Source organism: Diospyros lotus, chromosome 3 (genome assembly GCF_014633365.1).
Source record: "Diospyros lotus cultivar Yz01 chromosome 3, ASM1463336v1, whole genome shotgun sequence".
Lineage (NCBI taxonomy): Eukaryota > Viridiplantae > Streptophyta > Magnoliopsida > Ericales > Ebenaceae > Diospyros > Diospyros lotus.
The window spans coordinates 4,531,319-4,652,629 of NC_068340.1; the positions used below are offsets into that span (position 1 = coordinate 4,531,319).

The 121,311-nt window shown below is 34.5% G+C and overlaps 7 protein-coding genes across 12 annotated transcripts in view; 4 read left to right on the plus strand and 3 right to left on the minus strand.

The window, feature by feature from the left end:
- Positions 1-2,352, minus strand: part of LOC127797446 (gamma-tubulin complex component 2) — a 17,533-nt gene extending 15,181 nt beyond the window's left edge. Inside the window, exons 1-5 of one of the 2 annotated variants that reach the window (XM_052330355.1) lie at positions 2,146-2,352; positions 1,910-1,998; positions 1,669-1,721; positions 932-977; positions 1-73 (exon numbers count right to left, since the gene is read on the minus strand). The exon at positions 1-73 is cut by the window's left edge and continues 62 nt beyond it. In XM_052330355.1, the coding sequence (XP_052186315.1) occupies positions 1-73; positions 932-977; positions 1,669-1,721; positions 1,910-1,984 (247 nt within the window). In that variant the 5' untranslated portion in view covers positions 1,985-1,998; positions 2,146-2,352. The remainder of the gene's footprint in view (positions 74-931; positions 978-1,668; positions 1,722-1,909; positions 1,999-2,145) is intronic. The other variant, XM_052330356.1, reaches the window with a different exon arrangement.
- Positions 2,353-22,799: 20,447 nt separating this feature from the next.
- Positions 22,800-38,398, plus strand: LOC127796738 (paired amphipathic helix protein Sin3-like 4). The gene is made up of 25 exons (XM_052329088.1): positions 22,800-22,934; positions 23,064-23,146; positions 23,350-23,497; positions 24,200-24,355; positions 24,451-24,637; positions 24,718-24,816; positions 24,949-25,116; positions 25,207-25,534; positions 26,620-26,756; positions 28,179-28,254; positions 28,337-28,372; positions 28,581-28,849; positions 28,933-29,087; positions 29,792-29,919; positions 30,014-30,268; positions 33,856-34,503; positions 34,640-34,731; positions 35,865-36,482; positions 36,598-36,698; positions 36,778-36,916; positions 37,009-37,161; positions 37,413-37,573; positions 37,651-37,759; positions 37,891-38,076; positions 38,233-38,398. Exons 3-24 carry the CDS (start codon positions 23,424-23,426, stop codon positions 38,044-38,046), a joined length of 4,245 nt encoding a protein of 1,414 aa, XP_052185048.1. The 5' UTR covers positions 22,800-22,934; positions 23,064-23,146; positions 23,350-23,423; the 3' UTR covers positions 38,047-38,076; positions 38,233-38,398.
- Positions 38,399-39,221: 823 nt separating this feature from the next.
- LOC127796739 (DExH-box ATP-dependent RNA helicase DExH15 chloroplastic) lies at positions 39,222-55,480 on the minus strand. Of its 2 annotated transcripts, none has more exons than XM_052329090.1 (19): positions 54,891-55,480; positions 54,395-54,570; positions 54,160-54,273; positions 53,723-53,831; positions 53,484-53,570; positions 52,072-52,190; positions 50,494-50,671; positions 49,734-50,333; positions 49,377-49,655; positions 46,904-47,110; positions 45,122-45,487; positions 44,610-44,846; positions 43,638-43,858; positions 42,244-42,343; positions 41,993-42,139; positions 41,704-41,877; positions 39,709-39,821; positions 39,540-39,617; positions 39,222-39,452 (listed from the first exon to the last, which is right to left on the minus strand). In XM_052329090.1, the coding sequence occupies exons 1-16, from the start codon at positions 55,395-55,397 to the stop codon at positions 41,779-41,781; spliced, it is 3,546 nt and encodes a 1,181-aa protein (XP_052185050.1). In that variant the 5' UTR covers positions 55,398-55,480; the 3' UTR covers positions 39,222-39,452; positions 39,540-39,617; positions 39,709-39,821; positions 41,704-41,778. The 2 variants fall into 2 exon arrangements, with proteins under 2 accessions (XP_052185050.1, XP_052185049.1); XM_052329089.1 differs by having other exon boundaries at positions 39,709-39,832; positions 54,891-55,479.
- Positions 55,481-69,413: 13,933 nt separating this feature from the next.
- LOC127796209 (probable galacturonosyltransferase-like 9) lies at positions 69,414-71,083 on the plus strand. Its single transcript, XM_052328231.1, has one exon. The coding sequence runs from the start codon at positions 69,799-69,801 to the stop codon at positions 70,984-70,986; it is 1,188 nt and encodes a 395-aa protein (XP_052184191.1). The 5' UTR covers positions 69,414-69,798; the 3' UTR covers positions 70,987-71,083.
- A 3,123-nt stretch (positions 71,084-74,206) lies between these two features.
- Positions 74,207-80,828, plus strand: LOC127798155 (protein WVD2-like 7). Of its 4 annotated transcripts, none has more exons than XM_052331507.1 (10): positions 74,207-74,344; positions 74,895-74,977; positions 75,183-75,875; positions 76,003-76,416; positions 76,554-76,618; positions 77,266-77,340; positions 78,337-78,427; positions 78,556-78,627; positions 78,760-78,870; positions 80,163-80,828. In XM_052331507.1, exons 2-10 carry the CDS (start codon positions 74,936-74,938, stop codon positions 80,193-80,195), a joined length of 1,596 nt encoding a protein of 531 aa, XP_052187467.1. In that variant the 5' UTR covers positions 74,207-74,344; positions 74,895-74,935; the 3' UTR covers positions 80,196-80,828. The 4 variants fall into 4 exon arrangements, with proteins under 4 accessions (XP_052187467.1, XP_052187466.1, XP_052187465.1 ...); XM_052331506.1 differs by lacking the exon at positions 74,207-74,344 and adding an exon at positions 74,384-74,596; XM_052331505.1 differs by lacking the exon at positions 74,207-74,344 and adding an exon at positions 74,589-74,732.
- A 1,193-nt stretch (positions 80,829-82,021) lies between these two features.
- On the plus strand, positions 82,022-99,080 carry LOC127796740 (uncharacterized). The gene is made up of 7 exons (XM_052329091.1): positions 82,022-82,469; positions 89,945-90,085; positions 90,173-90,538; positions 92,140-92,382; positions 92,864-92,956; positions 98,334-98,534; positions 98,641-99,080. The coding sequence occupies exons 1-7, from the start codon at positions 82,143-82,145 to the stop codon at positions 98,851-98,853; spliced, it is 1,584 nt and encodes a 527-aa protein (XP_052185051.1). The 5' UTR covers positions 82,022-82,142; the 3' UTR covers positions 98,854-99,080.
- Positions 99,081-100,215: 1,135 nt separating this feature from the next.
- On the minus strand, positions 100,216-102,008 carry LOC127796741 (non-functional NADPH-dependent codeinone reductase 2-like). Its single transcript, XM_052329093.1, has 4 exons — positions 101,503-102,008; positions 101,179-101,422; positions 100,917-101,096; positions 100,216-100,639 (listed from the first exon to the last, which is right to left on the minus strand). The coding sequence occupies exons 1-4, from the start codon at positions 101,814-101,816 to the stop codon at positions 100,418-100,420; spliced, it is 960 nt and encodes a 319-aa protein (XP_052185053.1). The 5' UTR covers positions 101,817-102,008; the 3' UTR covers positions 100,216-100,417.
- Positions 102,009-121,311: the final 19,303 nt, after the last annotated feature.

Genomic DNA, 121,311 nt, shown 5'->3' on the forward strand with positions numbered 1-121,311 from the left:
CTCTTTTGATCGAAGTGTATCGTCCTTCAACTCCAATCAAAGCAGACAAAAGATCATCAATGACAATCAGTTCCTGCATATAAAAGGAACACCACTTAAAATAAGTTATAATACATAATATGACTTGGAAAAATATGCTATTGAACAATAGTTTATGACATGAGGTCCAAACAATTTTAAGTTTTCTGTAACTTATAATTTTCAAAAGTTGCAATTGTAGGGGAATGAATGCAAGTATCCCGGTCGGTGCCTTCAGGTAAGTACGACAGTCACTGCTATAGCAAAGAATTTCTAGAGATAGAGAGAGAGGGAGAGAGAGAGTCTAAGCAAGGAGGGGACAAACATGTCCACAGCAATGACAATCATGTCCACAGCAACTCTAGACAACTATTATCCATGGGAAAAGCCAAACCAATGGAGGCTAGCCCCTTCATATGTACAGAGCTGTGTGGTCCAAGGACATGGTTGGCTTTGCATGGTCTAACACACAGTGAAAATAAACACAAACTTCTGAGAGCAGTGATATCATCTAAGAAGGGAGTCGTTCGGAGGACAAACCCCAATCAGGGGACTGTCAGTAGACACCTCTAGGGCCTAACATCTCTTTTTATCTCCACGGCCTTTGAGAATTTTTTTACAATGGATATTATGGTTAGTGTACATTGTTTTGTACTTTAATAAATATTATGATATAAGGATTATTGACTTCGTGTTCCTCATGTCTCAGCTTGGAGTTCACAACCAGTCAACTACTAAAAGAGGAGTGCAGCAGGAGCAACCTTACGTTGCTACCAAGACTAAGTTGTGTGGATAAAATCATAAAATGATCTCCTATTAATAACTAGACACAATTTTAATTGACAAATCATCACAATACAATAGTAACAGCAAGATACACATATACCAGTCAATTATTCATGAAATAGCATACCTGAACAGAAGCATTGTAGCAACCTATGGCCTTCTCCATTCCAGGACTGTTTATCAAGTAATTGGAGCAACCACACAACCAAATCAACAATCGACAAAGGAATGGCAGAGAATAAAATCAGTATTCCAAATACCAATTGTTATAACTAGCATTAAATGCTAAATAATCTAAATGATTAGGGGAAGTTTTAAACAGAGTACTGTAGGGGTGTTCAAAAAAACCGGTGCACCACGGAAACCGGCCAAACCAAACCGAACCGATCTGTTTTTTTTTTGGCGGTCGAAAACGATTTGGATTCTGTCCAAACCGCGCGGTTTGCGGTTTGGACAATTGGCGGTTCGGTTTTAAACCGAACCGCCCAAGAAAATAATAAAAAAAATTATAAAAAAAATATTATTATAAAAATCTAATAATTGGCAGCCCTATCCTATTTATTTTTTACACTATTTTGTCTTTATTTTTTGCTCCTATTTATTTACATTTAATTGTCTTTATTTACCAATATTTGTGTCTTTATTTATCATTTTTAAATATCTTTTTTAGTGATTTTAAATAACATTTCAAACTGTGATTTGGCCGAACCCAAACCAGACCGTGAAAAACCGCATTAGCGGTTTGGCATGGTGAAAATGATTCAGACCGGCCAAACCGCACCGCGAACACCCCTAGAGTACTGTATCCATACAAAAGACAACTAAAGAACTACTAGCAAAAGCACAAGACTGAAGTATGTGTACCTAAACAAATCCATTGAAAAGCCAGCAGTTTGAGAGGATGAGGCCTTTGATTCCTAATGAAATAAAACATCATAGCACAACACATGTTCAGAAACAAACACCTTATTGACCAGAAATAGTAAGGATTTTGTCCTTAAAGCAAGTCAACAATCTTAGCTCTTCAGCAAACGTATACATATAAAAAGAAACAAATGTACATAGAGATAGAAGGATGAGAGAATAAAGGGAGAGGGACTAGAACCTGGTGAAATTGACCGGTGAGGAAGGGTCTATCAGCATTCCATCGAGGAGTTAAAGGCGGGCACAACGAATCCATGGAACAGTAAGTATCTGTGTATATATACATAGTACACACATACACGTGCAGATTGTACATTAAACAACTTTGGATGAACGTTAAAAACAAGATTCAGAATGATAAAATTCAAAGAAAATTTGAAATGATGCTTCAGATGAGGGAGAAGAGATTGAGCTTACATATAGATATATGTGTGCAATTAGGGTTTCTTCACAGCTGCATCTGAGAGAAATGAATCTGAGATCGGAAATCCTGCAACAGATCGGAAAGTCGGTTCCAGTAAGCTGATCGAAGTGACAGAGGCGAATCGGTTTGTAGAGTTTCAGAGAGAGAGAGCAGAATCCGCAAATTGAAGCGGGAGTGCGCGTTAGAAAATTGAAGCTATATCTGGCCAAGCTCTTAAATGACTGATTTTAAGACAGAGAAATGTTTACTTAAGTAAAAGAATAAAAAAATTAAATAAATATTCATTAAGTAACATTTGATAATTATAATTTATTTTCTAATTGTTTAGAGAAGTATAATATAAATTTTGGTATTATAATAAAACTATTTAATGAATTAATTATTATTTTAGATATCAATTTTGTTAATATAATTAATTTTTATATTTTAAACAATATGATATTTAAAGAAAACACATTTTTGAAATAAAAATTCTTATTTTCACGTATGAAGATGTAAATGAGGTTAGATTAACTTTATTTATATATTTATTTAAATACATTTTAAAATAGTTTTGTACTTATATTTTCATTTTCACATTTATTTTAATGTATTGAATAATATATTTGAATATTTTTTTATATATAAATTTAATTATCTTACCTCCCTATATTTATCTACAGCATACATGTACATTAATTATTATTATATTTTAAATTATTAAATTATGATTACTAGTCTGAAGGTGACGACGGAGGGCTTTTTCATTTATAGGCTCGGAGATGTGGGGCCCAGGGAAATTTTGAAAACTGTGTTTTAACATTTTGATGAAGAAAATTTAGAAATTATTTTAAATATTTTTTAATTTCAATTCAAATTTTGAAATAATTGATACACAGATTTTAAAAAATTAAGAAAGTGATTTTTTTTATTTGAAAATCTTTTATGTTTTAGCGTATTTTCTGATTCTTTATTTTTGTGAAGTAATTTTTCAAACTAATAAATATTTTACACAAATAGGAAACCTCTACTTGTTTAAAATTATATTCTCTCAATTAATTTAATTTAATTTTTTAATTAATTTAACTCTTATATTTTGACTTTTTTTATATGATAACTTGAACCTTTTATTATTTTGATTACACCCTAAATCTACATATTCGAGTCAATTTAATCTCATATATTTTTATATGTAAAATAAATAAATAATAAAATACACATCATTCTTTATTTATGTTAAAGTGTAAAAGTTAAATTGATATCGAAAATACAAGTCTAAAAATATAATCGAAACAATTAAAAATTTTGGTTGTCACGTGAAAAATGTCAAAGTATATGAATTAAATTGACTTAAAAATAAGATTTAATAGTATAATTAAAATAATAAAAAATTAATTGATAAAAAATAAAAATATAGAAACAATAATATAAATTTTGCCTTAAATTTTGTGTTTATAACACCTTATTAATTGTTCTCATTTTTATTTTTTATTCCCTATAATTAAATTAAAAAAAAAATTCCTCCTTCGTCCGAATGATTTTGCTTTGCTTCTGAAAATAACTTGGAATCGAAGACGGGAGCAGGCAAGCGGATAAGATGCCACCGGAAACAATACTTTCAGTGTGCTTTATTCTGCCTAAGAACGGTTAGATAAAGTCAGTGCCAAACAGGACATCAACTTCTGCTTTCTGGGATATGTAGCCCTGTTGATTCGGCTTACAGTCACAGACATAATCCAACACTGCAGCTTTACTGCTCTTGGGGGATCCTAACAAAGGGAGTCTAAAATAACCCACGTTTTGAAGTGGGACATCATCAAGATGACAACTCCACCGGAAAAGTTGGTCCAGAGATGCAAATTTGGTCATCTTTTTAATCTTTATTTGAGATATTCACCAATCATTATTATTTAGTCGTTGTAACCTAGAGAAAATTATAAAAAAAGGGATTTATGTGAGTTGTTATGATATTTTATATTTTTAATAATAATATTCTAAATTTATTTAGCCTTATTTACGAATTATTATTAGTTCTAATTAGATGATAGTGTTGAAATATAAAATGACAACTTAATGTATAAGGAGTTGGACGAAAGGGTAACAATCGAATCATATTCAACTTAGTAGAAGCGAATTTCTTTTTGGACACGAATCAAATGTAACTCTAAAACTTTAATAAAAATAGCATATGGTATGAAAATATACATAAATCATAGCAGAATAATCGAATCACTGATTTGTCTAACAATCTCTGTAAAAGAAAACTATAAAATGTCTATGTTGTCCACCCCTTATCCATCCAAATGTTGAAATGGTGATACCAAAGATGATATATGAGTTATCAAAAAACTAAATCTAAATATTGTGTATTTTTTTATATTCTATGTCTATATATAAATATCACACAGTTATAAAAATGTACAAAAATATATATCTTTAAAATTCAAATGCGGTCCAATCACTTATCTCAATCACTTTGCTTTATCCCATAGTAACCCAAAAGTCTAACAATAACTATTTTCCCAAGTGACTACTTTTTTCTTACATCAGTTTAATTTGATTAAATTTTTTAAAAAGTTTAATTCGATTAAATTTTTTAAAAAGTTTAATTTTTGATTTTATTTTTTTTGTTGGAAGAATAGACCCAACTAAATCATTCGAATTTTAAAACGATATTGTTTTGACATTTACAAAATGACGTATTTTTCTTTTGTTTTGTGGGTTTTCTTTCGATTACTTTAGTTTTTTTTTATTTTTCAATTTAATTGGTTTAATTTGATTTATACGATTTGAGTTCGATTTTTTCAATTATTAGTTAGTTTTTTTTTTCAGCTTAATTGGTTCGTTCAATTCAATTTTGCTCATCGATTAATGAATTTCAGTCAATTCAGTAACTAAATCAACCATTTACGCACCCTTACTCCTAACATTCTTTATTCATATATCCTTTATTAAGAAATATTTAAAAATATTTTTTAGCCCAAATTGTAAAAAACAAGTGCACTTCAGATTTAAAGTAATTTTATTCATACATGTATATATATGTACATAATTTCACACATATATATAATTTGCAATAAAATTTTAATAGGCAAAAGGGAAAATTTTATTTGATTTTGTTAAGAGTTTTTTCAAAAAAATTAATAGAAAGCAACTTAAAAGAAAACTTAACAATTTTCATCCTTGAAGAAAAACGAGAATGTTATGTTGTTCGTGTTAGATAACATAACATTTGTTCGACGTAACTAAAATAAGAGAGAACTTGAGTCCCACCCTTCCTCCTACTTGTCCATGTCAGGGCGAAGAAAGGTATGAGAACAAATCCATGAAGAAAAGACCTAAATATGGGTTCTTTAATGGCTAAGCCTGTTGTAGCAATTATCAAGAACGGTTTACAAATGTTATTTTTATGTTCTTTATTTTAGGTATTTGTCACATCATAAATTTTTAACAATAGACTAAATCAAAACAAGATTAATAAGAATTTAATAATTATCATAAGATCAATTAAAATATCGAGACTAATTTATTATAAAATATAAAATTTAAAGGCTAATGTATGATTTGACCAAATAAAGACCCAATTAAGACAGATCGATGCTGATGTATAGCAGATAAGGACCACGAGTCTCTCATAGTCACATAAAGGAATAAATGAATATATGGAAAGGGATTAAAATACATTTTGAGTTAAGTCTCCTAAACAATCATAAGGTAACTTTTCTAACGACGGTTACAGGTCACTTAGCTAAAAATTCATTCAACTAAGGCTACGAGATCTTCTGTGGTCCGGCCCAGTCTTATTAATTTTTATTAGTAATATTTTACAAATTCATTTACATATTTGTATAGCGTATAAATATTCAGAACTTATCTCTTATGTTACACGAAAATGAAAACGTAAAAACGAATATTTTTTTAAAAATATATATATAAACAGGGTTAAAAAAATAAAAAATATTTTTTTAAAAAAAAATACAGCTCCTATAAAATATTTCCATGCAAATATCTTATCTCAGGGATGTTGCGTTAGCCATACTGAACCTAAGGTCTTGAACAAGCCAATGAGCCATGTCAATAAATTTCGAAAATTGCTTCTACGCAACTAAACTGTAAATATTTTAGTTTTAGTTTTATTTTTATTGACTTATCAAGTGTTATTGCGCAAAAATAAAAACCTACAATAAATAATTAAAAATATATTTTTAAACTTTTAAAAGTTTTTTATTTCCTAACATTGGGGTTGTTCTACTATTATTATTTTTGTATTCACCTAGGTATTCGAGATTCGTCTGACTAATTCTTAGGGGTGGGTTACCTTCTCCCCTTCTCCCCTAATGCATCTCTCGTGTAAATTCAGATGTAAAAATAATCTATATACACTTAGAGCTAAACATTTGGTGCAGTTCATAAAGGACTTGCCTTTCAGCCTTACTGTTGCCTTCCAACTAAATGTTGTCTTCTAAGTCGCCACACTGATTTGAATCCCGATACTTTATATAAAACTTCAAGTGTTTTATCACCACATTATGCTCGTGCGGGTTGGGGTTGTTCTATTATTGATGGATTGAAAACTCCATAAGTAATATTTTTATAAGTCAAAGTTATTGACATTAATGGAGAAAGGTTTTCCTATGGTATAGTAATTGGTATTTGTTGGGCATTCTAGTAGGCCGATTTTGGTGTCAACTTCCTCGGCAGGTGGCAATATCTTCCAAAGCCCAGTTGAAGATTATTGATAATGGGCACCAAAGGTAGTTTTGCCTATGATCAATGCTTCCTTAGTCAATCTCTAATGACACTCCTATTTCACTCTTTATTATATTATAAATAATTTACTCCCTATTTTAATTTTATGTCTAAAATTGTGTATGTTGTTCCAATCACACTCTCTATTTCACTATCTATTTTATTTATTTATTTTAATAAACTTTAATTATATTTATTTTACCTTATCTATAATTTTCACACATACATAAAGTTAATAATCAAATACACAAAATAATCAGATACACATATAAACAAAATTAATAATTAGATACACGCATACATAAAATCAATAATTAAATATACAAATCAATAACCAAATACACAATATCAATCATTTAGTACATTGATAAATAAATAAAAATCTCAAAATCTCACAAACTCACTGCAAATTTCGATCTCTATTTTCTGAAAATTCCAATCCAAAATTCAAAGGATCATCGATCATGAAGAAACCCATGAAGCAATTCCCATCATAATTGATCGCTTTGTTGTTTTCTTTCCCCGATCATCAATCTTCTTGTTTATAGGGTTTGTGAATCACCAAAACCACTTTCGCTTGTCACCACTACTACAGATGCTAGTCATCGCCAGTCACCGTTGTTGTTGCTGATTCTTCTTCGGCTAATTCAGCCTTCCCCGTGTTTGGCTACCACTAGATCTAATGGTCATTGATGGCCATTAGGGAGGGGGAGATGGCGAGAAAGGATGGCATGGCTTTGGATTACCAACTATGGCGAGATACTTCAAGGTTGTCAAATTTTTGGCGAGTTCATTTGCCTTTAACGAGCTCCATTGGAGCTCAATTTATGGATTTAGCTCCATATAGATAGCCTTGGCGTGGAGAATGGCTGCCCATTAGAGATGGCCTTAGATGTTATTCAAGATTCCATGTCTACCCCGCCTATGGTAGATCGACCCGATCTCCTTTGGTAGCTTTCATGCGAAGAATTTGTTGAAAATATGACTTAGAAGCTGCTTTGAAGAAGTCAACATATCTGTTTTGATGATGTGGTTTGAAGAAATCAAAGTACATGATAAGATTAGGTTTTTGATTTAGTCTTCAGCATTTTTAGGAATTTTTCTGTTATGCACGTGCAGCAGATTTGGCTAATTTTTTATGTTTTTTTTTGCTATAAAACAGTAACAATGTTGATCAGATTTCATATAATAAAATTATTCCTTCTCCAATCTGTTCTCTGTTGCACATATGCTTTTTTTTATTCTTTCTCCATAAAAATACCAACAAAATGGTATCAGAGCGTATTTCTTGAGGGACCTGTGAGTTGAAAAAAAAAAAATCACAAACACTCAAATTCAAGCCAACAATCTGCAAAGATGGAAGCAGAATTAAGTCACGGAATGCCGACAGCACCGATATTTGATGGCGAAAACTATCAGGTATGGGTTATTAAAATGAAAGTTCATCTCCAGGCACAAGATCTTTGGGAAGCAGTTGAGGAAAATTACGAAGTTGCTGATTTGCCAGCCAATCCAACAATGAATCAAATAAAGATTCACAAGGAGAGGAAGACAAGAAAGGCTAAAGCCATGGCCCACTTGTATGCTGCAGTGTCTCCTAATATTTTCACAAAAATCATGAACCTGTCTTCAGCAAAAGCCATTTGGGATCATCTCAAGGAAGAATATCAAGGCAATGAACGAGCAAAGAATATGCAAGTGTTAAACTTGATCAGGGAGTTTGAAATGCAAAGAATGAAGGAGTCAGAAACTGTGAAGGAGTACACTGACATGTTGCTTAGCCTTGCTAACAAAGTGAGATTGTTAGGTAAAGATTTTCTTGATCAAAGAATAATTGAAAAAATACTTGTTACACTTCCAGAGAGGTATGAAGCCACCATCTCTTTTCTAGAAAACGCTAAAGATTTGTCAAGCATTTCCTTGGCAGAGTTAGTTAATGCTTTACAGGCTCAAGAACAAAGAAGGCTTATGAGGGAAGGAGGAGTCGTCGAAGGAGCTTTACAGGCACAAGTAAGGCCCATCGGTGGAAAAAAAGTTAAGGATCACAACAAAAAGCTCACAAATGCTGAAAACAACAATAGTGGAAATTATCCACCTTGCTCATACTGCAAAAAAACAAATCATCCACAAAACAGGTGTTGGTGGAGGCCCGATGTAAAGTGTAACAAATGTGGTCAATTAGGTCACATCACAATTGTGTGCAGATCACAACAACAAGAAGGAGAAGCTAGAGCTGTTACTAGCCAACCGGAGGAGGAGGAGTTATTTTAACTCCCTCAAAATCATATTCATGCTTATGCCCCCTCAAAACCATATTCATGCCTATGCCAAAATTAAATTTAGTTGCAGCATCAAAGTCAAGAAGGAGTGTTGAAAATATGACTTAGAAGCTGCTTTGAAGAAGTCAACATATCTGTTTTGATGATGTGGTTTGAAGAAATCAAAGTACATGATAAGATTAGGTTTTTGATTTAGTCTTCAGCATTTTTAGGAATTTTTCTGTTATGCACGTGCAGCAGATTTGGCTAATTTTTTATGTTTTTTTTTGCTATAAAACAGTAACAATGTTGATCAGATTTCATATAATAAAATTATTCCTTCTCCAATCTGTTCTCTGTTGCACATATGCTTTTTTTTATTCTTTCTCCATAAAAATACCAACAGAATTGTATCCTCTTAGTTAAATAGGCTTTTGATGTCTTGTTCCTCGTAAGGATAAGATGCCTTGGTGTAATCTTGTATGGCATAACTTGGGGATCCTAGTGTTCACCTTCATTGTTTGGTTGGCTATTTTGGAATAATTGTTGATCCTTGATTGCATCAATTTGTACCTACCTTTTCCAAATCAATGTTTCTTATGTCACATGAGAGTTGAAAGGCATAGTTACATGTTCTTCGAGTATCCTTATTCAAAATGGATCATTGTATTCTTTCAAAGATGGGCTAAATTTGGTTGGTCCTGGCACTGATGGTATCAAATGGTGTGTTGGACCTTTAGTAGATAGAGTGACAAGTATTCTTGGTAGGTGGGAAACTAGCTTGTTCTTCAAATGATGGTCTATTATATCTAGCGTGAGTGCAACAATTGTTGTTTTCATGGTCAGGAGTGTTTGTCGGACTAGTTGACTCTTTTGATCTAGAACATTGTTTGGATGTCTTTCTACTATTTAGTTTCCCTAATATTTGTTGGAGTTGGTCTTGATTCACTTATTTTGCCTTCTCTCAAGTTGTCTTAGATGGTTTATAGTTTTCTTGGAGCTTTTGCCCTTACGAGTCCATGTGTTTTTCAATTGTGTTGTTAGTTTTTTTCTTTTTTAATGCTTTTGTTTCTTGCTCGGGGTATACCCTAATAATGTTCGTATACAATTCACTTATTTTATGAAATAAATTTCTCAATTACAAAAAAAAATAAAATCCAACATTAAAATTTGTTTTCCAAATCTCAACCCAAGGTAGAGTAAAAAAATAAAAAAAGGAAGTTTACCTTCCAAAACTCAACCTCTCAATTCTAGTGAGATTGAGTTCCAGATAACATTTTTTTCACGTTAAAATATTCTCTTTTATAATAACAAAAATTACAATGTTTTAGTTCATCATATGTCTAATAAAAACCCATTTATACTTTTCTTTACTTTATACATATAAATATATTTTAACAAATATATTTATCTTCATGTTACTTAAAATTATCTTTATAAAATAGATTTGTTAAATTAGATATTCTAGCGCAATTAGAAGAATATAGGGTTTTTTTTTATTAGGTCAAGTGTAGTTAATCACATATGTAGGCAATCGCTCTTCATTGATGACTTTTTAAAGGGTATTGCCTTTTCAACGAGTTAAGTGTGCCAAATCACATGACTAGTGAAAGAGATTCCTCTACACTTCTATATTTCTTTTTATTCTAGTCAATTAAGTGTTTTGACACATTTAATTGAATAAAATAACAACATCCATCGTTAAAAAAAAAGTATACACAAGTATGATTGTAGAGAGAAAAAAAAAACACACTTTTTTTATTAGTGTCGAACACACTTAATAAAATGTTTATTACATAGCAATAATAATTTAAAATAATTACTTATTTCATAATAAATTAGTCTTGTTTTATTAAAAATGTGTTTGGTAGGGGGGGATGGAATGAAAAATGATAAAAGAGTTTTCTTTTGTGGAAAAGATAATATTTACGGCTCGCTTGGAAATTTTAATATTAGAGTTTTAAAAATACAAAAATGTAATTATGAACTAAAAAAAGTAAGAAAATTCCAAAATTTTTAAATCAAAAGTACCAATATAGTGTTTGAAAATTCAATCAAAAGCCCTATTTATTGAGAAAAATACAAAAAAAATAAAGAATTATGTAATTGAAAATTCAATAAAAATGTATTTAGTGAGAGAAGAAACATGAATATTCAATCAATAATTAAATTATTTGGGGATTACTTTGTTTCTACAATTTAAAGACAAATTATAGTCTAATTTGCTTTTGTCATTAAAAAATGAATTGAATTTTGCCTTTGGTTATATTTATTAGACTTTTGCACTTCTTTAAAGATTAATTGAAATTTTATTTGGATTTATTGATCATTTAAAGTTAGTGGTTATATTTTTTCATTTTTTTTCTCTATTTTACTTTTAAAATCATCAATTGGTGCCATTTTCCTCCAATTAAGTATAAGTTTAGTATTTTTTTAATTAATTTACAATAATAGAATCATATTCAATTAATTAAGATTAATTGAGTCATTGTGATCATTTTCTTTTTCCTATTATGTAAATATAAATTTTGATTGAGAAATGATGTCAATGAGTGTCATCGATTTAAAATAAAATTATAAGAAAATTAAGTATTTTAAATTATAAATTTTAAGGAAATTTAATGAATTATTATTTAGTCTTTGTAACCTAGAGAAATTTATAAAAAAAAAGGTTTTATACGGTTTGTTATGCTATTATTCTAATTTTATGCAGTCTTATTTACGAATTGTTATTAATTCTAATTAGATGGTATTGTTAAACATAAGATGACAAAGTAATATATAATGAGTTGGACGATACGGTAACAATTAAATCATATTCAACTTATTATAAATGAACTTCTCTTTGGACATGAATCAAATGTAACTGTAAAATTTTAATAAAAATAGCATATGGTATGAAAATATACCTAAATTGTAACAAAATAATTGTGTAATAGCCTGAGATACCGTAAATATCCTGATTTTAGGCCCTAGAGAAATTTCAGTGAGTATGTATAAATTTAGTAGCAAAATTTATTATTAGAGTTTTAAATGTTTATTAAATTTATGTTTTTAGTGATATGTAATTAATTTAGTTTAATTATGTTTATATGATATGTAATTAATTTATATGCTTATGCCAGAAAATATAGTATAACTGTATATGTAAATATAAGTATGTAAATGTAAATAGGCATGTAATAAGTATAAATGTATATGTATATATGGCTGAAAATAAATAGGTATATGTATAAATGTATGCGTATGTATATATGTATGATATAAAGGTATATATATGTATATATTCGTTTATATAAAAAAAAATCCAAAAAACCTGGATTGTATCAGAGCAGATGTGCGGCCAGAGCATGGCTGCGCCTGCAATCGGACATCTAGGGTTAAGGGGGGGTTTTAATGCTTGCAAGGACATCGGGTATGGATTCTAGGGCACGTGGGTGTCTCGATAGGACGTTCGCGGCGGAGTTTTGGCTATAAATAGCCGAGTTCGCACATGCCCATTCATCCAAAAATTTGATAGCTAAGATCCAGCATTTGAGGCCGCGTCGAGAAGATTTGAGAGTGGGGTCTCGGTCTTTGAGTCGTGGGCAACATTTCTAGTGATTTTGGTGGCCAACGGAGCAGCGGAGAAGGAGAATCGAGCTCGCCGAAAAATCGCACAAGCCGTCGGAGCCGAGACTTCAATCAACAAATCGAGGTATTTTTTATGTTTTTTTCTCGTTTTTAACGCTGTTTTTGGAATTAGAGGGTCGAAAATAAGGGGGAGGGGAGTTTTTTTTGAAGCTCGGAGCAGCCGAGGCGTCGCCGGCGGTGAAGTGGCCACCGAAGAAGACGCCCCTAGTCGGGCGCGTGTAGCCACGCGTCCACGAGTAGGAAGAAGGCGTGTGGCCTTCATGCGTCCATCAGAAAAAAAAGAAAAAAAAAGAAAAAATAAAAATAAAAGAAATAAAATTTTGCAAATTTTTTTATTAAATATGGAATTTTTTTTATGTCATATTTTGTGAAAAATATTTCTAGAAAATATTAAATTAGCCATTTATTTAAATAGTTTTCTTATTATGGAAATAAGGAAAAATAGGAAATTAATTAAAAAAATTCCAAGAAAATTCCAGAATATTAGAAATATTATTTAAGGAATATTAGTAAGGAGAAATAAGATTTTATTAAAGTCTAGATAATTTTTATGCAATTTTTGAAGAAATAAGGCTTAGAAATAAGGCATAAAAATAAAAAGAAATTATAGAAATTATGGAAAAATAGTAAAATGATATTCTAAAAATAAGTTTAATATTTTAAGAGTCCTTGAGGGCAAGAAAATTAAGTAATAGCCGCTCGGCACGATTTTTGAGGTCGACACGTTTTTCGAGGCAACTTAGCTGTAAGTGTACCGTTTCAAGCTAAGTACAATTATAAATATTTATTTTCGAGAATGCTTTCATTATATTGACATACTATGATATGTACCCAACACGTAGATTGCATCCATGATATGAAATGCATAAATACACGTCGATAATTGATCACATGCATTTGAGGTCGTAGGGAGTACGAACTGGCACCGTTGCCTTACCAATGGTGCACCCATACACCCCGGTTTCGAAAGAGGTGGCCGTAAAAATGGTAAGTAGCATGAGGGGTGCAGTTGACACCTACGATGAAAGACATTGCATACACATATGACATAGCATTAAGTACCTTACCTAGATGATTCATCATCTAACTTGGGTTCGCCCCTGGAACATTCAACGTTTCAGTCAGGACTTGCAGTGATGATATCGAGGTTGGAGATGTATAGTGACGCGAGACGTTAAAAAACGATGAAATGTGCCACGTTATGTTGTAATATGAATAGTTTAAGAATTAAGTACATTTGTTTTAATTTCAGAAGTTTATGTAATAACTTTGTAATAAACGCTATGTTCAGTTATTCATATATGTATGAGCAGGTTCGATTCAGCTTTCGCTTTGAATTTATTTTTTAGTGTAAATATCTCGTTTAGCACTAAATAGGTCTTGGGAAATTTCGAGAGTAATGTAAATAAAAAAAAAATAATAAAACCCAAATTTCCTAAGGCATAACACGCCCAGAAAGATATGGGTTGTTACAAATTGAACCACTTATTTGTTTAACAACTTGTGTAGAAGAAAACTATAAAAGCTTTCTTTTGTTCACCCCTTGTCCGTCCTAGACTCAAAATGGTGATACCCGAGATGGTGCATGAGTGACCAGAAAATTGAATTTGAGTACTGTGTATTTTTTTTTTTCTATTCTACGTCTATATATAGATATTACACATATATACAAATGTACAAATATCTTTCTTTAAAATTTAAACGTGGAGGAATTTGAATTTGATTCAAATTCCAACCAGCTATCTCAATCACTTTGCTTATTAAGGAACTTATCCTATAGTAATCACAAAATTTAACAACTATTCCCCTGAAGTGATTACTTTTTTTCTTGCATCAGTTCAATTCAGTTAATTGTTTTCAAATGTTTGGTTTTCGGTTCGATTTTTTTTTTTTTTTGTTGAACAAATTGAACTAATCGAATTTTAAAACGATGTTATTTTGATATTTATAAAAGAACATCGTTTATTTTTTTTGGTTTTGTATGTTTTTATCGATTAGTTTTGTTTTCTTTGATTTTTTTTTCCAATTTAACCGATTTGATTTGACTTCGATTTTTTCGATTATCAATTAATTCAATTTTTCAGATTAATCGGTTTGTTCAATTCAGTTTTGCTTCTTAGTTTAGTTTAATCAATTAGTGAATTTTAGTTAATTCGATAATTAAATCGGCTGTTTATATACCCCTACTCCTAACCTTCTTTGTTCATATGTACTTTATTAAGAAGTATTTAAAAAATATTTTTTAGCATCGAATTGCAAAAAACAAATGCAGTTTGAATTAAAAGTAATTTTATTTATATATATATACACACATAATTTCACACACACATATATATATATAGAATTTGTAATAAAATTTTAAAAGGCCAAAAGAAAATTTTATTTGACTTTGGTCAGATTTTTTAAAAAAAATTAATGGAAAGCAATTTGAAAGAAAACTCAACAATTGGCCTCTTTGTTGCAACTTAAAAGTTATAACTTTTTGCTTCTAGCTTCAAAAAAGTTGGATGTAGTGTTTGTTTTAACTTATAGCTTCTACTAGCTTTTTCAAAACTGGGGTACCCTAACTTTTACAACTTATACTTAAATGATTACATTGTTATGACAATTTTGCCCTTATTTTTAATAAAGAATTACCCTCTTGTCTACGCAATCATGGGTTTTTCTTCTCCACCGCTATCTCCATTTTCAGATCTCTTTCTCTTTCTCGCCATCTTCCTCTTTCTCTATACTTTAATTAATTTTTTTATAATACTTAAAACTTATACATATATATTAATTAATTTTTAAATTATCATTCTATAACTACTAAGGGTATTATGGATAATTATACAAAAATAAGTTATTTTACAACTACTTAACTATAACTTCTAAGAAGTTGTAGTAAACAGGTTCACAACTTATTATAAGTTTTAAAAACTATAATCTAAAAAGTTAGAAGTTATAATTTCTTTAATTAAGGTGCAACAAACGGGGCCAATTTCCATCCTTGAAGAAAAGACCCAACTACGGTTCCTTCACTGCTAAGTCTATAGTAACAATTATCAGGCACAACCGCTTACAAATGTGACTTTTTTGTTTTTTATTTTAGATATTTATCACATCATAATTTTTTAATTGAAATTTTAACAATAAACTAAATCGAAACAAGATTAATAAGAATTTAATAATTATCATAAGATCAATTAAAATATCGAGACTAATTTATTATAAAATTTAAAGGCTAAAGTATGATTTGACCAAATAAAAACCCAATTAAGACAGATCGATGCTGATGTATAGCAGATAAGGACCACGAGTCTCTCACAGTCACAGAAAGGAATAAATGAATATATGGAGAGGGATTTAAATACATTTTGAGTATCATAAGGTAACTTTTCTAACGATGGTTACAGCTCACTCAGCTAAAAATTCATTCAACTAAGGCTACGAGATCTTCCGTGGTCCGGCCCAGTCCTATTAATTTTTATTAGTAATATTTTACAAATTCATTTATATATTTGTATAGTGTATAAATATTCAAAACCTATCTCAACCAGGTTGCGGTGGCCTTACTGAACCTAAGGTCTTGAACAAGCCATGTCAATAAATTTCGGAAATTGCTCCTACGCAACTAAACTTGAAATATTTTAGTTTTATTTTTATTGACTTATAAAGTGTTATTGCACACAAATAAAAACCTGCAATAAATAATTAAAAATATATTTTTAAACTTTTAAAAGTTTTTTATCTCCTAACATTGGGGTTGTTCTATTGATGGATTGAAAGCTCTGTCGCTAATATATATTTTTGTAGGTCGAAATTATTGACAACAGATAAAAGGTTTTTCTATGGTATGGTAATTGGTATTCGTTGGGTATTTTAGTAGATTGGTTTTCATGTCAGCTTCCTCGACAAGTGACGATATCTTCTAAAGCCCAGTCGAAGAGTATTGATAATGGGCACCAGTGATAATTGCCTATCACCAATGCCTCCTTAGGTCTTTTTTAGTGGCACTCCTTATCTCACTCTCAATTTTATTATCAACAATTCACTCTTGATTTTCTTCTTTATTTCACTCTTTATTTTATTTATTTATTTTAATAAACTTCAATTCTATTTATTTTACATTATCTATAATTTTCACACATATACAAAATTAATAATTAAATACGCAAAATAATTAGATACACATAAACAAAATTAATAATTAAATATACAAATCAATAACCAAACATACAATATCAATAATCCTATACATTTATAAATAAATAAAAATATCAAAATCTAACAAACCCACTGAAAATTTCAATCTCCACTTTTTGGAAATTCCGATCCAAAATTCAAAGGATCATCGGTCATGAAGAAACCCACGAAGCAATTCCCATCATCATCGATTGCTTCCCTGTTTTCTTTCCTTGATCACTAATCTTCTTGTTTTTAGGTTTGCGAATCACCAAAATCGCTTATGCTCGTTGCCACTACTAATCATTGTTGCTGATGTTAGTTCTTCTTCGTTCGATTTAGTGTTCTTCGCATTTGGTTGCCACCAAATCTAGTGGTCGTTGATAGACATTATGGGGGGGGGATGGCAAAGAGCAAGGTTTTGGATTGCCAACTATGTCGAGATATGTTAAGGTCACCAAATTTTTGGCAAGTTGATTTAGCTTTAGTGAGCTCCGTTGGAGCTCAATTTATGGATTTGGCTCCTTATAGATAGCTTTGGCGATGAGAGTGGTTGCCTGTTGGAGATGGTCTTAGATGCTATTTAGGATTCCAGACCTACCCCACCTATATATGGTAGATCGGTTCGATCTCCTTCGATAGCTTCTGCACGAATAATAGTATCTTCTTAGTTAAAGAGGCTTTTAATGTCTTGTCTCCTCATAAGGACAATGTGCCTTGGTGTAATATTGTATGGCATAGCTCACGAATCTCAACATTCGCCTTCATTATTTGGTTGGCTATTTTGGAACAATTGTCGATCATTGATCGCCTCAATTTGTACCTACATTTTTGACTGCACTCTCACCCTGCATTTAAAACACAAAACAAAACACAATAAAAATTTTATATATATTTTTTTTATTTATTTAGGCGAGAGGTTTATACTCGTCAGTGTACGAGTGCAGTTGTAGTCCAAATTTAAATTTATACTTTCTGGATAAGTCCAGGTCGTCCACTGAGAGATTTATTTATGGCAAAAGAAAAAGAATGTCACACACGCACACGCATTTAGAGGATGGATAACATGATTTTTTATGATTTTTTTTAGATAACAAATACTAGAAAATAAAACAAGACAGAAGTTGAAATAAATACTGAACGTGAGAATATGAAATTGGATAGTACTTGAGTTAAGACAATTTCAGTGCCAACCCGTTGATTCCCAAATTTAAGCATAAAAGATTAGCAACATTAATTTAATTTCAGATATGAGGGTTTGTTATTAAATGCAATTAAAGATAATGATAGCTCTAGTTTAAGCAATCCCCATACATGATATGCGGGATTCTAAGTTAAGAAACTACCATAAATTCAATTACAATTAATACACAAAACAACTAAATTAATCATCCGGGTTTGGGTATGATAGCGTTTCCAGTTCTAGTAACTCTCATGCATGACATGAAAGCTCTAAGTTAGGCTTACGCTCCAATCCAAACCTAGTGATTTTTCAATAATCAAAACACACTCATATTGAAGTTTAAACTAATGTTACTCATTTAAAGCGTAACTTTATTTGGGAATCATTGGCGTTGGACACTGTCCTTGCCTTAACCCAAGATTAGATTTAGCTACTCATCTCCATTAAATTAATTGACAGGAATTTAAATGACATAATTTAAATAACAGAATTTAAATGACAGAATTTAAATGACAGGAATTAAAATAGAAGAAACTAACCGGCCATTTAGGCGGTAGATAATTAAAATACAAGAATTAAAATTGCAAGAATTTAAAGGCTAAAACTAACCGTCCATTTAGGCGGTGAATAATAAAGTAATAATAAATGACATAAGAATTTAAAAGAAGAAAGAAATGAAGGTAGTAAGATCACAAGAGAAAATACTAAAGAAAATGAGAGAGAACAAAAGCAATTCTCAAAGAGAGAATTCTAAGGAAATAACTAAACTTTGATTCAAGAATAATAATCACACTTACAAATGCAATCAAGTGAGTTATTTATATGCCACAAGATGCAATACAAACCACACAATTTCAATTATTCAACTAGACATAATTATATCTAATGGGCACTCACACACTTAAAGTTAAATGGATTTTAGCTATAATACACACCTAATATTAAATGGATTTTAGCTAAAATACATACCTAATAAAGCACTCATAAAGTTAAATGGATTTTAGCTATAATATCCACCTAATAGTTAAATGGATTTTAGCTAAAAAACATACCTAATAAAGCTCTCACATAAAAAATAAAAATAGATTTCTATAAATTGGTTTTTTAATCTTTATTAGGATTAAAAATAATCCTTGGGCCTTCTCCAAATAATATCTTCCATGGGTTGCTCAAATTGGGCCTTAATTCTTCATGGGCTTGAATTCTTCATGGATTTGAATTTTTCATGGGCTTGATTTCTTCATGGATTTGATGTCTTCATGGACTTTAAATCTTCATGGGCTTGATTTCTTCATGGGTTTGATTTCTTCATGGATTTGATGTCTTCATGGACTTTAAATCTTCATGGGCTTGAATTCTTCATGCCTAAAAAAAAATAATTTAATGTTATTAATAAATTATATATTATATATATGTATTACACATGGCACACATATATATATATTAGATTATATTATATATATATATTACATGCATGCATATAATGATGTATATGTATTATATATAATTTTATATATTATTATTATTATTATTAAATTTTACTTTAAAATTTCATTTCATTCATTTTTCAATTTAAACTTGCATATAACCATAAAATATATATTAATATCTAATTTAAACCATTTTTAAGATCAAAAGAAGGGTATAATTATAACAAAATTTTTACAAAATTAACCACTAATCAATTTTCCAAATCGGTGTTTCTTATGTTGCATGACAGTTGAAAGGCATAGTCGCATGTTCTTCAAGTATCCTAATTCGAAGTGGATCATCTTATTCTTTCGAAAATGGCTAAATTTGGTTGGTCTTAGCACCGATCAAAGGGTCTATTGAGCCTCTGGTGGATAGAATGACAAGCATCATTGGTAGGTGGGAAATCGACTTGTTCTTCAAATGATGGTCTACTATATTTGGCGTGAGCGCAACAATTGTTGGTTTTGTGGTCAAAAATGTTTGCCAGACTGGTTGACTCATTTGATTCAAAACGTTGTTTGGATGTCTTTCTACTCTTCAATTTCCTCGGTCTTTGCTGGGGTTGGTCTTGATTCACTTATAGCGAATTCTCTTGAGTTGTCTGAGATAGCCTATAGCTTTATTAGGGCTTCTACCCTTAGTATCTATGTGTTTTTTGATTGTGTTGTTAGTTTTTTCTTATGCTTTTGTTTCGTGGCGGGGGTATGCCCTACCAATACTTGTGTACAACTTATTTTTTCTATGTTATAAATTTCTTAATTACAAAAAAAAAAAAAAATTGTTTTCCAACAATAAAAGTTTACACTTTGTAAACTTAAATTCATCAAATTCTCAACCCAAGGTAGAGTTAAAAAAAAAAAAAAAAGGGGGGGAGTTTACCTTCCAAAACTTAACCTTACAATTTTAGTGAGATTGAGTTTGAGATAACATTTATTTATATTAAAATGTTCTCTTTTATAATAACAAAAATTACAGTGTTTTAGTTCATCATATATCCCAATAAAACCCATTTATACTTTTCTTTACTTTATACATATAAATATATTTGTTAAATTAGATATTCTGTAATCACAAAATACACGGATTTGTTAAAATATAGTTTATATATATGTAATAATAAAATTGATATATAATTAGTTTATATATAAACTTTATTTTATAAATATTGGTATATAATTATAATTTTTATATTATTTTTAATCATTTAACATTCTAACTCAATTAAACTTTAATATTTTACCAAATAATTATAATCGAAACTTACCTCAACTTAATAAATTACCAAACACTTTTCTATGATCAAACTCATTTCATTTCACTTACTTCATGTCAACTCAATCTCAAACGAACATGAATTAAAATTAAATTTCCTTATATTACCCCTTATCGATGACTCCTTAAAAGGGTATTGCTATTTTGATGGGGCAATTGTGTCAAAACACATTGCCCACGAGAATATCCCAATCAATTAAATGTGTAGCGCAATTAGAATAATATAGGGAATTTTTTTTATTGGGTCAAGATGTGTAAGTACTCACTATTTATTGATGACTTTTTAAAGGGCATTGATTTTTCAAAGAAGATGACTAGTGAGAGGGATTCATCTACCTCTTATATTTCTTTTTATTTCAGCCAATTAAGTATTTTGACACATTTAAGTGAATAAAATAACATCATCCGTCATAAAAAAAAAAAGAAAAGAGAAAAAAAAAAGAAGACACGAGCATGCATGTTGCATCTGACACGACGAGTTGATTATTGAGATAAAGAAAAGTAGACACAAGCACGTATGTTGCATATCGCATGATGAGTTGATTGTCGAGAGAAAAAAAATACACTTTTTTTTATTGGTGTTGAACACGCTTAATAAAATATTTATTACATAGCAATAATAATTTAAAATAATTACTTATTTCATAATAAATCAGTTTTGTTTTATTAAAAATGTTTTTGGTAGAGGGTCGGGATGGAATGAAAAATGATAAAAAGAGTTTTCTTTTGTGGAAAAAAAAATATTTACGGCTCACTTGGAAATTTTGTAATTAGAATTTTAATATTAGAGTTTTAAAAATACAAAAATGTGACCATGAACTTAAAAAAGTAAGAAAATTTCAAAAATTTTAAATTAAAAGTTCCAATATAGTGTTTGAAAATTCAATCAAAAGCCATATTTATTGAGAAAAATGCAAAAAAATTAAAGAATTACGTAATTGAAAATTGAATAAAAATGTATTTATTGAGAGAAAAAACATGAATATCAATCAATAATTCAATTATTTGGGGATTACTTTGTTTCTACAATTTAAAGATAAATTAGAGTCTAATTTGCTTTTGTGATTAAAAAATAAATTGAAATTTTCTTTTGGTTATATTTATTAGACTTTTTCACTTTTTCAAAGATAAATTGAAATTTTATTTGGATTTATAGATCATTTAAGATTAGTGGTTACATTTTTTTTATTTTTTTTTCTCTTTTTTTACTTTTAAAATCATCAATTGGTGCCATTTTCCTCCAATTAAGTATAAGTTTAGTATATATTTTTTAATTAATTTACAAAAATAGAATCATATTCAATTAATTAAGATTAATTAGGTCATTTTATTTTTTCTGTCATGCAAATATAATTTTTTGATTGAAAAATGATGTCAACCAACGTTATCGATTTAAAATAAAATTATAAGAAAATTAAGTAACTTAAATTATAAATTTTAAGGAAATTAAATGAATTTTAGTTTTTTTTTTAATTTTATTAAGATGCTTCGTATTTTTATTTAAATGAAATTCCTATTTATTTAAAAAGAAAATAGAAATTAAATTTTTTTATAAATAATTAAAGATAAAATATTAGAAATTATTTTCCAAGAAATAGAAAGTAAAATTATACATAAATTGAAATATCTCACGTCGTGGAGGCATACATACATACCATTTAAAGATAGATTTTGTGTTCATGTGTTGTAATATTACACAATATATATATTAGAAGGGAGCGTACAATGAATCTCAACTTACAAACTCAACGTAAAAATACCATATCCGACGTGGCCATTTATAGTTTTTCGCAGACGATTTTACCCTCGGCTTTGCTGTTTTACCGTGCCAGCTTCGAAAGCATGCCCTAATTACCTACACGTAGGACACAGTTAACCGTCGATAACCGGTGAACTATCAAATTACCAATCCCTGAGAAGAGGCCCTCCGAAAAAAAACCATTCATGAGCCCTTCTTCTCAACTCTCCTGTTCTCTTCTCCGTCGGGTCTCTCTCTTTTCTTAAGCGATCCACAATATAAAAACATCTCTCTCGCAACTTAGTCCTCTGCTGTTTCCTTCTCTAGGAACCAGTGTGTTTCTTCTCTATCTCTATATCTATCCCTCTCTCTATTTCTTCTACCTCTGCATATACGTGAATAAAGTAGGCTCATATCTGTACGCTGAGGCTCACAAACACCTCTTTTGTCTGTCTTCTGTAGGATAATTTGCTCGCTGCCGACTGGAAGATCTTCGGCGTTCTCGTGGTTCGCTTATCTGATCGAAGACATCGTTATCATTTCTTGTACGTGTAATTGTGTTCTCTGCTTCGCTTGATCTTTAAGTAATGGAATTTTCAATTTTATTTTTTCTGCTGCTAAGGTGATCTGCTGAGCGGTTTCGAATCTTTTGGTTCAATTCAAAATTGCTTTTTGTCTGTTCTATTCGTGTGGCTTTCCAGATCTGATATATGTTCCTTGCTTATGTTTGGTCGATTTTTTTTGCTAGGATTGCGATTGTCATCGGAGTTTTTGACTCTGGAGAAAGAATGATTTCTTTTGAAGATTAAGAGAATTACGAAGATGAAGAGGTCTAGAGATGATGTCTACATGAGTTCTCAACTCAAACGGCCGACGGTCCCCTCTCGCACCGAACCGTTAGTTCCCTTCCGCTCTAGGTTTTTTTTTTTTCGTTTTGTTTTTATTTCTCATTTTGCTTATACTGTGAGATTATTAGCCGTGGTTATGCCTTTTGTTCAGCCGGGACTTTGTTTAGTAATAATAAATAAATCGACTGAGCATTCAAATTGAACTCATCGCGTAAACTTGTGCTGGTTTGATTTTCTTTTGGTTTCTGTATTAGGCTTTGGGTTTTAAGTTTTCTTTATCTTCTTTTTCTCCTTTTTTTTTTTTTTTTCTTTTGGATTCTAAAAGTCAGTTTACCAGAGTCCTCTTTTATCAAATATGTCTGATGTTAGATTATGTCTAGGGTTGAAGCCAAGAGTAAGAATTATTGTTTGTAACTGTACTTCCCCCATCTTGGTGAGAGAACATGTTTTGACTGCATATGCGTGCGTGCGTGTGTATTATTTTGTGATCATGGAAAAGAAAAACTGTCAGTGTGCATTGATCTAGCTCAGGGGTTGATAAATGTATGGGCTAATTTGTATTGATTTAGTTTAAATTTTTGTTCTTTGAGTGTATAGGTGTTCTTCTATTTATGTATGGACGATGATAGGGTTGCCAAAAGTTTCGGCCAAATGCAAGGGCCAATTGGTCAAATAACCAGTTGGCTCTTACATTTGGCATTGATATCATTATTCTTTATTTATTAACTTTCTTTGTTTGGGGTAATGAAGCTCTGGGCAACCTCAGTTAATGGGTGGAGGGAGCACTCAAAAATTAACAACAAACGATGCATTGGCTTATCTCAAGGCAGTTAAAGACATATTTCAAGGCAGAAGAGAGAAGTATGATGAGTTCCTTGAAGTTATGAAAGATTTCAAGGCTCAAAGGCATGTTTGGTTGTTCTTTGTTCCCTTTTACTTGCAAAACGTGAATGGTCTTTTCCTGCATTGATGCCAATGTTAGATTGTTTTATTGTCTGTAGAATTGACACTGCTGGTGTCATAACAAGAGTAAAGGAATTATTTAAAGGGCATCGGGACCTAATTTTGGGTTTCAATACCTTTTTGCCAAAGGGCTATGAAATCACCCTTCCACCTGAGGATGAACCTCCTCTAGTTAAAAAGCCTGTTGAATTTGAAGAAGCAATCAATTTTGTGAACAAAATTAAGGTGAGATATAATGCTGTGGTTGAATGTTGTATTCTAGTTTTGTCTTAAAGTTGTTGCATCTGATGGTGCATTGTTTATAGACAAGGTTTCAAGGTGATGATCGCGTGTATAAAGCTTTTCTTGAAATTTTGAATATGTACAGAAAGGAGAACAAATCCATTACCGAGGTCTACCAGGAGGTGTGTGTGCTGCATGTTCTTGCTATTAACTTATATCTCTCTCAGTTTTCTCCATCTTTTAATTGCTATGTCATTGGAATTGTTTTCTTTGACTTTGAGCATTTTTTTAAAAGCAATTCTACGCATTTGCAGATTGCCTCTCTTTTTCACGAGCATCCTGACTTGCTTGTGGAGTTCACTAATTTTCTGCCCGATCCTTCAGCAGCAGCCTCTCTTCCACATGCGTCGTCTGGTAGGAATTCTATCTTCCATCGTGATGATAGGAGCTTGCCTACAGCGAGGCCTATGCATGCTGAAAAGGTAATTTCACCATTTTTAGCATTTGGATTTTTTCTAATGATGTCTTATCACAATCAAGACTAATATGCCACTCATTTTAAATCTGTCCAGAAACCTGTTGTGTCACATGCTGATCGCGACCTCAGTGTTGATTGGCCAGAACTTGACCATGATAAGGCACTGATGAAAGCTGACAAAGAGCAGCGAAAGCGAGGTGAAAAAGAGAAGGATAGAAGGGAAGACGGAGATCGAAAAGAACGGGAGCAGGATGATACAGACTTTGAGAATGGTGAAATGCACCGGTTTCCCCATAGAAGGAGATCTGCCCATAGGTCTGAAGACTCAATTGTTGACCAATTACGCCAGGAAGGGGAAGGCACAGATAACTTTGGAACAGGCCCTGGTTCATCTTCTTATGATGATAAAGCTGCTTTGAAGAGTGAGTAATTATGCTGATTGTGAATTGCCAGAACCTGTTATTGTTGAATTATCACCGTGGCTTTACTTCATAAACTGAAACCCACTTGCATTTATTTTCCACTCCAAATTCTATCTGATGTCAGAGGTTATTTCCAATTTCTGGTTGGTTATTTTTTACTATCAGCACTTTGGATACTTTCATCTATGTGCATTGCTTTGTATGTGGTCTGTTTATTCAGAACATTTTTGTATTTGTATTCTGAAACTATTGTCTCCAAGAGGTTGATTTTAATCTTCTATTGATTTTTACGAATTGCATATAAGCTACACTACCTCTGGTGGCACTACATTAAGGCGCCTGTTTTTTGGCTTCTTTGTGGATTTTATATTATTATCTTTTTACTCTTCAAGCTTCTGGAAACATATGCCAATTGAGAACTCATTTTATACCATCTCTGGTAGTCTCAATGTTTTTATGTACTGATATAATTTTGAGAGTTTCTCATTGATATGAGAAAAATGACATTCTATCAGCTTGTTTCAGACTGATGAAGCTATAATTTGGTTTAGAAGAATGAAATTTGACAAAGAGTGTAGTTTCTGGAGAATTATTTGGTCTTCCATAATTCAAGAAGAAAATGTGATGCAGAACCCGAATCATAGAAACAAGAGCAATCCCAATTACTGGAAACCAATTTCAATATTCAATATTATTCATCGTAGTCTCCTCTACAATACATTACTAAAGGATTATTTATAGACAATTAATAGATAAAAACCTGTTCTAACTATGATTCCTTGATCCAATCTAATTAAGATTATAAAGATAATCCAAATCTAATTAGGATTCTAGGAAATAAAAGAAATTAAAATAAACAAAATAATAAAACTATAGTACTTTCTATTTTTACATCTAAAATATTGTTTCCCAAAATATTTGTTTCTATGATCTTCATCAAAATGATTTGCATGTAAAGTGCCCATTGATTAAATTATGGCTTTAGGCAACTGAAATTTGTGAAGAAGTCTCTGTACTTCCCTCTGTTGCTTAGCTCTCTGCATATTTTACCATTTGAATTGTCCTTATTTCGTTGGTTAATGCAGGCATGTACAGCCAAGAGTTTGCCTTCTGTGAGAACGTGAAGCAGAGATTACAAGTTCCGGAGCTCTACCAGGATTTTTTGAAGTTCCTTAATATCTATAGCAAAGAAATAATTACAAGATCTGATTTGCAAAATATGGTATGCATATTTTTCCATTCTTTCAAGTCCTCCTATATTTGTGCTTCATTTTGTTGTTTTTCTTTTGTCTCCAAGTATAACTAATTGCGGAACTTGTTAGGGTTTTCTTTCCCATACATTTTTATTTGTGATACCTAACCATAGATTAGAGTTTGTTCGAGACAGAAAATCCGACAAACTTCAAAATTAATGATTTTGATTTCCAAGTTAACTATGTGTGTTTTAATATTTAAGTGTTATGCATTTTAGTAAAGTTTAGATATTAGGCTGCTATTTGTTCACTGTGGAATGCCTATCAAAATAAGCTCTGGAATTCCCAAGCTGATGCTAGTTAGTGGTTATAGGTCCAATAAATTTATCTGTAAGTTGAAAGAGTCTTGCCTCATTTTCTCATTTGAGGAAAGATTTGACCCAAAGACTTATGGCAACCCCCAACCTCTTGAGCACCTGACTGAGGTTGTATGTCCTGAGACTAAAAGAAAACGGTAAGTAGGTGAATGCCCAGCAAGTCAATCATATGTTATTAACACAAAATCTAATATTCTTTCAATCTTAGGCATTCCTTATTAATAAATATCTAGATTAAGCTGGATGTTGCTACTTGATTTTTGACATCCGATTACAAGTAAGATGAATGTATTGTTGCCCAACAGAAATTTTCTCCATTTTTTTCTCTTTGCAGCTACTGATGACTGCCTAACATATAAATAGAGTTGGATTCTGATGTAACTTTTTCCTGATACACTGTCAATCTGAATGGTACATACTACAGGCAAATTAAGCAGTTGGCTAATGTAAAGAGAGGAAAGCTGATTTCATTAATCTTTCCACATTTTGTTTACATTTTTTGACCCCATATTAACTTCATGGCCCATCCTTATGTTCATTCTACAAGTCTGTGACTCCCTGATCCTAATTTTAACTTTTATGTTAATTGACATTACAATTATGTGTTATCAGTATAAATTATAAGCGCAAACAATGTCAATATTAGAGTTATGGAAATTGTCTTTCAATTTATTTAATGCTTTCTCATCTGTAAACACATATTATCAGTCACGAGTGATTTAGTCCCATCACTATTTTATCCCATATAGTGTCTATTTACATACAATTGTTATGATCACTAAAGCTTTGTTGGATGAATCTTTAAGTGCTTTTCCCCACCTGCTCCTCTCTTTTTAGGTCAATTCCTTATACGTAGTAATGGTAAAAGTCTTTGGCAGATTACTAAGACTTTCTAGATGCTTTTTAAAATGTTTTCTCCACCTGTTCTCATTTCTGTTTGGAATGACATCCTTATAAGACCCATATATTTCTTGAAACAATTGGTTAATAATGATTTTCTTCAGCTGTGATTTTTCTGTAGAGTTTTTTTTATATTGGATATGATCATAATTTTGTGGTAGCTTTGGTTGTCAGATTGGTAACTTATTTGGTAGACATCCAGACTTAATGGAGGGGTTCAATGAATTTTTGTCACGCTGTGAAAAGATTGGTAATGATTTTGGATTCAGTTCATTAAGTTCATCTGCACGGTTATATCATTTTGCTGGGTTTAATTAAATTCTTCCCTGCAGATGGTTTTCTTGCTGTTGCTGGTTTTATGAGTAAGAGTAAGTTAAAATCTTTTGATTTCAGATTGAATATTTATCCAGATGCTTTTATTAGCTCATAGAAGGAGTTCAGGCATCTGTATCATTAAAATGCCACATCTCAAATCTTTAGTGGTTTGAGTCATGAAACTTAAAATTCCATTTGGAGGCATTGAAATATTTTGAATCTGAGGTAGTAATGTCTAACCTGGATTTTAATTCATTGCAGGACCCTCTTGGAATGAAGCAAATTTATCTAGATCACCAAATGTAGAGGATAGGGATCGTGAGAAGGATGACACAGATAAGGATAGAGATTATGAAAACAGAGAAAGAGATAGAGTTGACAAATTTGTAGCATTTGGCAGTAAAGAGGTAGCAGGCCATAAGACATCTGTATGTTCAAGCAAGGATAAGTTTATGGGAAAACCAATTCAAGAACTTGGCCTCTCTAACTGTGAACAATGCACTCCCAGTTATCGGCTGTTGCCAAAGAATGTAAGCTGTTGTTTCAGGTATCCAACTAGGTATTCTACTTATAAAGTTCTGTATTCATGCAGACTTCTGTTTGTTTGGTGCAGTATCCAATTCCTGTAGCAAGCCACAGAACAGAGATTGGTGCCAAAGTACTAAATGACCATTGGGTATCAGTCACTTCTGGAAGTGAGGATTACTCTTTTAAGCACATGCGGAAAAACCAGTATGAGGAAAGTTTGTTTCGTTGTGAAGATGACAGGTTTGCAACTTCCTGCAGACTTCAGATATTATATATTGACACATTTACCTTTATTGATGTGAAATGGAATTATTGTTTTCCCTTTTGTCCTTGGTCTTTTTTGTCCTTGCTCTCGTTTTCTGTCCCTTGCCTATTATACTTGCATTTTTTGTAAAAATACTGCAATTTTAAAATCATTTAAAAAATACTCTAGTTTTCAAACTATTTATAAAATGCTCCAAAAATTTCCAACTCAGCACCCATGTGAATCCACATCAGCATGTTAAATTTAACAGAGGGGAACTCACTACTGAGTGGCAAGATCCCATTACTGATTTTTGAAGCACAGAGCAAAGGGATCTCGCTTCTCACAGTAGCGAGTCCATCTCACTTCTCACAGTAGCGAGTCCCACTTTGGACTCGCTACTCACAGTAGCGAGTTCCACTTTGTTAATTTTGTCATGTTGATGTGGAAAATTTTGTAGTATTTTATAAATAGTTTGAAATGTGTAATATTTTTTTAAAAAGTTTTAAAATTATTATTTTTACCCCAAAAAAATCGTTATACTCTCTACTGGAAGCCATATCTTTTACACTCTGATTCTATGCAGCCTTTCTCATCTTGTTTCCTTTTTCCTTTTGCTTTACAATTAACCTTTTGAATTATTTTATCTCTTATTATATGGAGCCAACAACTGTTGATGCTTTTGTTTTTACGATGTCAGGTTTGAACTGGACATGTTGTTAGAGTCTGTAAATGCGACAACTAAACGCGTAGAGGAGCTGCTGAGCAAGATCAATGATAATGCTCTCAAAATGGATGGTCCTATTCATATTGAGGATCATTTGACAGGTGATAAAGTGGATGGAAAATAACCTCTGAATTTACGGGATATCTTTTCATGCTATCACGTTGAATGATTTTCTCTTTTTCTATTTTTTTGTAGCTCTGAATATGAGGTGCATTGAACGCTTATATGGTGACCATGGACTCGATGTGATGGATGTATTAAAGAAGAATGCACCTCTTGCGTTGCCAGTAATATTAATTCGATTGAAGCAGAAACTAGATGAATGGGCTAGGTGTCGTGCTGATTTTAATAAAGTTTGGGCTGAAATCTATGCTAAGAACTATCACAAGTCACTTGATCATCGAAGCTTTTACTTCAAGCAGCAGGACACAAAGAGCTTAAGCACAAAAGGTAATTCAGAACTGAATATTATTGTAGATGACATATCGTAAAGTTGGATTTCTCATGATAAGGCATGGAATAATCTCTATTAATTAGTTTTTTCTTCTTTTCAAGGATTAAGTTTGTTTCATGGTGTATAATCAATAATTCTGTTTACTAAAGAATTCATGAACATTTATTGTTAATAAGGAATTAACTTTTTCACATAGTATAATCAATGATTTTTTTTTTTTGTTAGGATTAATAATCTGGTTGCTAAAAATTTATTAGATTGTTTAGAGAATCCGTGGCATCAGTTGTTAGAAGAGAGAGATGGGGAAAAAATTCCATGTATAGGAATTACTAGTGGTCTTAACCTTGACCATGTAATAGGGGACTTGGAGTTTCTTCAAGTGAAGGAATTTGGTATATCAAATATGGTCATTGTCTTCACAAATGTGTATTTATTTGTGTTTTAATGATGAAATTTATATATAAGCAATAATGTTGTTAATGTACATCTTAAAACAATTTGATGTCTATATCAAGAATTAGAAGAAAAGAAAAGATATTTACCAATTCTATTGATTAAAAAGGTAAGAGCTGGCCTAAAATGCACAAGTAATGGTAAATGAAAGTTGCATTTTTTGTTTTTGACTTGGGGGGAGGAGTATAATGGAGATGGGCGGCATGGAGCATCTAGGTGCTGATAGTTGGATCAGCCTATCAGCACTTCTGCTTTTACTTTTCTTTCAGCTTAAGAAGCATAACACACATGGGACATGGATATGCATGTGTTGACATAGAAATTTGAAAAATAAAATATTTTTGGTATACAAAACATGGGCATATGTGAATAAGTAAATAAATATTATATATATTCATTAAAATTGTAACTATTTCCTCATTTCTTATGACGATTTTAATACATCTGTATTTTATCATGTTCAAATAGTAGGATTATTTTCACATTCTACATGTTAGCAATCCTAATTTAATTTGTAAAACTCTAGTTTTAAGCTTCAAATTATTTAAATGTAAAAGTTTGAAGGAAGTAGGAATAAAAAAGGTGAACCCCGTGCACGAGGCTCCTACATTGTAGACCCTAGGTTTCAGCCATTTTCCTGACTTGAACTCAGATCAGAATGGAGCAATCCAATCTTACCATTGCACTAAAGTTACCTTGAACGAAGCAGACATAATAGATTGAAGTTTTATCTATTAAAAAAAAACAGATATAACTTGCCCTAGAAGAAGGGCCAAAAGATATAAATCCACATTAGTTTATAATTAGTTATAGCTGATTTTTTGCTTAATTTTCTAGATCTCTTAGTGCAGTTCTAATTTCATTTAGTGATTTACACTCATGTTTTTGATATTGGTTTCATTATGTAGTTTATAATTTATGTACGCAAATTATAATTGAATTTGGCTCCATTGGTCCTATTTTTTATTCAATTCCTGATAATTAGTTGGTTGATGGGTTGAATTAAAATAAGTGCGATCCAGCCTGGTTTCTTTCTGATTCCAGAAAAAACATAAATGGTAATAATCTGCATATTAAATAACGTACCATATTTGGTGGATAAAGAAGGGTTTAGATGTGAAATTTGGTGGATAAATAAGGTCAAAGCTTTAGATATGAAATTGAAGATAAAGAAGGGTTTCACATTTCGTCCTTGATCCTCCGCCTCCGGGCACGCACACACAGAAGTTGCAGAGTAGGGCATATGAGATTAAGGCTGCTCCTTCGAAGATAAAGAAGGGTTTCCCATTTCGTCCTTGATCCCCCGCCCTCGGGCATGCACGCACAGAAGTTGCAGAGTAGGGCATAAGATTGATTAAGGATGCTCCTTTGAAGATAAAAGGTTTCTCATTTCGTCCTTGATCCCCTGCCCCCTGGCACGCACACACAGAAGTTGCAGAGTAGGGCATATGACTGATTAAGGTATCTCCTTTGAAGATAAAGAAGGGCTTCCCATTTTGTCCTTGATCCCCTGCCCCCGGGCACGCACACACAGAAATTGCAGAGTAGGGCAAATGATTTATTAAGGTTGCTCCCTTGTGACTGGAAGAAGGTCATAGGTTTGAGTTATGGAAAAAACCTCTTTGCAAAGCGAAGGTAAGGCTGCATATAAGATCAACTTTCCCCTACTCTTGGGAAGTAGGGAGCCTCATGCACTAGGGACATCTTCCTTCTTACCCTGGGTTCATGATGTGTGTTTTATGTTATGAATGCTTCTAGGCAGTTATCTAAATGTTAAGAGAGTTATCATGCTATATGGATTCATAAGCAGTAGTATCCCTCTCAGTTTTCAAGTATTCAGTCCCTATTCCAGGAATAACCATTAAGGGTTTGTAAAACAGGCAATTGCTAGTTTTCCTCACATAAGTTTTATATACCTTATAGCTTTTTCTTGAGGTTTTTTCCATTTTTGAGGAAAATTGGATTTAATAGATTGTAGGTAGCTTGTTTAACAGATCTAGATCGTGATATTGTTTATTAGACTACAGTAGGAAGAGCTTTCTGTTGTACTATTTTTGCAATCCATTGCTCCTCAAAGAAGAGGTGGATTACTATATTCTTGGTATTATTTTAAATAACTTGAATCCAAAAGGACTACGATTACCACGAAAGATGTTTTTGGCCCAATCTTATTTGATGACTGTGTATTGCTTCTTAGCTGTTTTGAGATTTAATTTAATTTCTCGGAGTTATCTTCAATATTTTTATTTGAATTTGTAGTTTAAAATTCATTTAACTTTTACTTCTAGGCCCACTATCAGGGTTAACCATGTTTACAAAATGTAAAATCTTTATTGATTTAAAGTTGAGATGATGCCTTTGTCTATATTCGTGCTGAATTTCAGTAACTTTTGAAATTTAGTTCTATGTTCCTGATTATTGTATTAATTCAAGTGCTCAAAGTCTAGTACTTGAAATTGGGACCTCATTGAGGTGTGACCACCTTCACTGTTGAATTCCTTGGTATGTGTGAAAGAGTTCTGCTTTTCTCTCAAATGTTCATCTCTATATCTTTGTTGATATGCATGATAAGAGTTATTAGTGCTATGTTATTCTGTAAAGATTTAAACATTCAAGGATGTTCCTCAATTCTTTGAAAGAAGCTGGTTGGGGGGAAAAAATCTCTTGCAAACTCAATTCAATGGCATCTGATTTAATTTTCTTTCAAGAGTACTTGGTTCATGTTTGTGTGCACATTCACCCATCATTTGGTTGATAGTAGAATTGTTGTATGTTACAGAAGAATAGAATGAGGATGGTGTGTTTAATACAACTTTGTAGTCAGAACAAAGTTATCAAAATAACCACCAATATAGAATGGAAAGTTAGAGCATCCAGTCAGATCTGTAGTATGCCTTATTTTGGTCCTGCTTTAAGTTGCCAATAGAAATAGAAAATGGGCTATTTTCAAGTATGGAAAGGTAAAATCCATGTAGTTGTGCCCACTTTTAGTGAGAGCAAGGGTTGAGGTGTTGTTACCTTTGTTGTTTAATTTCAAATATCATTTCCACACCATTTACTTTATGACACGAGTATTCTATAATTTGTTCAGTATGACAAATCACATTTTGTGCTTTAAATCTTTGTGCAGCCTTATTGGCGGAGATCAAAGAAATCAGTGAAAATAAGCGGAAGGAAGATGATGTGCTGCTTGCCATTGCTGCTGTAAACAAGAGAGCCATCACTCCACATATGGAGTTTGAATACTCTGATCCAGATATCCATGAAGACCTCTACCAGCTGATCAAATATTCGTGTGGTGAAGTTTGTACAACTGAACAACTGGATAAGGTTATGAAGATCTGGACAACTTTCCTGGAACCGATGCTTGGGGTTCCCTTTCGGCCTCAGGGCACAGAAGATAGAGAAGATGTGTTAAAGGCTAAGAACCATACTTCACGAAGTGGTGCTGCTAGTGTTGGAGAAAGTGATGGTTGTCCAGCTGGTGGTACGACTGTACATACTACCAAAGAATCAAATCCCTCTAGAAATAGAGATGAAAGTACTACACCTGAACAGTCAAGTTCTTGCCAAGCTTGGTTGGCCAGTGGGGATAATGTGGATCATACTAGTAAAAGTGATCCTTTGTATAATATGCCTCAACATGGAAATGCTCAGAGTACTACTATGGCTGATGATGGGGCCAGCAAGCAAGTAACTTTAAAGGAGCAGCTGGCCAGCTCAAACACATCCTTGGCTTCTGGAGCAGATGAATGTCATGGAAGAGCAAACACAACAGGTCCACTATAATGTTCTCCATTCTTATATGACTTCTGTTTGCTGTTCTTCTGTTCAGTATCCTGAACACTACTGGAAAAGTATTCCCTTTTCTCACATTGATAGCTGGATTTCTTGGATGCACCTTTTATTGCCAGGGCTTTGTGCTACTGCTACCAGATGTAGCAATGCTGTTGTTGAGGCTGCGCTTGAAATGAAGTCTACCGATCCAATTTTACCTTCTTCACGGGTATGGATATAGTTTCTGGTAGTGATTTCTAGACATTGAATTACTTGGGTTATCAAGTATAACTCATATTGTCAGTCAAATTCTCTTGCTTTCAGCAACTGATATATGATACACAGTCTTTCTTTTTTCTACCTCTTCTGTGTTGACATAATGACATGATAACTGACTTGCAAAAGAGCATTTTTACTTCCAGAGTAGAGGTCACAATTTCCCACTGGTGAACTGTTTGCTTCATTGAATTGATCAACGAGAAGGACAATAACAACAATAACAATCACAAGCCTTAATTCCTCTAGCTAATGAATGAGAATATTAACAAAATCACAGTGGGGGTACTAACTGTTGTTCATCTTAGTGGCTGTATATATATAATAACACTGTTGGTTTCAGTGGTCAATCCTGTCAACTTAAAAGGGGGACACTTTAGGGTTTGTATATAACAAGGGGATAATAATTATGGGGTTCGTATATTTCGTAGATCTATATGGATTGATTCATAGAGTATAATCTACAATAGTTGCTTTTGAATATATATTTTGGCTCCTTTTTAGATAACATGTATTCCATCAAACTCTCTAGCAGTCTAATATGTTTATCCTAATAACCAGATTGCTAAGCATGAAGATGGATTGATTTGGTTGGTATCAGTATGTGGTTAAATAAAATTAGGAACTACTGTAGGATCAGCTTCTGAGGGTTTATGTAGAGTAAGTTTAGCTAATCCTTCTGATGAATATTTCAAATTTAAAATTAAGGCTGTTGACAGGAAAACAATTTACTGACAATGTCTCATGCTACATCAATTTCATGATACTGCTGAAATTTTTTATTTAAGAGGATGTCTAAAGCCTTTATGGTTTGTGATCTCCTCGAGCAAAAACAACAACTAAAAATTAAAACCTGTTACATTGCTATCAACTTGTCTTTTCCATCAAACTGCGTCTTTAGAGCTTTATGAACAGAGGTCCCTAGACTCCCAACTGTAGGACCCTTGTTTAGGACCATGATGCTATTAGTTTGATTGCTTAATAGTGATACTAATACAGCAATTTTGATAGTTATTCCTTTGATTTTATATATCAATTTTTTTTAGTATAGTATTAGTATAAGATCTCTGTTCTTCAATGCTACAGGGTGGTGATTGTGCAAGACCAGTTTCATCTTCGAATACAACTACTGAAGAAGGCTTCAAAGTTCGCAGTTATTGTGAAGAACCCATTGGGCACTCTAAAATTGAAAGAGAGGAGGGTGAATTATCTCCAAATGGAGATGTTGAGGACAATTTTGTTGCATGTGGAGACGGTGGCATGGAGGGTGCACGTAAAATGAAGGTTAGTCCTGCAAGGAGGCAATATCAAACCAGACATGGAGAAGACAAACGTAATGGAGAGATGGGCAGTGAAAATGATGCTGATGTCGGTGATGAAGGTGAGGGAAGCGGTCACAGGTCATCAGAAGACAGTGAGAATGCTTCTGAAAATGGTGATGCTTCAGCAAGTGAGTCTGCTGATGCTGAAGATGGAGAACGTGATGAAAATGATAATAAGGCTGAAAGTGAAGGCGAGGCTGAAGGGATGGATGACGCCCATGATGTTGAAGGGGATGGAACATTGTTGCCATTCTCTGAGAGTTTTCTACAAACTGTAAAGCCTCTCAGAAAGTATGTTCCTCAGGCATTACCTGAAAAGGAGAAGGATTCTTGTGTTTTTTATGGAAGTGATAACTTCTATGTGCTTTTTAGGCTTCATCAAGTAAGCTTAGTTTGACTTGAACTATATTTTACTATGTGGTTGATCTTTTTAGGTGTTCTACAGATTGTTCCTCAAACTACTTTTTTCTTTCTTTCCTTTTCTCTGAACTTCACAGACACTATATGAGAGAATGCAGTCAGCAAAGGTTAATTCTTCATCTGCTGAGAGGAAGTGGAGGGGTTCAAATGAGACAAGTACAACTGATCTGTATGCTAGGTTTGTTTGCCAGTTCTATTCTCAAACAGCAATTGAATGAGTTAGGGATACTAAGTTGCAATCCTTCTCATGTGTTTAGATTCATGACTGCACTTTACAATTTACTTGATGGTTCCTCTGATAATACAAAATTTGAGGATGATTGCCGAGCTATTGTTGGAACTCAGTCATACATTCTCTTCACATTAGACAAGTTGATATTTAAACTTGCGAAACTGGTAATATTTACACACACCCTTTTCTTCATTGTTTATGTGTATTCCTTTTCTCTTTCTGGCCTAAGTATTCATTTCTCTGGTATATGTCCTAGCTTCAAATGATTGCCGCTGATGAGACAGACAACAAATTCCTCCAGCTGCATGCATATGAAAAATCAAGAAAACCTGGAAGTTTTGTTGATGCTGTATATTATGAAAATGCTCGTGTTCTTCTTCATGATGAACCGATATATCGGATTGAATGTGTATGTCTTTGAAACTTTGGCTTTTGCTTCTGCCTGGAAATTTTAGCTCATGCCCCAAGTTTTCAGATAGCAACCTTACAGTAGAAACAGGTTAACCAACACATGGGGCTAAGGCTCTTCTCATCTGACCCCCCCCCCCCCCCCCCCCCCCAGGCTCTCAAACCGCAGGAGCCTTCTAAATCCCATCCTTTTGTTTTCTTTTTAGTTTTTAATCTGCCCTGATATACAAGCGGGTTTGATTTTCCTTGCAGTCCTCTGCACCGGCACGTTTGTCCTTGCAGCTTATGGACCATGCTCATGATAAGCCTGAAGTAGCTGCAGTTTCAATGGACCCTAATTTTTCGGCTTATCTGCATAATCACTTCTTGTCAATTGCTCCCAAGGAAAAGGAGAAAGGGACTTTCTTGAAAAGGTACATGTGGAGAAAGGTGTTAAATCTCTTATCATACTTGCTTTCTTATGTTATTGAATGCCTACTTGTTTTGCTAGAAACAAGCGCAAGTATGGAGGAGACGAGTTGTCCGCTACACTCCGAGCCATGAAGGGGCTGGAAATCGTAAATGGTCTTGAGTGCAAGATATCTTGCATGTCTTCCAAGGTATGCTCCTGAAGTTCAACATCTGTCAAGTAGCTATAATAATGGAATGTACTTTCATTTTGATTTCATTCTCTATACATGAATAATAATCTATTCTTATGCTGAATATGGCTGGCTTGGCATGTATTCAGGTCTCTTATGTCTTGGACACTGAAGATTTCTTGTTCCGCGCTAAGAGCCAAAGGAGAACTCTGCATCACAAAACTCCAAGCAATGACCCAGGGAAGGTCTCAAAGATTCGCCAAACCAGAGTGGAACGGTTCCGTAAGTTGCTTTCTGGTTCATAAGAGTGTGGTGTTCTGCAACAAGTAGATATGGTATGTCCTTGGTACTTTGAAACTGAAATTGCTTGTTTTTTGATATTTTTACCCCCAATTACTCTTTTTTTAGCATTGGTTCTTAATCTTTTGGCTAAAATTTTGGAAGTGGAAAATGATTCTTTTCTCCTAATGGTCCTGTTTTTTATTCTGTAGCAAATAGGATGTGATTTTGGTGGATGTGCTGGAAGTGGAAGAGATGTTGGAACCGCAAAGTGGGAGAGCTGTGGAGGAATCATGTGTTATATATAGTCAATCCATTTCTCTCCCCAATTCAATTAAAGCAAAGCAAAAAAAAAAAAAAAAGAAAAAAGAAAAGAAAGGAAGGTAATTTAGCCTGGAATAGCTTTAGCTTTACTGTTATATTTCTGTTGCATTTGGGCCCCATGCTGTAAATATTAAAGTTAACTTCCTGGTCCTTTCTTTTTTGTTTTATTTTTCCTTTGAATTTTTGCCCCTCCGGCTCATAAACGTTTTTAGCTGACTGAGTTTGGCATAATTGACATATGAGAACCGGGTAGGAAGAATATTTTAAATTTAAATGACAATAATTGATTTGCTGCCTCCAGCCTCTATTTTTTTTATGCTCCTATCAATTTTAGTAATGCCTTAATAAGAGTTCATACCAACCTTTTGGAGACTTAAAACACCGTTTAAGATTTTCACCCTATCACGGAGCTAATGCCCACACGTCAACGAGAAAGAGACCGTCTCCAAGATTAGGAAAATTACTTCTCATATTGCCATCTTGTTCCTTTTTCTGAACTCCAGATGACTGTTTTGGCTGGGAAAATTGTTTTTGAGTTTTCTATCTTTAATTTTGTTAATAAAATTTCTATTTTTTATTTTTTATAAAATTCCAAAAATACATTGAAAATTTAAATGTACAGGAAAAAAAATTTGGCCTTATGAATTTAAACATAGTTTAAAACTTAGATAATTTTCTTTTGTACAACTTGAATTAGATATGGAGATGTTTGGAGAAAATTGTGAAAAATCGCATACATTAAAATTTTAAATTAATATAAAAATTTTAGAAAAATCCCAAATTCAGATCAATTTTAGAAAATTGTGTTTTTTAAATCTCTGGAGTTATTTTCCCAGCTCAACAGCCCCAAGCGTCTTGATATTTACACTTGCTTCCAAGTACCAATATCCAACAATAATTAGATTTGTGTAATTTCTAGTCTCAAGCATCCCCTGAAACAGATCTCAATGTACCCCGCACCGGGAACCAGTTGACTGTTGCAATCATTGCCAGGAGAATAATGATTACGGTACATCGATTTAATAATATCCTCATCAGGTGACACCTTTACTGTAGGACGACTTTTTGTGGCCGTAACTTGTTGCAATGAACCAATGTTGCAATTGTGCTGCAGAGCAAGGTAAAAGCATTTGGTTAGGAAGTGGTAAAAAAGTCCACTGTTAAATTTTAACTGTTTACAACATCAGTCACATACCGTTTTAAGATCTGTGCTTTGCGACTGGCACGCTTCCTCAACCGCGAGTCAGCAAGCAATTACTTTCTTCGTATCATGCTGGGTAATGTTCAAACTTGGTCGTCGTAAAATTCTCTCAAATTGAGTACTAATAAGATGCAATGACAAGTGCAGGGATTCAAGGAATTACCAATATATAGGGGTTCTGTGCGCCAGTCAATGTGCCAGGCGTCTTTTCCGTGATTAAAGCATAAATTGCCAGGCAGAACAAGAAGTATTCGTGACTATGGCACAAGGTATGAACTGTAAGGTAACTGATGAGGAAAGAGTTATATTTAGTAAATTTAAGAAATTTGATATTGAACTGCTGCTGCTGCCATGCAGCGTTAACCCCAGAAACATAACATCAAACACAGAACCAAGTACAAATGCTTTGCGTAATAAGTAAATATAATCCAATCATTTTCTTGGCAACTCCCCACTGAAAATGCACTTGTACGATGTAAGGCGGGAAATCTTTGTACCAAATTGGTTTGTTTATAGTTCTCACTATTTTGTTTATGATTGTTAAAGGCCATTCTTTTAATTTGCCGAAAAGTGTAAATAGCAGAAAACTTTATTCAAACGGAGGGATGGGGGGCACTAAAAGAACTCGCAGAATTATTTAAAAACTTCCAGTATCCAGTTTACATATTCTCTTGCTGAAGTCTTAAGTTTCAATTAAGCAACTAAGGTTGCGTTCTCTTTACTGTTTTTAAGTCATTTTTAATTTTTAATTTTCTAAAATAATAAAAACGTGTTCTCTTTGTTATTTTTAAAAATACATTTTTGAAAACAAAAAAAAATTTGTAAAAAAACCTCAAAACAACAAAAAGTTATTTTGAATATTTTCATCCAAAACAAACTCAAAACTCAAAATATATTTATTTATTTATTTATTCATATTTTATTATTATAATAGAAAAAATATTATAAAATTCATTAAATTTAAAATGTATATATATTTTTAATAATATATTAATATTAAATATTTATAATTTACTTAATAATCAAATTTATTGAATAAAATATCATTAAAAAAATATTTTCAAAATTTCAAAGAGAACGCGTTTTTTAATTTTCTATTTTGAAAAATGATTTTTTAAAATGACAAAGAGAACGCGTTTTCAATTTTCTAAAAAGAGAGTACCAAAACAGAAAACTGAAAATGAATTCAAAAATTAAAATTAAAAATTGAAAAATAAAGAAAACGCACCCTAATATTTTTAACAGGGAACGTTTTTATAAAGTTTCCTAAAGCTTTATTTTCTTAAGTTTCTAGCTCTAGTTTAATCATTTCCCCCGTCCTAGAGCCTTGGCCTTTCATTTATCTAGTTTTACATTTCTTCACATTTTGCTCGTCACACTAACAGCTTCAGCTTAACAAAATTGTGCCTTTCGTTGGCATCTTTTACATGGCAAAACATCAATTCATTCCTTCTCATTAGGGTCCTGAGCTATACTACCTTTATCCCCAATTTCAGAAGTATGGTTTATACAAGCACACCTGATTAAAATACTAATTTAATGACTGATTTTTGTAAGCTGTCTTACTGCACATTTTGGTTCTGTTTGTTCCGATGTAAAACATTTTACATTCAGAAATATTTTTCAATGTGAATCGTCTTATACAAATACTTTTTTATTTTATTTTCTGGTATTTGGTTTGCATGGTAAAATATTTTCCAAAAATTAACTATATACATTAACATACATACATGTATATATATTATGTGCATGTATGCATGTGTATATATGTAAGGTATGCATGTATATGTATACAAGTGTTGCCGTATATGTATATATATTGTTCATATATGTGTGTATATATATGTATTTATATTTATACATGCATATACATACATATATATATATATAAAGGTGTTTTGATGGAAGACAAAATACTTCATTAGTTTTGGTGTAAATAGGAAAATGATTTATGGATTTTTGAATTGGTGTCATTTTCCATCATTTGGTGTAAAATATTTTCATTACAAAAATATTTTTCAATTTTTTTGTCAACCAAATATCAGAAAATGAGAAAAAAAAATTAAAAATATTTTACACCCAACCAAACCAAGTCATTTCAAGTAAATAAAGTGAGGGTGCATGACATGGCTGTGGATTTTAAATAAAAAGACATTACCTGGCCACAGGGAACAACCAGCCAAAGAGATTTAGTTGCACAAATCTAGAATTGTGTCAGTTGTCTCATTGAATTTCATCCAGCCAGTTCACTTATTGGGGCGCGGTTCATGACATTAAATGCACTCATGGCATTGCTTTGCAGCAATGGATCAATATCGGGCAATTTAGGAACCTGCAGTTGTGGAAAACTAAAATTACGTAATGGAGTCTTACCAAAATAAATAATTAAAGAGAGAGAGGCAAGTTATCATTATCGCTTGTAATGAATAAAATCATAATGATTACACCTGAGCTAATAAATCAATTGTTCGTCGTAAGAGGCGAGCTAGATCTCCTTCATCCATTGCACAATCCATCATAATTTCTCGCCATGTTAATCCAGAAGCCCAGGCCTCTACCATGCCTGAAAATTGGCTATCCAAAAAGCAAGGAATCTGTAACAAACCAAACAAAAAAACAGAAAAAAAGAATAGAAGTTATTTTCTGAAGTTTGGAAGCGTTGCCATAAAAACTGGACCCAATCATTTCAAATACTCACCTGTACACCGTGCTTTTCCTGAATTTGGAGGAGGGAACTTCTTTGCTCATCCAAAAAGTCGACGACTTTTGTTACAGTGGTGGTTGGTTCATATATATAGCTGGAGAAAGTAAATTAGAAAGCTCTCTAATTAATTTTCAGATTGATAGAACAACTTTCAAGAAAAAAAGTTGAATAAATATCAGAACTTTTTCATAGTGCTCATATCGTTATGTGAACTCTACTGCAGAATTTAACATAAAAAATGACATCACATATGCACCAAAGATATATTTATCATATTGTACAATGATTGGATGTCTTATCAAAGATAAGAGCTAGGCAGTAGTTTCCTGTACACAGTAGCATTAGAAAGGAAAGATGCTGGCCCGTCACTATGGAGATGATGATAAAATGATCTGTTTACATGTAATATTGAAGTAAAAGATAGATTTAGGGCTTGGTAGAATAACCATATAAAAGGCCTAGAATGCCTCACAATTGATCTGGCTCAGATGTAGAGCCCAATCCCTAGCTAGAATACAATTGTTCAACTGACACATTTATGTTCTAAGGCACTTCAAATGGTTTATTGTTAGACAACTCCTCAAATTTAAATTAGATAGAGATAGGGTTAGGAGATTCGATCCCATCTAGGTAGATGTTAGTGTAGATAGATAAAGAGAGTGCCCCTGTGCCACTTGATAACCAGAGCCATCTAAGTGTGAGAAATCAGTTATCTAGAGTTGTGAGGATTGTGAAGATTTGTAGTCTTTTTTCAATTCAAAAACTACCGTCACTGAGAGGGGATTTATTCCATTATTATGAGATCGTGGACATAGGTCTTTTGAGATCGAACCATATTAAATTTTTTTAGTCCCTCTTTCTCTTGATTTCTATGTGCGCTGTGTGTGATGGGATCCTATCACTCACCATCCCAATAATTGTGTACTGGCACTCAAAAAATTTAATGCCTGCCTTGCTAAACTAAGCAAGTTTAGCATCAACAGCATAAGTAAAAATCAGAACACACAACTAAGCTCTGTATTTATTCTTGCGGACCCACATAACATCAAACGTTCCTCTAATGAATTCTCTGGGAACTTCTATAGTAAATGGAATATACAGAATTGTGATCAATAAAATATTGCAAAGTTTTGGCACAATAATATTAGATTGGGGAGGACAATCAGAATTAGAGATTGATAGAAAAGCAATGATAGGGGTTCGTGTGAGTAGGAATTAGGAAACAAAAAATTGTTATTCTAGTTCTATCATTAGCTATGGGTTTGAATCTAAGAGAAATTCTAGAGAACGTTTCCTATCCTGAAAAAATTGTCTTCTCTGAATGATAAGGAGAAAATATCAGGTTACCCACAAACAAAATTCCCAATCTCTAGAAATATAGATTATACCTGTTATTTTTCCATGGACGAACTTTAATCCCTTCTGAGACTAAACTTCCACAGACTGAAGCAAGCTGTGCAGGTTTCAGATCCAGCAAGACTTTGTTACGAAGGACCATGGCAAGCCAAAGTTCATTTTCTCCTCGTATTGCTGCTGCAGTTTCGCCAAGAGGAAATATAGTGTGTGTATTCATGTCCAATGCCCTGGTTTCATGTATAACATTGCTAACCTGGCAAACATTTTAGAAATGAGTTCACATAATTCCAAGTGCCCAAGAGTTCATTTTTTCACATCTTCCTTGTACAGTAACCAAATTCTCCATTTGGAACTAGGTTTTTTAATGGAAAGGATAATGGGAAAATAAAAAATCTTCATGGATAATTGAATATAGGAACCTTGACAGGGAAATCTGTAGACGTGGTGGAGCTAAAATGTTAGATGAGTCAGCAAATGAACGATTCATGAATGAAGTGCAAATCATTATGGATAAGACTTCTACGAAATTATGTGACAATAAACTGATCAGCTTGACATTCAAACGACCCTTCAATAAAAAAATATTATCACATCAGGGGAGATACATTCAGGACTCTGTTTGACAATTCAACCCCATTAGTTCCACTAATCAATGGAAAAAAGTCTACAGTGGCAGACCAAACAAAACAACATGTTTCCTAAGCCCGGATTGTAAGGTTGACCTATTCTTTCTTTCTCACAGTGAAGAGGATGACGATTCATAAATTAATTAAATTGTATAGTACTCTTACATATAGAAAACACAGTATTCCAACCAGAAAAATACAATAAAAATTTGTATAGTATTTTCATATCAGATTTTATAATATCAGGTAAGATATCAACTCATTCAAATGTCAACAACTTGCATCAAAAGGTACATGAAGAGGCAATAAGTAAAATACATCACAGTCCCAGCAATGTTTATGAAATCTCATCTGTAGAAGATAATATTCTTGTATTACCTGCAGAAACTCCTTCCAGCCAGATGGCTCAATTTTCTCAATACGACTCATCAAGCGATCTGATCTAACCTTTAAGCGTTGAATTTTTTCCTCAGTGAACTTAGCCTTGTCTATAATCTTCTTATATTCTTTAAAGCCTTCTGTGCGGGCTATCTTTTTTCTCAAACGAGAGACTTTATTCCTCTGGTCCTTATAGCATTCTACTGCAGTATGGTATGCTTTTGAAAATTGCAGAACCTAACCATGAACAATGTATGTCCACAAGCATAAGTTGCAAGATAAGAAAGGAAGGCCACAGCTAGATAGTAATACCAGTACTAGCATGGAAAAAAGCATATTGACATGGGTGGTTGCAATAAGAAAAAAAGAAATTGAAATGGATTTTTAAAGATATAAACAAAACAATTGTGTAGACCACACCAATGTTGACCAGAGATAAAACAATCTAAATATTGTGCTTCTGTTGTATGAAAAGCAATAGTAACACATCGAATCAGTCCAGTTACACTGACCTCATCTTCTTCAGAAAGGCTACTTAAGACAGGCACATTCAAACTCCAAGACCAAGTCTCTAGGGATCCCTCCATACACCATAAGCCACCAAGTTCAGAGCCTGCTAGTTTTTGCCACTGCATTTCCCCCTTGTCAAGTAGCATTGCCATAATCTCCCGAGGTAAAGCATCACCATGAACCAAGGCAACATTAGGAAAGCCTGTTTTGTAAACTGTTTTAACCCACTTCTCTGTGAAAAGATACCAAGAGTTATCTGAACCAAGTGCCACATGATATGATGTTTCAACATTGTGTTGTCTTTTACTATCACTGCGAGGAACTTCCAGTTTCACTATATTTAATGAAAAAGAATCATTGGCATAAACCTGTAAGAGAATCGAATAAATAATTTAAATTCCATCCTGGGTCGAGAAAACAATGTTCAGGTAATGTGTAACAAGAGTATAGCTCAAAAGGCTCCAGTAAAATAACATCTGAGATTAGGCCCAAAGAAAGCTTAAGATGAATAGAGATTTACTCATTTAACAAACAGAAAGCTACTTGAGTAAGGACCTCCAAATTGAACATGCTATAATGCAAATGAAGAACTTGTAAGTTTGCAAAATTGGAAAACTATATATAGCTCAATATGGGTGACAGTAAATTTAGGCATTCAAGTTCATCGTCATAGCAGTATAAGTGAATAAAATCAAGATCAACTATCATACACTTTCATACTACCTGCAACCAAAACATTTATGGTAGATTAGCAAATTTACCAACATAAAAGAGATTGCACTGTTGTAATATATAAAGAAAACCAACGTCAGATACGAACAGTACTTCCATGAGATTCTCATGAAAGGAAATTGTGTTCCCAGAAAATGGGGAAATGGCCATTCCCACTTCAAATGGCCTTTACCAAATTACCATGGAAATCGATATCCCATGCCAACTCATTCCCTCATACCAAACAGGCGCCCTAATTCTAGATGTTTTAGAGAAATGGAATATACCACCTCCTGCTGCAACTTCAATTCTATTAATGAGCTCCTGAATTAAGGACAAGCTAAAGCAAATTTCACCCAATTTTCAGAAACAGGAGCATCAGAACATCACATCACAAGACCCATCTCTCTAAAATCTCACATCTTTCCTCACTAGTTGACCACTCCATAATACAAAATAAATCTCTCAACATATTCTATATGTTAGACTGCATAATAAAAGTGTGCTTCATTAATAGATTAAACTGAGCTAAAACAAAACCTATAATCCTTCTCCTTTTGAAATATTTTCTTCTGCGCCATAGAACAATGTTTGTATTCTAAACCTCTTACGATGCTGGGAAATTGTATCCACACTTGCAATGAGTTCTTGCAAAAACAATGCCTTTTTATGCCTTTCTAATTGAAATTCCATATCAAACACAAATTTTTCTTGGGGGTAATCTCAAGCACAATTATTAATAGCAAAAAGATAATGAAATGCTTACATATTTTCAACTTCTTTCAAAGCAACAACTTCTATTAGCAATCTCGATTCAAATGAACAAACAAGCCCTTTTACTAGTTAATCAAGAAAGCTCTACTTATCAATGATTTACACAACCGCAATACCTCTCAATATTACACAAAACCTACAAAGTTCAACAATTTCTAACAGAAATATCCACCAAAGTGAATAAATGAAGTCCTTCTATTAATCAATCAAGTAAAGTCCTTTTCAATGATTACCCAACAACAACACCATTTGAGCTTGGATAAAAACAAGCAAGTATGCAATTATTATACACCACTTACCATATTCTTAAGTTTTGAACCATCTAGAGAATCAACCTTTCCCAGATAAACAGCTGCAACTAAATGTTGAGTTCCTTCAGAATCACTATATTGCAATGACATAAAATGTAAGTGTCCATCTTTCAACTCTTCCAACAGAGGTCTCAAAGCAGAAATTCTCTCAAGTTCCATCCTTCTCCGCAGTTCAGTCCGTAAACACTTTTCTGCCTGAGGAAAATAATTTAATCACTTTCAGTCCATAAAAACTTTTCTGGGAAAATAATTTAATCATTTTGAATAACTATATGATATATATGTCTACTACAGCAAAAAATGAAAGCAACAAGTACAAACAATGGCAGGTTATTGTGAACACGAAGAAAAATAGTTCATAAGGGCATCCCTAGTGCACAAGGAAGAAAATATTTTTAAAATAGGAGGAAAAAATCTTTCAAAAATAAATCAGGTCTACAAGAGCTGACAAGATGGAGCCTATAAAAACTGGAAAAACACATCTTGCATATAGTGAAATTTGATCAGTCCACACAACAGTAAACACTTCAAAACAATATTTGCATCCATTCTCATATTAAATTATACACCACCAAGTAAAACCACAGACCAACTGAGTGACAGCGGAAGTCCCATTAAGTCAGTGAGACTTACCACAGACCAATTGGGCAAAGATGGACATGTGCACCTCTGTAGACATTCTATTATAGGCCAAACATGTGAGATGACGTGGAATTCTATGTGAAGATGTGTTTTGTTTGCTAACAGGACAAGGTGGAAAACTAGTTGCCAGAAGGGTTGTTGGAGCTACTACCAATTCCAAAGCACCCCTGAGAGAGTATCTGATTGGATTTCATCTCAACATTGCCCAAGTCCAAGGGATGCGGTTCCATCATAGTGATTGTGGATTTCTTTTCTAAGCACACCTTTATCCCGACCCCATCAAACTGGATGAGGCAACCAGGTTGTTCTTCAAAAATATAGTAAAGTACTGGTGACTGTCAAAGACAATCATCAGCGTTCGAGATTCCCCCTTTATTGGACAACTATTAACAGTTGTTCAAACTACTTGGCTTGAAGCTACTTTTCTCTACAAGTTTTCACCCTTAGAACAATGGCCAAAATAAATGGGTGAAGGACTTGTTGGAGTGCTACCTGAGGCACTTTGAGTCAATCAGAGTGATTGGGAAAGACTCTTGGATGTGCATAGGTTTCCTATATTTAGCAGAAAACCAAGTCCATAGGAAGGAGTCCCTTTGAAATAGTCACAGGCTAGCAACCCTTGAGCCCATTGATCCTTGAGACAACTTATAAGGGAAGGAGCCTAGAAGTCTACCACATGGTTGCATCTTGGCAGGAAAAAGCTGATGAGAGACATTCTTATCTTGTCAAGGCAGCTAAAAAGACGAAGTGGGAAGACTAAAAGAGGTGATCAGTCACCTACCAAGTAAGAGGCAAAGTAATGGTTAAAGTGATACCCCAATAGTTCAAAGCTTTCAAGAAGTTCCATAAGGGTTGGCACGGAATATGAGGGGCCATATCCAGTGTTGGCCAAGGTGGGTAAGGTTTCTTACAAAGTTAACTTACCACCTAAGCAAAAAATACATTCTATGTTCCACGTGAGCCTGCTAAAGCTGTATCAGGTGGATGAGGATTCAAAATGGACCGTGTCCAAGAGGACACCCTTAGTAGTAATAAGTCCTATGATGACAAGGTGGAACAAATCTTGGAATATTGTGTGGTGCCTAAGAGAGGACTGAGGATTGCTGCCCAACACTTAGTTTTTATCAAATGGAATAGATTGCCAAACAATGAGACAAGTTGGAAAGCCAAGGATGATCTGTGGCAATTCACGGACATTGTACAGCATTACAAGTAGGCAATGGGATGTTGCCACAATAGGTGGGTGAGTGTCACACCCCTAATCTTTTGAGGCTCACTGCCACACAGTGATAACTGGGACAAGGCAGGGCAGGCTGCATGGCAGGACAACATTCCAGAACATCCCAACATTCTCTAGTTTTCTCTAGCATATTTTATATTGTACTAGTACGCCCTAGTATACTCTAGAATGTTCTAGAGTCATCTAGGGTTCTCCAGTGTTCTTTTTTAATAATAAAGGTAGGAAAAGCCGAGATACAGCCATACAAAGAGTCATGTTTTGTGGGCCATTAGATCGTTTTGACCACCATCCACTAAGAGGTCGAAGGCCCATATAAAGGGTAATCTCTCTCTCTCTCTCTCTCACGCACGCATGCTGGCACATCCCCTAAGTGTGCCCAAGTGTGGGTTGGACGGCTGACTTAGCCATCACCAAGAGGGTAACAAGTTTTAAGAGCCAGCATGGTTGACTTGGAAGAGCCAAGGCTGTGGCAACATGGTGCAACTTAACCACCTAAACTTATAAGAAAAATAACATAGTAGTGGAAGAAGAAGAATCAGCAAGGACCATCAATTAGATCAAACAAACAAAGTGAGGTACCCTTAATTCTTCCTGTAGGTCAGCAATCTCGTTATATGCCCTATCTGATAACAGCTTCCGGCTCTTCCTATCAATAGCTTCATCACTAATTTCTGAAGTGAGGATTTCAATCTCTTCCTGTATCTTAGCAAGCTCCTCTTTTGCAGCAAGCATAACATTGCTCCCCACGTAATTTCCAAAGCTCTGTTCAATTAATTTCCTAGCTTCTTCCAAAGTCCGTCCAGTTTGGGCTGCTTTCATGCCTTCTGATTCATTTGATCTACGAGTAACTTTTCCACCCTATAGCACACTAAAAGTTAAAATTCAGTGAAGTCCCATGTAAATTAGAGAAAATTGGCAACAGATTTGAGCAAATACCGCGAGAAGATTTAACACCATCCCATATGAAGCAGTAAATTGTGACACAAGAGGTTCAAGTCCAGAAAAAAGAAGCTTGCAGCATTCTTCAGCCCCCTCAAAGGGAGTCTGCACAAGAACAACATGACCCCTTTCATCAATGCCTCTTCGACCAGCACGTCCAGCCATTTGAAGCAATTCATTTGAGCTCAGTAGGACACGTCCACTTTCACTCCTTTTGCTGAGAGATGAAATAACAGTTGTCCTAGCAGGCATATTGATACCGGCAGCAAGAGTTTCTGTAGCAAAAACAACCTTGACAAGCCCACGCTGAAATAACTCTTCTACAAATGACTTCCACAGAGGCAGACAACCAGCATGGTGTGCAGCAACCCCTCGTAGAAGGCCCTTGACTGAAGACTCTCTTAAAGCATCAGGATACTGAATGCGGAACCTCTTCAAGGCCAGTTCAACCTCACTCATCTCACACTCATCTAGGAGTTGGCAATCTTCGAGATACTGAACTGCTGCATCACATCCTTTCCTACTAAAGATGAACCAAATTGCAGGTAGCATATCCCTCGGGTGAAGGTGCCATAATGTATCTATAACTTGAGGCACCTGAAAAATTTGAAACTATTGCAGGTTACCTGATCTATTGAGATTCCTTGAGCAGCATACAAAACAGAGGTAAAGCATAACCATAAATGGAATCCTTATCCGTGGGGGAAACAGACAATAGGCACGACACTAGTAAATGACTGATAAACTAATGCCATACTTGTGATCGGCGGATAGTGTTTATGTCATTCTTTGATAGATTTTGTCCATTCACATTGGCATTAATGTCATAGCTCATCTCACTTCGACGCTTTCTTGAAGACCTTTTCCTAGACCTGTCATCCTTGTCTGGTTTAATTCCAGATGAATAAAGTTGTAAATAGTTGACTGACAACTTCCTGTTCAAAAAATAAAAGTGCAAGTTGTTAGAGGAATCATATTTCCACGTGTTTTATGGAAGAAAGAACCAAATAGGAGAAATAACAGCAAGAAAAACAAAGGGACCTGTAAGTCTTTGTTCACATTATAGAAATTTTAGTGCTAAGATCCTGCAAGTTAATCTTGGCTGTCAGAAACATCTATTCTCACCAAGAATGTTATCCAAGGTACTGATTGGTAAGATGTGGCTGATTCTGCCGATGCTGATGCATCCTATATTCCTATGTGACTGGTTCCTGTAAAATACTGATACATCCACTTGCTTTAACCATGAGTTACTTAATATATCCAATCTAGAGGAACCTAGAAAATTAAGAATTAGGTCTATATCCAATGCACCATCCCTTCCAAGAAGTAGTATTTTTATTTTGATTTTCCCATAGTCACATATGAATTAAAAGAAGAAATAGAGTTTTTTTTTTTTTTTTGTAATTTTATGGAACAGAAGTTATAGAGTCAGTTAATACAATCTATGCTAGACCTCCTGAAGGAAATTAAATATGACCTTATAATGAAGTTGTAAACTCATGCCTTGCAACAGACTTACAGACAGCAGCTTCATCAAGAGAGTTTTATAGAATAGGAGTTAACAATCAGATAAGAAAACAACCCCACAACAAGCCTTATTCCCAATAGGTGGGGTCTACTACAGTGATTCTAGCCCACCAATCCTTTCTATTTATGACCGTATCTAACATAAGCACATTATAGATCGAGTCCATGCTTAAGAGTTTCTCATCACATTTTACAATCAGATGAGATACAACTTGTTTTTCCAATTAGTAATAGCAACACCACTTACATCTTTAGAAAAGTAGGCACCAGAGACTTTATTTAAACTGGATAAATAAATAAATCAATAAGGCCCAGTTCTTTTTGATGCTTTCAGGCCGTTTTCAGTTTTCAGTTTCCCAAAATAGTGAAAATGTATTTACTTTCATATTTTCAAAAACGCATTTTCAAAAACAAGGAAAAATTTTGTAAAGAAAACTTAAAACAACCAAAAAGTCATTTTGGTTGTTTTCATCACAAACACGCTCAAAATTTTCAAAACACGGAAAATGTTGTAGACAAAAAGAGTGCATTTTCAGCAATCTCAAACAAACACTCAAAATACAAAACTGAAAATGAATTCAAAAATCAAAACTGAAACACGAAGAGAACAACCCTTAAGTGATCCACATGGTGAAAACTGTCACAAGGACAGGGGAAATGTTTGAAATATTATCTAGGGCAATTGAAGATGAAATCTTAGAAAGACAAGTTTAGAATGCTACGAGGGATTACAAATACATAATAATGCATAGGCATTCAGTATAAACGAGCCATGAATTGGCCAGATATAATTCGTAGAAATTACCTGTTCATGCTTGTTCCTTTCTCATTAAGAAGAGGTAACAAGGATGTTTTTGCGGAGAAGTGCCAAGTCAATGGAACTGGACGCTTTGATGATGTCACCAGTTCAGTTTTATTGTGAATCTGAATCACCATGGACATGGAATTAAGCCCAGTTCTTAATCCTAACATTTTAGCTCAAACATGTAACACAATTTAGAAACCTTTATTGACAGGGAAATAAAATGGTTGTAACTAGTAATATGGCATGAAAAACTTAGAAATTCGAATCCTTCTATCCTCTCAAAGAAGTAATGCCAAAATTGTTTGGCCATATTTATATATACATTAACAAGCTAAACAATTGAACACGAGAATAAATCAGTATTTTTTCAAGAATAAAGCATTAAACAATAGCATAAGCATGAAGATAATGTCAACCACCCTTTCTAAAAGAAATGTGAGTACCATTATAACTATATTTATCTAGCTTGAGGCATATAAGTTGTCTCACCCCAAACAATGCAGAGTCCTAGTTCATTTATTTCTCAGGAAGCTTTAAATGTGTGTGTGTGTGTGTAGAGAGAGAGAGAGAGAGAGAGAGTTTGATAAACATACTTGAGATCAAATATTAGTCATCTATCAAAGACTAAGGCATTCTAATGCAGGATTAAAAAAACAAAAATGTAGATCACCTCATAATACACATGAAAAAGAAAGAGGGTATATAAGTTAAGAATTAGATGAAACAAAATCTAAGTCAATGTACTATCTACACTTCTTGAGGGGAAAAACAAGAAGTCTCAGCTTTAAAACTGTTCAACTGACAGTTCCAGCTACTACAAATAAGTAACACTATCCAAAGAGATATGATGGATCAAATAGAGTGAGTTTAGATACAGGCACCAATTAGCATACCAAAAGGAAACAATGAGGAAAACACATGTCAGGACCCTAATCCTAACTAATGTTTTCTTTGAAGATAGAATTGGAATTGAGGGAGAAACAGGAATAATTGAGGGAGAAACAGACAGAATAATAGGGAGAATTAGACATAAATGAGGAAGAAGCAAACAGAAAGTAGGGAGAAACATAGAGAACAATAGGGGGAAACAAGAGACTTCAATAGCTTCTTGACAATTCATTCATAATGCCTCGATAGTGTGGGTTTAGCTTTATATATAAGCTATCCACAAATTCTACAAGGCAGTTACCACTCTTCCACTTCCAATAACACCCCACTACTCCATATCTGTTACTTAACTGTTCCTAGAACAAAAGTATAAATAACAACTAAACAAAGATATAACAACTGAAATTAAAAATAACTTCCTAATTCTAGGGATCGTGACAATACCATCTTGACAGTTAGCTTAAATTGTACTTATTAAGCAATTTAAAGAATGGGATGGAAAGGATCTATCATAATCATATTACTTGAGCAATCCAACCAGCTAATTCATCTGGATTTGCAACTGTTGCAGACAAACATATGAGTTGAACTTCTTTGGGGCAATAAATGACCTGAAAACAATTTGCAATGCAATCAGATCACATTGGAGATGGAAGAATGAATGACATTTTTCATTTTTATAGTGAATAACCATAAGGAATACTGGCAGAATAAATTATTGAAAAGGGAGGAAAATAGTAGTAAGAGAATGAAAAGCACGCACTATTTCTTCCCAAACTGTACCCCGAGATATATCACTTAGATAATGCACTTCATCCAAAACAATAACATCGACATGAAAAAGTCCACTTTCAGATGAAAACATCCCAACACTGCAGAAGAAAAATCAACGAACGATAAAGTTAATAATTAACTCATACAAGGGAAAGAGAGACATAGGGATACAGGTATTGCATAAGGAAACAGAGAGTTCAGATAACAAAGGATATTACTGAAGCAGAGTACATTGAGCATCGCTGGTTTTTGGGGTATATAAACTGATGAATTGCAGACAATTAAAGAAATTGAAATAGCAGAAAATTATATTGACTAACAATGGTCCATTTTCCTGTGGAAATTAATTTTCTATAGGCATACTAAAAGTCACATATATGAACTTGCTTGCAATGAAATATGCTTATATTTAAAACCTGCACTTGCCTCTGATATAGCATGTTGCGCAGAATCTCAGTAGTCATAATTAAAACCTGAGCATCTCTGTTGACAGCAGAATCTCCAGTAAGAAGACCAACGCTGCTATCACCAAATGTTTCGCTGCAATAGCAAATACATCAAAATGATATTCGTACTCCACAAGATTCAACCATGACAAAAACAAGAAGCCATTGAGAAGTTACACTGATTAATTTCAATGCTAATTTCTCCATTTGCATACCGAAACTCACGGAATTTCTGATTCGATAGTGCCTTAAGAGGAGTAGTATAGAATATTCTCCTCCCTCGGGCCACTGTTGCAACGGCTGCAGCTTCAGCAATCAAAGTCTTACCACTGCTGGTTGGTGCCGACACTACCACTGATGAACCTCTCAAGAACGCTTGAATTGCCAATCGCTGCAACAGCAATCAAATAAATTGAACAACCTGAACGAAAATTATACCTTACACACTTACGGATATACACCTCCAATTTAAATATATCAACATTATGGACATCTAAGTCATGAGTATGCATATAAAATTTTTATACAAATCTACACACACAATATCACTACATAGAATGGTAACTAAATTGCAAGTGCATTTAGAGTGACCTGAAATTTAACGAGCGGAAAGCATAAATGGAAATGAATTTGATACGTCGATGAATGTATAATACACACATAAATATCTAATTTATTTCCATGTGGTATGCACCGTGCACTTCGAGTGACCTGAAATTTATCGATGCGGAAATCGTAAATGGAAGCAAGTTCATTAGCATCGATGATTTGTTCGCCGAACGCTTTCACTTCGTTGCGGAGCCTCTCTACTCTCTGCCACTTGAACTCCTCGAACGGAGGCTTTGGCCCCGAGGCACCAATGAGCGAACTCTCAAATTCGTCCTCACTCTGTTCGGCACCGTCAACGACGTCGCCGGCCACGTACTCGTACTCATCGGCTGCTTCTTCTTCATCATCGTCGTCTTCGTCGTCCGCCTCCTCCTCCTCCTCTTCTTCGTCGGCGTCGGATAGTTGAGGCTCCGGCCGAAAGATTGACCTAGGAAACTTGTAGGAGCGCCGGGATTGCGGTAAATGGTTCGGAGTCGGCGTGCGAAGTAGTCGGAAGCAGCAAAACCCTAACCGAAGGAAGGATTTTGGAGGAAGAGGAGATCGAGAGGATGCGTCGGGACAAGGTCTGTAGCAGTGCGAAGGAGGTGAGAGAATGGAGAGAGTTAACATGGCGGGGGAGATTTTGTTGAGCGCCGGAGGATAATTATCGTTTCCCTCGCGGATATAGTTATAGCTTTATGCGTAGTTGCATTTTCCAATTGGCCAATGAGATGTTTCATTATTACAAGGCAACAATTGGAACCACCCGACCGTTACTTCCAACCGAAACCCTAGTTTAACCATGTATATATTTTGGGCACTGATTAAGCTTTAAATCATAGAATGTATGATTGGGATAATCTCATGCCATAAAAGCATTGACGCATGGACCAACAACAAAGTTCCATTCGGTATTTGACATGTTTATACTGTAAAAAATTCTTAAACTAAATGATTACTAATATATTGTTTGAAATTTTAGAAAGTATTGAGCAACTAAAAGAGAGACAAAAGTGATTTGACTATAACTTAGTGCATAATGGTATCCTTAACATTCTGTTTGTATTTGGTCGACCAAACTCCCCAATTTGCTAATTTTTGAATCTTTCAAAGAAAATTATTCTTTTTTTAATTCTCTAAAATTAGTGTCAAGTCAATTAGAACCCTTTCAACATGTATTGCAAATATTTTCCTTTTTAGCGTCTCATCTTCTAAGGAAGCAAAGCTCGAACATATAGAACATATAGTCAAATTACATAAATATTTTCTTTTCATTTCTTTTATGGTTGTGCGTGTCTTATGGCACGACAACACTCATACTATTGAAATGGTTTGTCAGTAGAGATGTTCTTGTAGGTGTCGCTTCTTCCAATAGTAGTATAATTCATATTCCCATCCTTTTATTCCAACTAATACCTTGTTTAGGTTGTATGGAAACATGAAATATTTTCGATATGAAATGAAAATAGAAAATTTATATATTTTTTAAAAAAGTATTGTCGACGTTCAATTTCAGCCGACCGTGATTTGTTTTAGGCCGCGGTGAGTAAGTCCAAAGTGCGAAGAAGAAGAAAACAAATGTTTCAAACGTGAGTCAACACAAGAATTTTAACGTGATTCGGCCAGAACAATGCCTACTCCATGACCGCACTCTGATTATTTTTTCAGAATGGCGGTGTCTAATTATTCTCTCTGTCCCTACCTCTCATGATATCTTTGACTCTTATTTATACTAAGAGGCATTTACAATTTAGATAACATATAGAAATATAATGGTTACATAATGAGGGACAAATAGCCCTTATCATCTACACAAAATCGAGAGTGGGATCTCCATTACGAGAAGCATGGGCAGTTACAGATAAAGTAAATGGACCTTTCCTCTAACTTCTTAGCAACTTTACCACTTATACGAGGTAGAGGTTTTAAGCCAACGATCTAGACGGTCCAGCGAACTGAAAGTTTTACTGGGAGTGCGTTATTGATCGTTGAGAGCTCGTTAGAGGGCTTTACTGGAAGCTCGCAAGGTACTTGCTTTACGGACCTCGAATTTCGATGGTGTATAGATTTCTGTTGACGAGGTCGTCTGGACCTTCTAGGCTTCGGGTGATTGGGTCGGCCCATTAGACTAAACCTGGCTCATAAAGAGTTATGCGGGAATAGCATATAACAAGTATGAAACGAAAACTCGAGATAAAGCATAAATTAAAAAAATATAAACTTTTTGTAAATATAATTTTAATATAAAAATTTATAAAAAAAAAAATAGTGCAAACATGATACAAATAAACATAAACAATAAACATAAGTTTCATAAAGTATTAAAACAAACAACTTTTACCTTTGTTCTATAATAACTAAATAGATGTTATAACTTTTCATCATTACCTAACCTTACAAATTGATTATGCAATAACTATTCCCAATATTTTTTATTTTTTTAAACATTTTACCCTCAAAAACCAATAATAGAATATTTAGACCACTTTCAAAATCCAAATATATATGTATATATATATATATATATCCCAACCCATCATGAAATGAAATGACTCTTTTCAACATATAATTATTGTTACAACTCAGCTTAATCCTATCATGCTATTTTGCTACTTCGAAAAAATACTGATAACTCACTATATATTTATGGGGCATTTGTTAATCAATATATGGGATGAAAAGTCAAGATATGGGATACATCTTGGACTTCTATAATTTCCAACATATTTGTTAAACTTATCTGATCATTATTGAAAAAATCATTAATGACTATATGCATATCTCTCATCTCCCTCAAGATAAGAATATTTTAGTCCTTACATATAAGAAAAAAAATAATGTTTGTATCATCTAATGCATTCCAAAAAATTTAACAAACAGTTTGATAAAAATTATGAAATGTTTCTTAACTTTATCTTAACCATTCCATATCTTGGTTCGAAAACCATTTCGACCTTATCTTAATATTCCCTTATATTGCTCATTTTAACAAACGCTATCTTGATGTTTATTTGAATATATATAGAGAATGAATATAAATTGTATATATGCATCTTTTAGAGTAGTTGTTAGGGGTTAGGAATAGTGATGGGGAATGTCTTTAGATCATCAAAAAATGACAGAAAGAATGGCGGGGAACCACGAGCTCTAATGCACAATGAGACAGCAGTAAGTTCGGTAGTCAGAAATGTATTTTCGATAATTTTTTATAATTTATGAAATGCCCTTAAATATTTTATAAATTACAAAAACAGATTAAAAAATATTTCGGGCCATCTTTGTCGTTTCTGTGAAAGTACCTTGTATGCTAGATATTTCAGTCTGGTTGGCAATGGCTTTATGGCTTTATCCCATAATGTAAGTTTATTAAAGGCGATGGTTTTAGTTTTAATTTTAGGGTAGTACTTCCTATGACTCAAGGTAAGGTCTTTTAGCATTTGGAGACATCTTTTGGGGCAGTCCTTAAATATACAATCTGATTGTAAGATAGCAGGGAGCAGATGGATTATCTCTGCGTTCACTGTGTGTAGCAAAGACTCCTGAACCTCTAGACATTTTTTTAATGCTTTATTTCTTTGTCTTGTTGAGCAATTCAGAGACTCTTGCTTGGTTTCTTCATTACTGGAAAGGTATTTTTTGACCAAACATGACGAAGACAAATTGATCGGAGAAGAGACGTTGCAGAGATGGCGACGAGTAAATCTGGAGAAGATAACTGGAGAATATAAGTTGTGGGCACGACGGAAGACTAAATCCGGGCGACAACCACTAGATCTGATGGCGAAAACGACAGTCATGAGCAGAACTAGTAATAGTGGTGACGAGAGTGTCTTCTTAAGCGAGGAGTAGATCGAGCACTGATTTGTGATTTTGGAATTTTTTGTATTTATTTTTTTATTGGATGAGTGATGTTGTGTATTTGATTATTGATTTTGTGTATGTGTGTATTTAATTATTGATTTTGTGTATGTGTGTATCATATTATTTTGTATATTTGATTATTAATTTTGTATATTATTAATATTTAATACTATAATATTTATTATTAAATTTCACAATAAATAATAAATTTTTATAGTAATCAAAATTATATGTAAGATAAAATAAATAAAATTAAAATTTATTAATAAATAAATAAAATAAAGAGAAGAATAAGGGGTGAATTGTTTATAATATAATATGGAGTACAATTGAAGTCAATCAGAAAGTTTTTGCCCAGATCAATAAATGCTAATATAAGGGTAAAATTGTCCTTTTATCAGTCAATTACCTAATTAAGAAAAATGAAAACTTTATTTACAGCCTAGTGTTTTGCTATCCACGTCTACATTTAAGAATTACTAAAATAACCTTGAGTAAAAATTCATTTTTGCCCTTTGTTTGTAGCCATGCCTCTTTTCCTCATTTTATCGGTTGCCCCTATCATCTTCTTCACTCATCATTGTTGCCGACTTACTTTGTAACATCTTGAAATTTGAAATAATTGGCAATTTTTAATTTCGGCATTTGAAGTGATTTGAGGATTTAAGTAAAATAATTAATTTATGGGTTTTAGGGTAATTTATCGAGTTATGTGAGGTTTTATGGAGATTAATGAAAAATATTAAATTTGGTATGTTTTTGAGATTAAAAATAATTATTTGATAATATTATTAAATATGTGAAAATTTTAGAGAAAATAATTATTTTATGGTGTTTTAAAAAAAAAAATTCGGAGCAGCCCAGCCCAGGCCCGAGCGTACCACGCGGGCCGCATGTCAACGGCCGGGTGGCCAGGCGCGCGCCCGGCCACGTGGCCCACATGTGCGCGGCCATGCGGCCTTGCTGCGTGCCCACGTACGTCCAGCCTAAATTTTTGGTCCAAAAAAAAGTGTAAAATTTCTCCCATGTGCCCTACCCCCCTTGCCTATAAATAGGCCATTGATGCTTGAGTGAAAGGAAGTTTGGGGGAGGGAGAGAAGGTAGATTTTTGGTGGTTAAGGATTCGGTTGAGTCACCAACGACCCCAGTACGCTGCAAAAGTTAAGGAAAATAATTAAGGCAAGTTTTCTTTCTAGTTTTTGTAAGTTCTTACTCTTATCTTGCAAGTTCAGTTTCTCCCTCTTCTTAAGTTCATGTTTTTAATTTGTATGTTTTTATTCCTATTAAGGCAAGTTCTCTTTCTAATTTTTGCAAGTTCTTATTCCTATCTTGTAAGTTCAGTTTCTCCCTCTTCTCAAGTTTATGTTTTTAATTTGTAAGTTCTTATTCCTATTAAGGCAAGTTCTTATTTCTCTCTGTTTCAATTAAGAGGCAAGATCTCAGTGTTTTTATTAATATGCAAATTCAGCTTCTCCCTTTTCTCAAGTTCACGCTTACAAGTTTAGCTCCTATTTTACAAGTTCAGCCCTCTTTGCTAAAGTTATGTTTAAATTTCAAGTGTTATTCTCTATTTCTTGCTATTGCACGATCCTATCTCTTAATTTTCTAAATTCCATGTTATTTTCCTATTTTACAAGTTATTCCCCTTTGCCAGTAAATTATTCCATGATTTACATTTATACATATTGAATCTCAAATAGGGTTTGTATCACTCTATCTTTCCTTGGAAATGATGCTTTATTGTGGACATGCAAGGGTTTAATGTTGTCTTGCATGAATGTTGCCCCATTGTGCATCTTGCTTCGTTAATTGCATGCTAGTTATATATGAGAAGTTATTATGAATATGCATGTTATGATAACGTATGAAACATGTACATGAAAATGGTTTTTAAAAAAAATATGTAAAGGCCTCATGATGCGTGCAGCGGACAAGTTCATAGGATATATTGACAGAGAAAATGTTGAGCTCAAAGTTGGACTTCGGTCCCAAGTTTATGTTATAGACTTCGGTCCCATATTTATAGTTCTAAACAGCACCGCATATGAGCATGGATACATGTATCATCATTTTATCATGTGAAAGTATCTTAAATGGCATTCATATCTCGTTTGCTTCTTGATACCCATGACTCTTATGCTCGCTTTCTTCCAGTTATACTTGTTGGGCCTTGTGGCTCATGTTTGCTTACATCATTCCAGGTAAGGGTAAGGCTAAAGTAAAGGGCGAACCAACTGAATCAAGATTCATGGGGTAGCAGTGTGTATAGAGCCGTCTCAATCAAAGGTCATTGGGGGGTGTTTTATGGTGTGTAATATTAAGTTATGTGTGTTTATGTTTTAGGTTGTACCCTTAAAGGGATATGGTGGGTTGTGAACCCTAATAAAGTGTGTAATATTAAGTTGCGTTATAGGTATGTGGACCCGAATGTATTTGTTTATGAGTAAGAATGTATGAGTGTGGCTTCCGTTGTCAATATCAAGGAGGATGTGTAATGCTTTAATGGGTTTTGACATTTATGTCATCTTGTTGTGGGTTTCTGGCTAAGGGCGTCTACATACTTCCTTAATAGTGACGCAACCGCCATCATCTCTATTCATCATCGTCGATCGCCCCATCCTCTATGTTGTCATTGTCGATAGGAGCGACGCACAACCATCTCACACACAACAAGCAGGTGCCGACGACTCACAATGGTGGCCATGACGAGGAACAGATGACAACAACATGTAATACCCTGAAAGCCTAATGTTAGGTCTAAAAATGGACTTTAGAGAAACTATAATATATCGAAGAAAATAAGGAATGAAGCAACACTAGCTGTATATCTTATGGGATGAATGTGGATAAAGAACTCCCATATTAAGTGTGTTTGTATTAGGGTAGCTTAAGGATTGGTGACTCCTGAAAAGTTTGCGTAGACCCATCAGGGTAAGTTGATTCAGTCCTTCCTATAACATTCCGCATCGAGCGATAGAAAGGACCAGATCAACTTACCCTGATGGGCCTAAGCAAACTTCTCAGGGCTCACCCATCCTCGAGCTACCCTAAACCCTAACTCAAACACATTTAAATAGGGAGTTTTTTTATCCACATTCAATCCAGAAGGTATCCAGGTGGTGTTGTTTTCTTTCTTACTGTTCTCGATATATTCTAGCTTCTCTAGAGTCCTTTCTTAGACCTGACATTAGGCTCTCGGAGTATTACATGCTGTTGTCGTTTGCTATTCTCATTGTTGGCTACCCCCATCCTCTTATTCGCTCATCATCACTGCCGGTGATAGGCGACCACGTTCCTTACTGTCGCCAACGCCCGCTTATTGTTGTTGTCTTCTCCTCGTCATGTCCACCGTCTTCTCCATGTAAGTTACTAGCGCCCACTTGCTATGTGTGGGCGATGGTAAGAGTATTTTGAAAAATAATAAGTGCAAAGAGTGATAAGGGTGGGTGTAAAGAGTAAAGTGTAAAATTTTAATGAAAAATTAGTGTGAATAGTAAAAGGTGTGCCTACAAATAGAATTTCGCTTTGAAAAAAATCATGTATTCAAGAGATCTAAAATCTTAAGGTTGCTTTCTTTTTGTTATTTTCAGTCATTTTTAGTTTTCAATTTTCTAAAATAATGAAAATATGTTCTCTTTACTGTTTTTAAAAATATATTTTTCAAAACACAACAAAAAATTTACACACAAAACTCAAAATGTTAGACTGCGTTCTTTTTACTTTTCAATTTTTAGTTTTGAATTTTGAATTTATTTTCAGTTTTCTGTTTTAATAGTCTGTTTTTAAAAAATTGAAAACTCATTTTCTTTGTCATTTTGAAAAACTATTCCTCAAAACAGAAAATTAGAAAACATGTTGTTTTTGAAATTTTGAAAATAATTTTTTAATGATATTTTATTCAATAAATTTTATTATTTTGTAAATTAAAATTATTTAATGTTAATATATTATTAAAAAATATATACATTTTAAAGTTAATGAATTTTATAATATTTTTTTCCATTACAATAATAAAATATGAATAAATAAATAAATAAATATGTTTTGAGTTTATAATTTGTTTTAAATAAAAACACTCAAAACAACTTTTTGTTGTTTTGAGTTTTCTTTAAATTTTTTTTTAATTTTCAAAAATACATTTTTAAAAACAACAAAAAAATGCGTTTTTATTATTTTAGTAAATCAAAAACTAAGAATGACTTGAAAACAACAAAGATAACGCAACCTTATATTTTTGTTTTGCTTGTTTTCAACCAAAATAAACCCTTACTTCCAAAATGCAAAAGACAGAAACCCATTTGCCTGACGCTTCATTCTCTTCCTTTCTATTTTATTTTTTCTTTTCTCTCCCTTCTCTTGGCCGTTGATCACACTCGCCACCGCCATCACTGTTGCAAGTCGTCGTCCCCTTGCATCGACAGATCCACTATCGACTCCTCCTTGCATTGCTAGATCCACCGTCGTCCCCTTGCATCACTAGATCCACCGTCGACTGCCTTACTGGGGGTGTGTGTGTGTATGCATAATATTTGTATTGAAATTTAGCAGTTGTGGCCGGAGGTGGTCGTCGACAATTGTGGCTGGTTGGTATTCTATTTTATTGTTTTAATTTTTAAACTATATTTATTTTTTATATTTGTATAGAAGCTTGTAATTGAATTTCACTTGCTATTGAATTATTTGGTGTAATCTTATCATTCACAATTAAATTATGTATTTATTTGTAATATTTTGAAATTTTGGAGACAATAATAATTATTAAATTTCTATATTTGGGGTCCATATTGAATATTTGAGGATTTGAGGTAACCAAATAATAGTAAAAATAATATTAATAACAATAGAAATCATAATAATTGTAAGAATAATGCTAATAAAAGAGACAATGATGATGATAATAATAATAAATGTGTAAATTATGTTAACTTAACTTAAATTAACGAATTAATACATAAATACATATATATATATATATTGTCAATGATAATAGAGATAATAATAAAATCATAATAATAATAGAGTAAATCAAATTAACTTAAATAAAAATAAAATAAAATTAATTATATATATGTATATATATGTGGTGCGTAAGAATGGCTTGGAAGCCATGTTTGAAGCAGTAAATTGAAATAAAAAATGGGTGAAGCAGGGGAGGGCTCGGGAGAAAGCTCAGTCGAGAGAGGAAGGGAAAGAGAGAGAGAGGGGGGGAGAGAGGCATGCTTAGCAACAGCCATGGAAGCTGGCCGAGTGAAGCTCGGCCATGGCAACCAAGCTCCGCAGCTGAGCAAGGGGGCGACGCAAGCAGCAGGCGCGATGACGCGTGGATGCAACAACGATGGCCGGCTAAGGGTGAGCGAGGGCGGCCGGTTGCAGCAGCAGCGACGGTCGTGTGCATGTGCAAGTGCGGCAGCCGTGGCCGACGCTGAAGCGAGGAAGAAGAAGAAGAAGAAAAAAAGCAAAGAAAGAAAAAGAAAAGAAAAGAGCGGTTGTGCGCAGATAAGAGCAATGAGCGGGGAAGAAGAAGAGAATGAAAGAAAAGAAAAAGAAACAAAAATAAAAGAAAAGGAAAAAAATGAAAAATAAAGGAATTTTAGAATTTTCCGGTATGGAAAGTGATCAGGTACGTGGGTAAAAATTAGTAGAAGCATTATATGATTAAATTATAAATTTTATGCGCTTAAATTTAATTAATTTAAGCCATGGTTATATTAAACACAGCAAAACGTTTTATTTCGCATCGGGAGCACAAAAGATGCAGGAATAAGCCAGTTTCAGGCAAGCTCCTAACCCTTTCCTCGCGTTATTTATTTCCCGTGAAAGTTTTCAAGGTTTCTTGTATTTTAAACCTTCTCTCACCGTGACTCGGTTCCACGCATTAATAATGCAAATCCGCGTGGCCATTATCTTATGTCTTATATGATAATAATGAGTATATTGGTGATTAAATAAGCTGAATAAATGATTCATTGATGTCGCTTCCTATGTCCGTCACAGGGTTTTGTATCGTCCCGCTCTCATTGGGAATGATGCCGAACCCGATGGGTTAGGTTATTAGAAGAGTCGATATGATTTATGGGGTTATGTTAAAAGAGTTTAATTAGAAAAGTAAGTGGTTCATTTTCATGTTTATAAGAGATGAGATTGCGAACGGTATTATGATGTTCATGGGATTATGTACATGAAGAGTTATGGAGAAATGTTGTGTAATGTTAAGTTTATAAGATATAAAGTTAATAGTGTCAGTAAGTGTGTCTAAGGGTATGGGGTACAAAATCACTGACTATCGATCGTGGGTCATGGCAGTTGATGGCTGGATGTATGGGCGCCAGTCATCGGTTGTTACGATAAGCACTAAACGGGCCAGAAGAGCTGGTACTGCCAGATTCCCGCATTGGCTTGTGCATATCATGATGTGTGTGCTGCATAGGGACTAAGTTGCATTCACGTGGGGACATGCTTTGTATGTGATGGGATGCGTGAGCATTTGCATAACCCGGTTGGCCTAAGAGCCAACTTGGGTATCCTAGGTGAGCATATGCATTTAGAGCACGCCGCATGTGTGTATTTCTATGTGGGCGTAGCAGGGCGTGATGCTTGGTTTATGGGGGCCTTGTCATCACGTTTATGTTACAAAAGCCATTGTATTTCTTATGTGTTGCATTGCATGGTTCTATTGTTACTGTTATTCTAGGTGAGAGTACCGTGCCAAGTGTCGGAAGTACCGACTCGGTGAGCTTTGGCTCGGTTTAGATATTAGCTCGGGGGTGGCCCGAAAAAGACCAAGATCGCGGAAGGACATGACAATGTGATGGAAAATAGGAAGAACATATGAGGGTATGATGAGTATCAAGAAGAGTATGTAACGAGTATTAGGAAAAACCGACTAATGTCAGGAAAATGCAAGTCTTTATGGATAATGATATGGTAGCCTCTGTTAGACTGGCACAAGTTTGTATGCGGGACTTGGGTGCCAATGTGTGACTTATGTGGACCCCTGATTCCTTATGTGCAGTTAACTTTATGTTATACATGTAGAAGTAAGGCACGTATGGATCATGACATGGTGTGATTGCATTGGCATGAATTGCATGGGGTGTCATGGGAAGAATCATATCTTAAACCTATAACATTTCTTTCATGAGCTTGCTGAGTCTCGCGACTCATCTTTGTTTTCCATCATTCCAGGTTAAGGATTCATCTGTGATAGCAGGTAAGTTCAACGGGATTTGAGTCCACACCGTCGAGTCGTGATAACAAGTGCAGAGCTTTCTCGAATCTAGGTCCTGGGTGTTTTGTGTAATGTATATAATTTTGAATTAGATATATGTTATGTAAGGCAAGTGGGCTCACGATATGAATATTTATGTAAGAACGACTGTTAGATGCTTTGTGATTAAAAATGTATGGTTTAAATAAGGGAGGTGTTTGAGTTGTAGTTGCATTATTGTTCGGTATCATTTTAATAATGATCCTCTCACGGATACTCTTAGTGCATAGAGGCTCTGGGAGGCGGGCCGTTATATTATTAGTCTAGGTCTTTAATTTTTATTTTTATACTTTTTATTTTTTTGTCAAGATAATTTATTTATTTATATTTTATTTTGGTAACTAAAAAAAATATTATAAGATTCATCAACTTTAAAATGTATATATTTTTTAATAATATATTAATATTAAATAGTTCTAATTTACTGAATAATCAAATTTATTGAATAAAATATCATTAAAAATTTATTATCAAAATTTCAAAGAGAACACAATTTTTAAATTTTTGTTTTGAAAAATAATTTTTTAGAATAATAAAGAGAACGTGTTTTTAATTTTTTTAAAACAAATTCTTAAAATAAAAAATAAAAAATAAATTTAAAACTCAAAACTAAAAATTAGGATGCGTTCTCTTTATTATTTTTAAGTTATTTTTAATTTTTATTTTTATAAAATAATAAAAATATGTTCTTTTTACTATTTTTAAAAATATATTTTTGAAATTAAAAAAATTATAAAAAAATTCAAAACAATAAATTTGAGTGTTTTTATTCAAAACAAACACTAAACTCAAAACACATTTATTTATTCATATTTTATTATTATAATAGAAAAAATATTACAAAATTCATTAATTTTAAAATATATATATTTTTTAATAATATATTAATATTAAATATTTATAATTGATTGAATAATCAAATTTATTAAATAAAATATTATTAAAAAAATATTTTCAAAATTTTAAAGAGAACCTGTTTTCTAATTTTTTATTTTAAAAAATAACTTTTTAAAATGTTGAAGAGAATGCGATTTCAATTTCTAAAAACAGATTGCAAAAATAAAAAATTCAAAATGAATTTAAAATTTAAAATTAAAAATTAAAAAGTAAACACAATGCATATAAAGACAACGTAGTTTAATATTTTTATTTTTATTTGTATTAAGAATTTAAAAGTTTAATTTATAAACACTTTAATTTATCTTGCAGGTCTGTCAACATCATGACAGCTGGCCACACTTGTCCAGCTGGCATTGCATTGCTTGGATGATGGAGCACTACTGGCTTGAGAGAGAAAGACGATAACGTGGCTGACTGCAAGGCGAAGAACTTGCCAGCTCACATGCGGAAAGGTCCGTTTTGCGAAGACATCCGACGACGCTACATTTATATATATAACGTACAATGGATAGGTACAGGATATTATTTATGCTTTAACTTTTTACTCCACCTTGGATAGATTTTTTTAAATTTTGTAGTTTACAAATATATTTAAAATTTAATATATACGATGATTATTTAATAATTAAGAAAATAATATTAATTATTTAAATATAAAATATTAAAATTTAGTATCTTAATTATTAAAAATTAGTATTTTAACTCTTTAACGTAATTAAGAATAAATAAAACCGTTATTTACACTACATATAATATTATGTCACATTAAAAAATTATGTCAGCGAGATATATCAGATTAAACTTAATATATAAATATGACATTTGATTTCTTATATAAAAAATATCAAATTTAATAAAAAAAATCTAAAATTTCATAAAAATTACATAAAAAGCCTAAAAATAATCTTAAAAAAATATTTAAATTTCATAAAAAATACCTAAAATATTCAAAAAATACATTAATTTCATAAATAGACAAAAAATTCATAATAAAAGACTTATGAATAATAAAGATGACCTAAATTTTATAAAAAGACCTAAAAATTTCATAAAAATTATTCAAAAGATACCTAAATTTTATAAAAAGACCTAAAAATATTCAAAAAGACATAAATTTCATAAAAAGATATAAATTTTTTCATGAAAAGACCTAAAAATAATAAAAAAAGACTTAAATTTCATTTTATATGTTTTATGTCTTTTTTTTTTGTATTTTTAGGTCTTTTTAATTAAATTTTTAGGTTTTTTTATTAAATTTATTTTTTTTTATCAAATTCGATCTTTTTTTTTTTATATCATGGATCAAATATCAAAATTTTTAATTATTAAAGAATCAAATATCATATTTATATATATAACCCTGATCTAATATATTTCGTTAATGTAATTTTATTTTTATATGGAGTATATTTCTATGTAACTTAAATAACAGTTTCATTTATTCTTAGTTTCAGTAAAAATTTAAAATAATAATTTTAATAAATAAAATATCAAATCTTAATATTTTACACTTCAAAAATCAAACGCAATATTTTTAAGTTATTGAATTATCATCGTATATATTAAGCTTACCTTATAACATTCTATATTGAGATTTCGCCGACATTGAGATTCTTTTCGTGCCACTGTTGCCAAATTTATTTTATTTAAAACGTGAAATGGATAAATAATTAAATTTATTAATTTTCAAGTCCTTCCCACGTGCATGCATCACGATGCACTATTGAATCTTACATATGGTCGAAAAGGTTAATTTTGGTTAACTAAAAAGATACATTTTTTTCACAAAATCAGGGTTTAAAAGATAAGTCATATCTAAGAATTAAGGCATAATAATACGAATATTAAAACTTATATTAATTACAATTGCATTATTATAAAAGTTTCTGTATACAAGAAATTTATTAATTATGTGTTAAAAGTCGATTCCAACAAATTATTCAATTATAATAAAAATGACATAAAATTCAATGTGATTAAATCGTTCAAAAATCCTAAAAAATTGATAATCTAATGTATGAATAAAATAGATCTTTAGAATAGAAAGACGACAAATCTTTTATATTTTAAATGACTTTGTTGTATTCTCTCATGTAATTACGTGCACGATACGGTAGAGGATCAATAATAACTACGTACACGATACGGTAAAAAATTTATAGTTTAGTCTAAATAATTAATTTGTATGTTAAATTATATTTATTAGGATTGAGTTTTCATAATAGAGCTATTTAAAAGTGTGCATTAGGATTGAATTTCCTATCCATAACTTTATCCTTATCTCTCCGCTTAGAATAGGATTGAATTTGTATTTTTGAAAGGGTTTACCTCCATTTTAACAGAATTTGAAAAGTTATCCACCAAAATGGAATTATAAATAGAATTTATATTTTATATAAACGAATATAAAGATTTATTCATTTAAATAAAAATAAGAATTAAAAAACTCAATATAAAATTAGAAAGAATTAAATCGATTTATATATTGAGCAAGCAAAATGGGTATATGCCAAAACCATACTCCCAAGTTTTACTTTACCGAAAGGTACCCAATTCCAGTATTTCCCCGTCACAAGCAAGCAGTTTTTAGATCATTAGATGTACAGAACTGCCCCTTCCCGTTGTTCCTCCTCCTCCTCCACAGTCCGCAAAGCCAAGCAGGAACAAGACAATAATAGCACTAGTCAAGTACAAATAGACAACTACAACTACTAATTACTATACTGTATACCCTCTTTCTCTCTCTCTCTCTCTCTCTCTTCCTCCAATCTCCAGATATATACAATTGAATTGATTGAACTCTCTGTGTTGACTTCCATTTTCCCTGTTTTTCCCTTTCCCCCAAGGACAAGTATCCTTGTGGTTCTGGGCTTTGGCTCTCTTTTCTTCCTCTGCGTTCGCTTTTCAGTATTCATTCAGCGCAGGATTGCATCTGCAATGCTATAGCGATAAAGGATTTTGTGTTGGAAGAAGAACCACCCAGAAACTTGAGCCAATCGGAGAATGGTTCGGTTTCGTTGTGGTTCCAGATCAATGACGAGCGTGGCCTTCCTGGCTTTCCTCGTTTTGTGGCCGCTGATGTGCCTGGCGATTCGTTCTCTCCCGAGCACCACCGGCGCCGGGTCAGATTCGGTATTCGACAAGGTTTTCCAGTTCGCTGAATCGCCGGAGTACCGTAACGGCCGGGGATGCGCGGTGTTATCCACTACTAAGGATTTGGTTTCGTCGGTGTGTGACCAGTCGCTGGTCCACGTGGCGATGACGCTTGACTCGGCGTACCTCCGGGGCACCGTCGCCGCGGTGCACTCCATCCTCCGCCACGCCACGTGCCCCGACCACGTGTTCCTCCACTTCATCGCCGCCGAGTTCGACCCGTACACTCCCCGGGTCCTGACCCGAATCGTCCGCTCCACTTTCCCGTCCCTCGGTTTCAAGGTCTACATCTTCCGAGAAGATACCGTCATCAACCTCATATCTTCGTCGATCCGCCAGGCCCTGGAGAACCCGTTGAACTACGCCCGGAATTACCTGGGCGACATACTCGACCCGTGTGTCAAACGGGTCATCTACCTGGACTCCGACGTGGTCCTCGTCGACGACATACAGAAGCTCTGGACCATAACCCTGACGGGAAAGCGAGTCATCGGAGCACCCGAATATTGCCAAGCCAACTTCACCAAGTACTTCACCGACACATTCTGGTCCGACCCGGTTCTGCCCCGGGTATTCCGGTCCAGAAAGCCCTGCTACTTCAACACCGGCGTGATGGTGATGGACTTAGAGAAATGGCGGGAGGGCAATTACCGGAGGAAAATCGAGAACTGGATGGAGCTGCAGAGGCGGCGGAGGATATACGAATTGGGTTCGCTGCCGCCGTTCTTGCTGGTGTTTTCCGGCGAGGTGGAGGCGGTGGACCACCGGTGGAACCAGCACGGACTGGGCGGGGACAACTTGAGCGGGAATTGCCGGTGGCTCCACCCGGGTCCGGTGAGCTTGCTGCACTGGAGCGGGAAGGGCAAGCCGTGGGCCAGACTGGACATGAATAAACCGTGCCCACTGGATTACCTCTGGGAGCCGTACGACCTTTACAAGCCCATTCGGTTTGGGTTGAAACATTCCCATCACCAACCGTTACTTTTGCCTACCACCTCGGTCACCAATTTGATTGGATACTCTAATTATTTCATATAGTTTATTCTTTCTTTCTTTTTTCTTGTCCCTTTAAAATTGTTTTTGATAGTTGTGTACAGATTGTATTCTTGCCTCTTCAATAATGTTCATTTTCCCATTATTGTACCAAATTTCAATTACTGCTTCTGGATAATGCTTTTATCAAAATAATGTCCATCCCTAACGTCTCTAGTCACAAGTACATTTATGGATTATTTCTTTCTTTATCTTCTTAACGTGTCACTATTAGTTAAGCAAGCTAATATATATATATATATATGCATATAATAGAAACAAGATTGTCATAATGAAGTGTTGGACTCGGCTTGCAACGTGCCACGGAAACTGTTTTCAATCACTTTCCAGCACCTAAAGCTTGATTATTGCATCATGCTTGCCTTCCACAAATTCCTTTTCGAGGTTTAGGTGCCGACAGCTTTGTGGTGAGTCTTCCACGTGAACATTTATCATTTCCACGAGATTCCACTCCTTTTCTTCCCCTTTTGTTGCCATGGAACTCGTAAAAAAAGTGTCGTTTTATTAACTTTTTGCATAAATTTTGATTAAGCAAATTAGGGTTATGTTAAAATAAGGAAACCAACTCAAGTCTATATTTTTAAAAATTTTACATCAAGAAAATTATAAAAATTATTCTTGATATTTAAAAAAAATGTAATAAGTATTTTGAAGTTTAATATTAATTAACCCAATTAAATATTTATGAATAATTAAAATACTTCTATATTTAAAAGAATAATGATAAGAGTCATGATTAATGACGGTCACGTGTTACATCTTTATTAGAATAAGTGTTAGATAGATAAAACAATGACACATGGTCTCAGAAATTTCTTCTTTAACCACATAACTGACGATACCATCACTAATAATAATTTCCCCTCTCTCTCTATACAACTGTTACATTCATGACAACTGAACCACATATTTAAAATCGTTGGCACCATGATTGTCACTGTCGACCACTTATACTCTTATTCAATATATTCAATATGAGATAAATTCTTCTTCTTTTTCTTCTTTCTTTCTCTCTACATCTCCTTGTGTCGGTGTGATAGTTAAACCCTTTCCTACTTTGAGAAGTGAGGTGAAGGAAAAAAGCGATTCGAATCAAATGCCTTGCATATAAGTTAAAACTCAAATGAAACTATAACCCAGAGGTCAATTGGCTCAAATTTTATGTCTAACACTGCAATGAATGCGAATTTGTGAATAGAAAAAGTTGGCGAACTTTAGACATCATTCATACGTTGTTTATAACTCACCCTATTTTGGCACCACAGCAAAGCTATTGTTTTTTATTAGGCCAGCCAAAATTCATGTGACATTATGGGACTAGAAAAAGAGGGATGAAACTGTTGGCACATGAACTCTTTAAATCACGGGTGGCAACCGATCGTCTATAATAATTAAATTACGATGAATCTTGGAAACATAGTTAATTTAGTAATACATAAATAAATATTTTATATAACAATAGTTAATTTACTAATACATAAATGAACATTTTATACAGGACAAAATACATAAAAATATCCCCAACTTTCGCCTTTTGACCTCACAATTATAAAATAGACCTATTTGTGTCCCTGAATTTTTAATTTTGAAACAATTACACGCCTCATTTGGCAATATGCTGTGCATAAGTTACACAAGTTACACGCAATTTGACTTAGACCCACACATTGACTAGGCCAATAAAAAGGCACCATGTGTGACTTGACAAAAAGATTATTGAACGATAAAATTGAGTCTCGATGCTGTAAAAAAATAGACAAGGCTAGCAGTAGAGGACATGACAAAGGTTGGAGTCAGCAAACCCCGGCTTTATGGAGAAGGAATGTGAAGACAATGATGAGGGTGGAGACCCCCAGGAGGTACTCGATGATGTCGATTCACAATTATGTTTGCTTGGTGCCACCACTGATTCATGAACACAAATTAGGCCGAGCCACTATCGATTTACGAACACGAATCGATGTTCCCATGCTTGGTGCCATCGTTTTCATGCAATGCAAATTGATTCAGCCTCAAATATACTCAGTGTAGCCGTCGATTCACAAACACAAATTGGATTGAGCCACTATCATGGTCGATTCAGCTTTAAATAGGGTTGGTCGGTCATAAAAAATGAAGGACCAGGGTCAATCAATGGCAATAAGGCAAGAGGTTAGTTGACGTAAGGAAAGACGAGGGATTGGTCGACAACTACTAGAAATGAAAGAGTTTTATACATTGTAAGCTCCTCAATTGCACTTGAGTTCATATGCTATGCAGACTAGACCAAAATATGTTATTGTTACAAAATTAGAAATCGAATAGCATAATTATTATTAAATTAAAAGTCGAGGGGCATAATAAATCTAACTAAAGTTGAGGGGGCTAAATGACCAAATTGTCAAAATTCAATAATACTTTTATGCCTTTTACCTTTTGTACAATAATAAAATTCACCCCTTATGCTAAATATGAACAAACCACGAACGAGCAATTACAAGTTGAACATTCAAGCCGCTCATGAGCGACTCGGCTCATTTACAACCCTATTAACAAGTTTTATTATATTTGAAAGTAGCACAAAAAATCTTACATATCTAAATAATTTACAATAACACTAACATTTTAAAATTTCATTTTACTATAGAGTTGAACAAATAATTAGTCGGTCATTTCAATTTATGATCTTATCTTTTATAAAATTATTATAAATAATATCACACTTAATCTATGATAATAAATTATGACTATAAAAAATATTATTAAGCATCAACACATTATTGGCATATTTTTTGTACAAAAATATTCATTTTTTTAATCTTATAAGTACTACTTTTTGGCAAAAGTTTTTATAACCACTTCCATAACGGTTCTTTTGGAAAATGATAAGAACTTATTTGTATATTTGGAAATGAGAAAGTCGTGATCCGACGTCCGCCAGCTGCTTGGATCGTTCACCACCTGATTTGGGCCGACGAAGAGTTGATGAACAAAAAGGGCCCACTTAAAGAAAATTCGGCCTTAAAATAAAGCCTCATTACACGAAAGTGGGCCATTCCTAGTACTGCCAGTACAACCATTTCTATTGAAACGCCGTCGTATTGACAGTTTCACATCTAAAACGCCACCGCTCTGGGCTTGGATCCGTTCAGACTAATTAGTTTATCCAAGTAAATTAGTGGGTCCTCTTGTGACCCGGTTGTCTCTATTATTGATGGGTCAGGTGCCACATCTCTCTCTCTCTCTCTCTCTCTCTCCGTTCTACTTTTTCATTCAGTGGGGCTGCTTTCCCAGCTACTTTCATGGCTGATCTGATCAACACCTTGATGGGTCTTTCAGAAATTCATAAATGAGAAATATACTGGTAAGACTTTTTCTCTTCTTCTTCCTCTTCTTTTTCTTTGCTTGTCATGTTAGTGCATTGTATCCTATTGAATCTTCACAACCCACCTATTTTATTTTCTCTTTTTCTCCACAGTGTTATCACTTTTATCTCTTCCACTTCCACTAAATAAACAATAATATCAAAATCTAGAAAAGTCCAACCTTTTTCTCTCTTTAGGAACAGTAGCAGCAGTGGAAATTATACAGATCTCTTTTGGGGTTGTTAAGAATTGTAAGCAGCTTTTAGGTTTCTTTCTGTTTTGATGATTGAGGGCTTTTATCTTCATGATTGAGGTTTATCCTTAATAGTACTTTCCAGAAGCAGCACAAATGGTTTTCATAACAGTGAAACAAAGAAAGAGAAAAAGGTCGTAGAGATAATCCTTGGACAAAATAGAAAACTCTGCACATGCTCATGTCTTCAATAGGGGCATTATCTATTTATCTTCTTTTTGTCTTCAACGTGTTCTGCTTGTTCTTGGCCTTTTCGGCTGTTTCGGTGTATTCATGAATTGCCTTGCTTGTTACAGAGTGGCAATTCAATCTTGAGATTGAGATTTAAGAAGAATTAATGGGTGAATCAATTGTAGAAGTACCAAATGCCGAAAATAAGGTACAGCCCTTTGTCCTCGATCAGTTAAAACTGGCCCAGTTGTTCAATTTCTCATATTTTTCACATACGTTTAAGATTTATGGTTTATGGTTTATTGCCAATTCATAACCTCATAAAACCTGTTTGTGTGTGTCGTTGTTGTTAATTATTGATCTGTTCTTGCTTGACAATTTCTGTGGATTTTGGATTTGTGCTTTGTAAATAGACGAGAGAGTCGCTTGACTCTGGTGTTGCACTGGAGGCATCGGTTTCCTTTGGTAGGTTTGAGAATGACTCACTTTCTTGGGAAAAATGGTCGACTTTTTCGCCAAATAAGTACTTGGAAGAAGTTGAGAAATGTTCAACTCCTGGATCGGTAGCTCAGAAGAAGGCTTATTTTGAAGCTCATTACAAGAACATTGCTGCTAGGAAGGCACAACTAGATCAGGAGAAGAAAATGGAAATTAATCATTTGAAGACACAAGAACAAAATAGTGAAGATCATGTTGGAGACGTTTCTGGGGCTGAAATTGAACCCTGTATAGACGACGCTCTGAACTCTCCTGAAACGGTTGGGCAAGTCACTCATTCAGTTGGTGTCATGAGTTGCAGCCTCTCTGATGAGTCCAATGAGAATGCTGCAATTTCTATAGAGTGCCAGAGCCCATCAGTTGATGGACCGAAAGAGGGATCGGATAGCATACCAGATAGCCTTGAATTGAACAAATCAGAAGAAGCTGTTTTGGTTCAAGAGGGCACTCATAGATATGGATTTGAGGTGAGGATGACACAGATGCCTGTATTAGTACCAAAACCTGAGGACAAGTTGGAATTGCGGATGGATTTGGGGGAGACAGGTAACAGTCTGGAAAACAAAAAGAAGAATCCAAATTTGGGTGGATTGAACAAATCTCAAAAGGTGAAGTTTCTCAATTTGCCAACAAATTGGTTTTAAAGTAGAACACTGACTGGGGGCGTTAAATCAATTAAATCTTCTAATATCTAGTAATTATGGTATCTCACATTGTTTCATATTTGGTTTTTAGGTTGGCCCTAGTAAAAATGAGGGAAATTTGGCCCGAGCAAAGAAGAAGCCAATATCACCTTTAGTAAAAAAATCTTCACAATTTTCCACTCCCAAAACGTCAAAAACAATGTCAACCTCTCCTGTAATGTCCACTTCTCGGTCCTCAGCTAGAAAGGGAAATGGTTCATCATTGCCAAGTAGCAAAACTCCTCCTGTACGAGAAAGCAAGAAAGTAGTTCATCCATCTGTGCACATGTCTCTAAATTTTGATGCTGCAAATTCTGAATCATCTTCTCTTACCACAACTAGAAAGTCTATCATTATGGAGAAAATGGGGGACAAAGATATTGTTAAGCGAGTTTTTAAGACATTTCAAAACAATTTCAACCAAGAAAGGTCTTCTGCTCATGAGATATCTTCTGCACAAAAGGAGGTTGGTTATTATTATCTGACTTATTTTATTTCACATTGACTATCCCTATGTTTTCTTGAAGATACTTGTTAAGTTGATGGCAGTTATTTTGAATCTTGTTCCATTTTATGGATTTTGATGGCGACCTCTTTGGACAGGTGTCTACAACTGTGCCTGAACAAAAGATGTCCAATCCTTCAACTCCCCAAAAGGAAAATGAGGGGTAATCTGAAACTTGCTTACTGATTGATTTGTTCTGAGAGCAAATGTGTTAGAAAACCCTGAATTTATTATCGTATTTTAATTGCTTAAAACTGAAATAGTTTATATTTAGTTTCTCAAATAAAATGGAGGATCTAGAACTTCCCTATATCATTTTATGCTAATTTCATTTTATTATTAAGATTCAATCCATGGAATCAATAATCAAAACTGATATGCTTATTTCAAGGTTTATGACTTCATATAATATATAGCTTTTATGCCATTTAATAATTTTTTTTTTCTTTTTCAGAATTTCCTTGGCACATGAATATTGCAAATTTTGTTTCTGAGCAAGCAGTGATTAACTGATTATTTCTTTTCACCTGTAGATATATTTGTATTACACGATAATTTGTATTGTTTCTGACACTTTAATAATTTCCATTATACGAATTTTACTGCCTTTGACGATGCTTAATAATTTGACTGCCTTTGCAAGTATGAATTTTTCTCTGAAATGCATTTGCCTTGGTTATAATCTTTGTATGCATATTCAGTTTGTCCTGAAATGTCAACAATATGAACGTCTTCATCTGTGCATGTGCTGCTGCTCTCTTAGTCTCTGTCACTTGAGATTTAAATATGAATTATCTAATTGAATTGTAGAATAAGAAGGGGAACAGAGAAGAAGGATGCTCAAAGAGGTCATCTGGGAAGAAATTGGAATTCTCCTTCATCTGGGTATGATGTTTAAGTTTGGTTTAATTAAAAGGTTTAGAGACCTTATTATTTGTTAGAAAACGTGTATATTCTGGGTTCAGAACTTCGGATATACAGGTCATATTCCCATGCTTTACTATGTTATTCTTGCTTTCCCATGGTGTATTCACTCGTTAAATTTGACTTTGTCATCTTATACTGCAGTAATATGGCAAAAACTATGTCAGTGAACTTTCATTTTCATCATCACAGTGGTCTAACCTGCATGCATTGCAACAGATATGCATTTGTAGTGAACTAGTATTAAAAGATAGGCAAACTGGAACATGCTGGAATGGTCATATGTTGCAATAAGTATGACCAAACTATGTCACTGGACTTTCATCGATCTCATTTAGAGTAGCCTAGATAAATGGTGATATATTACAACAGCTACAATCACAAACCTTAATTCACAAGGTGGGGTCATGAAGAGTTTTACAGAAAAAAAAAGAAAGAAGAGAACACACCTTTGAGCTTCCAAATTGTACAAGCACAATTTCACAAGACATTTTTAAGTTTTGACGTGTAGATAAGAATTTTCATTGAGCTTGTTATCAAGAACATGAATTGACATGCAGTGTTTATGTACTTTTTTTTCGTTTGTTTGTATATACATATAGTAAGAGAATATTGTATGCTTGCTCTTGTAATGTAGAAGGTATACAATGGGTATAGATAGACAACTATATATACAACTATTGGAAGGATACAAAGGATATATAAAACATCTTTAAAATATTCTAGTAATATTGTCAAGATATTCTAGCACATATATACATGTACATTGAATAACTAATTTGGTACCGAGCAAAAATTTTCATTAGCCTTTTTCTTTGCTTGGTATTGAATTAGTTATTCAATGTAGAAGTATATACTTTTTATATACTTGTACATTGAATAAACAAGCAAAAAAAAAAATAAATCTGAATTAAAACTTTTCCTGAAGGTCTAATCTTATTAGTTTCCTTACAATAGATCATTAAAAGGAGCTGGTATGGATCAAAGGAAATCAAAGCCTGCCCCATCTTTGAACTTGAGAAATGAGGAAGGCACTGTTACCCAAAAGGTAATTGTGTTGATCACTCATATTTCCTCTCCCCTATAATCTTTTGTGATATCTTGCTGACATAGTTGGGATTTCCGTTAAACACGTGTATACTGTTCATTTACTTTTTATCTTTCTTGTTCTTGCAGATTTTCAAGAAACGGGAGGAAAAGTCATATTCTAAAGAAGCGCAAAAACCGCAACTTAATTCTAAGTTGAAGGTATACTTAACTACGTGTAGAATTTGTTGTAAAGAGCATAATGCCTCATTCGATCACATTCATGTATGGTTATTGAATCATCTCTACTGTATTTAAGCATATGGAAATCTAATTACCCTATCTTTCACTCAGGATGGAAAGCAGTCTGAGATTAGGAAGTTAAGACAGAGCCCCAGCATCAAAGCTGCCTCAATGCCAAGTTCTTATCCGGGGCACGTGTTATCAAAGGGTCCTTTGGATAAGGTGTGCCTTAATACTATTTCCTTTCTGACCATAACTTCATGATCCTTTATATTGTGAAGATTGATGCAGACTACTTTTGACATATCGTCATATTGGAATTCTTATTGTTGAATGCAGAGAAATTGCATGTCCCGTGTGGACTGACGAGTAATCAGGAAGAAACATTAACTTCTCTTTTTATTTTAACAAAAAGAAATATGCTAATATATTCCAACAATATTCTCTCCCCTATGGGTTGAAATGGTGGGCAATCATGTCCTTTACTCGACACTTCTAATATTTTCTTTTTGAAAATTCTGTCTTGCAAACATCAGATCAAGAAACAGCCCAGGTTTTAAGATCTCAACTGCTAGTCCTCCTGATAAGTTATATATACTGATTCTCTGCATCTTTGCTGGTAGAACTGAAATTGATTGCTTGTCAACGGGACTCGCATTGTGTCCTGGGAGATAGGGTACATTATACTCGTTGGCCCTGAGGTTTGGTATAAATACAAGGAGCACCCTTCAGTTTTTATAAACTAAACTAACAACCATATTGTTGAAATGTTATATCAGATTACCCTTTAAGGTTACATTTATGTCACACAGGGTAGCGAGGGTACCATTGAAGTTTCATAAAATTACATGGATTTCTTAACAAATATTCTCCCAATGGGTGATCAGTATAATTTCCATAATTTAAGGGGTACAGGCTGTTATTTAGTAAAATCTCAGAGGTGCCAAGTTGAATTTACCCTAGCTAAAATTTGATATCCTCTGCTGACTATCAGTCATTTGTGTGTTGTTATTTATTTATTTTCGATCAGTCAAATTTTTCTGTTAATGAGAGTTCAATATTTTTATCCAATTTGTGTCTTGCATATCACAACTTATGCAAACCAACCGTGTTGACTGTAATCTTGAGCGGGGTCTTGTGAGAACTCTGCAGCTTCTTCGCATGTGTGAGATCAATTTTTGGACAAATTGGTTCATTTCCTTCAACAATATGTCGTTCGAAAATTATATTATGGCATTTTTCAGCTCGGAGTAGGTGTTTTTACAGTAGTGACATGACATCCTTGGGAAATTATAATCCTATCATGCCATCTTTTTTGTACAAATTAATTTTGTGAAACATAGCCATTCTGAATTTGAAGGTTTTTAAGTACTTTGGTTTATAGAAGGGTTTCAACTCTGTTGATCGGCTCTGGTGGTTCTTTTTGTACCAACTTTGTTGTTCATACTCTGTTGATCTTATCCCCTCTCTATTTCGACTAAGCATGAACCTGAACCGTGAGGTTGATGATGCAGGAGGGTGTCAAGAATCGTCGACCCCAACGATGACAAGAAATGCAGAGGCAAAGGATCGATGCTCAAACAACCACCAGGTTAATTAACTAAGTACATCCATCAACCTTCTTCAAAGGAATCCGAAGAGGCGCAGCTTTGGAGAAGCATTAATACACACAAACTGCCTCACTGGGGACCCGCCTGAGGATGATATTAATGCTTTAGCTGACAGAAACCATCGACGAAGTAGTTAGAACAGCCATTAGCCAACGCATGTGGGCAAAACTGTGTTTTCGTGGCTTCCTTCTATAATGTGCGGGAGACTAGAAAAGGCCTGTCGCTGTCTTGCATTGACAACCGCTACATTTTGTTGGCTCTTCGTCTTTATTGCGTCTTCCTTGCGTGCCTAGAGAACATGAATCCCTCTAACTCCATTCAATCTTAATCCTAATGTAGTGTCAGGCAAGGGACATTTCGTCGCAAAATTTGTTAGATCAAATATCATGTATTCTACACAATTAGAGATCGAGTCGTTATATAAATAACCCATTAGGGGATTAAAGTCTTACAATAATTGTTATTGTCGTTGTCGTCGTCGTCGTCTTTGTACTCTATCAAATAAGTTGATGGATTTGAAATTGATACTGTTTTAGTACTTAATTTACATGATACATACTATGAAGAGAAGCCATACAAATGTCATCTATGGTAAGATTGATTTTGAGAATCCCAGATTTCCATTTCAAGCTCGGTGGGACTGGTATTGAACCAACTCAGTATTGGATGGGACAAGTCAAGTAACGCCTTAAGTTATTTTTTTGAAGTATTTTACTAATTTTCTGCAATTGATGCTTAAATAATTAGTCTTATAATCTTTTCCCTACGTTAATTAATTAAAAATGATATTTAACTCTGTGACATGATAGAATAAAAAAAAAAGTCACCAAGTGAAAATGCATATCTACAACTTTTTTCGTTATTGTTAGATACAATAATGAATTTATAATTGTGAGAGAATATGATCTCGAGCTTTGTCTTTGAGAGATTGGTGAAAGAGAAAGCGATTAAGAATGTGGGGTGTCTCTTGCGTGATCCTTTTGATATTCAAGTTAATATCCATGAAATAATGTAAAAAAATAAAAAGATTATAATTTTAGTAGAGTTTTAATTTTATGTAGAAAAATAAGAGTTTTAATCTCTTATTTATATATAAATTTGTATATTATATAATATATATATAACAGTCATGTGACATTTTCTCATCTGAAAATATTAAAGATATTATGTATTATTGTCTATTTTGTTTATTATTTCCTAACGTTATATGATTGATAGTATTATTATCAATTATGATTTTTATCATTAATTTTTTTATATATATATTTATTAAAATTTAAAATTAATTTTAAAATAAGAATGAGCTAAATATGTTATATTCAATGATTTAAATAAAATAAATAGTTAAAATAAAATTATATCAAAAAATACTTCGTTTGTTATCAAAAATATCAAATAAGTCATTATATTTTGATTTTAACGCTAAATTGGTTACTATATTTAAAATAAAATAAAATAAACTACTATATTAAATTTTGGATCAAATTAATTATTATTATATCTTAAAAACACAAATTGCAACGATGTAAAGTTTTTTGAATTTGATTTTGAGATTTACTTTAACCATTTTGAATTTTTTTAAAATATAATAAATTATTTACTTTTTTTTTGGATTAAAGTACATAATTTACATAAAACCCCAAAAAGAAAAGAAAAATATTTGATTCGATAAAAATAATGACACCTAGACAATCGTACAACAACGAAGTATCTTCGTCTCCGCCCAGCAAAGTTGGGCAGATCAAAAAGGTCAAAGTCGTTCATTTTTCATGGCTCAATCAAACACAAGCACAGTGGTTTTCCCAAATCACGAATCAGACCCTATTCCTCTCAAATCCCTAAAACCAGGGCCGTACGTTACACATCTATGCACAGGAATCGACGATGACGGCGTCGTTTGGTCGTGTCGCCTGCGTCGTTCTTGTTCTAGGGTTAGGGCTAGGGTTAGGGTTTGGTTCGGGCTCTGCGGAAGCTCTGAAGGTGCCACTTAGGTTCAAGGACGTCCTTCCGGTCCTGCCCCGGCAGATTTCCTGGCCGGTGCTCAACAACCTTCACAGCGCCGTTGACCTGTTGCCGGAGTTTGTCGGATCGCTCGCCCCCGCCAATGGGTCGGTCCGGTGGCAAGGCGCATGCTTTTCCGACAACGAAGCTCGCGTCGAGTTCACCGCTGGCGATCGTCGCGGTTTGGGTGGCGGCATTATTTACCTCAAGGTGTGGTCTCTGCCAAAATTTCGTTTTGGTTAGCACTGAAACAGAAACGAGCTTGAATGTCTGGACGTCTAAGTTGATATATATATATATATATTTTAAATTCTGGAACAAATTAGTAGTTCCAGTAGTTTGTTTTTCGTTGTATGTTGGTGTGCTTTACAGTTATACTTGAGCAAGGAAATATTCCTTTACCCAATTGCCTCATACGAATATTCTGCCACTTGAGTAACAGCAATAAAGAAGCCAAAGAAGGAGAGGCTAACAATATTCTTGATTATCTACTTACCACTTGACCCATTACCTGAGTCTTTGTTTGGGAGTGATTTAGTAATGGAATGGAATATAAGTTTCTCTTTGTTTGGAGAGCAATATAAATGAATGAAATGGAAGCATATTAAATAGTAAATGATCATTAACTCTTGATGATGCGGAAGATCACCAGTAATAAATTTGAACTGAGCTGGAGCCATCGTCAAGCACCTTCCAGTTGAGGATTGCTGTCGGCGGCTGATCATTGACAATCACGAAGAAGAACTCCTTAGAGATTTTTCAAAAGGCTTTTTGATGCTTTAAGTCATTGACAATCACGAAGAGGAACTCCTTAGAGATTTTTCAGAAGGCTTTTTGATGCTTTAAGTCCGAGAGAAAGATATAGTTTGAAAGTGATAGTATGTAAGTGAATGGATAAATTAGTCTCTTCATACCTTGTGATTGTCACTTTTATAGATTTAAAGGGTCCTGGCACTATAGAATTTTGAGGCCGAGATACTTGAGCTACGTGTTAGTGGTTGACATAGTGCTCGTCTTGTCTGACATGATTGATATTCTACCTTGTCTAACATTATGGATATCCTATAGTAATAATCAACAACAACAACAACATATCCAGTCTTTATCCCATTATGTGTGGTCGGCTACATGAATTCTAGACTTCTATGTATTTATGTCTTTTGTCATATTTTCATTTAGATCCATACACTTCATATCAAATTTTAATATATCTCCCAAAGTTTTTTTGGGTCTGCTTCTACCTCTTTTTTTGACTAATTGTTCTATTTCATCAACTCTACTCACAAGAGCGTCTCTTGGTCTCCTTCTCACATGACCAAACCATCTTAGTCTAGTCTCTCTCATCTTCTCCTCGATTGGCACTAATCCTACTTTATTACGAATAACTTTATTTCTAATTTTATCTTTTATTGTATAGCCGCACATCCATCTTAACATCCTCATCCCCGCTATGCTCGTCTTTTGCTCATGTTGGTATTTGATTGCCCAACATTCTGAGCCATACAACAAGTCTGGTCTTACAGCTGTCTTATAGAATTTTCCTTTCAGTTTTAATGGGATTTTACCATCATGTAACACCCTTGATGCATTTCTCCATTTTAGCTAACCTGCCTTAATTCTATGTGTGACATCCTCGTGAATTTCTCCATCTTTTTGAATCACTGATTCCAAATATCGAAAATGGTCTTTTCTTTGTAAGATTTGGTCTTCTAATTTTATTATAACATCCTCCACTCTTGCATTCTTACTAAATTTACATTTCATATATTTTGTTTTCTTTCTACTTAATTTAAATCCCTTAGATTCTAAATTGTTTCTCCACAACTCAAGCTTAGTGTTCACTCCTTTTTTTGTTTCATCTACCAACACTATGTCGTCTGCAAATAGCATACATCATGGCACTTCTGTCTGAATATCTTTAGTGAGTTCATCCATTACTAGAGCAAATAAGTATGGACTTAGTGTATAACCTTGATGCAGTCCTATTGTAATTTTAAACGGTTTAGTATCCTCTCCGCATGTTCTAACCCTTGTCTCTGCACCGTGATACATGTCCTTGAGGACTTGTATATAGGCTATTCAAACTCCTTTTTTTTCTAAAACCCTCCATAATATTTCTCTAGGGACCGTATCATAGGCCTTTTCTAGATCTATAAACACCATATGTAGGTCCTTCTGATGATCCCGATACTTTTCCATTAGGCGTCTCAGTAGGTATATAGCTTCCATTGTTGACCTACTAGACATGAAACCAAACTGATTTTTCGAGACCTCTGTTTTTTTTCTGAGCCTTTGCTTTATTACTCTCTCCTAGAGTTTCATGGTATGTCTCATTAACTTAATTCCTTTATAATTTTCATAGTTTTGAACATCTCCTTTGTTCTGGTATATAGGAATCAAAGTACTCTTCCTCCACTCGTCTAGCATCTTTTTTGATTTAAGGATCGCATTAAATAATTTCGTTAGCCAGGAGATGCCCTCTTCTCCCATGCATTTCCATGCTTCTATTGGTATATTATCCGGTCCAATCGCCTTATGATTTTTCATCTTTTTTAATGCTTGTCTTATTTCATTTGAACTTATGCGTCGATAAAATGTATAGTTCACGTTCTCTTCGGAGTTACTAAGATGTCCCAACCTAACTCTTGTGTCGCCACTATCATTGAATAATTTTGTGAAATACTCCTTCCATCTCTCCTTAATCGCTCCCTCATTCACTAATACATTTTGATTTTCATCTTTTAAGCATTTCACTTGATTTAAATCCCTTGTTTTTCTTTCTCTTGCTTTAGCTAATTTATATATATCCCTTTCTCCATCTTTTGTATCAAGTCGTTTATATAGATTCTCATATGCATTTGACCTTGCTTCACTAACAGTTCTTTTTGCTGCCTTTTTTGCTTCTTTATAATTTTTTTGATTTTCTTCATTATTGCATTGATATACAGCCTTATAGCAAGTTTTCTTATTTTTAATTTTCAATTGTACCTCTTCATTCCACCACCAAGACTTCTTAAGGTTAGGGGATCTACCATTTGTCTCTCCAAGGACTACCTTTGCCGTGCTTCTTAGGGCATTAGTCATTTCTCTCCACATTTGGTTTGTCTGTTCTTCTCCATTCCATTCCCTTTTACCCCTTAATTTTTCTTTGAAGATTAGTTGTTTCTCCCCTTTTAAATCCCATCACCTGATTCTTGGATTTTGTTTTAGGTGATTTTTTCTCTTCCAATTTTTTACTTGGACGTCAAGTACTAGAAGTCTATGTTGAGTAGTCAAACACTCTCTCGGTATCACCTTACAATCCCTATAACATAACCGATCCTCTTGTCTCATGAGGAAATAATCTATTTGGGTGCTTGATGTGACATTTTTATATGTAATTAAGTGTTCGTTCCGTTTTTTGAACCTAGTATTGGTTATGATGAGCCCATATGCCATAGTAAAATCTAGAATAGACTTATCCTCATTATTAATTTTCTCAAATCCATACCCTTCATGTACCTCTCTATAGCCATTTCCGTCTCTACCCACGTGCCCATTTAGGTCACCTCCTATAATCACTTTCTCTCCTCTTGGTATCATTTGTATGAGTCCCTCTAGGTCCTCCCAGAATTTTGTTTTTATTTCCTCACCTAACCCCGCTTGTGATGCATATGTACTAAAGATATTCATGGTCATTCTTCCTAGATTAACCTTCACCATAATAATCCTATCCCTTCTTTGCATCCACTACCTCATCTACTAAGCTTTTATCCATAATAATCTCCACTCTATTTTTGGCTCGATCATTTCCTGTGTACCATATTTTATATCCAGTTTCTGATAAAATTTTTATTTTTTTCCCTACCCATCTCGTCTCTTGAAGGCATATAATATTAATCTTTCTCCTAATCATCACATCTACCACTTCCATAACTTTGCCTATTAATGTTCTCATGTTCCATGACCCCATCCTTAATCTATGATTTTGTTTTTCGTCTTGACTTTGAATTTGATTTTGTTTTTGATTTTGGTTTTGATTTTGATTTTGGACTAACTTCTTTATCCATATCCGTCCAAGCAAATGCGGGGACCCTTGCTCATTTGTTACTATATTTGGGTGCTGATGCAGCGGCCCCAGCTCACTTGACACTACACGCGGGCAGTGTAGCGCGTCGCTATGAAGGGTTACACCCACGCCCCAACGATTTTTCATAATTTGTCTAGAATTCATGTTTTGGATCCGACTAAGTTTTACGTTGGCTGTCGGTTATCTAACATAACCCTCCTCCTTTATCCGGGTTTGGGATCGGCAGTGGATAACATCTCTAGGCAGAGTTCCTATAGTAATAATCATTGGAAGAAATTTGTATGTAAGTTGGTCTTTTATTATTGACTGGCTTTGCTTTATTAGGCATATGGGTCTGGATTATGTGGCATTTAACTTACACGTGTGAGTGGGTTCTACGATGCATAGTTGTTAATTCGAGATTCATATTGTGAATCACTTTATTCATTTTGCTAATTGATAATTGGGAATCGAATTGAATTGTAAGATTCAGTGTATATATATATTTAAAGCTAGTAAAATATTAAATTTAAGCATAAATCTCATATTACTCAATAAAAAATTAATAAGTGTTCATATAAAATATTTAATATACTAAAATGTATCTTTAAATGCTAAATAAATAAACAAAAGCATATCAAATATTAAGATCATCATCTTATAAGTTCTAAACCATCAAGGTAAAAGTCATCATCAATATCATCTTCTCCTTCACCATTATCATTGAGTATAAGCATATCCTCTTGTTCAGTTGTTCTTATTCTTAATTTTCTTTGTCTTGTTTCTCCTTAGTATCAATCAGTTCAATTTTTTCACCTTCACCTTCAACAACTTTACAGTTTATTTTTCTATCAATCCTTGAGTTCCTTGAACAGATAAAGGTGATTAGAGGAGGAAATGATGTTTTTTATTTATTTTTTTTATTTATAAATTTCGGTTCTAATAAGAATATACCAATTCACTATTTGCTTCCAATTCTTTCCAATTTTTGATTCTCCTAATCAATTTAGTTCAAAATTGTATTGAATTACACAATTCGAATTGTGAATCATGTGATTCTAACAACTATGCTTCCATGTAAGAGGCATTGGGATGTTAAGGTGTCCTGTTTGTACACGTGTATGCATGTTCCATGTAAAAGTTCAATTTAGGATTGGATCAACTCTTTGGCTAAAAGATAGAGTACTATAAAGTCAAGAATAAATCTGAATTTTTTAAAAAACAATTAAGGTTGATGTTGTCAAAACTCAAAAATAATTTTTTCATTCAAATCCATTCCATCCATTTTCTCCCAATTTGCCTCTTTTGCTTGTTGTGTTGCATTACATCATATAGTGGGGATGTCTGGAGGAGCTTTACAAACTTCATTATTACCTTCTATTAGATATTGATGATTTAGACAATTATCTTGGTACTTTATTGAGAATATTAAAGTAAGAAACTTAAAATGCTGTGTGCAGATGCCATGAATCGAGCTGGTAATAAATGTAAATATAAAAGGAAGAAACTTAAAATGCTGGATGCAGATGCCATGAATCAAAATGGTAATAAATGATGATGGACAAGGGCATACTCAAGGAGGGCTCTTAAGGGAAAACATTTGATGTAAAAAGCTTTTGCAGAATAACCTGGGTTCTTTTAACCAGGAAAAGCTTTTCTAATAGATTGTCATTTTGGTATTAGACATAGCATTAAACAGAGATTTGTGTTGTTAAACCTTATACTTCGAATAAGATAATGCCTGATTCTTGTAATTCAGAAGTTGGCAGATATTAGGGCTGATTGATGGGACAAGTAGTGGTTCTAAAATCAATGTGGCAATGGTTTGTGCATTATAAGGATGTGTATCGCGTTAACGGGCCTCCACAGGAATAGGGACGCATATAGATATGAATGGAAACACTTATGGGAGAAGGAATAAGTTTCTTCCTTTTCCCCTTGTATGTCTCTCATTTTGAAACTAAAACTCCACAGGGATAGGGATGCAGGTAGATATGAATAGAAACACTTATGGGAGGAGGAATAAGTTTCTTCCTTTTCCCCTTTGTATGTCTCTCATTTTGAAACTAAAACTATACGTGTTATTATAAATCTTATACATGTGACAGCTATGCCAAATAGTGAACTAAAATGCGGCCTAGGCGGTCGCTGGCTGCCCCGATTGTGGCCTAATCGGCCACCTTAGGTGCCAGCCCGGCTAATCGGTACCCGGCGGCGCCTAGGCGGCCGCCTAGCCACGTGAACCGCCTGGCCGATTGTGGCCGCATGAACCGCCTAGCCGATTGTTTTTTCCCCTTCTCTCTCGCACGCACCACCACCGACTGTTTATTGCAGAGTCGCCATCGCCTCTCTAGTGCTCGCACACTGCCATGTCTCTTGCAGTTGCAGAGTTGCCGTCGCCGCTTTCCATTCCTGTTAGCCTTCTCGTCGCGCGCCGCCGCCGCCCATTGTGAACGGTGGACTCGCAACAGCAGCAGCAAGAAGCAACGCAAGCTTGCGTGCTTGCTGCTGCAGCAAGCATCAAGAAGCAGGTTGCTGCTCCTTGCTGCAGCACCGAGCCTCGTCAGTTTAATATTTGCTCGCACCTCAGTCGTTTCCTTGCTGCTGCCTTTGTTAATATTTCAAATATTTTAATATTTACAAGCAACAAGTGTTGTTACATCATTTATTTTAATATTTGTTAATGTATTAATAAAAAATAAAAAAAATTCTAGGTGGCACCTAGGCCCTGCCTAGGCGCTAAGCGCCAGTCTGTCACCCAACTAGCGCTTAGCGCCTTTTAGAACACTGATGCCAAACATAGTTATTAGTTTTGTATGATTCTATTCATTATGCATCCCCACTGATATGAATCAAAGTGTGTTTGCATTTTGCTTTGAATCACATGTATGGTACGATAATGATACATTTTGGGTGTATCCATGATTTAGAAGATAGAAATAATGTGGTTCAAGTGGAGCTTTTGCAATGAGTCGTAACAGACCAGGGTAGATCTGCCTGACCCAATCGCGAACAGTCTTCTAAATACTTGCTGAGTTAAAAAAAAATCAGGTTATATATGCAAACAATCATGCAAAGAGTCATGTGCAAATGTGATTGGTTATATTAATTATTCAGATCAAGTTACTACTGAGTTAAAAAATTTACAACAATCGCCAATTCACCTTACAAATGGTCTTTCTGCCCAGCAGCAATGCAATGCTTTATCTCCAAGATGCATTACTGCTGAGTTCATAGAAGGAACATACAAGCCTAATGTCGGCATACTGACAATTTCTTCATGTTATAGATATATACATCTTTTAGATTATATTTTTTAAGATATTTATCAAATTTTTATTGCATTTTATGACACAATACAATTCATGATCTGGAAATTAGGCCTTCCGATTCACAATATGTATCTTGATTTGATAAATTGTCAATGGATTATTGGCTTCCTCTACAGTTACCGCAGTCACTCATATCACATCAAATGAGGTTGGAAGCTTCAGGGAAGCCAATATGGACAACGAAATAGAATTTCTCTTTCTCTGCATAAACTACACCCAAGTTTGTTCTAGACGTGTTAATTTCAATTTTGAGAATTAAGATTTGATTATTTTTTGTTTTTGTAACTTTCTTTCGCTTTCCACAGACTTCTGCAGCTCACAGTTGGACCTGTATGGATCTGTATGTTTTTGCAACACCATACAGGGTTACTTGGGACTACTACTTCTCTGCCCGAGAGCATACTTTGAAATTTGAATCCTGGGAGGAACCAGCTGAGCGGGAATATGTATGATTACTGTCATCCTTTTGTTTGTTTAATTGGTTCATAGAAATCTGTCACGTATGGCTGACTCTAACATTGACCATTGAGCAGGTAAAACAGCATGGAATCTCTGTATTTCTTATGCCATCGGGAATGCTGGGGACCTTGCTTTCATTAGTAGATGTCTTGCCCCTGTTTTCTAACACTGGTTGGGGTCAGAATGCTAACATAAATTTTTTGAAGAAACACATGGGTGCATCATTTGAAAAACGTTCTCGGCCTTGGCGTGCAACTATAAATCCAGCGGATGTCCATTCTGGTGATTTTTTAGCTGTATCAAAGATCCGTGGTCGGTGGGGTGGATTTGAAACTCTGGAGAAGTGGGTAACAGGAGCATTTGCTGGTCATACAGCAGTTTGTTTGAAGGATGAACTTGGTAATCTTTGGGTTGGTGAATCAGGACATGAGAATGAAAAGGTAGTTTCCAAAATTATAGACAAATTGTACATGCATGCAACATACTTTCCTTTCTTTCGTGATTGTTCAAAGAGTTAAATTTCTAGGAGGGCATGTTAGATTCCCATTCTTTTTTTCTTGCATAATTAATAAGAAGTATGGGTATGAATAAGGATTCTGACACTTGATTAGTTGATTTGAGCAAAATGAGGATATGAACATGGCAGGATAATGACAAAATAATTATTTTCTTTACATATATTTTATTAACTATTATATAAAACTATTTCCGCATCCACTAAAAACATTATAAGAAATGATAACCCAACTGAGCTTATAAATTAGAAGCATCATTTAACAAACAGAAGCATTTTTACTACAAAGGTTAAAGAAATTAAAATTGAATAGTCATAAGCTATTATACCATGGTGCAAAAAAATTCCAATCCAATAGTTAATAAAGTGCCATTATAATTGAAAAAGTTCTAATTCAAAGGTAGCACTAAATATTTGAAAATACATGAACAAAAAAGGAGTAAACTTCTAATATTAACTTCCAAATAGTCCTGGAAAGCTTATAATTTTCAACTTCCAAGTAGTACATTATAAATTTCCAAGTATTCCTAATTTGACCGATCATGCCTCATGACATTATTTTAGACGTCTTTTGATTGATTAGTTATCACCATATGCTTTGATTGATTGACAACCATCTTGACATGCTTTTTATGTCTACAATACGTACCCATTTTGAGTTTGCTTGCTTGATAGCATAATTATAAACCTAAAAGGAGTATTCAAAGAAATGTGATTTTGTTTTCTAGAATGAGAAACTGAAAACTGTACAAATGTGGTGCTTGTATGAAAATGAAAGAGAAAGGTAGGGACAAGTTGAATGATCATGTTATTCATTTTGTGGCTTTTGGGTTTAGGGTATTTTAATGTGAAATGGAAAATTTGGTATGTCAACATCTGAAAAGATAGCATAAGTTCTCAAAACTAAGATGACCTTAATAACTCATGGGTCGCAAGAACGATAACAACAACAATCTTAAGTCTAAATTCTAGTCGGTGGCTGATTACATCAATTCTAGCTCTTCAACCATCTCCTTTTCCACACCTTCTGTCTATTATATCTCATGTTGTGTATTGAAGCTTTTTCCATTCATTGACTTGCTTCACAAGAACATCTATTGATCTTCTTCTCATATATTGAGACCATCTTAATCTTATCTCCAATAGATGTCACTCTAACCTTAATATATATAATTTTGTATATAATTGTCTTTTTTATATGGTGGCATGTCTATCATAACACCCTCATCACAATTACATTCATATCTTACAAATCTTAGTACTAAACTGCCTAGCACTTCAAGCTATATAACAAAGTTGGTCTTATAGTTGCTTGATGGAACTTGCCTTTTAGTTTTAAAGGGATTCTATGATATGCATAAATTTTGTAGCAATTCTGTCTTGAAATTCATGGATCAAAAGTTCTTACGAAATTGTTTTGAGTTTCTTCCCATATGTTTGGCAGCTTGAATGTTGAATTGTTTTTTAGCTTTTCTTTAACTTCCTAATATATGTATTCGTCATAGTGTATCTTGTTCTGTGTTTTAGGGTGAAGAAATTATTGTGGTAATTCCATGGGATGAATGGTGGGAATTGTCTCTTAAGGATGGTTCCAATCCACAAATAGCATTGCTGCCCTTACATCCAGAACTGCGGGCTAACTTCAATTCTAGTGCTGCATGGGAATATGCACGGAGTATGTCAGGGAAGCCATATGGTTACCACAACATGATATTTAGCTGGATTGACACCATTGCTGACAACTATCCACCACCTCTTGATGCTCACTTGGTATGTGTTCACTGGTTCAGTGTCAGTTGAGAATATAAATTTAACTATGCTTTCTGTAATGTACACATGCGACTAGTTGCACTTCTTGACCTTTTTAGCAGGTCTCTTCTCTTAGAAACTTCTAGTTTAAGTTGATCTATATAGGTGGTGTCATACATAAACGATGCAGAGATGATGTTTGAAAGTGCAAAACATATGTACTAATGTAAGCAGTTATCTCTAATTGCTCACTATTTGAGGAGAACCTTTTGGTTCTGCAATAACAAATCAAAAGCTTAGCTAGTCGTGGACCATTTGTATTTCAAAAGAATTCATAATTTTAGGATTCCCTCTTTTTAATATTCTATATTATTTTCCCTGAAGAGGACTATTTTCTTAATGCCCGTTATTTCAATTTTTTATTGGAAAAGATACTATATGCTTTGTCATTATTATTTTCATGACCTTTGCAGACCTTCTAACTAGCAGACTTTTTTCACAGGTTATTTCTGTCATGTCTATGTGGACTAGAGTACAGCCAGCTTATGCTGCAAATATGTGGAATGAAGCTCTAAATAAGCGGCTTGGAACTGAGGTACCATTCTGATTCATAAATGCTAGCCTCCCTTTCCCCACCTTGTTGAGCAGACAACCCCCTTAAAGAAAAATGAAAGGAAAACACAGAAAAGGAAAAGAAATGAAAATAAATTGTTAGTAGCGGGGTGGACATAGCTTTAGTAAAATATTTGAGGGATTAATCATAGCAACTTCTCATGCCAATTATAAAATGTGGTAGAAGTTTCTACTGTTTGTGGATGGGGAAAATGAGTTATGGCCTGATTCAAAAATTGCTGGAGGTTGAATTTTGGTGCTTGACATGGTTCAAAGCCCTAGATGACAGCTATTTTATGGTTTTATTTCTTAAACTGAATGCCAACAGATAGAAAAAGAGGTTTGGGTTTTAGGTGAAGCTTGAATGGAAAGAGATTAGCTTTTGAAATTGGGGCTATTATACTACTGTTAACAAAAGAACAGCAGTGCTAGTGCTTGTGCACAAAAAGTTATGAGGAGAGGTTTTTTTACCTCAAAATGAGTAGGTGGTGATTGTTGCATGCTAATTTCTGTGCCTTTATCTTATTCTATTTACTATTTATTCTATCTTTGGATTAACTAGCTCGTTTCTCTATTCCTCTTGCAACATGATGTTTTTTAAGTTCCCTAGGATGTGACATTGATGAGTAACTATGTATTTTTTAGACCTTGCAGATACGTTTTGGGATAAGACTTTACCATACAGGGGACTTTTATCTGTTTAAGTCTTGGATAAGGCTAAAGAACTTTTGTAACTAGGCACACTTATGTGAGGATGTTAGACATCTGAGTGCATTGTTGCTTTTGGCTTTTTATGTCCTTTTAGAAATGGGAGGGAAACACTTAGGTGGTGTTCTCTTTGTGTTTCATTTTTGAGTTTTGAATTTTGAATTCATTTTGAGTTTTGTGTTTTGGGTGTTTGTTTTGAGATTTTTAAAAACACGTTCTTTTTATCATTTTAAAAAACTATTTCCTGAAACAGAAAACTAGAAAACACGTTTACTTTAAAATTTTAAAAACAGTTTATTTTTTGTTATTATGATATTTTATTTAAAAAATTTGATTCAAAATAAATTATAAATATTTATTAATAAATTATAAATTTGATTCAAATACTTTAAACTATAAAATAAAATTCAAATAAAATAAAACAAAAAATCAAAATCTTAAAAATATCATTAAAAAAATTAATACAAAAAAATCATATCATATCTTCAGTTAATATTTAAAAAAAATAAAATAAAAATCAAATAACACCAAAAAAAAAAAAAAAAAAAATCGCAAACAGAGGAGATGAGAAAGGAAAGGGCGGAGGACCAACGCCATGGCCGATCGCCCCATCTCCTTCTTCCCCCATCATCGCGGTGGCTCTAGCCGCCGACTTTCTTCCTAAACAGTGGCCACAAAGGTTGTTGTTCGAAAGGAAAGGGGGGAGGAGACCAACGCCATGGCTGAGAAGGAGCAACTCAACCAGTCGGCCATGGTAGTGGCTTTAAACCTTCGATTGGCGAACGGCAACGAAGAACAACGATGACGACCAAGATGATGACCCACGATGGAGAAGGAAGCAAGGCCTATGCTCACCGGTGACATCGATCGAATCTGGTTTCTGCCATGGCATGAATAGAAGAGATGAGAAATGAGAGAAGAGAGGAGAGAGATGAGAGATGTGGGTTAGCACGGGGGCGGTCGATGGAGGCTCTCGACGGTGACGAGAGAGGTCGACGGCCGATGGAGAGATGGCGAGGAGAGATGTGGCTCATGGCAGCGGCGGAGATGGCGGGGCGGTCGACGGCCCATGCTTGAGAAAGCAAAGAGGAGAGAGAGAGAGAGAGAACAGAGAGATCTGTTCGAGATTTGTGGGGTGGGGGGGGGGGGAGGGGCGAGGCTGTTTTTCGTGTTTTCTACTTTTCAGTGTATTTTCATTGAAAATAGCCAAATGTTGTTTTGAGTTTTCTTTACAAAATTTTTAGTTGTTTTTGAAAATGCGTTTTTGAAAATAACAAAGAGAACATGTTTTCAGTATTTTGAAAAATTGAAAATAGAAAACGACCTGGAAACGCCAAAGAGAACAGGCCCTTAGGCTGCGTTCTCTTTGCTGTTTTCAGTCTGTTTTGAGTTTTCAATTTTTTAAAACACTTGAAACGCATATATTTTGCTATTTTCAAAAATGTATTTTCGAAAACAAGGAAAATTTTTGTGAAGGAAACCCAAAACAACATTTGTTTTGGGTATTTTTAGCCAAAACATGTTGAAAACACCAAAACGTGGAAAACACCCCCTCCCCCCCCCCCCCCCCCCCTAAAAAAAAAAAAAATCTTGACAGATCTCTCGTCTCTCTCTCTCTCTCATCTCTTTTCTTCTTTTTCCTCTCTCCTTCCTTTTCAAGTTGTCGTTGATCGCTCCCGCCACCGCCATCACCGCCGCCACCAACTCTTTTCTCCTTCATCCTCCATCACTGGCGCCCACATGAAGTCGATGATGATGGCTTGATGATGTTGATGGCTAAGCAACATCCATTGTCATGGTGAGGGCAAGAAATGACGACCATGGTAGAGCAATAAAGATCGACGATTATGGTGATGTATAAGGCCATGGTTGGTTAAACATGGCGGAGGCGCTCGAGAGGTCGTGGTCGGAGATGACGGGTTAGAGTAGAAAATTGATGACCGGTAATGATGGAAGGCAACATTCACGGCCATTGATCCTTTGATTGTCGACGACGTGTCATTGGCCATGTCAATGACCTTGATCCCCTTACCGACGACGTGAAAGAGGCCTTTGATCATTGGAAACCATCGGCCACGGTGGTTGGTGGCGACTGAGAATGGGTTTTTTAATTTTGGCCGAAAATTAAAAATTAGATCTATGAAATCTGGTCTATTTTTGTGTATGTTAACCCCATTGGCTTGGCATTTTTAATGGTACGCTCTGATTGTGTGAATCTCTGGTCGGTGGTGGTCGTCGACGATGGAGAAGATGTAGGCGTTGGAGAGAATAGAAGAATAAAAAGAAAAAAAGTAAAGGAAAAAAAAAGAAAAATTTATTCTTAAATTTTGAAAATAAAATTATCTGTTTATTTAAAATCTTAAAAATGTAGTATATCTATATTATTATAATTAAAAATATAGGATAACATATAGTATATTATTAAGTGTATTACATATATTATGTATAATAATATTTAATATAAAATATATTGTTAAAAAGAGTTAATTTTATTATTCAATAATCAAATTCATTGAATAAAATGTCATATAATATTTTTTTTTTCAAAATTCCAAAGTAAACGCATTTTTTAGTTTTTTGTTTTAAGAAATAGTTTTTCAGAATGACAAAAAGAACTTGTTTTTAAAATCTCAAAACAGATACTTAAAATATAAAATTGAAAATGAATTCAAAACTTAAAATTGAAAATTGAAATACGAAAAAAACACTATCTTATATTTAGGATAAATTGTGGCTGTAAATGATCTCAACCAACAGGCAATTTTCTACCTTTTGGTGAGAAGGGGGCAATGACATCTATGATAAATGAGGACAGGAGATTACATTCTACTAGCATGCTAACCTGATTTGTTTACATGTTTTTGTCTATCATGACCCCCCCCCCCCCCCCCCCCCCCCAAAAAAAAAGAGAGAAAACTGAGACTGTGTTCTCTTTATTGTTTTTAACCTGTTTTGAGTTTTCAGTTTTTCAAAATACTGAAAATGTGTTTACTTTGCTGTTTTCAAAAATATATTTTCGAAAAAAAAGAAAAATTTTGTAAAGAAAACCCAAAACAACGTTGTTTTGCATGTTTTTAGGCAAAACGCACTAAAAACACCCAAAACGTGGAAACACAACCCCCCCCCCCCCCCCAAACCCAAATCTCACAGACCCACATCTCCTCTCTGTCTACTCTCTTATCTCCAAAACACCAAATCTCGCAAAATGCAGAAACACAACATCGCCACCGCCATCACAGCCGTCGACCTCACCCGCCACTGCCACCCTCACCATTGCTGTTGACCGCGCCCGCCACCAACCACGTGAGTCGTTGTCGACTGGCCACCGTCGCTTCCCTTGTATTGCGTTCGATATCACCACCTCTCCTCTGTTCAACTGCCGAATGATCGAGCATTGCACTTGACATCGCCCATTGCGGTTGACCGCGCCCGCCACCGGTCGTGCTAGCCACCGTCGACTGCCCATTGTCGCTTCCCTTGCATCACTTCTGACATCACTGGCCCCCCTCTGTTCGACTGCCGAACGGCCGAGCATCGCGCCCGCCACCGCCCACCGCTGTCGATAGACAACCTCAACCATTGCTGTCGTTTGAATCACGACTTGCCTCCCTTTCTCCGATCGTTACTTCCTTCTGCGATTGATTTCTTACTGCTGTGGCTCCTCATCTTTTGTGTTTTGATTCTTGATTTGATTTTTTTTTGTTTTGTTTTATTTGAATATTAAACTGAATATGTAATATGATTTTTCTATATTGATTTTCCTATTTAATGATATTTCTAAAATTTTGGATTTTTTCTATGATAAACCAATGTTATGTTATTTTGTAATTTATAATTCATTTTTTCAGTGTCTCATGTTGTGGGTAATTTAAATCTCGAAATTAACATCAGATTTTAATTTGTAGGCAAAAATAAATTTATCATGAAACTAATAGTTAAACCAAATTGAAAATTGCTTTAAAAAGTTCTTCGTAATTTTAATTTATTTCATACTATTAGATTATTAGTAATCTCTTGTATTATAGTTTAAAGCCTTTGAATCAAATTTATAATTTATTAATAACTGTTTACAATTTACTTTGGATAAAATTTATTGAATAAAATATCATAAAATAGTTTTTTAAAATTTCAAAGTAAACGTGTTTTGTATTTTAAAAAATAATTTTTTAGAATAACAAAAAGAACGTATTTTTAAAAATTTCAATACAGACACTCAAATTACAAAATTGAGAATGAATTTAAAACTCAAAACTGAAACACAAACAGAACGAGAACACCACTTGAGAGTCTAATTGTTAATTTGATTATTTATCTTTTTTGTGGATATTCTTTAGTGTTGAACCAGCTGACGAAGGGAAATGAAGGCATCAGCAGCTGTTTTAGTTGGTAGCAGCTGCTGATGCTGATGCTTTGTAGATGGTTAAAACTATTATCTACTAATCCAAAAGAAGAAGGAGAAGAAGAAGAAGAAGAAGAAGAAGAAAAAAGTAGAAAAGACAAGCAAAAAACTAGTGATGCTTTAAACTTCTAATACTTTTACTTTGAACCCTTTTTCTATTGTATTTTGATGAACTGTTCCAGTTACTGTGATGGATGTCATAATTGCACCTTTCTTTTATTGTTTTTTTAATCATTGTCTTTTCTTCTTCTAGGATTTGGACTTGTATGGAATTCTAGCTGAGACTGAAAGCCGCGGTATAACCTTTGATCAGTTACTTACAATTCCAGAACAAGATGACTGGGTCTACAGCGATGGGAAATCAACAACATGCGTGGCCTTTATTCTGGAAATGTATAAAGAGGCGGGAATCTTTGGTCCTATTTCTGACTCTATTCAAGTAACAGAGTTTACTGTAAGGATCAAAGAGCATATGCCTATTTACTTTTTTGTTTGTCCACAGATACTTCTCCCACCATCATAACCACCGTAAATCACATTGCTCTTAACTCTGTTTACAGATTCGGGATGCTTATATGCTGAAGATTTTTGAGAATAACCAAACACGCCTGCCAAGTTGGTGTAACAATGAGGTTGATAAGCTCCCATTCTGCCAGATTCTTGGTGAATATCAAATGGAATTGCCAGAGTATAATACCTTAGAGCCATATGCCAACATGAACGAGAATTGCCCTTCTTTGCCTCCTACTTACGAGAGGCCTGTGCGTTGTTAAATCTTAATTCTTGCTGCATGTTTGTGTGATATAGTTCTCATAGAGCTATCTTCTGCTGCCATAGCTTGTGGTTTGTTAGGCTGCAAGGACGTCATATATTATGTGAAAGCACTGCGTTCTCTTGTTTGGATTCCCCAGATGATGTGCAAACTGTTTGTAAATAGTTGCTTCAAAAAGCTATGCTCGTTGCTCTTCGGGAAACAAACAAATTCACTATAAATTGTCTACTTAGGTTCTACTTGTCCAGTTTACTTTGTTTCCCCTCTTCTCTCTCTTGCCAAATGGCAACAGCTATTCTTTCTTTAGTTAGCAATGGGGAAACTCACTAAGCATGCCTAATAACTTGCAAATAACTTGCACTTGATAAACACATTAAAATTTCAAGGGTCTTTTGATCACAGTTAGTTTTTGATTGGGATTTATTTCACCGTCTCTAAAATTTATAGTTCGCTCGCTATATAATTTTAGGTGAATGTATAAGTTTGTCGCGAGCTGAAATTTGAGAATTTGGCACTTTGGATAAATATAGTTGATTGCATATTTCTATATGGAGGTAGAATTGAATTCACGAGTTTACGGTATTTTAAGCTCTTAAATGCGTGTGGTGAATTGTTTGCATTATTTTGAGAGATTAATCTGTATAGGTTTAGCACTAAAGAGGTTTGAACTTGGCGGCAAAGAAACCTAATACCGTCCCTTATTACTAACTTATCCTTAGGGGTTTTAGTTCTTTTCTTATGCTCTTTTTTATTTTTAATTTTATTTTGGCCCCATTGTGAATATTGTTGATAATAGATAAACATGTCATGGCGTATTGTTAATGTTGAATATTATTAGAATACCCTACCACATACCATTTATCGACTGAATGTTCATTATAAGAACTGAACTTTTGATTTTTAAGTTGGATCTTTGCCTTTCAGGTATTGATGCTTCTTTTCTGATCATCTTGAGGTTTTGAAGGGAGAAGAGCGTTGTCACAAACCACTCTTATATCTTGCGCTTATGCCCTTCCTGCATTTTAGTGCATTTCCATTTCATTCAACCACTCAACTCTTGAGTTAGCCAAATTCATCGGTTTTACCATTTTGATACCCTTAAAAAAAAAAAAAAAAAAAAAAAAACAAAAAGTTGAATTTGATAGAACCAATCAAAACCAAATCTAAATAGCTTCTCTCCATTGTGCTCCATATGTTTGTTTTGATATGAGTTCACTTCACTTAATAAAATTAAAACTTGACATGTTGCCATTTTATTGTCTTCCTGTCGCATGCCACTTCATGGCCCGGCCAACAAGATTTCTCTCCTTAAAATCTCACTCTAGGTGAAAAGGGAAATTTTAAGCATAAACAAGAAGGAAAATTCTACAGGTAACCAACATAAGCCGCAGGGTTGGTTTTCTCGATCTTATTAGCATTAGGAATTACATCAAAAACTGGTGCCAATACATGTAGGAAAAACGGTGTCACAGGACAGAAAGTCCCTCCCTCTATATATATGGAGACAAGACACTCGAACACACATTATATTTATATTAGTAGTAGGGGAATGAAGTAGCTTAAAGTTAATCTTCATCCCAAATCTCCTCAATTGATTTGTAGGGCCCCGTGGGCGAGGTGTAATCCTTGCCAAGACACGCTCTACTTTGTGGGATTCCTGCAATCTTTTCAGCCTCCTCACTGCTCAACTCCCAGCTGAATATATCTATGTTCTGCTTCATCCTCTCGGCGTTGTAGCTCTTCACCACCACTCCAATCCCTTGCTCATATTCCCATCTCAGACAGATCTATAGATTGAGTTAAATCATGAATTACTGTTGGAAATTGCAGCACATTAATTAACATGGAAAAGGAAGAAGTAACTAGACGGGGATAATGAATGAATGATATGGAGAGATGGGTATCGTCGGATCGTGCACATCAATCATGTGAAGATAACGATACAAGAAAATTTAAGGTGGTTCGATCTTAATTCTCATGTTCATGATCTCAATCACACAGTGGAATTAATAATAGGCTAAAGGTAGGTTTTTGCAGTTTTTTGATTTGTGGAGATGGCGGTACCTGAGCGATGGACTTTTTCTTGGCAGCTGCAATTTCCTTTAGCGTCTCAGATTCCATGACCCGGTTGGTGCCGTAAAAGGTTCCTACTGCTCCCAAAGGAGCATAAGCAACTAGAAGAATTCTATGCTTCTTGCAGAAGTCTCTTAGCTTCTTCTGTTGCCAAACTGGATTTACTTCCACCTTAATTCCATAATTAATTGAATAGATTCAGTACCATCTGGAAGAGAAGAAAACGGGGCAGAATTAACAAACAGTTGCTCACTTGATTGACAGCTGGGGGAATTGTTGCAGTGGAGAGGATTTCGCCAATTTTCTTGGAAGAGAAATTGCTGACTCCAATGGCCTTCGTGAGGCCTTGATTCTGGCACTCTTCCATTTCGGCCCAGACGGCCTCGAAATCCATTGGAAGAAAATCTTCTTGCTTTATTGGGTATTCATGTTCCCCCGCCTTTGAGCTCACAGGCCAGTGTATCAGATACAGATCGATGTATTCCATATTGAGATTCCTGCACAGTTAAAAGGGATCCATTAATATCAATGAGCAAAACGATTTCCATCGAAAGTTACTGAGTTGGATCATGATTACTTGAGAGTTTTCTTAATGGCAGGGAGAACATGCTTTTCGTGGGCATCGCTGCACCATAGCTTGGAGGTGATGAAGAGCTCCTCCCTGGACTTAATCAGGCCCTTTTCAATTGCTTCGGCTATTACTTCAGCAAGACACTGCTCTGTATTGTAGAGAGCTGCCGTATCGAAGTGTCTGTACCCGACCTTTATCGCCTGCATCACCGCCTCCTTGACGGCCTCGGGGCTGGCCGGTGGGTCGGACGACGTGCCGAACCCGAGGATCGGCATTTTCCCACCGGAGTTAAGAGTAACTTCTGGGACTCGGAGAGCCATCTATCCTGGGCTGAGGTGTCTGGCTGGTTTGGTATCCCTAGCTCTCTCTCTCTCCCTCTATATATATGTATGTGCGTGTGCGTGTGCGTGCGGGGAATATGGTTCCAAGTGCTTCTTTTGCCTTTTCCTCATATAATTATTAAAATGGGATTGGTGGTATGTTTTGGTTGGTTGAGTTGTTCGAAATCCAAGATAAGGCAAAGTGCAGTTGGGGGGCTTTTGTCCGGAGCAATATAAGCTTGTGAAAAAGTCAAAGTCTATTTTTATGGGGCAGGAAACTAACGAGGGGAATTTGACTCAAAAGAGAGTGCAACACCATATGAATTCCTGCTTCAACGCAAATTGTGCCAAATTGTGGTGTTTTGGTTGCCTCCTCTCATTCGAAACATGAATGAAATTGACTAATTCTTGGCAACACATTCCCACGTATTCAGTTTGGGGTTTTCATTTTTTATTATTTTTTGGTTTGCTACATAGGAATTTTTTCTTTTTTTATACAAAATTTTCATTCAGAGTGATGTGCGTTACCAGAGAGCCAAAAATCACAGTAAGGAAATACTACTCATATTATTATAATAACATATTCTTCTGGAGTTTATTTTACTTGGTTCTTAAGACGTGGTGCCGGTGCCGGTGCCGGTGCCGGTGCCTTCACCCAGAAAGAGATGTCTGTTCTGCTTGTCCATATGCGGGCCGACATCCACCCCAGTCCGGGAGAGGACCCTTTGCCAATGACCCCACGAAGAGATATTGGACATTTGGATCATATGATGATTAAGGCAGGAATCAATATGGACAGATGCCCTCTTTACAAGGATTTTAGAAATCCATGCATACTCCCACTTTGACACCGAGAGAGAGAGAGAGAGAGAGGTGTACATACGGACAACATTCAGATGTCTCCATCCCAGAGCTCCTCAATAAACTCGATGGGCATCAGCACAGGTGTAGAGAGGTGTACATGCGGACAAAGAGAGAGAGAGAGAGAGAGAGAGAGAGAGAGAGAGAGAGGTGTACATGCGGACAACATTCAACTGTCTCCATCCCAAAGCTCCTCAGTAAACTTTGATGGGTCATCAGCACAGGTGTAATTATCTCTGGCGTATCCTTTGCTCTATGGGATCTCACTGATTTTTGATGGTGCCGTGACAAGTTTGCTGTCACTGTGGATTTTTTTTTATTACATTAGATGTATTTAGATATTTTTGAAGACATTTTCACAAGATGCAGTGAACGTTGATTTAAATTTATTTTTTTAAAAAGAGTGAATAAGCTTAATTTAAGTTGCGTTTCAACATACATACAAGAGTTGGTAAAGTGATTGAAAGTTTATGTAATATCTACAATTATGTTTTTGAATTAAAAGAAAGTAACACTTTCAGACCTTTGTGTATTATTTTCTCCACGTCAAAACCAACATTTAGTATTAGAGCCTTCTGATCTTAGAGGGGCTATGAGAGAAAGAAAATTAATAAGGTCCTCCACCCTTAAAAAAAAACGTAAAACTTTTTTGCAAAGAATTTCAAAAGTGAATAACCATGACAGTCAACAGTATTTTCATTTCACTACCACCACAATTTGTAGGAGGGAACTATCAAATTTAGAGTGTTAAAATGACAACCTATTTAAAGGCATATGACTTGCGAGAAGTGGTCAAGACATGTAGGGATCCACCACCACTTCTCGACAATCCAACCATAGCTCAAGTAAAGCATCATAGTGAGTAAGTGGCTAACAAATTTAAGGCTCCATCATTCATTCATCAAGCAATCTCAGAGAACATTTTCACAAGAATTATGGCTTGTGAAATAGCCAAAGAAGCCTGGGATAGATTGAATGATGAGCTCCAAGGAATTGACAAGAATAGGCAGATGCAGATGCAGCTGCTAAACTTGAGAAGAGAGTTTGAAACTCTCAAAATAAAGGATTCTGAATCTGTAAAAGAATACATGAATAGAGTAATAAAGGTAGTGAATTAGATTAGGCTGCTTGGAGATGAGTTTCCTGAATCAAGGATGGTGGAGAAGGTTCTTGTCACTTTTCCTGAAAGATATTGAATAAAAAATCTCTTAGGTGGATTCTAAAGACCTTTCAAAACTAACTTTCTCCAAGTTAGTTAATGCTCTTCAAGGAGTTGAACAAAGAAAAGCTCTAGGGAAAATGAAGCAAGCTAATGATAGAAAAGAGAAAGAGAAGAAAGAATCAGAAGGAAGCAAGGGAAAATGAAGAAGAAAATATCCTCCATAATCACATTTCAAGGGAACTAGTCACGCTGAGAGATATTCTTGGTACAAACCAAGAATTCAGTGTAGATCTTGCAAACAATTTGGTCACATGGAAAAAGTTTGCAAGAACAAAACTCAACAGCAGTAACAACAATGCCAACAAGCTCAAGTAACTGAAGGCCAACAATAGCAACAAGAAGAGCAATTTTTTGTTACCAGTTATAACAACAAATTTAATACAAATGTTTGGTTGGTAGACAGTGGGTGCACACATCATATGACTTCAAATTAATCCAACAGCATTCAAGGAGTTGGCTAGGTCATATGTGTCATCTGTTAAAATTGGCAATGGTGAGTTGGTAGATGTCAAAGGCAAAGGAACAGTAACAGTGGAGATAAAATTAGGTATTAAATTCATTCTTGATGTTCTCTTTCTACCTGAAATATATAAGAGTTTGTTAAGTGTGGCTCAATTGCTAGAAAAAAAATTATACTTTGTTTTTTAAAGATAAATCATGCACTATCATTGATCTTGCTAGCAGTGAACTTATCACAATAAAAATGAAAGATAAATTTTTTCATTAGATTGGAAAACGACAAAAATGCATGCCTTTACTAGTGTTGTTGATAAATCTGTCATATGGCATAAAGGAATTGGTCATTTTAGTTATGCTTCACTTAAACACATGCATAAAAAAGGCATAGCTATAAACATGCCTACAATTCATGAATGTGCTGGTGTGTGAGAGATGTGTCAGTTAGGCAAACAAATCAAGTTGCCCTTTTCAATTATTGGAGAGAAACTGAAAAATTGCAATTGATTCATACTGATATTTATGGTCCTATGAGGACACATTCTCTGAGTGGCAGCAGGTACTTCATTCTTTTTATAGATGATTTTTCAAGGATGTGTTAGGTTTTCTTTCTAAAGGAGAAGTTAAAAGTTGCTGCTGTGTTTGTGAAATTCAAAGCATTAGTAGAGAATTAGAGTAACAGCAAGATTAAAGTGTTAAGATTGGATAACGGGACTGAATACACCTCCAACAAATTCAATCAATTTTGCGAGGAAGCACATTTATCATTAACTTATAGTTAACTATTCTTCTCAACAAAATGACGTGAGTGAGAGAATGAACAAAACTATTATGGAGATGGCAAGATGTTAGTCAAAGAGCTTTGGGCAGAGTTAGTCAACACCTTTGTATACTTATTGAACAAGCTTCCAATTGTTGAAATCAAATTTTTCTAGATACTCTTAAGTTAGATCAGAATATTTTGTAATGATATTTGGCTGTGGAGGGTTAGTAAAAAGGAATGGATGTCCTTGTTTTATGGAAAGTTTTTTGTAAGTTAAAGGGAAAGTTGTAATAGGTATGGCCCCTCCTTAAATCATGGGATTATGTCTTTTGTGTGTATATATATATATATATATAAGCAAGTATCAATGAGGCTATTTAAGTTATGAAAAACAGGAAAGTGTGCTCCTTCCTTTCTGTGATGTAATTTTAAACTGACAAATGGTATCAGAGCTATCTTCTTGAGGGATCTGTGAGGAAAATTCTGAGAATATTTGAGAGGTGAGAGATCAAAGACTTAAGAGAGTGAGATGGCTTCCAGCAATTTCCTAAGGACGAGTCCTCCAATGTTTACAAGCGAAAATTATCGCATATGGGTGATAAAGATGAAGGCATACCTCAAGGCTTTGAATATGTGGGATGCAGTGGAAGTAGGAGCAAATCCTCCTCCTTTGCTGCCTAATCCAACAATGGCTCAGATTAAGAATCATGAAGAACAGAAAGCTAAACAGCCAAAGGCTCTCACATGCATTCATTCAGCACTGTCAGATGTTATCTTCACCAGAATAATGACACGTGAAAGTCCTAAGGAAGCATGGGAAAAGCTAAGATCAGAATTTGAAGGAAGTGATAGGGTAAGGGCTGTTAAACTCCTAACTTTAAAACGTGAATTTGAAATGCTAAGGATAAAAGAAGGTGAAACGGTGAACGATTATTCTGCTAAGCTCATGGAGCTTGTAAATAAGATAAGGCTCTTTGAAGAGACTTATGAAGATAATAAGGTGGTAGAAAAAATTCTGATCAGTTTGCCAGCAAGATTTGAGTCCAAGATTTCAACTATTGAGGAATCTTGTGATCTCAAGACTTTAACCATTGCTGAGCTGATTAGTAAACTGCAAGCACAAGAGCAGAGAACAAATATAAGGGAGTAAAAAGTATCTAAAGGGGCATTTTAAGCCAGGCATAAAGGGAAACAGCCTGCTAAAAACTCAAAAAAGCTTGCATCAGACAATGGAGGTAAAGGAAAAGGTACTATGGGGTCCAAGGAATTTGGAAAAAATGGCAAGTTTTCATCGTGCAACACTTGTCAAAGGACCAATCATCTCGAGAAGAATTGTTGGTACAAAGGAAAACCTCAGATAGAATGTGAGTTTTGCAAAAAGCCTGGTCACATAGAAATAAATTGTAGGGCCAAACAAAGTCAATCTCAAGGTCAGTCCACACAGCAAACAAATTTTATAGATGAGCAGGAGAATGAATCTGCTAGTTTGTTCATGGCTTTCTAGGAAACACAAACCTCTTATAAGCAGACTTGGTTTATTAATAGTGGCTACACTAGTCACATGTCTAAAGATGAGCAGATTTTTTTCAATTTAGATATGTCTGTGAAGATAAGAGTAAAGCTTGGAAATGGATAGGTGGTTCAAGCAAAAGAAAAGGGTTCAGTGGCAGTAAACACTAAGCAAGGTACTAAATACATTCATGATGTACTATTTATACCTTGTTTAGCTCAGAATTTATTAAGTGTAGCTCAAATGCTTGAAAATGGGTACTCATTATCATTTAAAGGGAAATTTTGCTATATTTATGATCCTCATGATTACTTGATTCTAAAGTGGTTATGGTTGATAAGTCCTTTCCTTTAAACTGGAATGTTGTTGGTGATAGTGTTAATTTTGCAAAGATGGATGAATCTGTGGTATGGCGCAGAAAGTATGAGCACTTTAATTTGGCTGCTTTGAAATATATGCAAGCAAATGAATTAACCAGGGACCTACTTGAAATCCAAATGACTAGTGATGTGTGTGGTTCTTGTCAATTTGGAAAAATGCATAGACAAGCATTTCCTGCTAGTGTAACATGGAGAGCTAAGGAGAAATTAGAGTTGGTGCACACTGATGTTTGTGGACCAATGAGCACATAATCATTAAGTTAAAACAAGTATTTTGTGCTCTTTATTGATGATTTCACTAGAATGACTTGGGTATATTTCTTAAGAAGCAAAGGGGATGTCTTTTCTGTATTTAAGAAGTTTAAGACTATGGTTGAGACTCAAAGTGGATGCAAGTTGAAGGCTTTGAGGTCTGATAATGGGAAGGAGTATACTTCTCACGAATTAGAGATGTTTTGTGCATATTTGGGTGTTAGTCATCAACTAACAGTGAGCTACTCATCATAACAAAAATGGAGTCTCAAAGAGGAAGAATAGAACTGTTGTGAAAATGGCAAAGTGCATGATGGTGGGAAAGAATTTGCCTTTGAATTTCTAGGCAGAGGCTGTTCATACAACAGTGTATTTACTCAACAGGCTGCCTACCAGATTAGTGGATGGGAAGACCCTAGTGGAAACTTGGTCAGGGTTAAAACCAACAGCTAGACACTTGAGGACATTTGGTTCAATTTTCTATGTCCATGTGCCCTTTGCAAAGAGAAGCAAGCTAGATCAGAAGGCTGAAGTGGGAATTTTCTTGGGCTATTCATCCATGTCAAAAGGCTACAGGATTTATAATATACAAAGTCAAAAAGTTTATGTAAGCAGGGATATGGTGACTGATGAGTCTTTACAGTGGAATTGGGACAAAGGTCTAGATGAAAAGGATAAAGTTTTCTTGCAAAAAATTGAAGGGAAATCTGATTCACCACAACTTTCTATTTTGACATCCAGAATGAATTTTAACAAGGCTGTTGATTCCCCTCCTGATTCTCTTATTCTCAAGACAAAATCATTGTCTGAGGTATATGAGAAATGCAATTATGCAACCTTGGAGCCTTCATCCTTTGTTAAAGCAATATAGTATGAAGAATGGAGATTAGCAATGCAGGAAAAGATTGATATGATAGAGAAAAATAATACTTGGCAGCTTGTGGACAGACCTTAAGCAAGAAATGTGATAGGAGTGAAGTGGATTTTTAGGACAAAGTTGAATCCTGATGGCTCTATTTATAAGCACAAGGCTAGACTTGTTGTTAAGGGATATTCACAACAAGATGGTGTAGATTATGGTGACACGTTTGCACTAGTTGCAAGACATGAAACTATAAGGTTACTATTAGCTTTGGTTGCTAAATTGAAATGGGAAGTGTATAACTTGGATGTAAAGTCAGCATTCTTGAATGGTGAGCTGCAGGAGGAGTTATTTGTTGAGCAACCAGAAGTGTTTTAGGTTTTGAGGATGAAGAATAAGGTTTACAAGTTACAAAAGGTTTTGTATGGCCTGAAACAAGCTCCTAGAGCCTAGTACAACAAAGTAAACTCACACTTGCTGCATTGTGGTTTCACAAGAAGTGAAGATGAAGCTACACTTTATGTTAAAAGGTTTGAAACTGAAGAATTGTTAATCTTATCTATTTATGTTGATGATATGTTGGTAACTGGAAGTAATTCAAGGCTGATTGCTGAATTCAAGAAGGAAATGGAAGTTGTATTCAAAATGTCAGACTTGGGGCTTATGACCTACTTTCTAGGGATGAAGATTAGCCAATCATCAGCTGACATCTGTTAGACCAGGAGGTGCTATGGCACACACCAAGAAGGGGGGTGAATTGGTTATTTTAAAAACTGGATAGAACTTCGAAATTCTTTTGATTGAAAATAAAAATTCAATGCAAGTGAGGATAATGAAATGCTAGCAATGACAAACAAATCAAATAGCATAAGCAAGAGAGAATACAAAGATTTATAGTGGTTCAGTCAGCTTAATGACTGCACTCTCACCCTGCAATTAAAACACAAAACAAAACACAATAAAAATTTTATATTTTTTTATTTATTTAGGCGAGAGGTTTATACTCGTCAGTGTACGAGTGCAGTTGTAGTTCAAATTTAAATTTATACTTTCTGGATAAGTCCAGGTCGTCCACTGAGAGATTTATTTATGGCAAAAGAAAAAAAAAAAAAATGTCACACACACGCACACGCATTTAGATGGATTGATAACATGATTTTTTATAATTTTTTAGATAACAAATACTAGAAAATAAAGCAAGACAGAAGTTGAAATAAATACTAAACGTGAGAATATGAAATTGGAAAGTACTTGAGTTAAGACAATTTCAGTGCCAACCCGTTGATTCCCAAATATTAGCATAAAAGATTAGCAACATTAATTTAATTTCATATATGAGGATTTGTTATTAAATGCAATTAAAGATAATGATAGCTTTAATTTAAGCAATCCCCATACATGATATGCGGGATTCTAATTTAAAAAAACTACCATAAATTTAATTACAATTAATACACAAAACAACTAAATTAATCATCCGGGTTTGGGTATGATAGCGTTTCCAGTTCTAGTAACTCTCATGCGTGACATGAAAGCTCTAAGTTAGGTTTACGCTCCAATCCAAACCTAGTGATTTTTCAATAATCAAAACAAACTCATATTGAAGTTTAAACCAATGTTACTCATTTAAAGCGTAGCTTTCTTTGGGAATCATTGGCGTTAGACACTGTCCTTGCCTTAACCCAAGATTAGATTTAGCTACTCATCTCTATTAAATTAATTGACAACAATTTAAATGACATAATTTAAATAACAGAATTTAAATGACAGGAATTAAAATAGAAGAAACTAACCGGCCATTTAGGCGGTAGATAATTAAAATACAAGAATTAAAATTGCAAGAATTTAAAGGCATAAACTAACCGTCCATTTAGGGGGTGAACAATTAAAATACAAGAATTAAAATTGCAAGAATTTAAAGGCATAAACTAACCGTCCATTTAGGCGGTGAATAATAAAGTAATAATAAATGACATAAGAATTTAAAAGAAGAAAGAAATGAAGGTAGTAAGATCACAAGAGAAAATACTAAAGAAAATGAGAGAGAACAAAAGCAATTCTCAAAGAGAGAATTCTAAGGAAATAACTAAACTTTTATTCAAGAATAATAATCACACTTACAAATGCAATCAAGTGAGCTATTTATAGGCCACAAGATGCAATACAAACCACACAATTTCAATTATTCAATTAGACATAATTATATCTAATGGGCACTCACACACTTAAAGTTAAATGGATTTTAGCTATAATACACACCTAATATTAAATGGATTTTAGCTAAAATACATACCTAATAAAGCACTCATAAAGTTAAATGGATTTTAGCTATAATATCCACCTAATAGTTAAATGGATTTTAGCTAAAAAACATACCTAATAAAGCTCTCACATAAAAAATAAAAATAGATTTCTATAAATTGGTTTTTTAATCTTTATTAGGATTAAAAATAATCCTTGGGCCTTCTCCAAATAATATCTTCCATGGGTTGCTCAAATTGGGCCTTAATTCTTCATGGGCTTGAATTCTTCATGGATTTGAATTTTTCATGGGCTTGATTTCTTCATGGATTTGATGTCTTCATGGACTTTAAATCTTCATGGGCTTGAATTCTTCATGGATTTGAATTTTTCATGGATTTGATGTCTTCATGGACTTTAAATCTTCATGGGCTTGAATTCTTCATGCCTAAAAAAAAATAATTTAATGTTATTAATAAATTATATATTATATATATGTATTACACATGGCACACATATATATATATTAGATTATATTATATATATATATTACATGCATGCATATAATGATGTATATGTATTATATATAATTTTATATATTATTATTATTATTATTAAATTTTACTTTAAAATTTCATTTCATTCATTTTTCAATTTAAACTTGCATATAACCATAATATATATTAATATCTAATTTAAACCATTTTTAAGATCAAAAGAAGGGTATAATTATAACAAAATTTTTACAAAATTAACCACTAATCATACCCCCCAACTTAAACATTGCTAGTCCCTTAGCAATCAGACTATACACATGCCAAGTTTTAATAACTGTATGAATGTAAAAATTTCAAATTTGAAATCGAAATGCATAAAATTGAATAAATAATTTAGCATTCTAAATCAGATTTTTGGTTAAAGATCATACAATCTCAGGAATAGCAATTAGGATGACCAACACACAGACTTACTCTCTTGAAGTTTTGACTCAAATCTCACTATGGATTTTCCCTCCAATAAAAATGATTTCTCAGGTGTACACACAAGGGGATGCACCGTTATAAGAGTAAATGCAGAACAAGTTCAAAACTCAGTGTCATCCCAAATACAAGGAACGTATTTTCATGAAAGAACAAGGAAATTGATATAGCTTCATGATTGGAATAATGCTCTAGATGAGTAACTTCTGAATTTAAACATGATTCCCTACTCCAAACTCGAATTCTGAGATCACATGATTTATAGCATAAAATGGGACCAGACTGGGTTGTAATGGGGCTATGAGGTTAATACGGGTTGTCAAAGAAAAGGTAGATTATGGAAAGTGTGTGTGTCGGGATTTTTTTTTTTTTTTAAAGCAGTTATGCTGAATAGCTAAGAGAAGTTGCCCCATTTTTTTTTCACTTTTTTTTTTCTTTCTTTTTTTTTTTTTTTCTCTTTTTTTTTTTTTCTCTCTTTTTCTCTTTTTCTTTCTCTTTAAATATGAAAATAGATAGACAGATTAATTCCCAAAAACACACCAGGTTGGTCAAAATTCATATTGTTTTGGGTAAAACGAAGGTAGCGAAGAAAGTTGTACTACAAATGGCTCAAAAGGGCTACCAAAGGAGGTTAATTTAAAGAAAGAAAAAGGTTTAATAAGCTCAAAATGAAAGAAATTGATCCCCTTATCATGCTTCTACAAAACGATGATACTCAGTCATCTAATTCAGAGTTTGAAACCAGTCAAACTTATCCGTTATCATACTAGACATTCAATGCGAATTGATGTTTTGAAGCCATTGAAAAGATAAAATAAACAATAAAGCATATTTAGAGTAAGTGTTATTTCACTCAGAATTAACGGTTATTAGGCTCAAACACTCACTTGGGTAATAGTCTCCACTTTTGTTGAGAGATCATACAGTGTACTAATCAGCTAATTACTGTTACCTTTGACTTTATGACCGATAACTAATTTTTAAATTTTGAATCCCCGATGAATGCAAATTACTTATTCTAATGCATATACGTTTTCAAATAAGAAATCAATGCATTCATGTTTTGTATTGCAAACTTAACCGGCTATCAGTGCATAACTTCAAGCTTTAGGAATAGCATTATTTAAAACACATAATTTTTTTTTTTTATTATTATTATTTTTTATTTTTTTTAATAAGAGCAGATAAAGATAATCAAAATCACACAATACTACAAACTAGCAATAGCAAACTCACAGTTAAATATGAACCAGATAATTCATAATTAGACCTTACACCCCCCAACTTGAATTGCAGTAATAAACTAGGGTTGTTAGGAATACCTGTAACTCCACAAGTCCATAGATTTGCTGTGAACTGCTAAAACTTAAACAACAAATGAGCATACCATATATATATATATTTATATTTTCACACCAAAATAAAAATTCCATGCAAGTCATAAGATAAAAAAAATGCGTCTCAAGAGTACAAAAAGTACTCCTTACTCAGCCATCTTATCAAAGACTTTGCCTAACAACATTCCACAGTTTTTTTTTTTTTTTTTAAGAACACAACCAAGAAAAATCCTGCAAGTTGTTCAATACTTAAAATGCGTCTCAAGAGTACAAAAAGTACTCCTTACTCAGCCATCTTAATAAAGAGCATTTCTCACAGTGATAAATCTAAATTAATCGGACCCCTTTGGCGCTTGTTACTAATTGCCTTAGACCAGTCTATCCAAGGCTCATAAGGATCGTGCTGTGGAACATAAGTGTGTAATTTTTCTAGCAGCTCATCAATGGTGGATGCGGAAATGAGAATCTTTCTTGCTGAAAGAGAAATGAACTTTTGATCCACAGCCTGATCAAGAAAAGAGAGCAACCCATCAAAAAAATGGTTAACATTTAAAAGTCCAATTGGTTTGGTATGGAGATTACTCTTGGCCCAGGAGATTATACAAAACATTTCTTCAAGTGTTCCAAAACCTCCTGGTAAAGCAATGAAGGCGTCTGACTGATAAATCTTACAAGCCATACGCTCAGACATAGAAGTCGTTTCTATAAGTTGACCGCGTGTAATCCCAGAAATATGTGGTTCAGCTAAAGGGAATGGCATTACACCTACCACAGATGAATTTCCAAGATGTACAGCTTGTGAAACATAACCATTCAATCCACGACTTCCCCCTCCATATACCAAATTAATTTTTTTCTCTCCTAATTTTTTGCCTAGTTCGCTTGCTGCAAGTGCGTAACAAATATCACTCCCAAGTTGAGAGCCACAAAGTACACATATGGTTTTGATTCGACGAACTAACTGACCTTCCATGTTTGTTCCTTTTGTATGCCCTGGAAAGAGATTTAGCGATCAAAAGTAGCTATACAACAATTCAACAAGAAATAAATACAAACAAAAATCATGCGTATGTATAAGTAGTTGTGATTGTGGCTCACATCTTCCTCTGGTTTTACGTCCAGAAACGGCTTAAACACTTTCTATGAAGCGGGGATAAGCTTCCCATCCAATTTTCTTATAGATTGGCAAACAGGGTCGTTTTTAGTCAGATTCCCAAGACTATAGCGTTGGTGGTCACTTCTGAACTGGGTCCATAAAGCAAGAAGTTCTCTTTGCACTATTCCACACGGATGCGTCTCAAGAGTCAATCGGATATCATCCAAAGACTCCTTACTCAGTCCATCCTTTATGAAACTAATTTTATCTTCTCGATTTATGGACGTAAACCCCACAGATTTGCATCGTGTGTTACAGGTCCATCGAGCACATTTGTAACAACCATTCACTCTTTTCGCTCTTCTTTTCTTCGAAAAACTACTCTTCCCTAAACCTGGAAAGTGCTTAAAACTCGGTGAAGTTTCACCAGCTAATCGAACTTTTGCTTCGATCAGCCAACGAATATCTTCAGGAATGTTATTATGCATCAACAGCCTAAGTCTTTCACACCTAACAGCATAAATCTTTTTCAAATCATTCTGTGGGAGAGATGGATAGTATTTGTGAATTTTTGAGAGATAAAAATCCATTTTTTTTTTTTTTAAATAACTATACTGAAAAGAAAGTAAAGAACTATAAACTTTGCAAAAGGGATGAGAGTACCTGATCGGAGGATAACACAAAGGAGAGAAGATTGAGCTCAAGAAGGGTGACTTGCCTCATACAGATATGGAGTCTCTTATAGAGCAACGGTCATCACTATTCTACACTCGAGTCGAGACATGTCACAATTACAGGGTCAGGCTTGGCGTCTCTTTTTCAACGCTTGGTGCCTCATTTTTCAACATTTGGCAGTGTGCCTTATCCTTTATAGGGCAGTGTGATTGCACTGCCCAAGAAAAGATAGCTACCACCAGCGTCAATTCTGTCTCTCTCAATTCAAATTTTTTTTTTTTTTTTTAATTTTTTTTTTTGGTGGTAAATTTTTATTTTTTTTTATTTATTTTTTTTTTTTAGTAGGGGCCCAATAAAATCATATATATCACACAAGACAATATTATCAAGTCAATCAAAATTATTTCACTAATAAATCAATAAGTACACCTTACCCCCCAACTTAAATTGCGCATTGTCCTCAATCGGCAATAAAAGGATAGAAGATAGGCATACCTGACGGTCTTCAATACATGAACTCGTATGGAAAAATTTTTATTTAGACTGCATACAGAGAAACACTATTTGAATCAAAGTTAATTAAGTAATGCAGAAAATGAACAACTTATATATATACTTCTTTATTATTATTATTATTATTATTTTTTTTTATTATTTTTTTTTTTATTTTTTTTTTTTTCAGATCTATAGACATCCATTTAACCTAAATGGAAAGGTGGTCTTTTAACGTCAGATTCCCAGACGACATGAAACTTCCCTTATTCATCAGATGATGGTGGATCATCCAAATCCACAACTCCTTCATTCTCCTCAACACTACCCTGGTATGGTTTCAACCTATGACCATTGACTGTTAGAAGCTGTCCTGACTCCGGATTTTCTATCTCAAATGACCCATATCCTGAGATGAACTTGATTACAAAAGGGCCGACCCATCGAGACTTCAATTTTCCTGGGAATAGATGCAATCGAGAATCGTACAAGAGTACCTGTTGCCCTACCTGAAAGCTTTTTCGAATGATGTGCCGATCATGTAACTCTTTCATGCGAACCTTGGCCAATCGTGCATTTTCAAATGCTTCATTCCGAATTTCCTCAAGTTCATTCAATTGGAGCTTCCTGGATAAGCCTGCTTCAGTTAGACTCTTGTTGATCTTATGAATTGCCCAATATGCTTTATGCTCAATTTCCACCGGCAGATGACAAGATTTACCGTATACTAGCCTATAGGGAGACATTCCCAAAATTGTTTTGTAAGCTGTCCTGTATGCCCAAAGAGCGTCTACTAGTCTTAAGGACCAATCCTTACGATTAGCAGCAACAGTCTTTTCCAATATGCGCTTAATCTCCCTATTGGCTAGCTCGGCTTGACCATTGGTTTGGGGATGGTATGGTGTTGCAACCTTATGCAGTACACCATATTTCTTCATTAATCCTGCCACAACTTTATTACAAAAATGGGAACCCCCATCACTGATGATTGCTCGTGGCATCCCAAATCGACTGAATATGTTTTCTTTCAAAAATTTCACGACAGTCCTATGGTCATTTGTTCTGGCCGGGATTGCTTCTACCCATTTGGACACATAGTCAACAGCAAGTAAGATATATTCATGACCAAATGAATTGACAAATGGGCCCATAAAATCCATACCCCAACAGTCAAAAACTTCTAACACTTGGATCGGATGTAATGGCATCATGTTTCTCCTTGACAGACTTCCTAACCTTTGACATCGATCACAATTTGAACAGAACTTGTACACATCCTTGAACAATGTCGGCCAATAAAATCCACTTTGAAAAATTTTTGCAACTGTTTTCTTGACAGAAAAATGGCCTCCACATGCAAGAGTATGACAGAAATTGATGACACTTTGTTGCTCATGATCGGGTATGCATCTACGGATGATTTGATCAGGACAATACTTGAAGAGGTAGGGCTCATCCCAAAAGAAGGTTCTGACTTTTCTGAAAAATTTATGCCTATCTTGCTTACTCCAATGGTCTGGGATCAGACCAGTTGCCAGGTAGTTCGCAATGTCAGCATACCAAGGGACAACAGATGATGCACGAATAACATTCACTTCAAACAGTTGCTCATCAGGGAAATTGTCATGAATTGGTTCATCAAATTGTGTGAGATCTTGACTTGGAATCCTTGACAAATGGTCAGCCACCACATTTTCTACTCCCTTCTTGTCTCTGATTTCAATGTTGAACTCTTGCAGGAGTAAGATCCATCGGAGCAGACGGGGTTTTGCATCTTGCTTTGTGAACAAATACTTCAGAGCAGCGTGATCAGTAAAAATGATCACTAGTGACCCTACGAGGTAAGATCGGAACTTGTCCAGGGCAAAGACAACTGCTAGTAACTCTTTCTCTGTAGTGGTGTAATTCTTTTGTGCCTCATTAAGAGTTTTGCTAGCATAGTATATCACATGAGGTTTCTTATCCTTCCTCTGCCCTAACACAGCTCCTACCGCGTAATCACTAGCATCGCACATAAGTTCAAACGGGAGGGACCAATCAGGGGACTGAATGATAGGTGCTGAAATGAGTGCATCTTTCAATTTATCAAAAGCATTTTGACAGGCAGGACTCCATTCAAACGGAACATCTTGAGACAACAAATGGCACAAGGGTCTTGTTATGGTGCTAAAGGAAGCAATGAATCTCCTATAAAACCCTGCATGTCCCAAAAAACTTCTGATGTCTTTCACATTCCTAGGGATGGGGAGTTTTTGAATTGTTTCAATTTTTGATCTGTCTACCTCCATCCCCCTAGATGAAACGATGTGCCCCAAGACTATGCCCTGTTTCACCATGAAGTGACATTTTTCCCAATTGAGTATCAGATTTGTTTCCTCACATCTTGCTAAAACCTTTTTCAAATTCTCCAAACAGGCCTCAAAGTTACTTCCATAAACAGAAAAGTCATCCATAAATACTTCAACAATCTGCTCAACCATTTCACTGAAAATGCTCATCATACACCTTTGAAAGGTGGCTGGAGCATTGCATAACCCAAATGGCATGCGCCTGTATGCAAATGTCCCAAATGGACATGTGAAAGTTGTCTTCTCTTGATCTTCTAGTGCAATTTCTATCTGATTGTACCCTGAGTACCCATCTAAGAAACAATAGTAGGCTTGGCCTGCTATTCTCTCCAGAACTTGATCCAAGAAAGGCAAAGGAAAATGATCTTTCCTTGTCACAGAATTGAGCTTTCTATAATCAATGCACATACGCCATCCTGTCTGGATGCGTGTGGGAATCAGTTCATTGTTCTCATTTTTTACAACAGTGACTCCAGACTTTTTGGGTACTACTTGTGTTGGACTTACCCACTTAGAATCAGAGATTGGGTAAATTATTCCAGCATCCAATAGCTTCAGCACTTCTTTTCTGACAACTTCTTTCATGTTGGGATTTAATCTCCTTTGCATTTGCCTAACTGGTTTTGCTCCTTCTTCCAAGAATATCTTATGAGTACAGATCAAAGGGCTAATACCTTGCAAATCTGAAATGGTCCATCCTAATGACTTCCTGTGTGCTTTTAGAACTTCTATCAATTGTTGCTCTTGCTGAGGTGTCAAACTTGAAGAGATCACTACTGGGAATGCTTCCCCTTCTCCTAGAAAGACATACTTCAAATCACTGGGCAATGGCTTTCTCTCAGGCGTGGACTGATGGCTATCAGGAGCCATGAGCTTACTGTCCAAGTTCCTTAATGGCTCTAAAACAGGCATCCATGTAGGCTTCTCACTTTCTTTGCTTATGACTTCCATTTCTTTTATTTCTTCAAAATCTTGACTTCCTTCTTTGGGTCTTCTCATGAACTCTTCAAAATAGTCATTGGTCAGTGTTTGGATCAAGTCTACCTCCTCCACTTCACTCTCAGTGTCCTGATGTTTGGCTACCCTGAAGATATTCATTTCTACAGTCATGTTCCCAAAAGATAGCTTTAACACACCATTCCTACAGTTGATGATGGCATTTGATGTGGCAAGGAATGGTCGACCTAAGATGACTGGCACAGGAGGTTGAGGCCCCTGATGCGGCTGGGTGTCCAAAACGATGAAGTCTACTGGAAAGTAGAACTTATCGATTTGTACCAGAACATCCTCCACAATTCCTCGTGGAACTTTGACTGATCGATCAGCTAGCTGAAGGGTCACTCTAGTGGGTTTAAGCTCACCTAATCCCAACTGTTGATACACACTGTATGGCAACAAATTGACACTAGCTCCTAAATCCAAGAGTGCCCGATCAACCTTTTGACTTCCTATGATGCATGTAATGGTTGGACAGCCTGGATCTTTGTATTTGGGAGGAGTTTTCAATTGGAGAATGGCGCTGACTTGTTCAGTCAAGAATGCCTTTTCATGCACATTTGTTTTCCTTTTGACAGTGCACAGATCTTTCAAAAACTTTGCATATGAAGGTGTTTGTTTGATTGCATCCAACAGCGGGATGTTGATTCTCACTTGCTTAAACACTTCATATATATCTGCATTTTGTTGCTCTTTTTTCAAATGATTCAACCTTTGTGGAAAAGGTGGTTTGGGCCTGTATTGAATTTCTTTCTCATTTTCTTTTTGTTTTTCATTTTTTTCATTTTTTTCATTTTTTTCCACGGTGGATTCATAATCTTTTGATTCTTTTTCTTCATCAACATGTTGGTTTATCCTAGGATCAGTTGGTTTCTCAATTATTCTTCCACTTCTTAGGGCAGTCACTGCTTGCACTTGTTCATGAGTGTTGGTTTCACTATTTGAAGCTTCTACCTGGTTGGTTTGTCTAATTGGGTTAGGATTAGTTTGGGATGGAAACCTTCCGGGTTCTCTCACACTCAATGTTTGTGTTATCTTGGTCAACTGGCTCCTAATGTCTTCTACAGCTCTATTTGTTTGGTCTTGATTTTTGACAAGCTGAGCAACCTGATTATTGATACCTGTTTGACTTTGGATGAACTGGTGCAAGGTATCTTCCAAAGATCTCCTATGAGGAGGTTGGTAAGTATTGGATGAAGAACCTTGATTTTGTTGGAAAGTGTGCTGTTGTGCAGGGAAGGGAGGTTGAGAATGATTTCCAAAATCATTTCTCCAAGAAAAATTGGGGTGATTTCTATTATTGGGATGGTATGAATTGTAGTTCTGATTATTCCCATAATAGGCTCCACTCTGATTTTGATTTTGTCTCCCCTCAAAGTTGTGTGAATGATTGTTATTAGTCTGCCCATACAATACCTCCTTGAAAGCAGGTAGGGTAGGACATTCTTCAGTTGAATGATCTATTGCATCACACACAACACACTTTACTTCCACTTGATTAACAGATTGCACCTTTTTGGGTTGCATGTTTTCAACTTTCTTTGTTAAAGCAGTTAGTCTTGCATTTAAATCATCACTCTCACTTAGTTGGTATCTCCCTCTAGGTTGTGGATTTTCTCTTGAATCAAGAGCAGATGTTGGACCAACTTCCCAGTTTCTTGTATTCTCAGCCAATGTGTCAAAGAAGTGGAAAGCTTCTTCTGGAGTCTTCTCATAGAATTCTCCATTGCACATTGTAGAAACTAGCATTTTCAATTGTGGAGTGAGTGAATCATGAAAGAAACTGACCACTCTCCATTGCTCAAAAGCATGGTGCGGACAAGTGTGAAGAAGGTCTTTAAACCTTTCCCACGCTTGAGCAAAATTCTCATTTGGTTTACAGGCAAAGTTCATGATTTGTCTTTGAAGAGTAGCAGTTCTGTTGGCAGGGAAGTATTTTTTTAAGAAAGTTGTTTGCATTTCTCTCCAAGTTCCTATAGATCTAGGTGAGAGAGTGCTTAACCATATTTTTGCCTTATCTTTCAGTGAGAATGGAAAGAGTTTTAATCTGATGACATCCTCATTTACTGTATGGTCCATGCAAGTGCTACATACTTCCTCAAATTCTTTCATATGAGTATATGGATTTTCAGAATCCATGCCATGAAAAGTTGGCAACAATTGGATTGTGCCAGGTTTGAAGTTAAACCTATGGTGGTTGATGGGAAGAATAATACAAGAGGGGGTTGTCTGCCTAGGAGGATGAAGATACTCTCTGAGGGGTCTGATCATCTCCTGATCAATGGGATCAGGGTCACCGTGGTCACTACCACGTGCAGACATGTTGTGTGCAAGTGGTATGTTCTCATTGTGTTGAGACATGAGCGATTGATTTTCTACAGTTCTACCAGACCTAAGTATCATACACAATGGACAAACAAAAATAAAGTAAAAAGAAATAGAGTTACCGATTTTATCAAGAGATGCTTATTCTTTTTTTTTTTTTTTTTTTCTTTTTGTTTTTGCCTTAATCTCCCCGGCAACGGCGCCAAAATTTGACTGCACTCTCACCCTGCAATTAAAACACAAAACAAAACACAATAAAAATTTTATATTTTTTTATTTATTTAGGCGAGAGGTTTATACTCGTCAGTGTACGAGTGCAGTTGTAGTTCAAATTTAAATTTATACTTTCTGGATAAGTCCAGATCGTCCACTGAGAGATTTATTTATGGCAAAAGAAAAAAAAAAAATGTCACACACACGCACACGCATTTAGATGGATTGATAACATGATTTTTTATAATTTTTTAGATAACAAATACTAGAAAATAAAGCAAGACAGAAGTTGAAATAAATACTAAACGTGAGAATATGAAATTGGAAAGTACTTGAGTTAAGACAATTTCAGTGCCAACCCGTTGATTCCCAAATATTAGCATAAAAGATTAGCAACATTAATTTAATTTCATATATGAGGATTTGTTATTAAATGCAATTAAAGATAATGATAGCTTTAATTTAAGCAATCCCCATACATGATAT

Bases quoted from the DNA above. Each gene is read 5' to 3' on its own strand.
- LOC127796738 (XM_052329088.1), top strand. From the start codon at position 23,424: ATGAAGAGGTCTAGAGATGATGTCTACATGAGTTCTCAACTCAAACGG. The intron at 24,638-24,717 runs GTGAGATATAAT...CATTGTTTATAG, and splicing joins ATTTTGTGAACAAAATTAAG to ACAAGGTTTCAAGGTGATGA. The intron at 28,255-28,336 runs GTAATGATTTTG...TCTTCCCTGCAG, and splicing joins GTCACGCTGTGAAAAGATTG to ATGGTTTTCTTGCTGTTGCT.
- LOC127796739 (XM_052329090.1), bottom strand. From the start codon at position 55,397: ATGTTAACTCTCTCCATTCTCTCACCTCCTTCGCACTGCTACAGACCT. The intron at 53,832-54,159 runs GCAAGTGCAGGT...TTTCTTCTGCAG, and splicing joins CGCAACATGCTATATCAGAG to TGTTGGGATGTTTTCATCTG. The intron at 52,191-53,483 runs GTAATATGATTA...ATGGTGATTCAG, and splicing joins TAGCTGGTTGGATTGCTCAA to ATTCACAATAAAACTGAACT.
- LOC127796209 (XM_052328231.1), top strand. From the start codon at position 69,799: ATGGTTCGGTTTCGTTGTGGTTCCAGATCAATGACGAGCGTGGCCTTC.
- LOC127798155 (XM_052331507.1), top strand. From the start codon at position 74,936: ATGGGTGAATCAATTGTAGAAGTACCAAATGCCGAAAATAAG. The intron at 76,619-77,265 runs GTAATCTGAAAC...ATTGAATTGTAG, and splicing joins CCCCAAAAGGAAAATGAGGG to AATAAGAAGGGGAACAGAGA. The intron at 78,428-78,555 runs GTAATTGTGTTG...TTGTTCTTGCAG, and splicing joins AAGGCACTGTTACCCAAAAG to ATTTTCAAGAAACGGGAGGA.
- LOC127796740 (XM_052329091.1), top strand. From the start codon at position 82,143: ATGACGGCGTCGTTTGGTCGTGTCGCCTGCGTCGTTCTTGTTCTAGGG. The intron at 92,383-92,863 runs GTATGTGTTCAC...CTTTTTTCACAG, and splicing joins CACCTCTTGATGCTCACTTG to GTTATTTCTGTCATGTCTAT. The intron at 92,957-98,333 runs GTACCATTCTGA...TTCTTCTTCTAG, and splicing joins ATAAGCGGCTTGGAACTGAG to GATTTGGACTTGTATGGAAT.
- LOC127796741 (XM_052329093.1), bottom strand. From the start codon at position 101,816: ATGGCTCTCCGAGTCCCAGAAGTTACTCTTAACTCCGGTGGGAAAATG. The intron at 101,097-101,178 runs GTGAGCAACTGT...TATGGAATTAAG, and splicing joins TTCCCCCAGCTGTCAATCAA to GTGGAAGTAAATCCAGTTTG. The intron at 100,640-100,916 runs GTACCGCCATCT...CTCAATCTATAG, and splicing joins AGAAAAAGTCCATCGCTCAG to ATCTGTCTGAGATGGGAATA.